General features: G+C 39.1%; 18 protein-coding genes, 1 long non-coding RNA gene and 1 pseudogene across 32 annotated transcripts; 12 read left to right on the forward strand and 8 right to left on the reverse strand.

Moving 5' to 3' along the window:
• Nucleotides 1–2,574: 2,574 nt before the first annotated feature.
• LOC133735985 (uncharacterized) lies at nucleotides 2,575–12,433 on the forward strand. Its single transcript, XM_062163421.1, has 27 exons — nucleotides 2,575–2,770; nucleotides 2,947–3,175; nucleotides 3,318–3,427; nucleotides 4,769–4,873; nucleotides 4,997–5,146; nucleotides 5,312–5,955; nucleotides 6,108–6,229; nucleotides 6,358–6,449; nucleotides 6,651–6,870; nucleotides 6,979–7,039; nucleotides 7,222–7,370; nucleotides 7,490–7,563; nucleotides 7,637–7,810; nucleotides 7,944–8,015; nucleotides 8,527–8,628; nucleotides 8,715–8,804; nucleotides 9,148–9,223; nucleotides 9,324–9,420; nucleotides 9,500–9,569; nucleotides 9,674–9,853; nucleotides 10,017–10,139; nucleotides 10,225–10,308; nucleotides 10,759–10,943; nucleotides 11,055–11,193; nucleotides 11,297–11,356; nucleotides 11,609–11,713; nucleotides 12,006–12,433. Exons 1-27 carry the CDS (start codon nucleotides 2,693–2,695, stop codon nucleotides 12,117–12,119), a joined length of 3,705 nt encoding a protein of 1,234 aa, XP_062019405.1. The 5' UTR covers nucleotides 2,575–2,692; the 3' UTR covers nucleotides 12,120–12,433.
• An 833-nt stretch (nucleotides 12,434–13,266) lies between these two features.
• Nucleotides 13,267–15,363, forward strand: LOC133736273 (thiamine pyrophosphokinase 1). Of its 2 annotated transcripts, none has more exons than XM_062163716.1 (6): nucleotides 13,267–13,560; nucleotides 13,652–13,748; nucleotides 14,093–14,165; nucleotides 14,392–14,493; nucleotides 14,640–14,889; nucleotides 14,973–15,363. In XM_062163716.1, the coding sequence occupies exons 1-6, from the start codon at nucleotides 13,428–13,430 to the stop codon at nucleotides 15,089–15,091; spliced, it is 774 nt and encodes a 257-aa protein (XP_062019700.1). In that variant the 5' UTR covers nucleotides 13,267–13,427; the 3' UTR covers nucleotides 15,092–15,363. The 2 variants fall into 2 exon arrangements, with proteins under 2 accessions (XP_062019700.1, XP_062019699.1); XM_062163715.1 differs by having other exon boundaries at nucleotides 13,360–13,560; nucleotides 13,657–13,748.
• Nucleotides 15,364–15,620: 257 nt separating this feature from the next.
• Nucleotides 15,621–21,482, forward strand: LOC133736272 (DNA mismatch repair protein PMS1). Of its 2 annotated transcripts, XM_062163712.1 has the most exons (10): nucleotides 15,621–16,377; nucleotides 16,469–17,752; nucleotides 18,325–18,578; nucleotides 18,661–18,787; nucleotides 18,974–19,042; nucleotides 19,191–19,264; nucleotides 20,086–20,151; nucleotides 20,252–20,355; nucleotides 20,587–20,768; nucleotides 21,052–21,482. In XM_062163712.1, the coding sequence occupies exons 1-10, from the start codon at nucleotides 15,817–15,819 to the stop codon at nucleotides 21,175–21,177; spliced, it is 2,847 nt and encodes a 948-aa protein (XP_062019696.1). In that variant the 5' UTR covers nucleotides 15,621–15,816; the 3' UTR covers nucleotides 21,178–21,482. The 2 variants fall into 2 exon arrangements, with proteins under 2 accessions (XP_062019696.1, XP_062019698.1); XM_062163714.1 differs by lacking the exon at nucleotides 21,052–21,482 and having other exon boundaries at nucleotides 20,521–20,658.
• Nucleotides 21,483–22,212: 730 nt separating this feature from the next.
• On the forward strand, nucleotides 22,213–24,387 carry LOC133740104 (probable U6 snRNA-associated Sm-like protein LSm4). Its single transcript, XM_062167967.1, has 8 exons — nucleotides 22,213–22,368; nucleotides 22,483–22,525; nucleotides 22,711–22,752; nucleotides 22,874–22,972; nucleotides 23,054–23,131; nucleotides 23,505–23,541; nucleotides 23,749–23,913; nucleotides 24,035–24,387. Exons 2-8 carry the CDS (start codon nucleotides 22,523–22,525, stop codon nucleotides 24,055–24,057), a joined length of 447 nt encoding a protein of 148 aa, XP_062023951.1. The 5' UTR covers nucleotides 22,213–22,368; nucleotides 22,483–22,522; the 3' UTR covers nucleotides 24,058–24,387.
• A 167-nt stretch (nucleotides 24,388–24,554) lies between these two features.
• LOC133740100 (WD repeat-containing protein GTS1) lies at nucleotides 24,555–27,025 on the reverse strand. Its single transcript, XM_062167956.1, has 8 exons — nucleotides 26,841–27,025; nucleotides 26,507–26,714; nucleotides 26,331–26,426; nucleotides 26,085–26,159; nucleotides 25,804–25,914; nucleotides 25,593–25,684; nucleotides 25,288–25,369; nucleotides 24,555–25,017 (listed from the first exon to the last, which is right to left on the reverse strand). Exons 1-8 carry the CDS (start codon nucleotides 26,966–26,968, stop codon nucleotides 24,655–24,657), a joined length of 1,155 nt encoding a protein of 384 aa, XP_062023940.1. The 5' UTR covers nucleotides 26,969–27,025; the 3' UTR covers nucleotides 24,555–24,654.
• A 927-nt stretch (nucleotides 27,026–27,952) lies between these two features.
• On the reverse strand, nucleotides 27,953–30,268 carry LOC133740102 (uncharacterized protein OsI_027940-like). Of its 8 annotated transcripts, none has more exons than XM_062167959.1 (9): nucleotides 30,108–30,268; nucleotides 29,669–29,855; nucleotides 29,421–29,574; nucleotides 29,267–29,310; nucleotides 29,065–29,178; nucleotides 28,927–28,977; nucleotides 28,772–28,822; nucleotides 28,621–28,678; nucleotides 27,953–28,250 (listed from the first exon to the last, which is right to left on the reverse strand). In XM_062167959.1, exons 1-9 carry the CDS (start codon nucleotides 30,110–30,112, stop codon nucleotides 28,159–28,161), a joined length of 756 nt encoding a protein of 251 aa, XP_062023943.1. In that variant the 5' UTR covers nucleotides 30,113–30,268; the 3' UTR covers nucleotides 27,953–28,158. The 8 variants fall into 8 exon arrangements, with proteins under 8 accessions (XP_062023943.1, XP_062023942.1, XP_062023941.1 ...); XM_062167958.1 differs by having other exon boundaries at nucleotides 29,267–29,313; XM_062167957.1 differs by having other exon boundaries at nucleotides 29,267–29,316.
• A 515-nt stretch (nucleotides 30,269–30,783) lies between these two features.
• Nucleotides 30,784–33,603, reverse strand: LOC133740103 (uncharacterized protein OsI_027940-like). The gene is made up of 8 exons (XM_062167966.1): nucleotides 33,441–33,603; nucleotides 32,932–33,118; nucleotides 32,690–32,843; nucleotides 32,535–32,581; nucleotides 32,323–32,445; nucleotides 32,184–32,234; nucleotides 32,038–32,095; nucleotides 30,784–31,082 (listed from the first exon to the last, which is right to left on the reverse strand). Exons 1-8 carry the CDS (start codon nucleotides 33,443–33,445, stop codon nucleotides 30,991–30,993), a joined length of 717 nt encoding a protein of 238 aa, XP_062023950.1. The 5' UTR covers nucleotides 33,446–33,603; the 3' UTR covers nucleotides 30,784–30,990.
• A 9,488-nt stretch (nucleotides 33,604–43,091) lies between these two features.
• Nucleotides 43,092–46,770, forward strand: LOC133741405 (uncharacterized). Its single transcript, XR_009861887.1, has 4 exons — nucleotides 43,092–43,182; nucleotides 43,279–43,468; nucleotides 45,995–46,383; nucleotides 46,471–46,770. It is a non-coding gene; the product is annotated as an uncharacterized LOC133741405 (long non-coding RNA).
• A 5,501-nt stretch (nucleotides 46,771–52,271) lies between these two features.
• On the forward strand, nucleotides 52,272–59,119 carry LOC133738674 (ABC transporter C family member 14-like). Of its 2 annotated transcripts, none has more exons than XM_062166255.1 (12): nucleotides 52,272–52,432; nucleotides 53,015–55,197; nucleotides 55,304–55,624; nucleotides 55,741–55,827; nucleotides 55,912–56,541; nucleotides 56,672–56,836; nucleotides 57,019–57,313; nucleotides 57,415–57,629; nucleotides 57,742–58,047; nucleotides 58,147–58,210; nucleotides 58,292–58,531; nucleotides 58,632–59,119. In XM_062166255.1, exons 2-12 carry the CDS (start codon nucleotides 53,092–53,094, stop codon nucleotides 58,730–58,732), a joined length of 4,530 nt encoding a protein of 1,509 aa, XP_062022239.1. In that variant the 5' UTR covers nucleotides 52,272–52,432; nucleotides 53,015–53,091; the 3' UTR covers nucleotides 58,733–59,119. The 2 variants fall into 2 exon arrangements, with proteins under 2 accessions (XP_062022239.1, XP_062022240.1); XM_062166256.1 differs by having other exon boundaries at nucleotides 52,284–52,449.
• Nucleotides 59,120–59,646: 527 nt separating this feature from the next.
• On the forward strand, nucleotides 59,647–61,290 carry LOC133738946 (uncharacterized). The gene is made up of 3 exons (XM_062166636.1): nucleotides 59,647–60,053; nucleotides 60,830–60,951; nucleotides 61,042–61,290. The coding sequence occupies exons 1-3, from the start codon at nucleotides 59,711–59,713 to the stop codon at nucleotides 61,156–61,158; spliced, it is 582 nt and encodes a 193-aa protein (XP_062022620.1). The 5' UTR covers nucleotides 59,647–59,710; the 3' UTR covers nucleotides 61,159–61,290.
• Nucleotides 61,291–64,457: 3,167 nt separating this feature from the next.
• On the reverse strand, nucleotides 64,458–66,801 carry LOC133735463 (septin and tuftelin-interacting protein 1 homolog 1-like). The gene has a single exon (XM_062162866.1). It carries the CDS (start codon nucleotides 66,648–66,650, stop codon nucleotides 64,659–64,661), a length of 1,992 nt encoding a protein of 663 aa, XP_062018850.1. The 5' UTR covers nucleotides 66,651–66,801; the 3' UTR covers nucleotides 64,458–64,658.
• A 727-nt stretch (nucleotides 66,802–67,528) lies between these two features.
• Nucleotides 67,529–68,239, forward strand: LOC133735465 (DNA-directed RNA polymerase II subunit 4-like). The gene has a single exon (XM_062162870.1). The coding sequence runs from the start codon at nucleotides 67,695–67,697 to the stop codon at nucleotides 68,109–68,111; it is 417 nt and encodes a 138-aa protein (XP_062018854.1). The 5' UTR covers nucleotides 67,529–67,694; the 3' UTR covers nucleotides 68,112–68,239.
• A 19-nt stretch (nucleotides 68,240–68,258) lies between these two features.
• LOC133735464 (probable E3 ubiquitin-protein ligase BAH1-like 1) lies at nucleotides 68,259–70,944 on the reverse strand. 3 transcript variants are annotated; one of them, XM_062162868.1, is made up of 7 exons: nucleotides 70,747–70,944; nucleotides 70,197–70,636; nucleotides 69,806–70,050; nucleotides 69,458–69,712; nucleotides 69,086–69,223; nucleotides 68,920–68,978; nucleotides 68,259–68,797 (listed from the first exon to the last, which is right to left on the reverse strand). In XM_062162868.1, the coding sequence occupies exons 2-7, from the start codon at nucleotides 70,372–70,374 to the stop codon at nucleotides 68,692–68,694; spliced, it is 981 nt and encodes a 326-aa protein (XP_062018852.1). In that variant the 5' UTR covers nucleotides 70,375–70,636; nucleotides 70,747–70,944; the 3' UTR covers nucleotides 68,259–68,691. The 3 variants fall into 3 exon arrangements, with proteins under 3 accessions (XP_062018852.1, XP_062018853.1, XP_062018851.1); XM_062162869.1 differs by having other exon boundaries at nucleotides 70,738–70,944; XM_062162867.1 differs by having other exon boundaries at nucleotides 70,197–70,944.
• A 9,030-nt stretch (nucleotides 70,945–79,974) lies between these two features.
• LOC133736905 (universal stress protein PHOS34-like) lies at nucleotides 79,975–81,714 on the forward strand. The gene is made up of 4 exons (XM_062164513.1): nucleotides 79,975–80,264; nucleotides 80,355–80,449; nucleotides 81,031–81,152; nucleotides 81,375–81,714. The coding sequence occupies exons 1-4, from the start codon at nucleotides 80,090–80,092 to the stop codon at nucleotides 81,460–81,462; spliced, it is 480 nt and encodes a 159-aa protein (XP_062020497.1). The 5' UTR covers nucleotides 79,975–80,089; the 3' UTR covers nucleotides 81,463–81,714.
• A 180-nt stretch (nucleotides 81,715–81,894) lies between these two features.
• Nucleotides 81,895–83,025, forward strand: LOC133737836 (uncharacterized; annotated as a pseudogene).
• A 96-nt stretch (nucleotides 83,026–83,121) lies between these two features.
• On the reverse strand, nucleotides 83,122–86,929 carry LOC133736186 (uncharacterized). The gene has a single exon (XM_062163629.1). The coding sequence runs from the start codon at nucleotides 86,293–86,295 to the stop codon at nucleotides 83,596–83,598; it is 2,700 nt and encodes an 899-aa protein (XP_062019613.1). The 5' UTR covers nucleotides 86,296–86,929; the 3' UTR covers nucleotides 83,122–83,595.
• Nucleotides 86,930–87,073: 144 nt separating this feature from the next.
• LOC133736187 (phytochrome A-associated F-box protein) lies at nucleotides 87,074–88,377 on the reverse strand. Its single transcript, XM_062163630.1, has one exon. It carries the CDS (start codon nucleotides 88,246–88,248, stop codon nucleotides 87,286–87,288), a length of 963 nt encoding a protein of 320 aa, XP_062019614.1. The 5' UTR covers nucleotides 88,249–88,377; the 3' UTR covers nucleotides 87,074–87,285.
• A 5,604-nt stretch (nucleotides 88,378–93,981) lies between these two features.
• Nucleotides 93,982–96,302, forward strand: LOC133737837 (uncharacterized). Its single transcript, XM_062165321.1, has 2 exons — nucleotides 93,982–96,086; nucleotides 96,170–96,302. Exons 1-2 carry the CDS (start codon nucleotides 93,982–93,984, stop codon nucleotides 96,300–96,302), a joined length of 2,238 nt encoding a protein of 745 aa, XP_062021305.1.
• Nucleotides 96,303–97,040: 738 nt separating this feature from the next.
• LOC133739323 (UDP-galactose/UDP-glucose transporter 2-like) lies at nucleotides 97,041–100,184 on the reverse strand. 2 transcript variants are annotated; one of them, XM_062167073.1, is made up of 6 exons: nucleotides 99,723–100,183; nucleotides 99,432–99,629; nucleotides 98,981–99,009; nucleotides 98,666–98,867; nucleotides 98,081–98,276; nucleotides 97,043–97,928 (listed from the first exon to the last, which is right to left on the reverse strand). In XM_062167073.1, the coding sequence occupies exons 2-6, from the start codon at nucleotides 99,555–99,557 to the stop codon at nucleotides 97,897–97,899; spliced, it is 585 nt and encodes a 194-aa protein (XP_062023057.1). In that variant the 5' UTR covers nucleotides 99,558–99,629; nucleotides 99,723–100,183; the 3' UTR covers nucleotides 97,043–97,896. The 2 variants fall into 2 exon arrangements, with proteins under 2 accessions (XP_062023056.1, XP_062023057.1); XM_062167072.1 differs by having other exon boundaries at nucleotides 97,041–98,276; nucleotides 99,723–100,184.
• Nucleotides 100,185–102,112: 1,928 nt separating this feature from the next.
• Nucleotides 102,113–108,471, forward strand: LOC133741333 (uncharacterized). The gene is made up of 8 exons (XM_062169258.1): nucleotides 102,113–102,198; nucleotides 102,312–102,385; nucleotides 102,564–102,633; nucleotides 103,150–103,768; nucleotides 106,507–106,734; nucleotides 106,840–106,932; nucleotides 107,043–107,156; nucleotides 107,593–108,471. The coding sequence occupies exons 4-8, from the start codon at nucleotides 103,373–103,375 to the stop codon at nucleotides 108,196–108,198; spliced, it is 1,437 nt and encodes a 478-aa protein (XP_062025242.1). The 5' UTR covers nucleotides 102,113–102,198; nucleotides 102,312–102,385; nucleotides 102,564–102,633; nucleotides 103,150–103,372; the 3' UTR covers nucleotides 108,199–108,471.
• The last annotated feature ends 9,172 nt before the right edge of the window (nucleotides 108,472–117,643 follow it).

Raw genomic sequence — 117,643 nt, forward strand, 5'->3', positions numbered from 1 at the left:
ATAATTTCTCATTCACAGATTTTGTATTAACACATGTATGAGTTACGTAGTAAAATCACGGTATGGAACAACAATTACTGTAAGCATCTCCTAGTCAAGCTTCTACATTGTGGATCTCGCTTTCCCTTTGTTTTTGTATTTATCCCATGATTTTCAAGTGCAAAGTTTCATATATTAAAGTTCAACATTTTGTTTTACGACCCATAGAATTCACAATGTAGAATGATAGCTGTTGTATCTTGATATAGTTTTTACATTGATTGAAGATCTCGCTTTTCTGTGTTTGTTAATTGAGTCTATGGTCCTTTAAATACAAAGCTTTTACAATGAAGTTCGACATTTTGTTTCATGACCCACAAAATTTTGGATGTAGGACAACAATTGTTATGCATCCATGGTCAATTAATTGGAGATCTTGCTTTTTTCCCTTGTTAATTTAGTCCAACGTTTTCCAAATGCAAAGCTTTTGCAATAAGATTAGACAATTTGTTTTACGATTCACTTAATTCAAAACATATAATAGCGATTGCTTCAGGGCAGCGACACCAACTCCATTTCAAAAAAAAAAGAAAAGAAAAAAAAACAGCAATTGTTGTGTCCTCGTGCTTTATCTTTCAAATTGAAGACTCTACTTTTCCTTTATTTTAAATTGAGCCCATCGTTCTTTTCAAAAAAAAAAAAAAAACGCAATTTGAGCCCATCGTCTTTAAAATGCAAAACTTCCACATTCAATGTTTGAGATATTGTTTTACGACTCTAGATATTCAAAACAACTTTCGAATATTTCACCAATAAAAGCTCTAAATTTACTATCGTCAAATTGTTATTTCTAATATCTCTTTGTTATATTTTCCTCATCAAAACTAACTCACCGTTATTGTAATCAATTTATATACTCATTTAGGGAAAGAAAATCATCTCACTCTGTCAACTAGGGGTGGGCATAAAATAGGGAAAATTCGGTTACCGCCCGACCCGACCCGAATAAAACGGGTCGGAAACCGATCCGAATACAAAACGACGTCGTTTTGCTTTAAAACCGCACCGACCCGATAGGCTCCGGTGCGGGCTCGGTTCCGGATCACGAACCGCCGGAATTAAGCCGCCCGACCCGATTTATTATATATATATATATATATATATATATATATATATATATAGCAAATAAAAGGATATTTCTCTCCACCCTAGCCGATCTATCTCTCTCTCTCTTGAACTATCTCTCTCTCTCGAACTCATGTCGCCGCCTCATAGCCGCCACGCCAATCTCTTGCTTTTAGTTCCTCTCTCAGTCCCCCACTTTCTCTCGACATTAGCTTATTGGGTGAGTTTCTATCTTGAAATTTTGGGGTTAGGGATCTGGGCTGAGATTTTGGGGTGAGGTTTTCATTTGTTTAGGGATTTCAGTTTGAGGGTTTTAATTAGGGTTTCGATTTGGAATTTTGGGGTTCTAGTTTGAGGTTTTTGATTGTTGTTTAGTTTCTGCTTAATTTTGATTTTGCTTTCTCTCTTTTTTCTTGACCGACTTTGTCTCATAAGGACATAAGGCATGCAAGAGATCAGCAGAAGCTTTATTGCAAACAGGAGTTTAATACCAGTCGTTGTTCCATGAGCTTTTGCATTGGCAGGATCCCAAAATCTCAGTTCTCTCTTCTTCTTCTTCTTCTTCCTCTTCTTCTTTTTTGTTTTTTTTCTTTCCAGTTCCTGTGTTCAAATCAAGTTGAAGACAAACATGTGATGACTGATGAGAGTGTATATTATAGCCGTAGTTCCTAGTTTGCTGCGTGTTCTTGTTTTGACATCAAGAAATATGTATGTGCAGGTTATCAAATTTCATTTTCTAGTTGCTGTTTAAGGATGCGGTTTGCACCGAAACCGCACCGGCCCGCACCGATAAAACGGTGAAACCGGAAATCCGGTCTAAACAATGAAATCTCGGTTGCGGTTTGGAATTTGGACGTACCGCATTATCCGGTTCGGGTGCGGTTTCAGGCCCAAACCGGCCCGAACCGCACCGAGCCCAGGCCTACTGTCAACTGTTCTTCTTTGACACAAATCCTATGCATTTTTTCTTTTGGTCAAGCTGAATAACAGATTTGGTTGCTTGAATCTTGTCTTATTAACAAAAAAGGAAATAGCATTAGGATGTTTTAATTTCTTTTTACCATGTTTCAACAATCCCATGCAAGAATATTACACATGGAAACTTGAGCAGATAAGACATATCCATTTGGAAAAACATCATCAATACAGAATCTATCAAATTTCAAATGCAATCTCCAAAACGTCCGGAAATGAAAAACCTCCTATTTTTGATAATATCTGTTCTGCATTTATGAAAATAAATAAAAAATCACCAACATTTGGAAAAGAAAAATCACTGTAATTTCCAACTAAAAGTCTCAAACCAAACCAGGATTTTTTTTCCTACTTTCCTCCCACACCGCCTCATTTCCAATTTTTATCCCTTTTTCCTCTAAAAAAGACCCAAAACCATATAAAAGAGAGAGGGAATGAAAGAGAAAAAAAAAAAAAAAAGAGAAAAAATATTTTGTAAAAAGCCAAAACCATTTTGATTGATATAGCTTGATATCTCCTTCAATCATTTTACTTCTCTCTCTCTCTCTGTCTCTCTCTCTCTCTGCACCCAATACCTTGTTTGGATCAGAGACGAAGAAGAAGACACCACACCATGGTTGAAACCAGACGCAGCTCTTCTTCCAAACGCGCCCTATCCGCCTCTCCTCCCCCCAATCCCAAACGCTCAAAGGTACAGACTTTGATTCCCAATTAGCCCTAATTCCTGTCTATCTCTCTGTTCCCTTATCTGGGTTTTCAATTTTCTTTATTGCATGCGCGGTTTTGTCTTCAAAGATTTGATCTTTATGGGTTTTTGATTCTTGGTTTTTTTTTGCTTGATTGGTTTGAATTTTACCAAACCCTTAGGCCTCTGATGCTTCGTCATCCAACAACGGCGTTCGGAGCGGCACGCCGACGGAGCCTTTGGGTCCGATAAAGGAATCTGAGTCGCAATCTCCGGACCTCGAGCTGCGATCCCCTGATCCGCAGACAGCTGATTCCTTGAAGGCCGTTAACGGCTCTGATGCGGCGGAGAGAGCCCCTGATGACGTGGCGGAAGCGGAGGCCGCCGCCTTGGGGTCGCCGCAGCCTTTGGGTAAGAATCTTGCTTTTTTTTTTTTTTTTTATGAATCTGGGGTTTTGATTTTGGGATATGAATTGGGATTTGAGTTCTCTGGGTGTGTTGAGGTTTTAAAGTTTGAATTTTGAATTTCGGGTGTGGGGGTTTCTTTTCTCAGGTGAGACTGCAGTTCGTTCTGGGCTGAAGAGGACGAAGAAGGTTCCGAAGAGGAGTGCGAAATCGAATCAGAAACTGGCGTGGGGACAGCTTCTTTCCCAGTGCTCTAAGGTGTGTTTTCTTGCTTGTTACTCCACTCCTCAATGTTCACTAATCAATGGGGCCTTTAGTTAAACAACCTGATCGAAATGTATGCATGCATTGTGTTCTCCATGGTACCGACTTATCACATTACAATGTGTAAAGATATGTTTATATGCTAATTGCGGGGTTCTGTCTTCCCAGCATTTTGAACATAGCTGTTGGTTTTGAATTTGCAAGTTTGTTCTGGCATAGGTCGTTTTTATGTTCAACATGTTAGGTTCTATCTTTGCGCTCTACACCTCCCCTCTCGAAAAATAAATGTAGAATAATCACATGCCGTCATATTATTTTTTGCATAGAGTAGCTGGGTGAGTTGAGAAGTTTTATATGCCTAGACAAGAGTAATTATATGGTCAAGGGGAGGGCTGTCAGGGTTTAAGTGTTTTACAGACTATCTTCGTAGAGAGAGGCTCACAGGAGTGTTTGAAGTTGCTTGTGATGTACCATTATTTCTCTATCTATCCCTGCACATACACACACCCATATATGTTTGAATGTTCTGTGGGTTGGATATGCACGACTAGGATTAATGTTCGTCACTATATATATGGTTCAGTTGCTTACAAGATTTAAACTTGAAATGCTTAATTAAGAGTCTTCCATCTATAACCTTTTATGTTTGGAAGTATCTGGCTAGGGCTTATGGTATCCATATTTTTCTCATCAAGGGCTTATGAGAGATTAACCTGTGTCTCTTTAATGGAATGGTGTGATGCCATCTGATGAGAGCAAAGTTTAATGAATGAGTGGAAAGGTTGTCTTAACAAGGGTGGGCATAACAACCCTGTTTGTAATTGGAGTAACATAGGGTACCGGATGAGATTCCCTCTTGTTCGGGATGTTGGAACATCTGAGGAGTTCTATGTACCAGTACTGATTAGTTCAGATGTATTGGGTTCATAATTACAACTCTTCCTTCTATGCCACAATGTCATATCTGCTCCTTACTACACAAGTGATTGATATAGTCTATTTATCAAGGCTGTTGAAATGAATTCAGTAAAAAGTGCTTATGATCTTAATAAGCTCTGAAGTGATGATATTGGGTCTTCGTATTCTAGTTCCTTCTGCTGAGCATTCAAGGTCATATTAAAAAAGAAAATAATTTTATATATTTAATATCTAATCACCAAATAAGTGTACTGTTTGTGTTATATTTGTTTTGTTTCTTTGCCACTAATATGATTAAGACTACTGAGTTATTGATATTTATGCTAAGGTATGATTCTTGCTCTCTCATTTGATATTACTGAGGCATGATTCCTGCTCTCTTATCATTTTAGACTAATTCTCTTAATCATTTGCCAGAACCCGCATCAGTTTCTTTGTGATACTTTCACTGTTGGCCAAAGTCGTGAATGCAATTTATGTCTTAAAGATCCATCCGTTAGTACTACACTCTGTAAACTTAAGGTACTGCCTTTTATACCACTTGTACATAAAACCTGAATGGTTTCTTTTTTACACTCCAGTTCTGCTTAAAAAGCTGCTGGTCTGATATTATCAACTCTTTTTTAATAATTTGTATTTGCATAGCCGGGTGAAGGTTCGTCAACTGCAGAAATGGAAATTACAGGGGGTAAAGGTTATGTTCAAGTTAATGGCAAGGTTTGCCAACAAGATTCTAAGGTTATTCTAATTGGAGGCGACGAGGTTGTTTTTGGTTCATCTGGAAAACATGCATATGTATCCTTTTTGTTGAAGTATATAGCATTTATGATATACTATATTTACATCTGTGGTTGACCAGAGCCTCATTTTTCCTGTGTACTTTCTTCTTGTATATTGTTGTTTTCAACCACCCTATATTTACTTTTTTAATGTTCAATAGATTCCTTGACAGTGGATCAGATTTTCATGCAGCTCACTAATGGTAATATAGCTGCTCAAGGCATTCCTTCAATTAGCATATTAGAAACCCAGAGCGCTCCGGTTAATGGGTTACATATTGAGGCAAGATCCAGGGACCCCACAGTTGATGGGGCATCTATATTAGCATCTATGTCAAATGTGCCAAATAACTTGTCACTACTTCCAGCATCTGCTAAAGCTGGTGGTGATCTGCAACAGGATGCTGATATGCCTTCTACTCCTTCTGGTTGCGGAGGGTCAGACGATCGTACTCCGGACACTGAGATGAAGGATAGTACTAATGTTAATGATGGTGACAAAGATATTGTTTCATTCCCTGACACTGCCAACGAAAACCCCAATCTTGATAACCTTGCATTGGACATGGATACTGAAACGGGAAAGGCCTCTGGGACTAGGTGGCCACCTCTTCTCCGAATGTTGGGTTCTGGTGCCAAATTTGATTTCAGTGGCAGCCTTTCGAAGATTCTTAATGAGCCAAGAGAACTTAGAGAACTCCAGGATTTTGATCCTGCCATTTCGCTGTCAACTAGGCGACAAGCATTTAGAGATAAACTGCAACAAGGAATTCTAAATCCTAATGATATTGAAGTCACATTTGAAAGTTTCCCATACTACCTAAGGTATAACCATTTTCTATAATTGACATTTACTACTTGACTTCATTGAATATGTTTTGTTTCAACTTTTATATTTCTCTGTCTATCACATGTAGAAAAGTGGAACAGTTGCATTATCTATTTATCACTCATATAGTATATCTTTTGCAATACAGTGACACAACCAAAAATGTTCTGATTGCTTCCATCCACATTCATTTGAAGTGTAATAAGTTTGCAAAGTATGCCTCAGATCTCCCAACTGGGAGCCCACGTATACTGCTATCTGGTCCTGCAGGTATTTCTTCCATTTTCTTTTTGCACCACTGGCTTCTAATTCTTTGGTTTATTGATATTGGTAGTTTGACTACTTTCCTTCTCGTTTTGTTATTAAGCCATAATGATGCGTTAGTTTTGTTTTTGCAGGATCAGAGATATATCAGGAAACTTTGGCAAAGGCACTTGCGAAACATTTTGGTGCTAGATTGCTAATTGTCGACTCTCTCGTCATGCCTGGTGTATGTTCTTTGACTTCTCCATTAGATTGTTTGTTTCTTTTAAATGGATTCATGTTTTTTTTTTCAGTGTATATTACATTATATATATATATTTATTTTCTTAACTATATTATTCTGGCAGTCTTTGCTTCATAATATCAGTAATCAGATTTCTAATTGTGGAATGTTTTTCTTTTGGATATTATATAAACATAAATCCAGGGGCCAGCATCCCAGAATGCTGATTCTGTTAAAGAAGCAGCTAGGGCCGAAAGAGTTTCCATGTTCACTAAACGAGCTGCACAGGCTGCTGGATTAAGGCATAAGAAACCAACCTCCAGTGTTGAGGCTGAAATTACAGGTGGATCCACTCTAAGCTCGCAAGCTCTGCCAAAGCAGGAAACATCCACTGCATCCTCCAAAGGCATTACATTTAAACAAGGCATGCTATTTTTCTTTAAAATATCTATTCCTCCCATGGTTTTTTTTATGTGTTGTATGCTTGTATTGATCTATAAAATAGTACTTTAGCTGTCTATGTAATGTGCAGGTGATAGGGTGAAATTTGTCGGTGGCGCTGCGCTTTCTTCGCTGCATAATCCTCCTCTAAGGTACTTTTCATGCATGATGATAAACTTTTATGTTTCTTTGTTGATACAAAATTATATTTATTTTTGCATCATCTAAAGTTTGGATATATATGTCATTTTCTGAAGTAGGAAGATTGTGCATGTGGAACTTTTCAGATGCCATCATTTTTTTTTTCAGTGCACTAAATATTTATTTTCTGCAGGGGACCACAATATGGTTACAAAGGCAAAGTTGTTCTTCCTTTTGAAGAGAACGGGTCGTCTAAAATTGGTGTTAGATTTGAGAAAACGATACCAGATGGCAATGATCTTGGTGGTCTTTGCGAAGAAGATCGTGGTTTTTTCTGTCCTGGTGATCTTCTGATACTATATGATCTTATATGACGTGCCTTTACTTTTTTTTTGTTGCTGTATTCATGTTTATGGTAAAAAAGTATGTGCATTTGTTTTAATTTTGGGCTTGTTATGCAGCTAATCATCTAATTCGCATTGATGTTTCGGGAGGTGATGATATTGACAAGCTTGCTATTAATGAACTTCTTGAGGTACTTATCGCACTGTACTGGACCACGATAGTTGTTGTTTTCTTGGTATTAAAATGTAAGCACTCTTGTGCAGGTTGCATCAAATGAGAGTAAAAGTATGCCTCTAATATTGTTTATGAAAGATGTGGAGAAGGCAATGGTAGGTAATTCAGATGCATTTATTCACTTCAAGAGTAAACTTGAAAGTTTGCCAGAGAATGTCGTTATAATTGGCTCCCATACCCAGTTGGACAATCGTAAGGAAAAGGTAGGAAGTTGAGGATTTTGTTTTTTTTTTTTCCTATCTTCTGACTATTTACTGGACAATCTGTACTCTATATAAGTATACTCTATATAAGCATATATATGCAGTTTCACCTAACTATATTATATTTTTCCAGTCCCATCCTGGTGGTCTTCTGTTTACGAAGTTCGGTTTCAGCCAAACAGCTTTGCTCGATCTTGCTTTTCCGGTATGCTGGTCTACTATCTTTTCCCTTTTCTTTGTTGTTGTTGGCTTATATGGCATGAAGGCTTGATTTTGGTAATGTGATATCAATCTGTGATCACGTTAGATTTAGATTTAGATTTGTGCCTAGTGTATCAATTCAATGCTGTAATGTGCCTAATAGATTTTCATGAGTTTTATTTGATATCTAAAATCTTATCTGCTCTCTCTCTCTCTCTCTCTCTATATATATATATATATATATATATATATATATATATATATATATATATATATATATATATATATATATTATATCTCAAATTATTTTAATCAACTTGAAACAACCCGAATGAGAGATTCATCCCTGATTACCTTGAAATGTGTGATAGATCCAGCAGAGCAGTATGGAATTTACATCCTACTGGGAATTTTGAGATTTTCTGGGCAAGATTAAAAACTCTTTGCTTGTATAGTTGTGAATGGTGTGCTGTTGCTTTAGGAGTCAAAATGAAACATTTACTTTTGGTGATCAGGATAACCTTGGTAGGCTGCAAGATAGGAGCAAAGAAACCCCTAAATCATTGAAGAATCTTACTCGGATTTTTCCCAACAAGGTGACAATACAGCTACCTCAGGTAAATAGCCGCCTTCTTATATTAGTTATTCTGCTGTTTACCTCTTTGTTATTCGTGAAGTAGCATATTTTTGTCTTTCCTGGTAGGATGAAGGTCTACTTTCGGACTGGAAGCAGCAGTTGGATCGTGATGTTGAAACTCTGAAAGCACAGTCAAATATTGTTAGCATTCGCACAGTGAGTATATCTGGTCTCATTTTCTATTTATTCTATATGCTGCTGCTGGTGGTTCTGCTGTGAAAAAAAAGTCTGTTCTGAGTTTACTTGATCGAACTTTAAATTGTTAATGTTCTCATTGAAGCAATCTACAAGTAGTGTGTGCACACCCTGTTGTGCATTCAAACACATAATCTCTTAAGATCTGCCTATGTAATTTCTGATATATATCTGCATGATGATGATATGTAATTTCTGATTCTATATGTTCTAATCCTTTCGCTTATTTGTTTTAGTTACTCCATGATTGTGTTCTAGTTTTTCTAGGCTGGCCTCGTTATTTACAATGATGTAATGCTTTCAGGTTCTTAACCGTATTAATCTGGATTGCCCCGACCTTGAAAGTCTGTCCGTTAAGGATCCTGCCCTTACAACTGAAAGTGCGTAATCTTGACTTGAATTTTTGTAGTGCTGACATTTTGCAGATGATCATGACTGAAATCTTCTCTTAAAATTTCTAATTTTTTTTTTTTCATGTAGGTGTTGAAAAAATAATAGGCTGGGCTTTGAGTTATCACTCTATGCATTGTTCTGAGGCTGAAGTTAAAGATGGAAAACTTGTCGTTTCTACTGAAAGGTTGTACTTTTTTCCAGTTGTCTATAGACTCGGTGCATTATCTATTCTCTTTTGCTAATGATATCTTTTTATATTTCAGTCTTAAATATGGACTGAACATTCTACAGGGCATTCAAAGTGAGAACAAAAGCACAAAGAAGTCACTGAAGGTTTGTATATTAGTTTTTTGGTGCTTAAAATGTGCTTCCTGCTTGTTAAGGGAATGCAAATGTTTTTCACTGTAATTTGTAGACCTAACTTCATGAGTTTTCAGGATGTGGTCACTGGAAACGAGTTTGAGAAAAAGCTTCTTGCTGATGTTATTCCACCGAGCGACATTGGGGTTACTTTTGATGACATCGGGGCCTTGGAAAATGTGAAGGACACACTGAAGGAGTTGGTGATGCTTCCTCTTCAGAGGCCTGAACTGTTTAGCAAAGGACAGCTGACTAAGGTCAAAGCATCTCTTTTTATTTTTTTATTTTATATATATATATATATATATATATATATATATATATATATATATATATATATATATCTGCTCATCTTTTCTCCACAGCCTGGTACATTCTCTCTTTCATGCTTGTTTTTTAATCATTGTTCTTACTCTACAGCCTTGCAAAGGAATCTTGCTGTTTGGTCCTCCTGGTACTGGGAAAACTATGCTTGCAAAGGCTGTTGCAACTGAAGCTGGTGCAAACTTCATTAACATATCAATGTCAAGTATTACTTCAAAGGTAATTATGCATGTTACTGAGGTTGTTGGACATTTATTTCATAAGATCTCTAGAATCATTATGACACCTCTAATTTGTGTTGCAGTGGTTTGGGGAAGGAGAGAAGTACGTTAAAGCAGTGTTCTCGTTAGCTAGTAAAATTGCTCCTAGTGTTGTATTTGTTGACGAGGTTAGTTTTTGCCATGTCTTAATAACTTGTTATTCTTTCCTCATTTTTTTTTTGATTTTCTAATGCCTTTATTAAGAAAAAAAAATGAAGTACATAGTTCTCCAAAAGTATTTACAAGCTGATAGGGTGGGTAAGATGGCTTACTTTCACCCATGTGTTTGGAAGGCACTTATTAATTTCGAAGTCCCTACTGTCATGCAAGATAGCCATCTCATTTTATAAGACTCGGTTTCTTTTTATATTTTTTGTTTCTTTATCCCTTGGCATGGTTGGACCCACTACTCAAGTATCTACCTGTAAAAGTCATTATTATTATCATCATTATTATTATTATTATTATTATTATAATTATCTTTATCATTATCATTATCATTATCATTACCATTATTATTATTATTATTATTGCTGGTCAGGATGGCTAGTAATTATTTCTTATGGTTACTGTTGTAGGTTGACAGCATGTTAGGAAGACGTGAAAATCCTGGGGAACATGAGGCTATGCGTAAAATGAAAAACGAGTTCATGGTGAACTGGGATGGTCTACGTACAAAGGATAAAGAACGTGTATTAGTACTCGCTGCTACTAACAGGCCTTTTGACCTTGATGAGGCTGTTATTAGGAGGCTTCCGAGGAGGTAAAAAAATGATTTCATTTTTTTCCTTCTTTTTTATGTTCACTTCTTGTTTCATAAAGTTTTACTCACCGTGTTTCTACAATATTGATATCAATTTAAAATCATGCGCAGGTTGATGGTTAACTTGCCAGATGCTCCAAACAGAGAAAAGATACTGAGAGTTATATTAGCCAAAGAAGATTTGGATCCTGACGTTGATTTGGAAGGAGTTGCCAGTATGACAGATGGGTATTCTGGAAGTGACCTAAAGGTTGCCTATTAAGTTTCCAAGAGTCTTCCATCTCTCTTTCAATATCTATATTTCTTTTGGAATCTAATGAGTTGGTGTGTCTCCCTTTTTTGTTCTTTGGCAGAACCTTTGTGTTACTGCAGCTCACCGTCCTATCAGGGAAATCTTAGAAAAAGAAAAGAAGGTTGGTTTTGGTAACCTTTGTGTATATTTTTTTATTTTTGGGTCAAATAGTGTCTGTTCTTTATTACTTGTGAACTTCCTTCACTCTTTTTTAAATTGGGATTGAACTGTTTGAGTGGAGTGGTAGTGTTGTATAACAAAATATGTTACCCCTGCTTGCATACGCGTTCATTTGCCATTGTTTTTCGGACTTTGTTAATTGAAAATTTGGTGGTGGGGTTGGTTGTAAATGTTCCATGCGTGTTTATCTCAGGAGAGAAGTTTAGCTTTGGAGGAGAACAGACCAGTACCGTCGTTGTATTGCAGTGCTGACATCCGCCCTTTAAAGATGGAGGATTTTAAACATGCGCATGAACAGGTATGTTGTGACTAATGCTGATTCAAAATTTCTTTTATAAGTAGTTTTGTTAAAATTTTGAATTCTTGATTGTTGCAGTGGGCATTATGTGATATCCAATTATCATATATCTTTTCATCACTATCTTTTTCGGCTTGTAAATTACATGTCATGAAGGAAGCATTGGGATGTATATGTGTGCATTATGTGTTTTCTGAGTGTTGAATTGCAGGATTGTTGTAGTACTCTGAATTTTTTTAGTATGAATTTGAACCTTTGTTCAATTTGGTTTAAACATTGAAACTGAATGCAGGTCTGTGCAAGTGTGTCATCTGAGTCGACAAATATGAGTGAGCTCCTCCAATGGAATGACTTGTATGGAGAAGGTGGATCAAGAAAGAAGAAATCGCTCAGCTATTTTATGTAGAGTAGGTATTTTTTTTTCTTTTTCTTTTTTCTGGTGTATAGAAGTCCTTGTTTTGTTCATTCTTCTTTATCCAGCTAAAAGACGCGGCAACACATGTATCCTTGGCAATCCCTTAGAAGGTTCTGTCCCCATTTGTATGATATATATATAGGTTTTTTCTCCTCCCCCCTAGCCCCCCCCTCTCTTTCTAAATTGAATTACATTAACATACTTGATAGGAGTTTCATAATCAGGTTATCTGACTAGCCTTTGTCATTTCTCTTGGGCCTCTTGCCCTGTACATACTAATTAATTAATGAACAATCTTTTTGCCATTTTGTTCATCGCATTCATGTTGAATTAATTATCATTGCATGTGGATGGATGTAATATTATGGACATTTAAATGTGGCAATGGCTGTCAAAGCTTATTAGTGTCTGAACATCTAATTTCAAGTGTTTGTTTGTTTGTTTTTTGGTAATATGGGGTTTGTGAATCTCTGTTATCGTGTTGGGTGATTGGGTGACTAATATGGAAAGCAAAGGGTTCCACTTCATTTCTTATGAAAATCGATGATAGTCGAAGATAGGTGCAACATTAAACATGGTGTGTGGTAATTTGGGAAGCTAGTGTGGTTCATTTGTTGAATCAATCTTTGCAATTGTAATGGCTTACTTTTAACACATTTCAAGTTACTAATTACATTAAAGAACGCTTAATCAAACTCTTTTGCAAGAATATTAAAGTAAATGCCGACTTGCGACAGATCGATGACGTCGTCGTGGATGCAACTCACAGCATCAACAAACACATTGGTAAATCGTAGAAAGTAACTGAAAATGACCAGATACAATTACCACAGATAATTCTGTTTTACCCCTTTGTTTTTTACTGGAGGTGGTTGTGGGTTGAGTCAACTACACTGGTCTTGGTCAAACTTGCGACTGCTACCTCTATATCTATACTGTTATTAAGAGAAGATGTTTTGTTAGCTAAAACTTAACTTGAAAAAAACTACCCACACTCCTGTAACCCAAAAAAAAAGAAAAAAATCCAGTTCCTATTAAAAAAAAAAATCAATATTCACGTGTGAGGCCCATCTAGTTTTAATATAGACGAAAAAATCGGCACCCGATATTATATGGAAAATTTTTCCCATAAAGCCCCTCCTTCCTTTTCTTCTCCTTCAAATTTTCCTTGCTCTCCTTCAAAAGTTCAAATCCGTCGGACTCAAAAACTCTCGGACTCCGATACTGTGCAGTGGCCCCAAACGGCACGTCGTTTTAGAGTTCCAGTTCCGCGGGAGAGGAGTCGTCGTCGTCGTCGTCATGGAGCTCATGTCTCATTCCTCAACCTTTCTCCTTCCGGCGCCGTCCAATCAATCGCCACCGTCGCTGACGTATGCGCTGGTGGTGCTCAACCAGAGCCTCCCGAGGTTCTCTCCATTGCTGTGGAGCCACGGTAGTTATCCTGGACCTTCGTTTTGCTCAGTCGGTTCGGTTATTCCTTTTTTTTTTTTTTTTTCGATTTTGATTGATTTCTCTGAGAGCAGCGCAGCTGCGATTGTGTGCGGACGGCGGTGCCAATCGGGTTTATGATGACATGCCTCTGCTACTGCCTCATCTAGACGCATCAGATGTTCGCAAAAGGTTCTCTACTTTCTGTTTGATTGGTTTTGACTTGTTTACTCGGATTTTGATATTTTAGAATTGAGCTTTTGAAATCGTTCTTGGAATTTTGTTTACGGATCATTGTGTAGTGGAGATTAAGCTGCGAATTCGGATTTCTTTATTATTATTATTATTATTTTTTTTTTTTTTTATCAAATAAACAACAACTAGTATGAGTTGAACTCACGACCGCCTACTTTTAGAAAGGAGTAAATCTCAACAATCAAACTCGGATTTGCTCTTGTTATATTTGTTTATTTAATTTTATATTGCAATAAATTTTCTGGCTTTAAAAAAGATGAGATGCTTTGATTTGATATTAGGTACAAGCCTGACGTTATTAAAGGTGACCTGGACTCGATCACAAAGGAAGTCTTGGAGTTTTATGCTAATATGGTTAGTGGAGCACTTTTGAGCTTGAATCTTAAGCGTATTTCTAAATGTGTTTAGCTACCGTTCCTTTTTATGTCTGCCAAAACTTGTATTGCTTGATGACGTTAGTTGATTCAACCTGGATAGTCAGTTTATGAGATTTCTCAAGGAGTTCTACTTTTCTCATGCTTGCATACACGTGGTGGTATGAAGTTTTATCGAGATGTGTCTATTTGGTATTTGAATGCAGGGAACCAAGGTAGTTGATGAGTCTCATGATCAGGACACTACTGATCTTCACAAGTGTATAGCGTATATATGTGACTGGGCACAAAAGCTAGACAAGTCTAATGTAAGTTATACGCTTTCGGTTTCATCTGCTTTGAACTTTACGTTGTCCTTGCATTGAAGTTGGAAATATTGTTGGCAGATATTGATGTTTGCTAAATTGGCTGCTAGTATGTTTCTCATATTGATTAACTTCTTTGTGTACACCAGCTGTGCATTTTGGTTGCTGGAGCACTCGGTGGAAGGTTTGACCACGAGATAGGAAACATCAATGTGTTGTATCGATTCTCGACCATTCGAATAATCCTTCTTTCCGATGATTGCCTCATCCACCTTCTTCCACGGACACACCGTCATGAGATTCATATTCAATCTTCAGTTGAAGGTCCTCATTGTGGACTTGTACCGATTGGGACTCCATCTGGAAGCACTACAACTACCGGGCTTCAATGGGATCTAAGTGAGTAGTTCTCAATGGCATAAGCCTAAGTTAGTTGTCATCTTTGTTATGAGAGTCTGACCCGCTCTTACTTTCTTTTTCAGATGAAACAGAGATGAAGTTTGGTGGTTTGATAAGTACTTCAAATCTTGTCAAAGAAGACAAAATAACAGTGCAATCTGATTCAGATCTTCTTTGGACTATAACCATAAAAAGGCCGTAGTGCAGTGCATTTAGAGATGAGAAGCAAAAGCCACAGATGTCGCAATCCTTTCTTGCACTGTCATAGTTCCTTGAGTTAGCAGTGTTTATAGTTTGAAATCTATCACCGTCTATTCTTCCACGTTACCCCCCTCTTGAAGTCCTTCACGGTCTCTGTTCGGTTAGATTGCAATTTGTATTCTATTAGCATCTCTATCACGTCCAAATGTCGCATTATCTTTTCAGATTCTTGTCTATGGTTAAGAGTCATTATTTGCATTTGTTTGATTTACACATCAATTTGTTGTCAATTCACTCAATTCGTAAAAGTTAAACGTTCCAAGATATGTATGAAGCTTTATAAATCACCCCTGCAATAGTGCAATTTAATACCTTTTTTTTATTTATACTTTTTACCGTCTATTTCTTTCTCTGCACCGGTTGAATCGCCAAAATTCTTCTATCTACCGACAGTGCAAGTGATCAAATACTTAATACTTAGCGTTTTTAAGTCCGGAGAAAAAATAAATTCTATAAATCTTACCGTCAGTTTTCCCAATATAAATAAGGTCACCGCCAAAACTGTTCCCCTTCATTTTGGCGGCAAAATTACAATCTAGGGATTTGGGATTAGGGCTCTCTCTTAGTTACTCTACAGTCTCATAAACCTCTCTTTCTCCAATTCTAGGGTTAATTTCTTCTTCATACTCATGGCTTAATAGCTGAGGTTGATGATTTAGGGTTTCAATGGAGGCGACTACTCCTCCGTCCGATTCTCCATCTATAAAACCCATAAACAAGTCAGTGGTCCACAGAATCTGCGCCGGCCAAGTGATCCTCGACCTCTCGGCCGCCGTCAAAGAATTGGTCGAGAACAGCCTCGACGCCGGCGCCACCACCATCGAGATCGCGCTCAAAGACTACGGCAAAGAGTGGTTCCAGGTCATCGATAACGGCTGCGGCATTTCGCCCAACAACTTCAAGGTCCTTGCCCTCAAGCACCACACTTCCAAACTCGCCGGGTTCCCTGACCTCCAGTCTCTGACGACGTTCGGCTTCCGCGGCGAGGCCTTGAGCTCTCTGTGTGCTTTGGGGAATTTAACGGTGGAAACCAGGACAAAATACGAGCAGGTCGCCACGCACTTGACTTTTGACCATTCCGGTGTGTTGGTAACGGAAAAGAAGACGGCGCGGCAGGTCGGCACCACCGTAACGGTCAAGAATCTGTTTGTGAATTTACCGGTGAGGTGCAAGGAGTTCAGTCGCAACATTCGGAAGGAGTATGGGAAGCTGGTTTCTCTATTGAATGTATGTATGTTCTAGCAAATTTTTCGTTTTGTTTTCGTCGTAATTTGAATGCCATGGTTTACATTGTGTAGTGTGATGTATGAATTTTTAGGCCTATGCTCTTATTGCGAAAGGGGTTCGGTTAGTCTGCACGAATGCCATAGGTAGAAATGCAAAGTCTGTGGTGCTTAAAACGCAAGGAAGTGGTTCACTTAAGGATAATATTGTGACATTGTTTGGGATGAGCACTTTCAGTTGTTTAGAGCCTGTGAGTATATCTGTATCTGATAGTTGCAAGGTTGATGGTTTCCTTTCCAAGTCGGGACAAGGTAGTGGTCGGAACATGGGAGATAGGCAGTTCTTTTTCGTGAATGGTCGACCTGTGGATATGCCTAAAATTACAAAGCTTGTGAATGAGTTGTATAGAGGGGCAAACTCCCAGCAGCATCCTATTGCCATATTGAATTTCACTGTTCCGACAAGAGCGTGTGATGTCAATGTTACTCCTGATAAAAGGAAAGTGTTCTTTTCTGATGAGAGCTCCATACTTGTTGCCTTAAGGGAGGGTCTGCAGCAGATATATTCCACTAGTAATGCTCGTTACTCTGTTAATAAAGTGGAGGAGCCTGCCAAAGAAGCAGGCAGGTCTCAGTTGTGTTCACCTCATCAAAGGTCTCATAAACAATTAGCTAGGGATGATGATGATGATGATGTTCCTGAAGAAGTTCGTCCGGCTGATAAAGCTGAGGAGGCTACAAAAGAAGGAGGCAGGTCTGAATTGTGTTTTCCTGGTCAGAGGTCTCATATGTTTCTGAGACAATCCTCTATAGATTCTGTACCTAAAGAAGTTAGTCCTGAGGATCACACTCCAGAAGGCGATGCTCCTCTGAAAGCTGCGGAAACTGATTCTGAAACTAATCATGATGAGGAAGGGTTTAGCCATGAAAATTCAATGGGGAAGGATTTTGCTTTAAGAGTACACAGCATTAAGAAGGTCCATGGAACTAGTCAATTGACAAAGAATCTCAGTAGTATGAAAGCTGATCGAATTGCAGCAAATGGAGATTCATGTAGTCATTCAAGCTCTGTTCAAGCATCAATTAACCAGTTTGTAACTGTAACTAAAAGAAAACATGATAGTATTAGCACAGTCCTGTCTGAAATGCCTGTCCTAAGGAACCAAAGTCTTCATTGTCAATCCAAGAATGATTCACTTAATGGTGTTTCAAAACCCCCACTTAGTCATCAGCAGATCAATGATTCTACTGAAGTTGATAATTCTGCTGAAGCTGGTGAGAATGAGCCATCCAAATATTTTAGAGTAGATAGGATCCTCAACAAAATTAGAGTTCCAGTTTCTCCTGGAGGCAAGATTGAGGGTGAAGGACATGGAGAAGTAAGTGGGTTTCTACCATTTTTCTTCTTCTATGTTTGGTTTCCTTTTGCTTAACCGTTGACATAGTTCTTACATAATTGAAGGTTAAGGAAATCATGGCTGATGTTTTATGGCTCTAAGTTCTTGCATTATATGGCCTTTTTTGTGATATTGGCTTTAGGGTTATTATACACCATTACAGGAAATGTTTATTTTGAAGATATGACAGAATAGGAAGCACAGTAATTTGTAGAATTGGCGTATATCTATATTGTAAACAAATGAGATATTGGTAGAACATGACTAAAAGTCTACTGAAACAAAGGAAGAAAGAAGACTAGTGAGCTGCTCAAGGAGCATCTCTTATTTATACACTCTTGAGTTCTTAAATGTCCTGCTGCTCAAGGCGCAATGTGTCAAGCATTTAGTTTGGAATTACTAAAAGAATGAACTCTGTAGATTAGTTGCTTTTGGTTCCACTTTTAAGGAGGGACCTGTTGTTTAGTATCATCTTCAGGACACTGCTGTGCATGACATCTCATGAAACCTGGATGATGAAATTTTTGTGCCCAACTTGACTATTTTGGACACAGGGTTTACAAGCTCAACAGAAAGCAGTGCCTGTTGCTGATATGGCACCAACTGCTTCACCCAGCAGGGATATAAGTCTGTCTGAAGATCTGCCAGCTGCATCACCTTCTTCTTGTATATTGTCGAATACTCCAAAGCCTTCTTCTGGTCTTATGATGTGTTCGACCTTGAGATTTAGTTTCCAGGACCTAAAGACAAGGAGGCAGCAAATATATTCTAGATTGCAATCAAGCATACCTGGAGTAAAAGCACAAAGGTTTTAGAGTCGTAACTTCTTTAATCTGTAATCTAGCACTGCAACCTGTTTTTATGGAAGTGATTTTTCTGGTCACTAGCAGGTGCTATACTGCTGCAACATTGGAGCTTTCTCAACCAGAAAATGAGGAGCGGAAAGCAAGGGCCTTAGCTGCAGCTACCACGGAGTTGGAAAGACTTTTCAGAAAAGAAGATTTTGGTAGAATGAAGGTTGTTGCTTGCATTAGCTGATTTTTGTGCACTACTTTCGGTTTCTTGATAAGAGTTTTTATGTAATGTTCTTTGTTTCCAAAATATCCTAAACTCTATCCATTGCCTCCTAAACTTACTGCATATGAAGTGGCTCTCTGATTATGTTAGATGGCACTTGACCTCCAGTTGTTTCCCAACTCTTAGGTGATTGGGCAATTCAATCTTGGCTTCATTATTGGGAAATTAGATCAAGATTTATTTATCGTAGATCAGGTATTTTTCTAGCAGTGCTTCTGAAGTTCTCATTAAATTTTCTATTGGTTGATGTTAATTCTTTCTTCTTAATTTATCCTCTGCATTCACAAATATGAACCTAATTGACAAGTGGTACCTTCTTGATACAAGTCTTTTCTGTTTCCAGCATGCAGCTGATGAGAAGTACAATTTTGAGCGCCTGTCACAATCTACCATCTTAAACCAACAGCCTTTGCTTAGGTGAGTTATGGTTTTCAATTAGCTGTATTAGACATATCCTTATTCATCAAAATGTAGGATTATCACTGCAGTGTGCTAATTTTTTAACAGTTTACTAGAGGACTATATATACTTCATCTCTGCCAAACCATGCTAGAAACTTCATGTCTGTCACCTATTATATAGCATATGACATTAAATTCTGGTGGTTTAGCAGCATCACATTAGTAACGGTTCCAAATTGTATAGTCTTTTGGATTCCTTGTATAGTTCTATTTTTTTTTTTTTTTTGGGCTTCACCCTGTTGTTATTGTTAATGCCACTTTTAGGGAGAAGGAAAATCAATCTGTATTTATGTCTACATTTTAAACTGGAAAATTGGACCTGAATGTCCTTCAAAGTAGTTTCTGATCCAATCACTTCTGAACTGGATTTTCTATGCCCTTGAAGTTTTTGAGGCAATATTTACATTGTTTGTCGAACCATTTGGTTCATTTTTCTTGTGTGGCTAGCAGAGAATCTTGTCCAGCTGTCCTCTTCCCTAAATTTTTACACATGCATTGTATAATATGGGAACCGATAGTGCTTTAACAATTCAAAAGTGGTTAAGTTGAAGCTTGCAGTTTAACTAGGTTGTCAGTAATAGACTCGTGGGAGAAGAAGGGACAGATTAGGTGTTTGAAAATTAGCTTGAACCTTGATGGTCTTGTCCATGCAATGACCTTTTAACCTTTCTTTTTCATTTGGTCCATTATTTTGTTCTGCCTGCTTATGCAGACTGTTTTCCCCCTCTCTCTAAATTTAACATCAAGTTCTGAAAGTTTACTTCTTTGAGTATGCAGGCCATTGAGGTTGGAGTTATCTCCTGAAGAAGAAGTTGTTGCTTCAATGCACATGGACGTAATCAGGTGCAAACCGAGTCCGACCATTTTCATTCCTAGCATATTTATTCATTAACATCTAATTTTGTTTGTTTCTGATGATTATGTGGATTGGTTCCAATCTCAGGAAAAATGGATTTTCTTTGGAAGAGGATCTACATGCTCCGCCTGGTCACCATTTTAAATTGAAAGCTGTTCCCTTCAGTAAAAACATAACTTTTGGAGTTGAAGGTATGAGTTATCCCTTGTTTTCAAATATTGCATGTTGCTAGTTGGAGAGTAATAAGCACTCAGTGAGTTTAGACCACAAATGTGAGCACTAATATGTACATTTGAATGTCCCATGTTCATATCGGACATTTCTTATCCTTGCCTAATCATTCTATATGATTACAGGTTATACTAATGTAAAAAGTCCACATGCTCTTTCCGCAGACAGTAAATTATTGTTTGTTTGAACAGATGTGAAGGATTTGATATCCACTCTTGCTGATAGTCATGGGGAATGCTCAATCATCGGTAGTTACAAGATGGACACTGTTGACTCCGTTTGCCCTTCTAGAGTTCGCGCGATGCTGGCATCACGTGCATGCAGATCATCTGTTATGATTGGAGATGCCCTCGGAAGAAATGAGATGCGGAAGGTAACCACATTTCACAACTTTGTATATGTTATGATCCTCCACCTGATATGCAACCACTCCTACCCGCCCTTGTTGGTAATGAGAATCATTGATTATCAAAATTTAACTTCGACTTTTCACATTAGTTTTTGTTGCATAGTGAACCTTATTTCTAAAATGCTAAAGTTCTCATGAATGGTCTTTCTAGTTTTGAACTTCTAATGTATCTGGTCCTCACTTTTTTGGGGGAAGTTGTCGTTGTGAATACAATTGAAAATGCTGACTTAATAATCGACTGTTTCAGATTCTTGAGCATCTGGCAGGTCTGAAGTCTCCTTGGAATTGCCCTCATGGCAGGCCAACCATGCGACATTTGATTGATTTGAAAACCATACACAGGTCTGAAGAAAACGATGATGCAGAGTCTTGATGGATCTTCCCAAACCTTTCGAGACGTGATGGTTACGCCTAACTTATTACGCATCGACCTCGCAAGTTTTATATAACAGTCCCCCTTCCAAGTCTGGCACTCGTGTACATATAATATCTGGGGGTTGGGCAGGTCCTCTGTAAATGTTTTAACCCTGTACCTTGGTACGATGTGAGGGTTGGAATTTGTATGGTCTGCGCATTCAATTTTGATGCTGGAGACTATCAACTCTTCTGGCATTTTTGCATTGGGCAGTCCCCCATTTCGTTATGCTTTGAATATGCATATACTCGGCTTTTATCCCACATTCCCGCCATCTCTTTTTTTTTTTTTTTTTTTTTTGGCAATTTGTTTGTTGGGGCGTGCATTAAGATAACTTCGGAATTTCTTTTGTTCTTCTTTAGCCTGTAAGTTCGTAAAATGTTGTTATCTCTAGACTCTAAATTACTCCCCTCTCACATAATCATTTTCAAGCTCTTCTCAAACTGAAAGAACTCAGAAGTCATGTTGTAAATTTTTCTTCGATTTTTTCAGAGTTAGAAAACTATAAAATTCATAAAATAAAATAAAATTGTTAGAGATTTCAGTGTTTGTTTTATCAATATCAAGTGGAACACGTTTTGCTTTACGAATCATTTTCAAGATAAAAAATGGTGATTGCAGGATTTAGCATGTCTTGGCATTATACAGGTATTTGTATAGCACCTCTTAACATATCAAGTCCCATTCCCATTTAAATTGTCACATTTCTTAATCTCACAATTAATAAAACAAGATTTTTATTGAATGTGTTACAATTCATGGATTGCTGAACCTCTTATGATGAAGTTCTTGTTTTTACGATTTTTTAAATAAAAAATTAAAAAATGTATTAATACAAAAAAATTTAATATTTCACGAGCTCATAAATAATAGATTTCTAAAGATGGACTACGATAAATATAAAAAAAACTGAAGATATTTCTGAGCTGGGAGCATCAACAATCTAATTTGAACCGCCACTAAAGAAAAAGAAAAAGAAAAAAAATCGTATTTAATAAGTGTCTGAAGAGTAAGTGAAGCTTGTTAAAAGACTAGAACAGAACCCCGCTCCACATTCATAGAAGCAAAGAAGACGAAGAGGGCTAAGCAGAGCGGCGAAAAGCTTCGGTCTCTCTCTCTCTCTTCTTCGCGATCCGAGGCTATTTTCCGGTAAAATCCTCTTCAGCTACGGTTTCCTCTCCTAGAATACTTTTTTTTCAATTACCAAATTTTCTAGGGTTTTATACTGTTCCTTCTCTAAATCCTCCTCTGGCTTTGTCTCAGGTGACTTTTGATTTTCGCGGCCAGCTCCGTGCCCTAAACGATGGTACGCTCCTCTTCTCATATAATCTCTGTTACCGTCTCTTTGTGGTTTATGAGAATTGTGGAAACTGAGCTGAGATGACTCTGCGATTTCTCGTTTGAAGCTGAAAGCAATCACAATTTAGGGCTTTTTTTTGTTAGGGTTTTGTTCTGACTCTGTCAAATTTTGGCCATTGATATTGATTGCAGCTTCCGCTTTCACTGCTCAAGACTGCCCAAGGGCACCCCATGGTAAGATCGTGGTCCTCTGTTGTGAATTTTAGCGTCGAAATTACTGGCTCAATGCACCATCATGTTTTGGTTTGCTGTTCTATCAGATTTATGATTTGCATGTTCTGACATGCTATAACAGTTGGTGGAGCTTAAGAATGGGGAGACTTACAATGGCCATTTGGTGAACTGCGATACTTGGATGAACATCCATCTTCGAGAAGTCATCTGCACTTCCAAAGTGAGTCTTTTGTCGTATGTTTTTAAGCTGGATTTAGGAAAAAGAAAGAAAACTGTATACTCATCGAGTGTTACTGTGTAGGATGGAGACAGGTTTTGGAGGATGCCCGAGTGCTACATCCGTGGGAATACTATTAAGTATCTGCGAGTTCCTGATGAGGTATGCTTTGGGATTATTGTTTTACTCTGTGTTCCTTCTGAGGGAAGTTATATCATGTTGTAATTTCCATAAGCAGACTTTTGATTTGGTTCATGGTTGCCATGTTGTCTCCTCATGATAGTAAAGCCTTGATAGATTTCCATCATGCTTTGTGGGGGAGAACTGTGTGTACCTTTATAATGTGAGGAGGGATGCATTTTGTCAAAAGTTACTACTCCATGCAACGTCATTAGTTTGGCTTCTTTAATACAGGAGTTCCATAGTCTTAAAATGCAATAGGAGTTGTCATTTAAGCATTCTTTTATTTGTTCTGATTTCAGTACCAATACTTTGCAATAGGGTCTAATCTAGTGCCGTTGCCTTTGTATATCAGGTGATCGACAAGGTTCAGGAAGAAACCAAGAGAACAGGTATAGTGAACTCTTTTAAACTGGGGTTTGGTTAGTTATCTTGATAATCATTTGTGAGCTGGGAAGTAGATCTTTTGTTCTGCTCCCTCTCTAACCAAAAGGGAAGAAAGTGTCTTTGTTGTTCTTTATACCTCTAAAGTCAGGCTTTTGTACATTGAGATGAGTAGAAATTGCTCTAATGTTATGTGCTTTGATAAACTTCTCCAGATAGGAAACCACCGGGAGTAGGGCGTGGAAGAGGAAGAGGAGGTAGGGAGGACGCTCCTGGTGGACGACAACCAAAAGGCATTGGACGTGGCATGGAGGATGGGGCTAAGGGTGCTAGTGGAGGTCGAGGCAGAGGTGGACCAGGTGGAAAGGCTGGTGGAAGAGGTAAACTTGTTAACCCATCTACTTATTTTCATCAAGTAGTGAGAGGTTCTTATTTTTGCCAGCTGTTGAGATAAAATGAAGTGTTTGTAGAAGTTTGATCAATATCTGGTTTTGCTTTCAGGTGGAGGACGAGGCCGAGCTTGATTCAGCTTATACTGTGGAACAACTTAGATGGGCAAGTTGCTACTTTTAAGGGCATTTGTGGCCCGATGCTTTTGTGGAATCTCGGGGTTTTCTAGTTATGACAGTTTTTTATGTATGGTAATGTGATGTTGTTGGAATGGTTCTTTTCACCATTGTTAGCCTGGTGTTTCTCTTAAGGAATGGTTTTCCTATTCATATTTGTGTAGTCGGTACCTCTCAGTCTCTCTCGGTGAGCACATGTTGCTTGAGATACCTATGTTCTAGTTTTGCCGGATGAACATTGTTTTTTGTCTGAAGCAAAAATTATAGCTATTTCTTTTTCTGGTGATACTTATTGGACCTTGATCACTTTGAGCAACTCGTGTGCCTTGTGTGTCAATTCTATTCAGAGGGATAATAATACCAAAATGGTGCAAGAAATTCACAGGCTTGGACTGCTTTTTCTTTGGTGGAATGATATCCTTGATCCTCCCAAAACAAAAATTACGGTGGATACATCATTCAAAAATTCCCAATCACATTCCCATACAAAAAGTTTAATATTACAAGGTGATGCCAAGAAACATATAGTTGAGATATGTTCTCTAGCATGCTCCGCTAGTAGGGACTATGCCTTTTTGACTTTCGGATCTTTGGTGATCTCAAAACCAGTTCGCTTGAACTCCATGATCGGTTTATGGTGTCCAGAGAACCATCTGATAACCAGCAACATAAATGGCCATCTTCACCACCAGTCCATCCAAAAATGCTTTGGCCTTGGGGACCTGGCATGTTTGACATAGGCAACACACTTCGGACAACACCCGTATGGCCACCTTCCATAATTGCTTCAGGGGAACCTATGGCTCGCGTTCCTGTGTAAGTTACAGGGAAGTAACCTAAAGTGCCAGTGTTGGCGCCACCAATAAGCCATAATCGTTCTGCTTCTCTTGAGTAGTGGCAATCAACAAAATAATCAACCTGCCCAACAAATTTTACTTGGTCAATGGCCTAGCTAACAGTAGAAGCACGCTTGATTGAACATTGATATGCCTCTACCAAGTCTTTGAATTATTTCCAGTGTTACCAAGATCTTTAGTGAGCTATTTTGGTTTCAGAGTACTAAATGCGACAACAGGAATATACCCACCACCATAATTATTGCATACTCACTTTCAAAAGAAGAATACAAAAAATTTGATGAAGTCTAGTAATGTGACTAAATTGAGCAGAATCTGTCAGAGAACTCACTTCACCTAGAGTCCAACTGTTAGAAGCCAACGAACGAGCGTCCTGGAAATTTGTTTCAGTTGCATCCTTCCAGTCCCAGATACTACATCAGGAGCAACAGTTAACAGTTACGCCAAAAACTAGAGATATAAGCATCACTTTCGGTAATCTCTAATCAAAGATTCAAATGCAAGGATCAGTTGCTCAAAGCCCTCAATTTCAAGCCTATGCAAATCACTCAATTGTCCATTATAAGGCAAACAAACAGCAGCTGTGCAAAAACCAACACAATGGTAAAATCATGATCACTTGATGTAAAGATGTACCTTACGGTTTCAATATGGGTCAAACACCAAAGCTTTTGATACGTCTCACCAAAAAACCCCACCTTCCCAATGGAAGTGCCCACATTTAGCACCTAGAAATATTGAAACTGAAAAGGTAAATACTCAGAAGCTTTCGAGAAAGTTCAATAGAATAGTTCTAGGATAGTAATATAAGATTCTAAACTTTACAGCTCTTAAAACTTGAACTTACTGACTCAAGATGATCATCTTCGTTGATATCTCCATCTGTATCAAATATACATATCAATCCATCTACAGAAGCAGAAAGGAGCTTGCTTTGATGGTCAGGAATGAAGTGAACCTATCAAAATATACAATGTAGCTCAACTTTAATAATCAGCCCTGCTATATCCACATGCATTGATCACACACACCCACACACAATCTTTTCGAAGTTTATGAAAGAATGAAGTGCTACAACAGCTACAGCTAAACTAACAATTCCATGATCGCAAATGCATAAGAGCCTGCCTGAGTAACATCTTCCACATGAGAGTCCTCTAAGCATGCTACTTGTTTGTCGTTCCTCCAATCCCACATTAGTATCTGAGTATAATAAGTAAAACAAAAAGAACCAGTTTTAGCAATCCAAAGGGTGAATCTGAAACAATGAGGGCAATCACATTGATGCAAATTTTCTTCATAGACACCAGACTGATCACAAGCAACAACTAACAACCAATTTGATTAAAACCCCTTAACAAAAAAACTCAGTACCTGAGAATTACATCCTGCGGCCAGAAGATTATTAGATGATCCACCAAAAGAAAAGCTGAAAATCTCCTCACTCGAACCAGAGTGAAAAGATGACACCTGCAGCACAGAAAAATCAAAACAAGAAACACATGCCTAGAAGTAAGCTGCTCTATGCAAATGCGAATGGAGAACCGAACCTGTTGGAATGTGCGGGAGTCCCAAAGTCTAATGGTTCCGTCGGAAGAGCAGGAGTGCAAAACATGTGGGGATGATGGGTCTGCAAATGAAATTTGATTGATAGTTGCAGAGTGGCCTTTGCACTCTCCATAGTACTGACCAGTCACCGGTGAGTAGAGCTTCACTGCGTTCGTTGACAGTGACACCGCCATTGCTGTCCAATCATCCCTTAAAACCCACAAAGATTAAACCCCCGAGAGCAAATTACAAAAACCAATTGCAGCATAAAATGTTTGGTCTCCAGAAAATCATAAAGAAATTGATGGGTTCAGTGAGAAAAGCAAAAACTCTTACTTGGGCACAATTTGGAAAACGTAATCGTCTCCGAAGTTGGTTGGGATAGAGGTTTTGAGGCCGAAACGCTTGAATGAGTTTGGATTGGACTGTTTTGCCTCCAACTGATCCAAGTCCATGGCTTCCATCTCTCTCTCTCTCTCTCTTTCGCGCTACGGCCAAACAGATATTTGGGTTTTAGGGTTTTAGGTCAATCAATATCAATCAATTGGGTTTTGCCATGTCATCACTGTCCTAACTCAAAGGACAAGGAAAAGAAATTACTGTATGGTCGGACCACTCTTGTTATTGTGTTCTTTGCTTACTCATTTTCTTAGTGAGACGGGTATTGGGAAAGTAAAAAATCATGCATGGATTCATATAAGCAAATTTTACGGCGTATGTATTGGCGGATCTTGGGTATTCAAAACCCAATAGAGAATTTATGTTCCTCCTCCAGTTATAAGACCAATTAGGATCTTGGGTGTAGTATTGAGGTTTCTGTATTTTCTTATAAAAAAAAACAATTAACAGAGGGTCGATCACCGACTACCAGTCTCGCATGGTGACCTTAACCAGGAGACGAAAAGGTCTCTTCAAAGGAGAGCCCAAAGGCCTGCGGGCTTGTCCAGCTCATCCATCGCCATTGTTGTCCTCTCCGACACTGATCAACCTTATATCCATGGCTCTCCTTCATTGCTTGATCGGTAATGCTGCCTCTTCGGCCTCCACTACCATTGGTAGCGCTGGCTCTTCGACGGCCCCCCTTTACATCTACGAGCGCTTTCAGAGACTTATTCAGGGCCAGGGTGAAATATGAAGCTCAAGCTTGTAACGATGTAGAAGAATCAAATACTTAAGAGGAGGATGAAGCAAATCAAACAACGGATGATAACTCCATTTTGGCCAATCTCTTCTTTCTTCATAGTTTCCTGCTTAGCCTTTATCAAAAAATCAACTTATTTCACAATTGATCTTCGTTCAAATTCCTCACAAAATAAGAACAACCAATTATAATTATCCGAATCATATTGAAAGTAGAACAGTCTCTTTTGCAACGTTTTACTTTCAGCAACAGATGATCCAAATTCAGATGTGTAAACAAATATGACATATCCATCAATCTCAACAGCTGAAAAAGGGGAAAAAGGAATGGACTTGATAAAAACAATAGATATCCATAGCTCAACTCCATGGAAATTGAAACAAATAACTAAAATACATCTGTCAGAGGTCTAGAGCATGATCTAGCTTCTAAGGCAGGAAAAACCACTCCTTAACCAAAAAGCCGAAATGCCATTGTTTGTTGACCGCACCACTAATGTTAACCAATACGAAATCATGTGCTTGATGCAGCTTCCTTTTTCTCCCCTGAGGGATCAGCTTCACTCTTGGCAGCATCCGGTTCTCCTGGCTTGGAAACTTCTTGATCTACAATGAAAAAGAATGAGCCAATTTTCAGCATCTAGTTTATTCTCACATTTGTAACATCATACAAGACAAACTTAAGAAATTTTATAAGACCCTACGATAGGTAATTATGTATAGCACTTGTGTGAAAACACATGGGAACTCCTTTGAAAGTATGAAATATTATGAAAGTCAAATACCAATTTTCTAGACATAACCTAAGGAATGCCCAAGTAGTAGGAGTCATTTCACTGCCATGCTTCACATTTTAAGTTTTCGATGATGTAAAAACTTTTGGTAAACAAAAATTAGAATCTGATCTAGTAGTAAATAGTAAATATATACACCCTATCATGTACTCAACTCATCATTAAGCTAATAGTCTTCTTACCATCATCACTATCATCAAAGTCACCCATTGCACCATCACCTCCCATGCCAGCAAGTTTCTACAGGATAAGTGAGTTAGACCAATTGAACTGGTAAAGTAATTGAACACCAATTCTGATAGTGGAAAATAAAACAAGTCAATATATACTAACCGAGAAATCCATCCCACCCATTCCACCTTCACCTCCCATGCCAGCAAGTTTCTGCAGATTACAGTTAAGAGTCAAAACAATGATCTGATAAATGAAACTATTTCAAAATAAATAAATAAACATTAAAAAAAAAACTCATGAGCTATTATACTCACCGAAAAATCCATCCCACCCATTCCACCTTCACCTCCCATGCCAGCAAGTTTCTGCAGATTACAGTTACAGTTAGAACTGATCTGATAAATGAAACTAATTCAAAATATAAAAAATCCCATAAGCTAATATATACTCACAGAAAAATCCATGCCGCCCATTCCACCCATGCCGCCCATTCCGCCCATTCCGCCCATCCCACCAAGTCCGCCCATCCCTCCCATTGCATCATCACCTCCCATGCCACCAAATTTCTGCAGGTCACAGTTAGAATTAGAACAACGAACCATTACAAAAAACTAATTCAGAAGTTGAAATGCCTGTAAGCTAGTGTGTACTAACCGAGAAATCCATGCCTCCCATACCCATGTCATCAGCACCTGCTGCTGCTGAGAAACAACAAGTGGTAAAAATTAATTACAGAAAACAACCAAAATGAGTCAAAATTAAAAATAGTGACAATAAAATAAAGAACAGCTATATGATGTTTACATACGAGGATCCTCGTCTTCGTCAACCCATTTGTCCCAATCTACTTTGACATAATGCGGTGTCTTCCCATCTCCTTTCAATAGCTTACTCCACCAAACTTTCTCTGCCTTCTCCACAATACAGACTATACTCCTCACTCCAATACTTATTTTGCTTTCCTACAACACGAAATGACAAACAAGCATATCATACAGCAGAACAACAACCCGACATTTCAAAACAATATCCCATCACACAAACTAGAACTCATACCTCTACATCAACCTTATCGAAAAGGTCGAGTTTCAGCTCATAGTGGTTATTCCCGGCGCCGGCACTAGCGGAGAAGATGAAAACTCCTTCAGGCTCAAGCTTAACCTTGGCGTCCTTGGCATCGGGCAGAAGCACAGTAAGGAAGACCTTGTCCTCCCTCTGGGCCCACTTCACCTCAGGATGACGACTGAGAAATTCACAATCAAAACTTCAAAATCGAACCGGAATCACATTTCTATGTTATTTGGGTACACAGCCCAACACGAATTAACAACATTCAACACAAAGAAGCAACTTTACGATTCACACAGAGAGCAGTTGATGGTAAGACGGGAAAAGTAAAATTGAATACGAAAAGAAGAGAATCAATCGCACAAACGCAATAATCAGATTGTGAAATTGTGAAATCAGAACAAGAGAGAAGAGAGAAGAGATGTACCTCATGATTGATTTAGGGGAAAAGAGAAAGAAAGTGAAAAACCCTAGAAGCTGGAAATAAAACCCTCTTGGTGCGTTGTGACCTAACTGAGGGAGCCACTCAAATGGTTATATAGGCCGAACCGTCTATGACTCGCTGTTAAATAGACTGAGAGCAAAGCGTACGAGTCATCATTCTTCCACGACTTTATTTTGTCTTTATTACCCGCAATTGGAGTGACTCCTACTCATTCCCCATTCTTTTTTCTTTTTTTTTTTAAATTACTGAATCAAGTATCAGATATTTTCTTCAAGTTCTTGGACGGTATATTCCTCAATCTCAGCTTTGGTTGTTAAGTTATTGCAGTGGTATGTCCTACTCTAATTGTTTACGAAATTACAGAATCATCCAGGAGCTTGATATCATGTCGCAGCTATTTCTTCTTAAGAATCTATTTACTAGCAGCTAATGCAGAAGCACTTATGAGCTTGATAGTTTGATTGAACTTGTCAGCTTCCCAGTAACCAACCAAAGATCATCATCCACGCCTTGTCAATGTGATTGCTGAGAGATAGGGCTGACTGCAGACTTCGGTCATGAGCCTTGAACTAGTGTTGATCATTTTACTTTCTATCGGTTTCATTATGCTTTTTAAACAAGGCTTTAACAGATCATTTAAGAGGTTGACAGATATCGATCAATCTAAAGAGATAAAGAAATGACTTGTAAAATCCATAGTTCACATACATAAGCATCTGTCAGTCTATAACCATGATCTAGTAGAATAGCTTCACATAGTTAGATCAAACACGCACAGTAACTAATGCTGGAAAAACCACTGGCTTCAACCATCAAGCGGGCATCAGTAATGTAAACCAACCCAAAAAAAAAACAAACGCAGAAATCATATGCTCGTTGTAGCTTCCTTTTTCTCTCCTGCGGAATCAGCTTCACTCTTGCCAGCATCCGAATCTCCTGGCTTGGACACTTCTTGGTCTACAATAGAAGGACACAACCAAAATTTCAGCAACTATTTCATTCACATCTTTGTAAACAAGTGAGATAACTTCAAGCAATTTATAAACCCCTATAGAAAAGTATGTATAGCATTAACTTGACCACCGGCGAGGAAAAGAATAAGACTTTCCAAGAATACCAATATGTTGCAAGTAATTCTTAACCAAACTCCAAATTTCTAGACACTCAAACGTCTAAACCTAAGCCACATAGAAGTCATCTCCTTGCCCTGCTTTACACTTAAAAGCTCTTGACAACGTATTAACAACTTGTGACTAACAAAGCTGTAATGCTGATCAACACTCCTCAGTCCTCACTGAACCTTCATCAAGTACAAAAGATAGCCAACACATAATAGTGTAATACACATACTTGCAACCAAACAAGAAAATAATCACCTACATATCCTGGTAGTGAGTATCAGATCCTGTCAACTAAATCCAATTTTCATATTTAAGCTTCTTTTAACAGATCTAATGTCAAAACCTAATCTCATTGGTAGTTATGCTTATGCATTCCGTTCTAATAGAAAAACTGACAATCAACTTGTTGCAGAATTTGATGTCAGATTATAGATATGCTAACACAAACCATATACACTTGGAGTATACCTTTTTTGCAGCTCTATGTATGCAATGGATATGCTCCAAAATCCCAGTAAACTGACCTTTGAAGGATAACTACTTTACATATGTTTGCTAGAAATCTATGTTTTATAAAACATGACTTGGTTATGGAAGATAGTGAATTTGGAAGATGTCAGGCTAGTTCCCCAAGTGACGCACCAGAAAATTACAGGGCACATCAGACCTTGGGAGTTGCCTTAAAGAAGCCATGGTAGAACTGGTGTTTTAAATTCCAGACATATACTTCCTATGATATTCTCAATTTGCCACAAAGAAATTTATGATTAAGCTAATAGACCTCCTCTTACCATCATCACTATCATCAAAGTCGCCCATTGCACCATCACCTCCCATGCCAGCAAATTTCTACAGCGTAAGTGAGTTAGAACAATTGAACTGGTAATTGAACACTAATTCAGATAGTGGAACATACAACAAGTCAAAATATACTAACCGAGAAATCCATCCCACCCATTCCACCTTCACCTCCCATGCCAGCAAGTTTCTGCAGCATACAGTTTAAGAATTAGAACAATGATCTGATGATTGAAACTACTTCAGAAAATGAAGAATCTCTAAGCTCATATACTGACCGAGAAATCCATCCCGCCCATACCACCCATTCCGCCCATACCACCCATACCACCCATTCCACCCATACCACCCAGTCCACCCATCCCTCCCATTGCATCATCACCTCCCATGCCACCAAATTTCTGCAGAATGTGTGACGAGTTAGAACCATGAACCAATACAAGACACCAATTCAGAAGTTGAAATGTCCCCCAATTTAACATATACTAACCGAGAAATCCATGCCTCCCATACCCATGTCATCAGCACCTGCTGCTGCTGAGAAACAAGAAGTGGTAGAAATTAATTACATGATACAACCCAGCTTAGTCAAATTTTTAAAAAAAAAAAATCTAATAAACGGAACAGGTTTAGTGTGTTGCATACGAGGATCCTCGTCTTCGTCCACCCATTTGTCCCAATCTACTTTGACATAATGCGGCGTCTTCCCACTTCCTTTCAGTAGCTTACTCCACCAAACTTTCTCTGCCTTCTCCACAATACAGACAATACTCCTCACTCCAATACTTATTTTGCTTTCCTATAACACGACGATGATGGAAAAAATGTCATGCAACTGAATAAGAAAGCATCAAAATCCATCGTATAAAGTAATCCTCACTTCTCACCTCTACATTAACCTTGTCGAAAAGGTCGAGTTTGAGCTCATATTGGTGATTCTCTGCACCGGCACTAGCAGAGAAGATGAAAACACCTTCAGGCTCAAGCTTAACCTTAGCGTCCTTGGCATCGGGCAGAAGCACAGTAAGGAAAACCTTGTCCTCCCTCTGGGCCCACTTCACCTCAGGATAACGACTGCAACAAATTAAAGCACGGATCACAACATAGTAGCAAGAAATCCACAAGGGCAAAATATCCATGCTCAATTTGGTGAAGAACACAAAATACCAAAGCTTCACAATCGAATCAAAATCACACTCCTATGCTTCTTTTAGGGACCAGCCCAACACGAATCAAGAACATTCAATAAAAACAAGCAACTTTACGATTCATATACAGCACTGGAGATCATACAGAGTAGCGAAATTTGAAAATGAAAATACTAGAATCAAATACAGATACGCAATCAGATGGTGAAATCGTAACAAGTTGCAGAGAAGAGAGAAGAGATGATTACCTCATGATTTAGCTGGAAACGGAAAGAGAGCGTAAAACCCTAGAAGCTGGAAATAAAAACCCCCCTCTTCTTGTTCGAGACCTGTTTTGGATCAGTACTGATCCCAAATGGGCCTGTGACACTGTTATATACTCGGCCCTTTTCTGACAGTGGAAACCAGACCTTAATATGGCATCTTTATTACCTGGGATTGCAGTAAATTTCAGTAATTACCATTTTGGGTAATTAGGTGGGATACCACAGTTGGGGCCTGTGGGAATGGGAATCCTTCACTCCCTCCATTCCAATTACCACTTTACAATAAAAATATCCATGAAGCTAAACATGTTTGTCTCTTCTTAATTAGTGAAAAGTAAATCATTGATAACTTGAAAAATGTGACAATTCAGGGTATCGGGTTGTGATGTTCAACAAAAAATTCTATACTGTTTAAGGAAAACTGAATTGAGAGAGAATTGAGTCGTCATTTCATTGATAATAGGGGCCTCTTTATATAGAAGATTACAAGACATAGAATCAGAGTTGTACAAGGAAAAATAATCGTACAATTAATCGGATATCTATAAATATCTCTAATTCAAAACCCTATTACAACTAGGTCGAGTAACCTAGAGTTTGGGTCAGACACATATTCTTGATTTACTTGAATATATATCAAATATTCAGTATTAACAATAACATATAAAAATAAGAGTCGATAAATATTAACAATTAGGCAATTATGGGCCCCGTACACTTCCTAGCCTCATTCATTCCTGCTCTTTTGTATTAATATTGTATCCAGAAATTTCTCTCTATTCATTGTTCCAATCAGTAAGCAGTTTCTAATGGTGGATATCAATTTCTAAAAAACTGTAATTCACTCCTCTCCGAAACTAAATATCTTTTCGATTCTAACTTATTTTAATTATAGAACTAATCATCCTTGAATAAGACAATATTTGACTTATCAATGTATCAACCTGTCACACGGTGGATTCTAATTTCTTTTAGAGATATTATTGAATATTGGCTTTAATTGAATAGGTGGACAAAAAGTTGAGAAGCCCATTGTGAAGATGACTTTGGCAAGAAACCTATGTTAATTAGGATATATATGCATGCCTAGGTTAACTAGGATATATATATATATATATATATATATATATATAGATATGTTGTTGCCGCCAGTATTGCAGAGAGAGAGAGTTAACTAGGTTATTGGTGTATTGGGATTTTGGGTAGAGAGTTTATTCTCAAACTCTAATTGTATTCTCTTCAATTGATTAAAGTAGAATTTCTCGCCGGCTCCGAAAGTGTTCGTAGCTCAATCACATTGATTGAGTAAACCACTATAAATTCTCGTGTTCTTGTGCTTGCTTTATTTTTCGTTGTTCAGTTGCTCATCTAGTTCCATATCAATATTGTATTTGTTACGCTTCCGCACAACAAACTGGTATCAAAGCTCTGGTTCTGAATTGGGAGTTGATTCATTGATTGGAAACTATGGTTGACGAGAAAAAGAAAGGGGCTAAGTCTTCAGGTTCTTCGCGTTGGTCGATTACCAGGCCATCAATTGGTAATGCCAAATTTGAAGTTGAAAAGTTTAATGGGACCAACAATTTTGGCATGTGGCAATGTGAGATGATGGATGTCTTGTGTCAACAAGAATTGGATATAGCTCTAGAAGATAAACCTGCAGAGAATTAACAAGTGGGCTTGTGGTTCTATCAGAATGTGACTTGCTAAAGATTAGAAATTCTTTGTCATGAAAGAAACTTCTGCAAAAGAGTTGTGGAAGAAATTAGAAGACCAATATATGATCAAAAGTGCTGAAATCGGTTTCACCTGAAGATGCGGCTTTTTCGATTTAATTATCGACATGGTGTTTTTGTGTCTGAACACATCAGTGATTTCAATAAGATACTTGCAGATTTGGCTAATTTGGATGTACAAATTAGTGATGAGGATAAATCTTTGTGTTTGCTAAATTCTCTTCCTGACGAGTATGAGCATTTGATTACAACTTTGTTGCATGGAAAGAATGATGTGAAATTTGATGATGTGTCTAATTCATTGATAAATAATGAGTGTCGAAAGAAAGAGAAGCAACTTCAGAATGTGTCATGTGAAGCACTTGTAGTAAATGGCAAATCTGATGAGAAAAAACCTATTGGAAAAAGAGGTAAATCTCGTTCCAAGTCAATAAGTACATTTCCTGCAAAAGATGAGTGTGCTTTTTGTCGCAACAAATGTCATTAGAAGAAAGATTGTCCTAAGTTGAAGAACAGAGACAAGAAGGATTCTGAAGTGAATGTTGTAAGAAATGATGAAGATGACGACTTTGATTTTGTTTTGAGTTGTTCATCAGCTTTTGAAGATTTTGAAGAAGATGAGATTGAGTTTGCTTTGGCTAGTTCATCTGTAGTTGGTTATTATGACAAGTGGATTATGGATTCAGGTTGTTCACATCATATGTGTCCCAATGTTCTAAAAAACGGTAGGCGCTAGTTGGGCGGTGACTCAGGGCCTAGCGCCTAAGGGACTAGACTGGAGCTTAGGCGGGGACTAGGCGGTTTTTTATTTTTAAAATTTTTAATTATTTTTATGACATATAGTTATATATAATTAAAAATATTTAGGGAAAAATTCACCAACGGTGTCTAGACACTTAGGGGACTTTCAAAATGATACCTGAACTTACAAAGTTGTCAATGTGATACCTGGACTCATATTTTCGTATCAACGTAGTACCTACGATCAAATTCCGTCACGGAACAGTTATCTAGAGGCACGAGTCCGGCACGTGAGGCACAAAATAAGAGTAAAAGACTAATTTACCCTCAAAAATATTTTTTTATTATATTTTTATTCTTTATTTTTTTTTTCTTTCTTTCTTTCTTTCTTTTTCTTTCTTTCTTGTTTTTCTTTTTCAACTTTTTCTTCCCTCTGGTTATGCAGAAGAGACAGCGATTTTTCTGGGTTCTAAAGACGATCGAAAAATCGCTGGCGATTTGATGGAATCGATCGGAATCGCCGCTGCGTTCCGGCCCGGGAGAGGAGGTTGGCCCGGGCGTGCTGCTTGGTTCTCTGGCGAGGATCGGCTCTGGGTTGGCGGTCGGTGACGGGGCAGATCGATCTCGATTTCCTCCTCGCCGGTCATGGTTTCGCTCCTTCTTCTCTCCCTCGTTTCCGGTTCGGTGGTCCTGCTTCTGGGTCTGTGGCGGATGGTGTGCTTCCTGCGTTGGATCTGTGTCGGTTGGGGTGGCGTTTTTGCGCCGGTTGGAGGTGGTTCGTCGGCGGTCCTCTGTTGATTGTCTTCGTCTCCTGTTCGTGGATCCATGGTCGTTCGGTTCGTGGGTCGACGGTGGCGCTCGTGGACTGGCTGGTGGGGTTGTGCTGGTGAGGGGGATCTGACGCTGGTGGTGTTGCGGAGGGGTTGGTGGTTCACGGTGGATGCAGTGGTTGTCGTCCCATACTCCTCTCTGATCCCATACTCCTCTCAGCCCTTCGACCCACTTACCTTCATCTCCCACAACGAAACAACCTCTCCAGGCCGCCATTGGAGCCCTCAACACCATGAATTGAACACTGAACCTAGCACATACAACCCAAGCACAACACCAGTCCAACAATAAGGCGTACTCGCGCCGTCGGGGAAGAACTCCGAAGAAGAAGAAGAAGAAGAAAGAAAGAAATAAAAAAGTAGAAAGAAAGAAATAAAAAAAAAAAAATTGAGGGTAAATCGGTCTTTTTGCCCTCTTTTTCGGCCTCACGTGCACAATTTAACGGAGTCGTGACGGAATTTGATCGTAGGTACTACGTTGATACGAAAATATGAGTCCAGGTATCACATTGACAACTTTGTAAGTTCAGGTATCATTTTGAAAGTCCCCTAAGTGTCTAGACACCGTTGGTGAATTTTTCCCAAATATTTAACGTCCAACAATTATTTAAAATTAATCAAAATTATTAAAATAGAGAAAAGGGTATTTAAGAATTTAACAATTAGATAAGTACCAATCATCCCACATTCAGAACCTCCCATCTCCAGTTAGACCTAAGCCAAAAACGCAAACACCAACATATCAGCTGTCGTAAGTCTCAACTAAATTAACTATTTCATTATCTCTGTGGAAAGCTCAGTTCTTTGTAGTGCGCTCTTTCAATTTTCAATCTCAACGCCTTCGCTCTAAAACCAAAACCCAAAACCCCATATCACAATTAAAGAAAAACCCAATCCATATTCTGTTTCTCTCATCATTAAGTTTCAATCCATGCAGTGCTCATTGAAATTTCAAACACCAAAAAACAAACTTAAAGCACAATTTGTTATTTCTCTGGTTCTGTGTTACCCAATTCACCAGATTTCAATTGTTCTATATGGGTGTTTCTGGAAATCAAGCTTGAAATCCAAATATGGCGGACGTGGAGCAAATCATTCAGATTCATGACACATCATCGCTGACCTCAATGTTCTCGTTCTCCTCCTTCATATCAGCTGTCGTAAGTCTCAACTAAATTAACTATATCATTATCTCTGTGGAAAGCTCAGTTCTTTGTAGTGCGCTCTTTCAATTTTCAATCTCAACGCCTTCGCTCTAAAACCAAAACCCAAAACCCCATATCACAATTAAAGAAAAACCCAATCCATATTCTGTTTCTCTCATCATTAAGTTTCAATCTATGCAGTGCTCATTGAAATTTCAAACACCAAAAAACAAACTTAAAGCACAATTTGTTATTTCTCTGGTTCTGTGTTACCCAATTCACCAGATTTCAATTGTTCTATATGGGTGTTTCTGGAAATCAAGCTTGAAATCCAAATATGGCGGACGTGGAGCAAATCATTCAGATTCATGACACATCATCGCTGACCTCAATGTTCTCGTTCTCCTCCTTCGAAGACATCCCAAACCTCTGCACTGACAAGCCGCCGCATCCCACCACGGCCACCAAGAAAGCCTCCATAATCTTCAGCCGCGTCTGAGTCGGTAACTCACTCCTCCGTGCCTGGACCCTCCTTTACTATGCAACTCGAGCCGTCGTATAACGAGAAAAGCCTAGCGCCCAACGCCTAGCCGCCTAGGCGACCGCCGAGGAGCCAAAAACCTACCACTCTTGCCTAGCCTATACGGTGACTCGACGCCCAGCGCCTAAGCGCCGCCTAGGCCGTTTTTTAGAACATTGATGTGTCCTAATAGGGAATTGTTCTCTACTTTCAAGGAGTTGAATGGTGGAGTAGTTTTGATGGGAGACAACAGTCATTGCAGAACAAGAGGGATTGGTACAATTCATCTCAAGATGCATGATGGAGTAGTCAGAAAATTAACTAATGTCCGGTATGTTCCAAATTTCAAGAAAAATCTTATCTCTTTGGGAACTTTAGAATCAAAATGGCACACAATTACATTGAAAAGTGGGGTTGCTAAAGTTGTCTCTGGTTCACTTGTGATGATGAGAGGTGAAAAGTTCAAAAATTTGTATTTTCTACAAGGAAGCACAGTGACAGGTGAAACAACAATATCTAAGACTACAGATGATGATGATGCAACAATACAAAATTATGGCATATGCGTCTTGGACATGCTGGTGAGAAAGCAATGCAGGGATTAGTGAAGCAAGGTCTATTGAAAGGTGCAAAGACCGGAAAATTAGAATTTTGTGGACACTGTGTCTTGGGAAAACAGACTAGAGTTAAATTTGGCACCGCAGTTCATCAGACTAAAGGTACTCTAGATTATGTTCACACTGATGTATGGGGACCTACCAAAACTGCATCTTTGGGAGGTAAGCATTATTATGTCTCTTTTGTTGATGACTTCTCTAGAAGAGTATGGGTGTACACCATGAAGCATAAAGATGAAGTCTTAGATATATTTGTGAAGTGGAAGAAGATGATTGAGACTCAGACCAGTCGAATAATGGTGGTGAGTACAAATCTGATCCGTTCTTGAAACTATGTCAAGATGAAGGCATTGTGAGACACTTCACAGTTAGAGAGACACCACAACATAATGGGGTGGCAGAGCGCATGAATCGGACTTTATTGGAGAAAATTCGGTGTATGTTGTCTAATGCTGGATTAGGCAAAAAAATTTGGGCCGAGGCCTTTTGTATTAAAACCCCATACCCGTTCTTCACCGGGTGGCTAAAGTGGAGGCAGTTGTGTATGCAAGCCATCTCATTAATAGGTTACCTACTGCTGCACTTGAGGGAAAAACTCCCATGGAGGTATGGTCTGGTAAACCTGCTACTGATTATCACTATTTACATATTTTTTGTTGTCCTGCTTATTTTCATGTCAGGGAAAGCAAGCTTGATCCAAGGGCCAAGAAAACTATATTCTTGGGATTTAATGAGGGTGTTAAATGATTCAGGCTCTGGTGTCCGGATGTGAAGAAAGTTGTTGTAAGCAGAGATATGACTTTTGATGAGGCTATTATGGTTGATCAGAACAAGCAGAAAGATTCTGAAGAGTAGAGAATGACCATAGAGAGTTTGCAGCAGGTGGAGTTAAAGAAAAAATTGTTGAAACTCCAATTGATCCAATGAGTCCTACTGTTGATTCAGATGATTCAAATATTGAGGACATGAGTGTTGAAGTAGAGGCTCCAACCCAAGAGCCTACACAGCAAGATGGACCAATTGCAACTACAAAGGGAAAAATGAATGCTCAAAAACCAGCTTGGCTTAATGATATGGTGACTTATGCACTTCCAGTTACTGAAGAAGAAATTCCTACTACTTATGAAAAAGCTGTCATACATGCAGATTGTGTAGAGTGGGAAAAAGCTATGGGTGAGGAGATGAAGTCTCTTCACAAGAATAAAACATGGGAGTTGGTTCAGTTACCGCATGGGAAGAGAGCAATTGGTTGGAAGTGGGTGTTTGCTAAAAAAGAAGGATCACGGTATAAGGCTAGATTGGTAACTAAAGGCTACGCACAAAAAGAAGGAATTGACTACAATGAGGTATTTTCTCATGTTGTTAAGCGTTATTCTATTCATATTTTATTGGCATTGGTTGCACAGTTTGATCTGGAGTTAGCACAGCTTGATGTAAAAACTGCTTTCTTACATGGTGAATTAAAAGAAGAGATATATATGACTCAACCAGAAGGATTTAAAATTGCTGGTAAAGAAAATTGGGTCTGCAAACTGCATAAATCATTGTATGGTTTGAAACAATCTCCAAGGCAGTGGTACAAGCGGTTTGATAAATTTATGTTCGGTCAGAAGTACACTCGGAGTCTTTATGATCTATGTGTTTATTTTCGCAAGCTACAAGATGGGACCTTCATTTATTTGCTCTTATATGTTGATGATATGTTAATTGCATCTAAAAGCAAGGTGGAGATAAATAAATTGAAATCACAATTGAGTGGTGAATTTGAGATGAAGGACTTGGGAGAAACTAAAAAGATTTTGGGCATGGAAATTGAAAGAGATATCAAGAGGCAAAGTTTGTTTGTCACAGAAGCAATATTTGAAGAAGGTACTACATCGGTTTGGCATGAATGATAAATCTAAACCTGTAAGTACACCTCTTGCTTCTCACTTTAAGCTTAAATCTATTATGTCTCCTAGCACAGATGATGATATGAAATATATGGCCAAAGTTCCTTATGCTAGTGCTGTTGGTAGCTTGATATGTTGTATAGTGTGTACTAGACTGGATATTTCAAAGGCCTTAAGTGTGGTGAGCAGATATATGCATAACCCAGGTAAAGGTCATTGGCAAGCAGTGAAGTGGATTCTACGGTATATTCTTGGTACTGTGGATGTTGGATTGGTTTTTCAGCAGGATAAGACGAGTCAGTGTGTTGTTGGATATGTGGACTCTGATTTCACAGGTGATTTGGATAAGTGTTGATCTACTACAGCTTATGTGTTTACTCTTGCTAATGGATCGGTGAGTTGGAAGTCAAATTTACAATCTACAATTGCTTTGTCGACTACATAAGCTGAATATATGGCAGTAACAGAGGGTGCAAAAGAAGCAGTTTGGCTTCGTGGTTTGCTTGAGGACTTAGGAATTATTCAAGAATATGTGAATATTTTTTGTGACAGTCAAAGTGCTATTCATTTAGCAGAGAACCAAGTTACTCGTGCTCGTACTAAACATATCAATGTCAAATTTCACAAGATTCGTCAGTTGGTGGAGGATGGTGATGTTCAACTCCTCAAAATTGGAATTGCAGATAATCCTGCTGATATGTTGACAAAGTCGGTTCCATTGAGCAAGTTGCTTGAACTTGATTGGTGTTTGTAGAATTTGAAATTCCCTACGGGGATGTCGGAGCGGCGATTGTATTTTGAAGTTCTACTTTGGAGAATTTACATCAAGTAAAGTCAAGGTGGAGATTATTGAATATTGGCTTTAATTGAATAGGTGGACAAAAAGTTGAGAAACCCATTGTGAAGATGACGTTGGCAATAAACCTATGTTAATTAGGATATATATGCATGCCTAGGTTAACTAGGATATATATATATATGCTGCTGCCGCCAGTATTGCAGAGAGAGAGAGAGAGAGTTAACTATTATATTGGTGTATTGAGATTTATTCTCAAACTCTAATTGTATTTTCTCCAATTGATTATATTAGTAGAATTTCTCGCCGGCTCCGAAAGTGGACGTAACTCAATCACATTGATTGAGTGAACCACTATAAATTCTCGTGTTCCTGTGTTTGTTTTCTTTTTCGTTGTTCAGTTGCTCATCTAGTTCCATATCAATATTGTGTTTGTTACGATTCCGCACAACAGATATGACATTTCTTCTTTTTCTTTTCTTTTTTCCTTTTTTCTTATCGTACTGTTCAAAGGCCCAAAGCTTTATGAAAACCAATAAGATCCAAAATGCTCATCTCATATGGGCTCTTGTCTCCTTACTCTTTCCAGTGTTCATCTTCTCACTTGCCAGCTTCTACAAAAAGAACTTTTTTCTAATTCCATGAAACAGACAACCACCAATATAATGAGGACGAATTTTGAGCCATCTAATACTAATCAATCAGATAATGGATAGCTCAGTGTGTGAAATCTTCAATATAATGACCAAAACAATGTGGTCCTTTTGGCTTATGCTATATTGTTATTACTTTTATTTTCCTCCGCTTGTAATTAATTCTTCTGCGCTCTCAAAATTGCACTCCCATTTAATCATTTGCTAATTAATTGACCTAGTTTGTCCCAAGTCTCTGCATCGGGTGACGTCAGCTCCGACGTATTCACTCATGCGAGGTGTCTGGGATGATTTGGAGTATTTAGGATGGAATTAGTGGACGCCAGCAAACGAGTTGGAGCAACGTAGGTTTCAACAACAAAAGAAGAAAAACTACAGTATATGCATGTGGCCGGTCTGACTCGATCAAATAATTTTTTTTTTTTTTTTGGTCTGACTCGATCAAATAATTTGTTTTTATTGTGGAATATGGAGTCCTAGAACCGGTCCTGACAATTTATGGATCTATTAGATGATATCTTTCATGCGTACCATGTACTTGTACGTGTAGTTTAATCACATTCTAAATATACTAAAACGCAAACGAGAAGAGGACAAACGAAATGAACAGTGAAGTGACTTTTTTGCCCTTGGTTCTCTTCTATTTTACATGCTTACCTCAGACATGTGTCGATCTAGCTCTTGCTATGAGCTGTCGCATTGACAGTAACTCCACCGCCTTGGTCCCTTCTTCTTTCTTCTTCTCGCCGTTATTCCAGAGAAGTGAAATGTGTTTTCTAAGCAGATCTAATATGGTATAGTTTGGAAATTTAGTATGTAATAGTTTGGGATAAGCTGAGCAATGAGATTAATGTTTTCATGCTCCTTTTTAACTCTTGACATGATTTCAGGTGATAGAGGTTGATAATATTATGGGCTCAAGTAGGGTTGATGAAGATGCTGAACCCGTTTTACTGTATGGACACAGTGGAAGCCTGTTGTTTGTGTAAGTTGGGTTCGACCTGATCTATGTGTTGAAGCAGATGAGTCACTGCCAAAGGGTTAATATGTTCTTCCATTCTCATGCACTATTTGTTTCAGGTGAGCAACAGTTTCAGTTTGTCTTTCAGTATCTGCTTATTGAGTATAATTAAACCTCACTGCTTCCATTATAGTAGGTTTATATGTCATCACAGTGGCAAAAGTATATCTGTACTTATGACAGATTAGTGCGAACCTTGCAAAAACAGTTGTGAAGTGTCTACACTCTCCTCTCATTGGACATGCATTGCAATTTTGTTTGCTTTTTTTTTTTTTTTTTTGGCAGAAAACCTGCATACAAATCAATTACAACATAGTGAGACAATATACACTAAATAATTACAGGTCATGTTTGTAACAAATAAAACAGCATTCATACCTTTCCAAATGTAATCATCTGTTATCTCAAACATGTAGTACAAAAGTAAATCAATTAGTGAAAGCAGATGTAAATGAAAAAAAAAAAAAAAAAAAAGCAAATCAATTAAAATTATGCAAGTAGAAGTAGTGTTTTCAAATTGAATGAATAGCTTCAGGGAACCATGAGATTGCAGGGTTAGTTAATCAAGTTTGCATAATCTTGGCCAGAGATACTGTTAAATTGACTCCTGCATTGGGTACCTACAGAAGAATATAGCTAGCATTTGCATATACTGGAAAACTTAAGCATTCAATTTATGTGATACTATTTCTTACAGTTCTAGGAAAGTTGTACACAACCAAGTCTGCACAAAACTACTAGCATAGTTAATAGATAATAGGACAAAATTCCAGAATAGAGTACTGAATATTAGATAACAAGTACTATAATTCTGTAAGCTCAATCAAGGCTAGACAATAATTCATTGTCAAGGAAGTTAAATGTTTGGCCATCTCTGGGTACACATTTAAATGCAGATTCTACAGTCCAAAATTTCCAATCTCTCCGTTCTTTCTCTTTGATATTGAGATTAATGTTTGGTTCGTTTGGTTCTTTCTGATTATATGCTCAAGCAAAGAACTTTAGATATTTTCAATCTTGAATGCCTAGATATAGGGATTTCATTGTTGTTTTTTAGGTTTTGATGTCGTTTTTAACCTGTTTTCATTATGGCTGCATGAGATTGCCAAATTAATATGAGAATGCAGATCAAAGATGAAATCTGCACCCTTCTTAACCAAGTTATTAGAATTGAAATTCCAGGTTAAGAAGGGTGCAGATTTCATCTTTGTGGAATACTTATGACTGCTAACCACAAGTAAACCATAAGGGGGTAAAAAGAGGGTTTATACTGCAGGTTTCTAAACACTTATAGTTCATAGGTGTAGGCTGAAGTTCGACATTTTCAATTTTTTTTTTTTTTTTTTTGGTTGTAGAAATGAAGAAGTTCAAGAACTATTGAGCCAATTCGTGTCTGTATTAAGATTGAAACTTTATTAGGATTAGGCGTATCCGTTATTTTGATACTACATTTCATCTAGATTCTCCTATCCTAAACAGAATGCAAGTTTGACAGTTCTTGAGGTCCGGCGTATCAAAGTGTTTTCATTGCCTTTGGCCATTTCTCTTTTTAACCTGCTTCTAGAAACCTGAGTTTTCATGGTCAGTTTGGTGTCCTATGCCTTATCGGTTTCCATGATATCTGAAACTCTCTTTTACATTTGATTTGGGAGAAGTTTAGGGACTCTAAGCCTATTATTGGTCCTTGAACTTACAGACTACGTCTCTAAGTTGGCTTGGTTTTCTGAAAACAGTAGAACACCTTAGAATTAGCAGAGATGTTTGATTCCCTATAGAATCCTTCGGGAACAAAAATTTGAGAGAGAAAATTTAGAACAATAAAATGAAAGCGAGCAGTTCACCACATAAAGTCACCACAATTTTCTCTGATATTAATATGCTGTTTAGGATTGGGAACCAGAAATCCAGGTCTGATGGATGGTGGATCACCATCCCAATTCATTCAACAATTGTTCGCTCACCAGGGCACCCCCGTTGGGATCAACAACTCATCATTCATTTCTACAATTAGATCCATCTAAAATTCATTCACCCCTTCAAGACTAATTCTACAAAAACTCCTTGAAATTGTTGATAAAACAGTTTTATTTGTTTGTAGGATGAAGTACACTGACATTGAGATTAATTATAAAGTACTGTGCTTTGTCTTTATCTTATATAGACGTTGAGATTAATTATCAGCTTTATCTGATTACATACTTGAGCAAAAAACTTTAGGTTCTGTCAAAGTATATAGTTGTCATGAATTATAAGGAGTTGATTGGTGAGTAAGTAAGGAGGTGATTGGTGAGCTTAGTGAGAGAGATGGTGGTGTGAATTACTTGGCTGTTGTTATTGCAGAGCTGCCATGAATTGTTAGATAGGCATATAACTAATCAAGGATAATCTGCCATTTTTACTGTTAGTATCTGGTACAGAAATAATAGGCATATAAGCATGTGGTTCGACTTGCATGTGTTTAGACTGTTCAGTATCAATTCTTTGTTCTCTGTTACTTCTTTCTTAACAAACATCCTCTCTGTTGGAAGTTCTTCTTTTTCTCTTTTCTTTTTGTGCCTGATATCATGTACTTTTGTTTTATGCAGATTTATGGTAATTGCATTGATAAATGATGAAACTGATGAGGCATCAGCCATCATAAAGGGGAATTTGGTGCCACATGTGAGGGTCACATCCTCAACAAAAATCATGACAATTCAAATATACTACCACCAGAAATTCTCCAAACAGAGAGACAAATCAAACTGCTGGAACTCGAAATAGGCACTGCACAAAATGTGATTGTCAAGGGAATCCATGAAGATATACACGCACTCACTCCAACACAGAGAATTCAGCCCTCAAGCTCAACACCCGACAACATCCAGCCCTCAAGCTCAACACCCGACGAAGTTGGAACAACAACAAAAAAAGGAACATTCAATCATCTGGCAAGCAACTTTCGAAAACTATATCCAAGCAAAAATCTGAAAACGTGAGCACAGTTACTTCCTCTTATAATGTTTACACTAATCATAGAATTTAAGATATACAACTCTTACATTACTTTCTTCTGTTGTAGGGGCGACATCTCTACAGATTCACTTGAAGACTCATCCGAAGACTTAATGTAAATAGTTACCAGCCTAGACATGTTTTGGCCAAGCCTAACCATTTTTTGCAAAATGTACATAAACAACTACTTGGTTGGCATATGTATTTTTGGAAATCTGGCTAAGATACCAGATTTGGAATCTGGCAAAGGCACCAGATTTTTGGGACAACTAAACATTATACACTCATTTTGGTATGTAATATATTTATAACGTAGTTTCATGTAAATTTAACCATATAAATAGTATACCCGAAGCACCGCGCGGGCCTTTTGTCTAGTATTTACGAAACACTAATACAATTAAGGATTGAAAATATTGATTTATTTTTATTCTATAGCCGGACCGTAGCTCGTACAGTTTAGCGGTAAGAGTGTGATTTGTTCTATAAATTCTTTGATTAATATTCATTTTGATTAAACTTTTATTTTGTACAAAAATTCAAAGGATTTCACGCCCCATTGAGACCCCGAAAATGGACAAATTTATTTTATTTGTTTAATAATAATAGTATCGCTTTCATGCTTACCATTTCTCAAGGTTACTACTAGTATCGCTTTACTTTGTTTGGAGTCGGGGCTTAGTTGGCTTCATCAGTGTCAGTATAGATTTCCAGTGTGAAGTCTAGTGTGATCATTTCTTTGCAGCAACTACTAGTTGTTTGTTGCAAAGTATTGTTCCATCATTCTATGTATGCAGTTCATTATTATTAATGAAGTTCTATTTGATAAAAAAAAAAAAAGTAACAATAAGAAAGTTTATGGCCAATGATATCTTAAAATGATTTAACAGTCATATATTTAGAAGAATAAGAACAAAAATATTATTCATATTCTTTCCTTCATCTTCTCCTATTGCGCTTCATCTAGAGGGTTGGGGTTGTTAGTGGGTTTGGAGTTTGAAGTTGTAAGCTTTCTTTTGTTTTTCTCTATTTTTAAAAGAAGAATGATTATTTAAAAAAAAAAAAAGATATCACTAGGTTTATGAGAAATTAAGAGTGGATATAAATGGCTAACATAGAGATTTCATTTCCATGAGCATATATATAGTCTTTGAAAAATCATTTTACGAGTTCCTCTTCATATATGTTTCATCAATCCTGTCCTTATTCATGCATGTACATACTTAAATATTTTTGTCGTCCAATTGTGCTATGATTAGTGTAATAGAAATAGAGGACGAAACTGCTTCATTTCCCTTTCTTTGAACAAAAAAAACTAAACACTAGTCAAGATGAAAGTGATTTAAAACCAACTTATTTTTATTGATGGTTTGAATAATATGATGGGTGTTTTCTTCCACCACAGGCATATGTTGTAGTTTTTCTCCTTTGGCGCAAGGTATATATTTTATAGGGTTACCTATCATGCCACCAAGATAATTTGGAAACAAGAGATCATATCCACGAACCATAGAACAATATTCACGCATATGTTTGTTCCACAACTAGAACAATAGAACATATTCTTGAAGCAACAAGGTATATGTACTAGTCTCTTTACACGCATTTTGTGGGTGCCATTTGGTTTTTTGTTTTTTTTAATTTGTGAAAAATAAATAAAAATTGGAAAATAAAAAGAAAAGAAATGGATAGTGGGTAGTTATTTTTAGTTATATGGTTAATATTAATTTTACCCTCTCTTGATAAAAATGCTATTCTTCTACATATTACAAACTATGGGTATAACAGGATGTTTGAAAATTTAACCATTCAAAGAATAATTGACTTAATTATATAAGATATTACTTCGGATACCTATCATGTCACTAATATAATAGGAAAATATTACAATAAATTTTGAGCCATATTTGTTAAAACAAAAAGTTTAGAGACTATTGACATTAATGTTTGACAATGCAAAAGAAATTAGATTCGTCATCATTAAGCTCCTTTATTCCCAAATTAAGCATGTGAATTAAGATGAAGTACCCCAGCTAGCTTCATGATGAAGCATCCAAGAACATGAGTATTTCCAACCACAACTTGCTGGCTGGACCCTTTTAGCTTTCTCAGATTAGGAACGAAGGAATATGAGTGTACGACGGGGATTCCTACAGTAGGTGAGGGATCCCTACAGTAGGTGAGGTGCAACGTACTATGAGAAAATAGTCAAAATATTCATGTAAAAATTAATAATACTTAATAAATATAAGAATAATATAAGTTGTGGCCTGTGGGACCATTATTTTGGTTAGCTGACATAACTGAAAACACGCTCTTTAAATAATCGTTGCATACTTACTCAAAAAATTCTAAAATTATTTGCAATTATAATGATTTCTCTTACACTGAGATAAGATATATGTAATACTTGAGGCCTTATACAAACATTCTTACGGGAGAACCATCCACTTTTGGCTCACAAGGTTTTTGCTTGTATATAAAAGCAACAATTTATGTCATAGTTTAAAGTGGTTTGTCATCACTTTACTTATTTTGACTGTTATATAAAATAATCTTTCAATTAAGTCATGTAAAATTAATGTAAATTAATATGCCAGAAAGACTTAATAGGAAACATAAGTTGGCCTAAACTACCGCATATATCTTAAATTGGAAACTCATTTATTATCGTATATCTTAATTTTAATTCTTCATGATCATGGCATGATTATTTGGTATTACTATTGTAAATTAGAGATTTTGATTTCGACACAAGAACGATTTAGTGCTTAATTATTTTTTGGTCAATAGTCATTTGGTTTAATGGCAATTATGTCCTAGTTCTGTTCAGAAAGAAAAGAAGACAAAAAGGCTTATGTGTCCTTTAAAGTAGAAGATAACCTTTCCTTGTCCATTGGATTTGGGCCAGATTTCCTGGGGAATGGCATGGCGGTACGAAACTATTCATGTACCACAAGCCTAATCTGTCAATTGTTCATGATTTACTGATTTATCGACGCAGGTAGCAAACTCCATTTCGCATTTAAGAAAAGAGAAAATTCCACAAATGGTCACTCAACTATTATAGTGTCAATCACTTTAGTCACTCAATGAGTATTTTATCTCACTTTGATCATTTCTCCAATCATTCTAATATATATTTCTCAATTTTTCACAATTGGTTGGACGAAAATATCATTAATATTGTAACAAATAATTTTTTGTTAATGAAAAAAATTAACGAAGTGACTAAAGTGAATAACAGAGTTAAAGTTGAGTGACCAAAGTGATATATTTAAAAGGTGAGTGACCAAAGTTTCGAATAGGTAAAAGTTGAGTAACCAATAAAAACTAACCACCTCCACGCGCTCCTTGCCTTTCCTGTCACACCACTCTCGTCTTAAATGCCGCTTCATGCCTCTATCTAAAAAGATCTACCACCAACTTATTCCGATTTAAGAGGGATATTATATTATGTTACGTCAAAATTTTATTACATTTCTGTTGAAATTTATTTTAAGTTGAGTATTCACTTTCTTCTAATTTCTACTAGAATTGAAATTCTTGTATTTTACACATTCATATGATTGAGTCTTTGGTTTAAAATTAATTTTTGTGTACAAATATGTGTTATAAATGGAGAATAGAGAGACAAAAAGTATAAGAGGGATAGAAGTGAGTGTTTCATTATTGTTAGATCTCAAATTAGGGTTTACAACATAAGAACATAACTAATGAGTATTTGTGTACACAATTACATAAAAGTTTGCTCACTTAAGAGATAATTTTGAAGGGACTTGCGAGAGTGTATTCCATGCACCGTCAGTGCATGGGTACTTGCAATATGAATGAATGTAATTTTTTTGATATTAAAATATATAAAGGAGTGGATTAGATGAGTGACTGTTATTTTTTTAGAGATTAAAATAACCGATAGTGCACTTGCACTGTCGGTGCATACAATCCTCTCCAGGAACTTGTGAATGATAAGTGAATATAATGACTGTAAATAAGATTTTAACCAAAACTTAAATTTAACTTGGGATTTGATAATTTGTGTCGTAAACATATGTCATGAGAGCTCTCACTCTCTCCTATGGTCGGCGGCTAACCCTAGGGTTTTGCCGTCCGATATTCTTGGATTGCGACGTCGGCGTCCGTGGTCCTTGGCAGTCGAGTCTCTTGGACTCGAGAATCTCTCCTCTTCAACCTTCGGGTTGTTGCAACCTACTCTCGTCGTTTTGGCGATGGGATTCAACCCCTTCGGGTTTTGCTCGTGTTATTAGGGCTGCAATCGGTTTCAATGATGGTGGTGGAGGGCAGCTCCGTGATCTGGCGGATCCTAACCAAACCTGGGATCCGGGTTCTATCAGCACTGCGTTCGGATCCTCTCCGTTCGGGGCGATCCATGATCTAGGTGCTGCTGTAGTGCTTCGGTGGTGGACGGAGACAGCGCCCTCGGATCTTCGGCGGCGATTGCCTGATGCTCGGAGGATCGGCTTTTGGCATCCTAGATCCAGGGTAGGCGTAGCCTTGTTAGCAGCGCGGGGGTGCGGCTCAGGGGGACTGCCGACGGTGGGATCGATCAGAGTGGGCTTTCTCCGGCCAGATCACCTGACGATGCTACTACCAGATTGTGGGTTCGCGGCCTGTAACGTCGATTTCTTCTTGCCAGTCGATGGCCGTCGTCGATGGAGTGGTCTGGATGTTGGATCGGTGGCGCAACGGCTGAGGTGGAGGACAAGGCCGATCTGGGTGCCCAGAGAGATTTTGGGTGCCCACATGTGGATATGGACCTGGGCTTCTTTTTGTTTGGGCTATTCAAGATGGGCCTTTGTTTGGGGTCTGTCTTCTGTTTGGATCCGTATTTGGGATCCAGGAGACTTTTTACGGATTCCTTTTTCTACTATACTCTGGATTTGGAATTTTGGCTACCTAGGTAGAAGATTGCTCTCTACTCGACGTATTAATTTGTGTGGAGTGGGTAAGGTCGGTCACACTACCGCCGGTTACCTTGATAGAAGGTTACCCTCTATTCGACGTATATCTTTGCGTGGAAGTATGGTCGGCCATACTATTGGTACCGTTTTACAAAGCCCGGATTATGTTCGGTGCTTCATCAAATGCTTAATTGCATCCCTTAATGCCCTTGTTAGGTTTTATCTCCGATGCATTGTTGCATCTAGTATTGTTCTTGTTATTTTATATTTTGATGTAGTTTCTACATCTATAAGTTGTAATTTCTCTTATGATTATTATTAATAAAGTGGTTGACAGTTTCCCTAAAAAAAAAAAAAAAAAACTGTAAATAAATACATAGTTTAAAGTTATTGTAATTTCAGCTTCAGTCCCTCAACCCGATTTGAGGGAGTGCGTAAGTTCCACACGCATTAATGGTGGAGGAGCCTGATTTGGACAGGTGAAAAAAGGGGGAAGAGCCAAGTTTTTACGAGAAAAGGAAACAATAATCAATAGTAATGGTGTAATGGTCAAAGTGATTCAATACAGAAGAAACAAAAAAAATGTCGTGTTCTTACTCTGTACCTCTCAATCTTGAAATGCAGACTGCATTTACAATTTCTAGAAATTCTTAGGTGGGGTTTCCCGACCACGTGTCCCTACGGCCACCCAATCAGGAGTTAAGAAATTTATCATATTTTTCGAAATTACCCCTACTTCCTAAAGTGCAATACTCAAAACACCCCCTCTTATGAGCAGTGATTGACCCTCTCCACCACGTGTTCCTACGGGTGCCCCCACGCAAGATCTTCTCTACAATTTCTCCACGTCTTGTCATCGAAAAACAAAATAATAATAATCTCTCCACGTCTCTTCGCTCAAGCCATATCATTCTGGTCCAAGAACTAGGACTACTTATATAGATAATTCTAGACACAGAGCTTGGCCACAAGACTTCGTTCTTCAATCACATAAGCACCTCTCTCTCTCTCTCTCTCTCTATGTTCTCTCTATCTGGGTTTCATTGCAGCACCAACCAGTACTCACCAAGTGGGAGGCCAAGTGCCACATAATCACCTTCAACCCCAGTAAGCTTCAACCAGAGGTTTTCTTTCAGTTTCTGCTATTAATTAATTCTTTCTGGTGCAATTTTCATCTTCCTTATTGGGTTTTATGACTTTTATCTATTGCTTCTGTCACTCTGCTGTTGTATGAATTTTTCTTTTCTTTAATCGCTCTGCAATTTCCTGCCCGTTTAGTCTCTCCCGTAATGATATATCTTATTGGGAAACAGTATTTTTGTCGGGTACTGTTCGTCTTTAGCAGCAAAGTGAATTATAAATTATTGCAGTGAATCTTTGCAAAAATTGTTTTATTAAATATGTACGGTCCTTTTCTTTGTTCTCTCTGTTTTTAATGACCTTCTTGTTTGACAAGAACGGCGGAAACTTCAAATCCACCCAATCACCGAAACTTGTTGATGGATCAATTTCCTCCTATTACAACAAAGTTCAAAAGATAAAAAAATGATTGTAACTTTTCATTTGGTCAAACGTGACTCCTCGCCAGTTTCCTTCAATGATTTTCCTGACGCTTTCCTAGTGACGTCGAAGTTTTGAATTTGGTTGTTTTCTCAACACGTGTCTCTGAATTTCCGCTTCATTTTTCAGGGATAGAAGAAGAAGAAGAAGAAGATGTTAAACTAAGCAACCACAAAAGAGTGCAGCTTCGGCCTCCTCGCAAGACGATGGCTTCTGGGTCTTGGATCACGTCCACCTCGTGTTCCTCGTCCGTGATTCAATCCCAAGACGACACCTCAGCTCCGGCCATCTTCCAATGGCTGAGATTCGTCTTCCTCTCCCCCTGTCCCCAGAGAGCTCTGTTATCCTCCATTGATCTCTTGTTCCTGCTCACCCTCATCGCCTTCTCAATCCAAAAGCTCTACTCGAGGTTCGCCTCCCCCCGCGGCGGCAGCTCGGAACTCGATAAGCCGTTGATAACAAACAGCAGAGCTCGCCGTCCCGGAACGACGCTCTGTTTCAAGCTCTCTCTGACTCTCAGCGTTTTCTTGACACTCTGTTACACCGTAGTGTGCATTTTAGCGTTTACAAGAGGAAGTCCTGACTTCCCGTGGAAGATCATAGATGGGTTGTTTTGGCTGGTTCAAGCTATAACTCATGGACTCATTACAGTACTAGTGGCACATGAAAAGAGATTTGAAGCTGTCAAGCACCCGCTTTCGCTTCGGATTTACTGGGTGGCCAATTTCGTTGCTGTTTCTCTGTTTGCAACTTCTGGAGTGATTCGTTTGGTTTACAATGAAGGAGGTTTGAGATTGGATGATGTAGTTTCCATTGTGTCTTTTCCTTTATCTGTTGTTCTTGCTGTTGTTGCGGTTAGAGGCTCCACCGGCATTAGAGTGATGAACAGAGAACAATCTAATGGAGGAGAAAACGGTGTGGAGACTAAATTGCATGAACCCCTCTTGATCAAATCCAATGTGACTGGTTTTGCTTCAGCTTCATTCATTAATAAAACCTTTTGGGTTTGGATGAATCCTCTGCTCAGTAAAGGGTACAAATCCCCTTTGAAGGTTGATGACGTTCCAACACTTGCTCCACAACACAGAGCCGAAAGAATGTCGGTGATTTTCGAATCCAACTGGCCTAAACCGGAGGAGAAGTCAGAGCATCCGGTTCGAACCACATTGCTCCGGTGCTTCTGGAAAGATATTGCTTTCACAGCTTCTCTTGCGGTGATCAGGCTGTGTGTCATGTATGTAGGGCCTGTGCTTATCCAGAGCTTTGTGGATTTCACTAATGGGAAACGAAGCTCGCCGTTTGAGGGATACTACCTTGTGTTGATTCTTCTGTGTGCCAAGTTCGTTGAGGTTTTGAGCACTCACCAATTCAACTTCAACTCACAGAAACTCGGCATGCTCATAAGATCAACTCTCATAACTTCTCTGTACAAGAAGGGCTTGAGGCTGACCTGCTCGGCGCGACAAGCTCATGGCGTTGGACAGATTGTGAATTACATGGCTGTGGATGCTCAGCAGCTCTCTGACATGATGCTGCAGCTTCATGCTATATGGATGATGCCGGTCCAGCTCATCATTGCTTTAAGCCTGCTGTACAACAACCTCGGTGCAGCTACAATCACAGCAGTGATTGGAATCATGGGTGTGATTGTGTTTGTGGTGTTTGGGACGAGAAGGAACAACAGGTTTCAGTTCAATCTGATGAAGCAAAGGGATTCGAGGATGAAGGCGACAAATGAGATGCTTAACTACATGAGGGTGATCAAGTTCCAGGCTTGGGAGGAACACTTCAACAAGAGGATTCAAACTTTTCGTGAGTCGGAGTTTAGCTGGCTGACCAAGTTCATGTACTCCATCTCGGCTAATGTTGTGCTCATGTGGTGCACTCCCATACTTATATCAACCCTCACATTTGCCACTGCCTTGTATTTGGGTGTCAAACTTGATGCTGGGACCGTGTTCACTACCACAACCATTTTCAAAATTCTGCAGGAGCCTATTAGGACATTCCCACAATCTATGATTTCAATTTCTCAAGCAATGATCTCGCTCGGAAGGTTGGACCGGTATATGAGTAGTAGGGAACTGGTGGAGGGTTCGGTTGAGAGAGAAGAAGGTTGTGATAGTAGTGTTGCTGTGGAGGTTAAGAATGGTGCATTTAGCTGGGATGATGAAAGTAATGAAGAGGTTTTGAAGAATATAAACTTGACTGTCAACAAAGGTGAGCTAACCGCAATTGTTGGGACAGTAGGATCTGGAAAGTCTTCCCTGCTGGCCTCAATCCTTGGTGAGATGCACAAATTATCCGGAAAGGTATGCATCTTTCAATAGCTCTAGAAATGTCTAAGAAGCATTCTTAGAAAAAAAATCTCAATTTAATCAAGTACTTGTTGAACTAAGAAGCATTCTTCAATGACAGGTAAAAGTTTGCGGGACAACTGCCTATGTGGCTCAAACATCATGGATTCAAAATGGGACAATTGAAGAAAACATCCTATTTGGTTTGCCAATGGACAGAGCGAGATACCAGGAAGTTATGAGGGTCTGTTGCTTGGAAAAGGACATGGAAATGATGGAGTATGGAGATCAAACTGAAATAGGAGAGCGCGGCATCAACCTAAGTGGTGGACAGAAACAAAGGATACAGCTTGCCAGGGCAGTATATCAGGACTGTGACATATATCTTCTTGATGATGTCTTCAGTGCTGTTGATGCTCATACCGGATCAGAAATATTCAAGGTAAAATTACTGGAGATATTCTTATACATTTGTTCTGAACCTGATGGTTACTAATTCTATTTGCATTGAACTGGTTCTTTGATCTCATCATTATCATGTATATGCTTCTTTTGCAGGAATGTGTACGGGGAGTACTTAAGAACAAGACCATTTTACTTGTAACCCATCAAGTTGACTTCTTGCATAATGTTGATCTTATTGTGGTAAGTAGTCAGAGCATTCTTTTGTCATATCTTTGCCTGTTAACTGCTTGAAGAACTTTAATGTGAATTTACATGTATGTATAGGTCATGAGAGAAGGAATGATAGTACAAGCAGGAAAGTACAACGATTTGTTAAGCCTCGATTTCAAAGCACTTGTAGTTGCGCACGAAAGCTCCATGGAGCTTGTAGAAATGAGCACAGCTATGCCTGGTGAAAGTACTTCTCCCAAACCACAGATATCTCGGCATTCCTCTTCAGAACATGGAGAAGCCAATGGCGAAAACAACTCTCAGCTGGTCGAACCCAAGTCCAAAGACGGAACATCTAAGCTCATCAAAGAAGAAGAGAAAGAATCAGGCAAAGTCAGCTTGCAGAATTACAAAATCTATTGCACAGAGGCTTTTGGATGGTGGGGTGTGGTGCTAGTGTTGTCTCTCTCTCTTTTGTGGCAAGGATCACTAATGGCTGGTGATTATTGGCTGGCCTATGAAACTTCAGCAAAGCGAGCATTGTCATTCGATCCTTCTGTGTTCATTACTGTCTATGCTATTATCGCAGCTGTTTCATTCTTCGTGGTATTGGTAAGAGCATTTTCTGTGACAATTGTGGGGCTTACAACAGCTCAAGTTTTCTTCAAGCAGATTCTTCACAGCATCCTTCATGCCCCCATGTCATTTTTCGATACTACACCTTCTGGAAGAATTTTGAGTAGGGTAAGAACTCACGACTATTCTCTTTTTAATCTAAATTCATGGTTTTTTTTTTTTTTTTTTTTTTTTTATCCATAGAAATCTAAATTCATGGTTTATAGTCTTGCTAATTTATGGATTTATTCCCCACCAGGCATCAACTGATCAGACGAATATCGACTTATTTCTTCCCTTCATTTTGGGCATTACCATTGCCATGTATATCACTGTGCTCGGTATCTTTATCGTCGTATGTCAAAACTCATGGCCAACAATCTTCTTACTCATACCACTTCTTTGGCTGAATATCTGGTACCGGGTATGTTCATTCATCTTATCCTCTTGTTAACATTATCAGTGTAAGAACAACGTAATGCAGATACAAGTGGATGCAAAAATGTCAAACTGGATGTCAAACCTTTTTATACTAATAAAAATATCTGTCAGTTGTGGTATGGCCTCAAATATATACTGATTACTTTTGTGCTGTTTTGATTTTAGGGTTACTATCTTGCATCATCTCGTGAATTAACTCGACTTGATTCAATCACAAAAGCGCCTGTTATCCATCATTTCTCAGAAAGCATATCTGGGGTTATGACAATCCGATCTTTCAGAAACCAGAACAAGTTTACCAAGGAAAATGTTAGGAGAGTGAATGCCAATTTGCGTATGGATTTCCACAATAACGGCTCCAATGAGTGGTTGGGATTCCGTCTAGAACTGCTTGGGAGCTTAATCCTCTGCATTTCCACTTTGTTCATGATCTTGCTGCCAAGCAGTATAGTAAAGCCAGGTACCAAAATCTTCCTGTTGTTTTTCTTGTGCCAACACTTGATAAGATTTGCCATATGAAGTACTTATTTTGACATAGCATCTTATTTCTATATGATGCAGAGAATATTGGCTTATCACTCTCCTATGGATTGTCCCTCAACGGTGTACTATTTTGGGCCATATATATGAGCTGCTTCGTCGAAAATAGGATGGTATCAGTTGAGAGGATAAAGCAGTTTTGTAACATTCCATCAGAAGCAGCATGGAAGATAGTAGATCGTGCCCCTCCTACGAATTGGCCAACTCATGGCAATGTTGAGCTGAAAGACTTGCAGGTAAAAACACATTTACTTCTTTATATCTTCTACAATAGGCAAATGAGTGGTTTGGACGAATGCATACTGGCTTTGTTCCTTTTTAATGATGTTTTAATTTTGTGGTGAGCAGGTCAGATATCGTCCGAATACTCCCTTGGTTCTCAAAGGCATTAGTCTGAGCATTCATGGGGGTGAGAAGGTCGGTGTTGTTGGTCGAACGGGGAGTGGGAAATCCACTTTAATTCAGGTGTTCTTTAGGCTGGTGGAACCTTCAGCGGGAAAAATTATCATCGATGGCATCGACATATGCACGATAGGGCTTCATGATCTCCGGTCTAGCTTTGGGATCATTCCTCAAGAACCTGTCCTTTTTGAAGGAACTGTGAGAAGCAACATTGATCCAATCGGGGTGTATTCAGATGAAGAGATTTGGAAGGTAACTTGAAAAATGCTGTATGCTTATTATTTCATCATTCACTCTTTTAGCTAATAAAATTATATGCTTATTTTGCATCAATGTTATTTTTCCTTGTAGAGCTTGGAGCGCTGCCAACTTAAAGATGTTGTTGCTGCAAAACCCAAAAAACTCGATGCTTTAGGTATGTGACTCTCACTTAACAAATGATCCTAGCACTGTTAGTATTACGTACTGAACATTTCCATTGAATTGAACTCAATAGTGGCCGATGATGGAGATAATTGGAGCGTGGGGCAAAGACAGCTTCTTTGTTTGGGACGAGTTATGTTAAAGCGCAGCAGGCTGTTGTTCATGGATGAGGCCACGGCTTCAGTTGACTCACAGACGGATGCTGCGATACAAAAGATCATCAGAGAGGACTTTGCTGCATGTACAATCATCAGCATTGCTCACAGAATACCAACAGTGATGGACTGCAATAGAGTTTTAGTAGTAGATGCAGGTGAGTTTGATAAATCAGTGTCATGCTTGGCTTTGGTTTAGAAAGAAGGTTCTAAGTTCAAATTTTCTGACTGGTTCATGTGTTTCTGTTCTTCTAACAGGAAGGGCTAAAGAGTTTGACTCACCAACACACTTGCTCGAGAGGCCATCGCTGTTTGGGGCATTGGTTCAGGAGTATGCCAACCGCTCAGCAGGAATTTAAGCAACAAGAAACTGTGCATTTCTCGGTTTCTCTATTGCCGATTCGGGTGGTTGCATTGATGCTAATCTTGGCAAATTTTCAACATCACTGCCTGCATTGCTGCTGGAAGAATAACAATATTCGTTGACATGTGAAACATAAACAAGAAGAAAGTTCAAGTCAAGCCTACCTTAGACTTGTAGCTTACTAGCCAAGTAAAATTTAGTAGCACCTACGTTAGTGTATTTTGAGTAGAATGTATTTAGATTAGAAAAACATAATCATGTCCTGGACCTTCTGTTGCCCAGAATTATAAATCAAATGCTTCTAGGTAAATGACAAGGACATCTCAGTTGTATTAGTGTCCCGAACCTGAAATTTATGGATGCAGTCTTATGTTCTACCCAACTGGTTTTTCTGTTTGTTTCTATTGTTTACATGACTTCCAAGCAATTGAAGTAACAACTTTGGCTTTTCTTGATTGTGGTGATGCTTAATGTATGAATTTTGAAAAAAGAAAAAAAAGCCTTGGCTTTTTCTTTAGATTAAAATTAAGGAAAAGAGATATAAGGAAAAATAAGAAGAAATCCAACCAAACATGAAGCATAAGAATAGTAAATACTAAATAGTAGTATTAATGACCCCATGTAACCAAAAAAAAAAAATACTAAATAGTAGTAGACACATTGCTTCTCACTATGCAATTTACAAATAAGTTTTCATTCACACGAAACATTTGATATATGAGATGTGACAAAATTCACAGATTCATACGACAAATTTCTATTGATAAATGACCACTGTTTTGTTTGTTTTTGTTTTATCAACGTAAAAAAGTTCTTGAGACTTTCACCGTAACAAACAATAAAAAAGACAAAAAAAAAAAGGGCATTAAACGCAGCGTTTCGAGGCAATAAAATCTAGGTAAGAGACGCAGGGTTTTGCAGCTACTCTAAACCCTCATCGTCAATCTGCCGCCAAACCCAGAGACTCTGAGAGATGGGAGGGTCAAGAAGAAAGTACAAGCGGTCTCGGACCAAGGTCCGGGTGGCGCTGCCGAAGCGGAAGCCCAACGTGTTCAAGCCGGCCTTCTGTCTCCCTCCCAAGCTCCGCGCCTTGATCGACCAAGCAGAACCCGCTTCTCGCCCTAAGTGGGACCCCGAGGGCAGCGTCATCCAAAACTACAAGTCGTTCGGCGTCCTCTCCAACCCTAACTTGCTCAACGTCCGCTCTCGCACCTCTCACATCGTCGAAAGCGACTCTCTCCAGGCTCCTCCCGATGGGGAGGCTGAGGCCGCCGAGCTCGACCCCAACGACGACGGTAGCGATCTCGAAGAAGACGGTTAGTTTACCTCACTGTAATTTGTTTGGAAATTACAAATTGGGAATTTGATTTTCGTTATTAAGTAGTTGAATGGTATGATCGAATGATATGATCCATAGTTTGATGATAGCGAATGTTGAATAGTTGTAATTGAAGTTCGAATTGGTTTATTTTAGGAGAAAGATTTCTGCTTGACGGATTGTGGAGTTTGAATTTGGCTTATATTATAGACCCTTATTTCTTACTGTTCTTTCTCTTGGAAAAGAGATGGGAGAAGTGATCCTAACAGTTAATTATTGGCTATTCATCAATGTCGAAAAGTATTAACAAAAATTAAAATGCAGCGACTGTAATATGAATTTTTTGCATGAAAGCTAGATTCTTCTGTAAAATTGCCTTCTTTTTAGTTTCTGATCCATTTCTGTATGTAAGTTCATGTTGAAAACTCGGTTACTTAATTGGGTGGATAGGCGTTTTCTATAAGCTCAAAACTGTTGCTATGGTGAGTACGTCTTTAATTTAGGATATATATTGAGTGGTAAACTTCTATTAGGTCATCCATTGGTGCCGACATTGACTGATGTATGAAGAATCTTAGCATATAAGAATGTGTTGGCTGTTCTGGATTCTAAGAACCAAAATTTTCTGCATTCTGCCCTTATAGACTGCTGCATTTGTTTGAGAAGGGTTTACCAGTACTCTGAAGTCTCTGCTCATGTTGTGGAACTTGGCCTTTTCTATTCCTCTCTTCCCAAGTTGTGAAACTGATGATTGGTATTTGTGACTGGATGCAGATTTGAAAACTACTCTAGGAAAGAAACGGAGAGATGGGAGACCTGCTTCGTTACTACCGTTAACCACCATCCAACGTGTTCATGTCAGTCGGCTTATTGAGAAATATGGAGATGACTATCAGGTGGGATTGGGATACAAGATTTCAAATTGTTTGAAGTTCAAGTTGTGAAATAGCTTTTCTTATCCTTTACTTTGACTTGTGCATTTGCAGAGGATGTTCATGGATACAAAACTAAATGCAATGCAGCATTCTGTTGCGACTTTGGAGAAGTTATGCAGAAGGTATCACATGTATAAAGATAAAAATCCCTTGATATTGACCCGTTGAGAGAGGTTCTGTTTTGTACGATGATGTTGGTAGTCATTCAAAACCAAGAGAATTTATCCTTTTCAGTATTTTGTATGATACTTATAAGAAAGACTAATCATTTGATTATATGAAACTTTGGTTCATTATTGATGTCTTCCTTGCTTATTTGGAGTTGGAACAGAATATGATAGCTCACTGATGTTTTCCTCGACTTTCTTTGGAGTTATATATAATAGTCTTGTTGAAAATTCTAGGGAAATTTTATACGGGGAATGCAATTATGCAGGTTACCCTTATATGTGCTGTATCCGTAGGCAGGGCAGGATTATGGTCTTTTCTGCAATGTTATTGCAGAAATATGAGAATAGTTTTATTTGGACCTATTCTTATTCCGGATGGAAGTGGAATGATCCTAATGCAAGTTGGTGTATAATGATGCATAGATGTAGTTTAATAATAATGTATTTAGTTTGTTGATGACTGTAAACCAAGGCACTGGATCTGCATTTCCAACGGTGTGGAGCTTTGCTTAGCTTCACATATTTTTCAGAACAGAAGTTTTATAAATGGATTAAAGGCCTGTTAGATAGAAATTATCTACTGACCACAAAAATTTGTTCTCTAAGATTGTTTTAAACTCTAAAACAAACACCGCTATATATGAATTAACAAAGAGTCACTACCTTAAAAAATGGAAATGAACGTTTAAAAAAAAAAAAAATGGAAATGAAATACCAAAAAGTTCATCAAATTATTGTCATAAAAAGTTGGGAATTGATAATGAAGCAGAGTTTATTTGTGTGTGTGTGTGTGTCTATATATATATATATATATATATATATATATATATATATTTTGTTACATAGGGGCTAAGAGGCCAAAGAACAAACAAAACTAACAAGTAAGATCATTCTGCCATAACTGAACAGCAGGGGAAAATGCATATTGTAGAAGGTGTTCACCTTACAATGAGTCGCGATGTTTTGTTCATGATAACCATGAATTGTGATTTCTTTAGCTAGCCGCTTATCCATTGAGTCTCAATTGATCGATGTCAACACATCAGAAATTAGTTTTGACTAGTTTTATATCTCAAATTTATTTAGTTATGTATTAGGGTAGGCTCTACTAAGGACTTTAAAATGAAGACTCAATGAGGACTTTCGAATCAACACTTTGAGATGTGATATCAATTTTAGTTGAAATATTAATTCTACAACACATATGTCATCCAACCGATGATTTAAAAGTCCTTACGAAGTGCTCATTTAAGGTCCTCATGAGAGCCTCACCCTTATGTACTATTAGTTTTTAGTAGTTTTATGTATAAGAAAACATAAAAATGGTGAATATTGGAGTCTTAAATCATATTAGGATCTTCTTGGGACTATCTCATTATAGAGAATAATCATTTATATAGTAGTGTATGTACCCCTTCAATTGGTAAGATATCTTTTTAGTTGTACCATTTAACTTTGGTCGTACTACTTCACTTTAGCAAACCCAAAATATACAAACGCAAATCATACCTTTTGATTTGTTTATCAAAATTAATATTTTGAAAATTTATGAACATGTTCTTTGCAGTATTGCTAGTGAGATCTTTATCTATTGAACACCTAATGGTTTTAAGAGATTGGGAGACAATTTAACTAGTTTTCTCCAACATCTTAAATTCATGTAATTATAGTTCTCAAAAACTCATGGTCGCTGGCTTCACTCTCTAAAGAGACAATAACAGTATCGTAGTATATATCTGGCCCTCATGTGAGGAGACTGAAGTGAAATCATCTATTGTGTATGACTCTTATAATTGGACTGAAGTGAAATCATATATGTGGAATGCACTGGCATATGGGAAGATATGAATTCATGGCTTCATGGTAGTGAATAATGATCCAATATCTATTTTGTTGGTTGGTCACTTCGCAGGTACGTACGTGTGTATCAAAACCAATTGCAATACTCGTTTCTTTCTGTTGCAACAAATTTATAGAGAATAAGCAAAAGGTATTACTTTCTAAGAAAGACTGGAATAATGATTTTTCCTTGAGTTTCTTTAGACGTATGAATTGTTGTTGGCAATTTTGAAAGAAAATTTTAAATCAGATAGATCGAATACAAGTCGGATAGTTAATTAGTGGTGTGCATTGTACGAAAAGCATTAGTCATACATCAATTAAGTTGGGATATGTGCCTGAATTGTAGCACTGTGTGAAATTTTTTAAGATATTCACTAACCACCTGAAGGGGCATTGATGCCCCCTGCTCCTAGACTGTACTGCATAGCAGTCACAACCTACCTCAACTCTGTGAGCTTACTCGCACTTCATTCAAATAAAGATTGTGTTGCCTTCATTAATTCTGTCAAATGCTGCACCCAAGCTAGATATCTGTTTGATCATTTCAAACAGGAACAGCTTCACCCCTTCTAGTTCATTGAGGAACTCTTCATCTGAACTTGGCTTTGTCCGCTCGACTATCCTCTTTAAAAAAAAGCACTTCAAAATCTTCTCATTGGACGCACATGGTAGCTTGAAACAGATAACTTCTAAAAAGCCCAGGTATCTTGGCCATTGCAAAATAGTATTCCGTGAGAAGTGTAGCCAATTAGATGTCAAACTGCTATGCGCTCCTTTTGAAGTGGCCTTCGTCCATTAGATCTTATACATTCATAATGGGGGGAAAGCCTTCATTAGTTATCCTCAAATATCTTAAATTCATGTCAATTTTTTATATATATTTATAATTTATATATATTTATAATAATGGTAATATCAGAACTCCATTTAACAAAATGCTCAGAAAGCTACGTCGTTTGCTTAGCTTCGTTCTAAGAAAACCTATTAACAGCCATATGCTTTCCGGTTCTACTTATATGTACGGTTCTCATGCAAATAAGTTGAAGCAAAGTCATATCTATTTTATGTGTATTGGCTTATGACTTGTGCCCCTCTAAGTGCTCTGCTTATAGGAGGGTAAATAATATGAATGTTCATGTACTATGTAGGGTTATTATTGTTAAAAGCAAACCTACATGAGTGCATGCAATTTTATAAATAATCCGTTTGAGGCGAAAATTTGAGCCAGATAGTCAATTTTCCATCCACTAGCAGCAAGTTAGTTTGAACAGAGGATTGAAGCTGCTCATCAGGGACTGCAAAAGGAAGAAGCTTCAATAGAGGGCCAAACTCAAGCTTCCTGATACTTTGAAGTAGGCCAGTATGATTTTGACACATGATTCGAGTAGTATGTGTAGGCAGGTCAATCAATAGTGGGTTCAAGAATCTGATTTCACATGTTATGAACAGATCAAGAAACCAAATAATGTAAACAGTTAATCAATTCTCATGTATTTGCCAGAGGCAGGGCACAATCACTCCAAAATCATTTGAAATTACGAAAGCATTATCATATTATGTAGGTTTTACACCACCATGTTAAACGAGCAGCTCTTAATCTATGCTGGTGTCGACAAAAACTGAGTTCCTCCTATTCCAAGTGTTTAGAGGCCTCGTTCAGAAACTCATCGTCTCCTTGTTCTTGTGTAACTCAAGTAACCTCTCAAGGGACACAAGAGACCACGTCGCTTCTGTTTGGGCATATATCTTCTCCTTTAGAAAGTCCACCATTATGCTTATGTTACCAAAGCCGTATACCTGGTGACCATCAAACATTCGCCCAGGTTTAGGCCTAAATAGCAAGCCATGTTCCTGCGCCTCAGCTTCAATAACATCTTTCAGGGTCATTCGATGACTAATGTCATCCACGTCAGTTGTGCTGCCCAATTTCGCATTGGCTAGAAAAGCTGCTGCTCTCTTCTTTGCCTCAAATTGCACTTGATCAATCTTACCATTCTCTTTCAAATTCATCTCATGATCAATGCCATCCATGTTGGTTTGGCCGCCGAAGTTTGCTTGGGCTGCTGGTACTGCTTTCCCCTGCCTTTTTTCAACTACCCTAAAATTCTCTTTCAAATCAGCTTGAGCAGCCTCCATATCCTCAACAGCCCGGTTCATCATACTAAGACCACGCTCAAGCTGACAACGAATACTTTCATTCGCATGAAACTCTTTGGGGATAAGTTCCTTCCAACCCCTATACCAATCCGCAACATCTTCAAAGTTGGGATTGGCTTTCAACCAGAAATGCAAACCCTTTATCCAATTCGGGAAGAAGCCCTTGACCATCACATTGACCATCAGATGCATAGGAATAGCAGAAGCCCACCTCATGAACCAATTAAACTGATCAAGCTTCTGATTTAAAGGGTTCACTTCAAAATCTTCTAGTAGCACAAGCTCCAACTTGGGAACTACATATCTACGCATAAGCAGTTCCCAAGTGGTAGAATCAAACACCGCTTTCCACGGTGACACTATGGTATAACCAGACCCATCTCTCGGGTGCCATGAGCTAAGAAAATCACACAACATCAACCTCATTGTTCCAAACAACTCCTCCAGCTCCAATTGATACTTGTCTCCCAATTCAAACAGTAACGGTAGCCATGGATGCACCCACAAATGAATAGGAACAGTTCCCAAGTTTGGTTCCCACAACTGTATAGCAACCTTCAATTCAGGCAAGACCACCATATCCAATATGTCATGAACAACAGAAGTGGGCAGTAGCTCCTTCCAAGACTCCAAAAACATGAGCATTGGTTCGGGGTCCTCAGCCTGCCAACTATTGAGGCCAGACATCCTCACCTCAGATAACACAGCCTCTTTAACCAATTGGGTATAATAACATTCCTCTCTCTCCCCCTCTCCATGAAGCAAACCCTTCCAGGTGGACACAATGTCGAAACCATGCCATGGATTCTGCAGAGGATCCCAACCCTGAAACATCTTGTTAAACAGAGGCTTTGCAAATGAAAACACAATTCGAGACAAGTTAATTAACTTACAATGGTCAGTGCAACCCCTCCGAATGTCACCAAACTCCTTGGCCAGCGCTTCCAGTGTCAATTCTCCCATGGAATTTGCTTCTTTCAGTCGGTTCAAAACAGCACTGATCTCATTGTTCAAATTGGGCATCGGAACATCATCACCATCTTCCTCCTGCGCATTCAAATTCTCCGAATTTTCGACGGCCTCAACATTCTGTTCCTCTTCCATCTTCTGGGCCAAGAACTCTGCCAAACAGAAATCCTTCTGCTGCTTGTTAATTACGTTCTTCTTCCAAGTTGGCATGGTGGTGGTGGTGGTGGGCGGAGGAACATCAGCCTCCGATTCTTCTTGCAAATTGGGCAGCTTGGTTTTGGTGTCGTTGAAGCCCATGCCCAAATTCTTTGGCCTCAATTTGGGTTGAATGGGGTTGAGCATTCCCTGTTCGTCCTTGCCAAGACCGCCTCCTTTGTAGCCCATGTTCTTCAGCATCTTCATCCCGATTCCAGCAGTGAGACCAAGGCCATCGCCATTGTTGAAATTGAATGCCTTGGTGAGGTCATCGACGTTGCCGTCTTGTCTCCTGCGTTTTCTGGAGCCGCGGTAGTCTTGTTCCATTATGATCAGCCAAAGGTATATTTTTCAGGATTTAGGGATTGCTATGGATTTGGGGATTAGGGTTCTGTCCCAACTGGGAAGGTTCTGGTCTTTTTTTTTTGGTCTGAGGGAAGGTTCTGGTCGAGAACGGGAAGAAACAACGAAAATCTTATTTAGAGTCGGTTATCAAAGGTCGGTTTACTTTTATTTCTAAGTTTGAATTTTCTTTTGTCAATGCTCGTAATTGGTATTATGCCAAAAATTCATTTATTTGGTGTAACAAATAAGATGTATAAATGCGACTGACACACAACCAATTTTAATATGAAAAGAAAATTATTTCAAAAGCATTAATAAGCAGAGACAGATTTACGGTATGTTTAAGTAATAGTTTTTTTTAACCACTACGGATGGTTGAGTTGATAAGAGTCTCCTCAAATCTCGCCAACGCTGATTAGAGTTAAATTGCAATCTATTTTTGGTAACCAGAGAGGGGCTGATGTGTTCCCTCCGGTACTCCATAGACTAATGTACTTATAAATATTTAAAGAATCGTGTGATCTCAATCAAAAGGGGAAGAAAAAAAAGTAATAAGTTTTTCTTTCCCCCTTTAAAGGCTTTAAATAGAGGTGCATTTATTTTTATTTTAACTTTTTATGGGCCATTATTGCCGAAGAACATATTATAGGTAAATGTCTCTTTTTATTTTCAATGTTGGAGACTTTTGCCAACAAACAAGTCTTCGGTAATGGTTTTAGTTTTATTTATGGTTCATTACTAAACCTTTTATTTTTTATTTATTCTAAATGATGCAGGACTTAAATGGAAAATACAAGCAAAGAAGCCACGTGGCCCATCTATGATCAACAGAAATCACTTGTGTCTATTCTTTTTCAGTTTTCTTCTCTTCGATCTTAGTTCTTCCGTGTCTCACAAGGAGTAGGTTTCCTAGTTGTTTTATAATACTTGGGGCATATTCAGGTTTCCTTTCTTGTACTCTTATATATAAACATACAATAGAACATGGATCGATGTCTAACCACAAATTGAAATTTATCAGCAAACATGGAGGAAGAAAACGCTGCCGAGCTCAAAATCGGGGATGAGTTCTTAAAGGCGAAGTGTCTAATGAACTGCGAAGTTTCTTTGATTCTTGAACACAGGTTGGCGCAGCTTCAACAGATGTCTGATGATCCCAAAAACAACCAAGTTTCTCAAGTATTTGACAAGTCGCTGCAGTATGTGAAGCGCTTTAGCCGTTACAAGAATCCTGATGCTGTTAAACAAGTGCGAGAAACCCTTGGTAATTATCAATTGACTGAGTTTGAGCTCTGTGTTCTTGGCAATCTCTGCACTGAAACAGTTGACGAAGCTATTGCTATGGTGCCAACTCTGAAGGCCAAAGGTCGACGGATGCATGATGATGATGATGCAATTCAAAACATGTTAAGAGACCTGGCTTTTATCAAGAAATTTTCTTGATTACTGAAGAAATTTGAGTAGTGGCCAATGCTTCTGGGTGGTTTTGTATTTTTGTATTTTTTTTTTTTCCGACCAAAAAAATTACAAAAAAGATCTGAGAGCGATCTTAAACTATCGTCAATTTGTAATCTTTTTTTCGAAATCCTATTAAAAATTAAAGAACTCAGAGGGGATTAAGAATTTATTGTAAGCATTTTGCTCAATGTTGTTACAGTACACATAGAACAAATTCATATGCTAAATATAATTAACTCTAGAATTACACAGTACAATTACACAATCAAAAGGGCGCTGAAATTAAAGGACTACTGAGGATGACTATGACAACTTCAGAACCTGCGATTCTTGCAAGTCGGGACAAGAAGCTAGCTTCTTTTGTTGCCATTACTCGACAGAAAAAAGTACAGATGTTGAGTAATGCAAATGGGAATAACCTTGAGCACCTCAAAAACAATTGAGATAAAAGAAAATCAATAAGACTACAGGGGAAGAAGTAAGCAGAACAACATCCAAAAACAAGAAGTTAGCGGATTTTCACAAGCTAAGCCTAGCTCTAAAATGAATTAACTAGTTAATCACATCAAACGCCCATGAATGCCCGGCACTGTGATTCCCAGTGCTGCTTTGCTAGCCGAACCCTCTCCACCTTTTCTGTCTGAATCCGCTGCTCCCAGTATTCGCGGCAGCTGTTTAATTTTCAACAGAACAAGGATGAGACTCTTGCATTAGGCAATTAGGCATAGGCTGGAACTGCAATGCCATTGATCATATTTATGCAGAGTGTTGCATATAATGGACACAAACATACCTTCTGCTGAGTAAAATGCTAAGCTCTTCTAGGTGTACAGAACCTTGGTAAACTTTTGCCTGAAATGGAAAACACAATCACATTACAGACCAATATGTGATTTCAATTTGAGGCAGTAAATTTTCCAAGAATTACATAATGGAAAATGAGTGTATCCATTACTGACCTCTCGGCATAAAGGGCATTTTTCTTTAGGCTCAGCAGCCTTTAACCCATCGACAATGTTCACTGATGCAGCCGAGCAAGCACATAGGTAGCAGAATATATGACCGCAAGTGAGAGCAACTGGATCAAAAACTGTGTCCTGCAAATTGACCGCATTAATTACTAAGACTTTTCAACAGAGCACAAATCTAACAATGCGTTCCGAGATACTCGACCAAATGTCTCAAAGAGATTGCAAAAGGGGCAAACAAACGACAAAAGCCACCTTCATACTCACCAAGCATATAGAACAAGTCAAGTCCAGAAAAATATGCAGTCAAGAATGCATGATATGCGAGACATTCTTAAAACAAATGAAACCTTGGATACTCACCAGGCATATAGAACATGTCAAGTCAATATCAACTTTGACAGAATCAAAGAGCTCACAGGTGAGAGACGGCTTCTCATCATTCATTGTAAGAGAGCATCCCTCAAACAACGCCGGTCTCTTCCCCGACTTGATCTTCGATTGCCTTAAATTGATGTGGAAAGCCATAAGCTCACAAAGCCAAGGACTTTGAAGAATTCCAATGTGCATACTTTGCGCTTGTGACTTAAAGGCCTGCCCTTGCTTTGAGTAATGAATCTGTTACCAAAAAGTCAATCAAAAACATCAAGCATAACACAACAAAACAAACCATGACACATTCATCAAAACTTGGATTTAAAATCTCTATACCTTGTCATATTTCTTGAGTATTTTTCGAATCGCAATGGCGTTAATGAGAGCATAAGTGACAAGGTCCTTGCCTTCTTGGATTAAGGCAACATGGTTTCCTCGAGGCTTGCCTTTGAACACAAGCATGTACTTGCGAAACCCAGAAGCCAAATGGTACTCGAGCAATTTCTGTGCCTTCTGGTTAAAAAAGCCTACCACTGCAGACATTTCATTGAGCAGAGAAGGGAAAAACGACCCATCACACACTGCACAACACAAAATTTTCAAATCAAATCACCATAAAATTTCATAACCATGAAATCAAACAGACCCAACAAGACCTTTAATATCAGAAATGGATCAAAGTTTAGAACTTCAATATCAGAAAACAGAGTTTATATTAGATTTGGACCTGGGCAATGGTCAGGGCATGTTCTGGGATCATGTACGGCATGATTATTAATGTCATTTCCGGACTGAAAATCTCTGCGGCATTTCTTCAAGATCTTCTTAAGCTTCTTGAAGCCAACCCCAGGTAGCTTCTTCCCTTGGCCTTGCATGTACTCCTGGTATTTCTTGCAGAACTTCATTTTCTGATCATCAATATCTCCTTCAATTCCCTCTCTTTTTTGTTGAAAATCTCACACGGAATTCAAACTTTGCTGAAAAAGCTGAGATGGGTTTGTAATTCAGGGAGATTCAGAAGAAAAAAAAAAAACCGTAAACGTAGAACTCAACGATTCTAACAAGAAATGATATATCACTGATTTTGAGATGAGCTTTCTGAAACTCTCTGGTTTTGTCTGTGTTCCCTCTAAAGCTTAATGGGATGTAACGGTTTCTGCCACGCATCTGAATGAAGATGTATATAAAGGACAAATCAGATTCTGAATACTTAATTCCCAAAAAATAAAAGTCGAGTTATTAAGATTTTCTCGGAAAGTTAAACCAACTTGAGATACCAATTTGACTCGGGCCAGATTTTGCGATCTCATTCTTTGCTTTTTGGGAAAAAATATCCGAGTTGGATTCACATTTCCTAATGAAGATGATTGTTCCAAATCAAGATTGTACGTGGGTGGATGCGAGTATGCGACCCTTCTTCACCATTCGTTTGTTTCACTATATCTGAAGGTTTTTATGAAACCTATTTTGTTGCAAGAGTTCTATATTTTTGAAGTTGATTTTGTAATCTACTATACTTATGTAAACTTTATTAAGAAATTTTGAAAGGAAAAAGAGGATAAGCATCACATGTTGTTTGTGTGTAATATTCAGTCTGCAAGTCAACTGTGAGAAACCAGGATCATGTGAATTTGCTACCAATGGGAAATTGATTGGAGTCACATCCAACCAGCTCAACTACATGTTCGGTTGGCATATAATATTTACCCTAATCATAAAAACTCAAACCTGTTTGAAGTTTGTTCCAATTTCAATCCTAATGCGACCAAAGTCGACATATTAGTCCAACCGTGTTAACATTTACGCATTAAGCAAATAGTATGAATCTATTATCTATGATGGTTTTAGAATTTAGCATGATCATTGCTGAAGGCCAAAGTCAAATAGAAAGGCAAAATAGAATTTGAATGGAAGTTGGTATCGATATTCTTGCAATGCTTATCCATATCGAATAATATATCCAATTTCATCTCTCTGAACCAGTTCACCCAGCTTGATCCGATTAACCAATTTTTATTTTATCTCGAAACTGTTCTATGTAAAGATTAAAAAGAGATTCATGTATTTTTTATGAAATGCTCATTTCGGAATATATTGAATTGTGCTCTCCGTATGAATACGCTCTCCAAAAAAAGTATAAGATCAGGAGTTTGATTACATACACAATACTCTCAACACGTGTACTCCAACGTTATCAGGATCGTTGAGTTTGCCAATGACCCACAATCCGGAACGCATGACCCATAACGCGGTGCATACGCGAACCGGACTGTATAATTCAATGACCCGAAAGCCTCAAAATAAGAATAATGTTAAACCTGATGCTTTATCTTCTGCGATCATAAAAATCAATTTGCTTGAGATTTTATGATACTAATCTAAATCAATTAATTACTTTTTTTTGTTCAAATCCCTATAATCTCAACCCAACTGATAGAAATTGGTCATATACTCATAGAGACATAGCGTCATAAAGAATCTGATTACTAACTCCATATACGGAGAAAATAAGGAAGTACTTTATTTTCATTAATTTGAAAATTTTTACTTCATTTACATAATTGACTAATATCTAAATTTTAATTTTTAAAATTAAAAAATATATATCTTATATAATTATTAAGGGACTGGTTAAATTTTTGAACTAGCGTATATGTCCTCACATAATATAAATATTAATAAACAAATTATTTCTATATGAGGATAAGATAGTCAATAGACTATATCATATTTGAAAATTTTGTAATACCTCCCATGAAAAAAGGAGAAGCTTCCCCAAAATCATGAGATAAATTGCTGTAACTTTTTTAATTTAAAAAAAAAATCAATTGATAATTTAATATGTGCGGAACACATGTTAAAGGACGTAATTAGAATATATCCTACCTAAATAACTAACGTACTATGTATCCGTACCGCATTTGAATGACCCGCGATCTAAATAACACTGATTGGATCCGAATACGTACACATGCATACAATGATTACAATCCATATTAATAAATGGGGAAAATTTCACAAACAGTACACCAAGTAAATGCTACTAATAATTCTTATACATAAAGTTCCAAACCAAACATTTCGGTACACGAAATATGAAACTCGACCCACTATCAGTACACGACGTCAATTTTTGACACCAAAATGTCCATTTTGCCCTCAGTTCTTTTTTTTTTTAATAATTTTTTTTTTGTTATTTTTTTTTCCTTCGTTTTTTCTGTTATTTTTTTTTCCTTCGTTTTTATCTCTTTCTTCTTCCTTCTTCCGGGCTCACTCCCTCGCTTCCAACGCCGCCCTTGCCCTCCAATTGGTGAGATTTATGGTCCTACAACTTATATTTGTAACTCAACCAATATTTAGTCATGTGAAAAGAAAGAAAGAGATAAAAACGAAGGAAAAAAAAAATGAAGGAAGGAAAAAAAATAACAGAAAAAAAAATTTATTAAAAAAAAAAAAGAACTGAGGGCATAATGGACATTTTGATGTCAAAAATTGACGTCATGTACTAATAGTGGGTCGAGTTTCAGATTTCGTGTACCGAAATGTTTGGTTTGGAACTTTATGTATAAAAATTATTAGTGGCATTTACTTGGTGTACTGTTTGCGAAATTTTCCCTAATAAATGTGACCAGCCTACCATCGCACCTTTCGTTATGTTTCACCGTCGAAGCATTATATAATAGTAGCAGATTTCTTCACCGGACAGATAAGACTCATAAGAGCGTCCAAGAACGAAAGCCAGCTAGCTAGTTCGCCCCGCGACGTCATCTGTGGATTAAAGCTGGTGGCTGACGCCTTCTTTTGCTTTTGTGGTGGGTCAGATGACGGCGGATCATCATCATCATCTTGAGATAGAGGAGAGAGGCCAAAAATAGAAAAGGTTCTCTGGCGGTCTGGAAGCGATCCCACACCAACATTGCTTGTCGTCTACGACAGCACCGCAACAATGGCTGCCTTCCATCTCCGCCGTTAATTGTATGATGATGATGTTAAAAGCGAAAGTCGATCAAGATTTAATTAACAATATACGCGTGGTTTTGCGTATAGATCACCCCAAGTACAGATTTGTCTGACCAACCCTTTTAAAATCCCTAGACCACAACTTTCTTTATCATTTATCAAAGCACTTGGGCTATCGCAATCTGACCTGAATTATATTTATGTCTTTCCTACACGTCCATCATACTCTTAAACCGTTAATGCACAATAAAATTACGGGTGCGTCTGGGCTACGCCGGGCGTATGCTACGCCAAAGTGGGGTCAGATGCGTGGGTCATTTCTGTCCACAAGTTTTGAAGGAGAAGGGCAATGATGTAATTTTATAGATAACGACTGTTATCAGTAAAAAATACGTTGGAAAGCATCAGCTTTCTTTACCGGGGCATGTTGCTGCCAAGTTTCGAATTCCAAGGCTGTTTTTCCATGGAACCAATTTCTTCCCATCTGATTACCAATTGTAGCCCAGATATTTTCCTGCAAATCGAATCTGAAACCAAGTAGAAATGGAGACGGAAGAGAGCGGCTTAAAAGCATTGATGCTCCGAAGCTTGTTTGATTGATCTGCTCGGGCGCCTCTTTCATTTGGAGCAAACCTATTATTGATTTTTGTCATTTTGTTTAATTGCTGAGTTGAAATTCCTCTCATGAGCAGTGAACATGCAAGAACAGAATGATTCATTAATATGGTTGCAGACTTGCAGGTGATCTTTGAGAGTATACAAGTCCTCATATTTGACAGTCCTCTTGAAATACAAGTCCTGGCTGAAGACAGAAGACCTCAGCATAAATTTATCAGCTTCCTTCAGTTCTATCACCATAAAAGATGCTTTTAACTCCTCACCATAAATTTAACAGATTCCTCCAGTTTATCAGCCTGAACCATAACAGATCAAGATAATTGGAAACACTTCCCTATCACCATTCTCAGGCTCAACAACCGATCGACACATAGTTCCAACCATTTTTAAATATAAACTAGGGTCGGAATTCAACCAAGGGCAGCCAAGATAGCCGCCGTGAAAAGGAATTTCGGCGGTGGCCGAAACCGCTCCAAATACCCATTCTGCCAAACTTAACCAAATTTGAAAATCAATTATTGAAAGACGTAGAGCACGACGAGATGATCGTTTTTCATACCTAATACAGCATCGATTTCCGCCGGAATTTGCCAAACATTCGCCGGAAAAATTCGAAGATTTTGAACTCCGAATCTTCTCCTCCAGTCGACGGTTGGTTGAACCGGTGTCAAGGTTTTCTTTGCACCGTCAATCTTGAACCATTTGACACCAGCAAGACCCTTGGAAGTTGCCGGAAGTGGGAAAAACTTCCGGGTCGGATTGTGTTCTTCGTGGTTCTGAGAAGCGCGTCTGAGTTCTTCGAAGAGGTACCAAGGATCACGTGCGAGGGAGGTCGCCACAGTTAAATCTTTTTTACCTGTTACACGTCGTCTGTTGTCTGGCCGATTGGAATTGACAATTCTACCCTTCTGTTAACGTCCGTTTCAGGCGTACGCTACGCCCAGCGTAGCCCAGAATTGAGCTAAAATTACAGGTGAAAACGTTAAACCGACTAGCATAAGTTAATTGCGTAAAACTAGGTCAAATATATTAATATTATTTATGGGGCAGCTTAATCTATTGACCAAACCAGCCCCATTCTTAAGAGTACAAATTAAGCCAAACAGATTAGCTTCAGAATTAACTTTGTGACTTAATGTACAAAATGCTTCTTTACACCAAACCAAAAGGCCAAAACTGGGAATGATAACATGCCCTTCGAGATCTAATAATATATAGAAATCTATATAATATTTAGTTTGTCACTATATTTTCAAGCTGAATCTGTTCATATAGGAACATGATGCATGCATTGCATAATGGTATATATTAGTGCTTCCCTTCCATGATCGATTTCTCTGTTTAGACACTTCACAATTATAGCTCCACAACTCATATTTATCTTATTCAAGTATATGCACCTCAAATTTGCATAATGGGTGGTTATGAATCGAATTTCAAACGCATATAGTTTATATTGGGAATTTCTTCTCACTTTACAAAAGCATTTACGAGTGGAATGGTCACTAGGTGTTGTCGAGCACTCACTTGCGTAGAGTTTGGTTCTTGTGAGTTACCAAAGCACGGTGCATTTTGCAAAAGGAGATTCTTCTTTTTATAGGTAGATATTTATTTCTTCAAAGAACAATGTGCACGTAGTTGACTAGAAAGATGCATATATAACTAGAAAGATACAATATCATAAGGGACAAGGAAGCAGGCCTATTAGTTAATGTATTGACCATGTTTTTGGTTTGCGTAATTAAGCTTAACCAGCTAGCTCGATCCATAAGTTTGATTAATTAGACCATTTCGATCCATCAGTGGTGTGACCTGCTTGTTTATTTCATATATGCTAGAGGATTTTCTTTCTTTCTTTCTTTATGTACATGGATTGATGTATCGACTCTGATTTAGTCAATTAACCAAATGCACATTTGACCATGAATATGTATATAGTACAGTGTACACATCTCACAATCACATCAAGTAACCAAATTGAGGAGCCATTGCCAATGAGCCCAAGAAGGAAAGAAGCAGATGGCCCATACAAGAAATGTTGGCCTTTGTAGAAATTAAACCAAGTAGGTATTGGTGTATTTGAATCTGCCTATTACCATCTTGGCTTGGGCCAGAATTCTCGAATGATCCCGAGCTAACACAACCTCATGTTGTTAACTTTCACACAAACCCAAACAGAAAAGGAAAAGAATAATTATATTGCAATGTACTTTCATATTAGTGACATGATTTTTTTTTCATTTTTTTTTCAATAAAGTCTAAAACGACCATTTACTTAATTCAGAATGGCTATTACATATCCTTTTTCTGCCATCAATAAACATGCAAGAAATTGTGATGGTACCACGATGATAAATAGGGATAGATAACTCATTAAATATCTAGTGCTCACTTAATAAAAACGAGTATATAAACAATGATAGCAAATAAACAAAGTAACTAAAGTCATTGGTGCTCATTGAAACTAGCTCCCTTAAAGAGTAGGGAGTTGTTAGGGAAAAAAAAAACTATAATTAGTTAAAAGAACAAGACCCAAAGGATAGCCAAGCCGTAGGTCGAATAGCAAGGCCCAGCTTCATCCCATTCTCCACAGCCTGTGAAAGACACGTACACTGACTGCCGCCACGACCCTCCACAGACCCTCACCACACCGACTCGCCCCAAACTGCCATCCCGCTTCAGGAAAGACCACAGTCGCACGTCACTCCCAAGAGGACAAACAAGAACGTCTTCTCAATGGTGCTCACACAACCGTCCTCGTTTGGAATCGAACCTAGGCTGCCGCCTCACCCTCCTTAAAACGATACACACAAATGCAGTCATAGGCCTGCCTCGACCCAAACAAAACTTAACCATCTCTATCAAAACCTCAAACCAAGCCATTCCAGAGGTCAAAAGGACCATAGTCCAATCATAACCGTCCGACAACATCACAACATCAATGAGGCAACATCGGAGCGCCACCGGACGAGAAGGAAATTGTAGAAGACAGCTCGGTCTTCGAGTGCGTGAGGCGTGTCGTCAGAAGGTTTTGAGATTAATACACCTCTATTAAGATAGAACCTTCTTATAATAATTATTAGTGACATGACTTGATATATATTTTTTTTTGACTTTGTCAAGAGAAACCCAAAAAAAAAAAAACTATCAAGTCATGTTAAAATACCTCATAATTGTTGACAATCAGTTTACTAGTTTAAAAATGGCACCATCTCCGTTGATTTCCCATTTTGAATATTAGTTCCGTGCAAGAATGGTGTATGGCCAGGGGCGGAACTAGTAAATTAAGGGTCTGCAGGGGTTCAGACCCCCCCCCCCCCCCCCCCCAATCAATCCCTGTTTGCACAGTATTTAATGTAGTGATACTATTTATCTCTCATTATTATTATTTTGGTCAAAAAGAGAGATGAGAGCATTTACCTCTCATTAATTATTTACTAAAATTCATAAGAATTCATTTATTAGGATTCAATCAAATATAAGGAATTCTTTTTTTTTTTTTTAATTTTCTATTGTTCAACACTTAAACTTATTGCGGTTTACGGTTAATCTTTTAGTTTTGAAGTTTCATTAGATCATAGTAAGGATCAAACAATAACGTTTGTAAAGAGATTGCTTGCTATAGTTGAAGTCTAAAGAAAAATGTTGTGAAGTTTTTTGTTTCATTTTTAGTTATATGTTTAACTATGTCCCGACCCCCCCCCAATTACAAATCCTGGTTCCGCCCCTGTGTATGGCTCCGCAAAAGCGACACCAACTCATCAGCTCCGTCATTTGTCTAAGTAACCGCCAATTGCCTACAACAAAAGCAAAGACGAAACTAGAAAATTAGATTGATGGGAGCTAAATTTACCTTGTCCCCAATTCTACCTCAATCCTTTTTTTATTTTTGGCTCTTCTAATACATACATATATTTTATTTTCAAGAGAATTTTAGTGAGCTGCTGCACAACTAGATGAGTCTAGTTCCGTGCTTGAACAAAAGCTCGAGATGGCCGCAAAGAGGGAGGAGGCAGGGGAGTTTTTTTTTTTTTTTTGGTCTGCGGAGGCAGGGGAGCTTGAGACCTGGACAAGTTAACGTGGGGAATAGTTACTTTGCTTACAGAAAAAAAAATATCTTCTTGCCCAACATTTGTCAATATTGTGAGATCTTTTGTAAATGAAACCGACCGATAATTTGGTTAAAAATCGTAGAGTATTTTAGGTAAAAGGTCTAATGCATTACAGTTGAAATTCCAAGAGCATTTTAGATCATGATTTGGGATATTTATGTCGGAGAACTTTTCCACATTAACTAGATCATCTAATGCAACTCCACATCAGTGAAGTGTGTCATCCACTACTCTATAGAAGAATAAAAAAGAAACTACTGCTAAACATTTCTGGTAAAAAGCATAATACTTAGAGCATCTTTAGCAATATTAGCTATTTTTGAGTCAAATTTTAGCCAAAGTAGCTAAAAAGTCATTTTAGCTAGTCACTTTAGAAATACGTTTGCATCAGTGCTATCCATTATAACTAATTTTGAATTTATATTATTTTTTAAAGGAAGGTTAAATAGTTTAAATGTATTTAAAAATTACATAAAATAACTCAAAAGGAATGTTATAAATTATAGAGAGCATCATATCGCTCTCTATATTTAGGAGCGAGATAGCTAAAAGTTATAATGGAGAGCCACTTAGGAATCTGGTGCAGCTGTTAAAATATATAAAAAGCTCTCCAAAATAGCTAAAGAACAAAAATAGAGAGTCTGCTAAAGATGCTCTTAGTAAACCAGATTTGGCATAACAATTTGTTCAATACAATTTTTGGTACTTTATTATTTAAGAAACTAATAAAATTTTAAGATATATTAATACACTGATTCATAGACTGAATACATATATTAATTAACTAGAATCGAACTAATTTTCAAGGAGCTTTCTAATGAGGACTAATTGAAGACTTTCAAATCAACAATTTGGGAGACCCATTTTTCGATTACATTACGGCAAGTCAACTATTAAATGTTTATATATGTATGAGTAGATCACTTATGAAAGTTTTCTTCCAAATTGCTAATTGTTAAGGTACAAAATTAGATCAAATCAATGAACGAACCAAATCTGTCAAACATGAACTGTTCATGTTCATAACTGATAAATCACGATTATGAATGTTTTAACGATTTTCAATTTGGTTGAAAAATTATACAAATGATCTACACATAAATATCTAACGATTGATTTGCATAAACATGATCGAAAAGTGAGTCACACAAAAAAATTCTCAACTAATCTCATTAGAAGAGCTCCTTTAATTTTCATATATATCAAAGGGAAAACATCACAAATGGTGTATGAACTTTAGGCATTTCGACATTTTGGTGTACCAACTTTCATAACTATCAGAATGGTGTATCAAGTTTGCTATAATATTTCATTTTGGTGTACGCCGTTAAATTTTCCGTTATCTTTGCCTAAAAAAGAAAAAAAGAAAAAAAACTGACAAAGCTAAATGAATTTTTTTTTTTTTGACAAAGATAACGGAAAATTTAAAGGCGTACACCAAAATGAAAGATTAGAGCAAATTTGATACACTATTCTGATAGTTATGAAAGTTGGTACACCAAAGTGTCGAAATGCCTAAAGTTCATACACCATTTGTGAAGATATCCCTATATGAAATTAGTATATTGATATGTTAATGTACCATAGGCAGATTTCATGGTAAATTGCGCGTTGTGGTTTACGAAATACAGTAGTATTCTCTCCTACATTCCCGTTGTCCGTAGAAATCAGTGGGCGGGCTTGTGATACTCTCCCGCCCTTTCTAGAGGCGAAGCGAATCATTAGGATTAACGCTAACTTCGTAACCGCCACGTGCCAAACGACGCCGTCGCTGTCACCGTCTCTACTACTAATAAGAGAAACCTCATTCCAACACTTCTCCTTATATTAGACAGTGATCGAAATCAAACACAAGTCAAGAAGAAGCAGCAAAGATCGAAGGGTTTAATTTGTTTTTGTGAAGAGTGAGAGAAAAACAGATAAGTTATCCATGGCAGAGAAGCAAGTGATGGTTGTGGCGGCCGACGAGAGCGAGCACAGCGCCTACGCTCTGGAGTGGACTCTGGAACACTTCGTCACCCCGTTCGGCCCCAACACCCCGTTCAAGCTCGTCATCGTCCACGCCAAGCCCATGCCTTCCTCTGTCGTCGGCCTCTCCGGTCCCGGTAACTTATTAAGGCTAATAATTCATGGATTAATTGATTATGGTTGTGGTGTTTGGTTATCTGATCATTAGTTGGTGGAATTAACTGCAGGCGCGGCGGAGGTTCTGCCGATTGTGGATGCTGATTTGAGGAGGCAGGCTGCCCGCGTTAGTGAGAAGGCCAAGGAATTTTGTGCTTCTAAATCGGTATGTATTTCACAGAGTCTTGTGTTTTTGTGATTATCCCTTCTTATGTTCCTGAAATTGAGCTGGCACTTTTTCAGTATATGATTGTTATTGTATAGATGTGATCGCGTAATTCAATTGATTCCTGGATAACATAATGATGCAGTTTCGGAAAGTCTCTGCTTTTTTTTTTTCTTTGTTTTTGTGGGGGGATTTAATTTGCTATTATAGAATTCATTATACGACTTCTTTCACTTTGATAGTCAAAGAATCAATCATGCTCTTCAGACCAAAAAAAAATGAGAAGAGAAGAAGAAGAGAGGAATTAATCATGTTTTTCTTTTTCCATTTTTGTCTTCGCACGACTTGGTTTTGTATTTGGTAGCTGGACCATGGTTTTGCCGTTCACATGTTTAAGCAGAAATGGACTAGTGTTGAATCCAAGTTTTAAAGTCTTCTGAATAAGAAAGGGTTCATGTTAACATTCTCAGTTACTCTTTGTTTTTTTTATTCATATAATAAAACAGTAATGAGGTTGTGTTCTAGTCTGACAAGAACTTGGGTGATATGGAGATTTTCTGAACTTTTCATACTCTATGCAGATAAAAGATGTGGTCGTAGAGGTGATAGAAGGCGATGCCAGGAATGTACTCTGTGATGCTGTGGAAAGACACCATGCATCCGTCTTGGTTGTGGGTAGTCATGGCTATGGAGCCATCAAAAGGTATTCGTCACACCCTGTTCCAATGTCGCCAATTTTGAGAGTTCAGTTGTATGGTATCATCTGTGATTGATTAGTTTACTTTATTGAGGATGTAAACAAGAAGTTCAACTGCTTATGAACAGATGACCCAGCTCAAGTGTGTGTTTATTCAATCTATTAGCTGCGAAAAAATGTGTACATCATTGTGCAGAAATGTTAATGCTGTGTTTGATTTTGGTGCAGGGCGGTTTTGGGAAGTGTAAGTGACTATTGTGCTCATCACGCTCACTGCAGTGTTATGATCGTGAAGAGGCCTAAAACCAAACACTAAAGCCTCCTAGCTGATTGCCTGCTCAAAATGTTCGCGATATTACGATACCTACAATAAATTGGGTCACTCCGGTTTAAATAGTTTGATTGTTTAGACTTCAAAATATAGCATTGGCGTGTATTATGTAGTTGAGGATTGAAGCTCAAACTTCTGTTTAACCAGTACTTTTGTATAAACAGTTGTGATTGATGGCTTGCTGCACATAATGAGCACGTCCCAAAAGTAATAAAGTACCTTTTTCATTACAGAGAAGCACTATTTTCCATTGCTACGGTGGAGTATTGATATACAATGTGATGGCATAATCTTAATTTTTGCAAATAAGTGAAACTGGTTTACCATTAATGTGATAACTTTTTTTCCTTTCAAACCATTATCCGAAAGTTGGAGATTTTCATACAAAAGTTCTATCGTACTCGAGATTTTTCTGGTATGATCCGTTCGAAAAGTAAATTCAATGGTGAAAACTTCCAAAGTATGTCGCACCAAACTACAATAGAAATTCTCATTTTCATAATCAAGTGACTGTCAGTGGTCGGTAAACACCAAGACTATGCTGCCAAAACATGTAAACATTTAAAAAGAAAAAGGATTTTTGGAGAGGGCAGAGGAGGAGCTCCATCTGTCACATTGTAGTAAAATTATAATCTAGTTACGAAATCTTATAATATTTTATCTTCTGCCTGTCGAGGATGAAGTTGCTTTCTTTATGCAGAAGATCCAGTAGTACTCTGCTGTAAACTGAATTCCCTCCCCTGTTGCATATATATATATATATATATTTTTTTTTTTTTCTGATGAAATGAGAGCTTTCACTCGAAATTTTGATAGTTACATCTTCTTCTTTTCAAGAACACGGTGCACCCTCGAGATCCCTCATTTGCGACCAATTGATTAATTGAAGAAACAAACAGATAAAAATGAGAAATTAACTTTTCACAAACTCTTCACATAAAGTTTAAACATTGTGTATACAAGTGAGTACGCTAAAGTGTCCCACTTTATTTCGTAATATGAAGCTAACTACTTTTTAAACCATAAAACATTCTCGGAAAGAGTGTATATGTGTCTTGGTGAACTGTTGTTTGGGGACCTGAAGTTTTGCCAACTCTGGAGGCAGACCTGAAGAAGATAGCTCTTCGAGTTGTAGACAAGGCCAAGAAAATTTGCGTCAGCAAGTTGGTATAGTGATGCAAATTGAAGCTTGATTAGAACAAACAAAATTAGTTTTTACTTGACTGCATGACATTGTAGGTGACTGATGTGGTAGTGGAAGTCGTTGCTGGGGGTGCTAGGGATGTTTTCTGTGAGGCTGTTGAGAAACACAAGGCATCCATATTGGTTTCTGGTAGCCATGGCTATGGAGTTATCAAAAGGTACTTATATGTTTACGTCTTTACAATATAATAGTAAAGCTCGATTATTTCTAAATTATAAGCAGTAATGTCCTAATTCTGTATTTCACTCTCTTATTGCAGAGCTGTTTTGGGTAGCGTAAGTGATTACTGTGCTCATCGTGCTCATTGAACCATCAGGATTGTGAAGAAGCCAAAGATCAAATAAAGAACACCGGCTACCTGCTTCAAATACCTGAGAAGAAGAGAACATGTCATATTGAGAAAGAAATTGACAAGAGAAAGACTTTGAAAACGGAGAAGATAAAGGTAATAACTAATAACTCTTGTATATTTGCTTGATATGTTCATGTACAGTAGGATGCTATTTTTACAACATTTGATGAAGACCTAGCTACTACTAGACAATAGATCACATGTGCTATCTGAAGGAGTTGTCTGATGTACAATTGAAGTGTGTGGTAGCTGACATATAGCAACAAAGAACTGGTTTCTTGTACTACTGATAGTCTGATACAAGTGCACGAGTAGCCTCCTCTTGTGGGGAAGAATTCCAGATAGTTCCTTTGGGTAAGGATTTGCCTATGTGCATCCTCATTGCTGAGGCTACTGTGGTGATCATCTTGCTGTGAGATTATAGTGTTACTATATTGCAGCAGCTGCTGTGTCTGCCAAAATAATAAAGGATTGTGCCTGAATGGTAAGTGTCTTTGACTTACCACTTCCCTGATTAACAAACAGAGAAGGGATACAAAACAGTAACAAGTCGGTTGCAAACTCAAAAGGTGCAGTGATCTCTCAAGACCTGTCGAGCAAGATCAAATGATCCACACTGTTTGTAGATAAGATGTAGATTAAAAGCTGCTTCTCTGCGAAGATCACAGTAACCTGGTAATCGATTTTGATTGTAGTCTGGATTTTCATGGGGAAGTTTTGGTATGGGGTAGTCCTTCACATGAATGTCAAGAACTTTTTCGTAGTAGGAAGCTGCCAGAGTCACAAGGCCAACTTGATGGAATGCCCTGGCTATGTTGTACAAAGCCTCCTGGCTGCTTTTGCAAACCCGCAAATTGTTGTAGAGGAATGCAAAGCCCTGAGCAATACAGTGGTGCTTATTCTGAAGTCTATGTCCATGGGCCAAGTTGATTAAGGCAGTACCAGCACACAGATTAACCAGGGGATTCTCTGGCAATAACTTATAAGCTTCAAGGTATTCTCTTGCGGCATCCTGATGGCGACTTTTTCTTGTATAATGATGGCCACTTATGATACTGGGTGGTGCGCAGTCTTTTAATTTGTTGCGCCTATGGCGCCTGTGGCGCACAAATTTATAATGCTTGTCACGATACCAATCCTCCTTAAATCTGGAGATTACTTTGTAATAGCAATTCCAGACAGCATTGCTGTATGGATGCTGGTCTGCAATGTATTTTACATAGTTCAACCCCTGCTCAGGATCCGGATCGGTGTATGCTATTTGAGCTCCAAGAGTCCGAAGTTTCCCACGGAAAGCTGCCATGCCTTTACTTGATTTCAAAGCAAGCTTAAGAATCTTCAACGCTTCAGAATGTCTATTCAAGGAAGCGAGTGACTTACACAAATCTAATATGAGGTCATGATTCTCTTTTTCCTTGACTAGATCCGGCAGGGGAGGCTCTTTCTGTATTTCTTGTGGATCAATTTCAGGATCATCATCTGAATCTGAATAATCATCACTTTGACCGTCATGTCCAGCAGCCATTGCCTCAGTTCTCTTTTCCTCCTTTAGTTTTGCCTTTTCCTCAAGACGCTTCTTTTCTCTGTTAACTTTCCGATGATCTGGTAAAGGAAGTGCTCGTGATCTATTTCCCGAAAAAACGTTACATGTTTGCTGATCATCCAAGGCTTTGACTCTTTCTAACAATTCCTTTTTCAAGAGCTTCCTTTTCACTGTTCTCCCAAGTGATATAATCTGTAATGATTCGTGCACCAAATCATAGATTGCGTCCACAAGTTCCTTGTGCATCCCTTTAGCTCTGAAAATGTTGCAAAGCTTCAGCTTCACTTTTCCATCACACCACCATGGTGTTGCTTTATCAGTTGGGAGGTGAACACAGTCTCGATTTCTTGGAGGAGACAGCAGAGATATAGCTTCATCATCTCTAGATTCTTCAAGGAGAACAGAAGCCAATGTCAATCGAGCCTCAATATGCTCTTCAAGTGTCTTTAAAGCTTGGTAGAAGTAGAAAATTGCTTGTACTCTATACTTCAAGGACAAATAACATCTAGCAATTTTCAAATGTAAAAAGCCTTTATTAAATTCAGTGTTACTCTCTGCAAATTCAGTGAACAGACTTGCTGCCTTGCGCATGTTTCCGAGGTTAGCTTGGCAAATTCCTGCTTTAACTTTCATATCAAGAGGCAGCTCTTTTCCTGAATGGAGTGTCAGTTGTGCATGCTCAATATGCTGAAGAGCTTCATTATGTAAATTGTTTTCCATAAGTAGAGAAACTAACAAATCAATGACACTCAAATCAGCTTCAGTTGGATGTGCTCTGAGATACTCCTCCAGCACATGGATAGAGCGCTCACGCTGACCGCATTTTTCATACATCTCTGCTCCTGTCTTCAGTGCTTTAACATTACCAGGACAGGTTTGGATTATTTCTTCATACAATGCAGCAGCTTTTTCATAATCCTTAAGCTGAACATGGAGTGAAGCACGATCCAACTTCAGAGCGACAACATTTTCGGCTTCAGGATCAGCTGATATTGCTCTCGAAAGGCTAGTCGAAGCTTCAGAAATGTTCCCTACTTCCATGAACTTTGTAAAAATTAATGTCCACAAAGAAGGATTTTTCGGTGCTAAATGTCCAGCAACATGGTAGCAATTTAAGGCTCTATTTTTATCGCCAAGAGCACTATGGACATCTCCAAGTGTCTGATAGGAATCGGGCAAATGCGGTGCTTGCTTAATCACTTCTTTCAAGACGGGTATGGCCTCTTTGTAATCCCCAAGTGCATAGCAATTTCGAGCCTTACTAAGAAGGCTGCTAATTTCAGGGCTGCATTGGTTCTTTGATCCTTTTCTTCTACCTCTTTTCTTAAGCTTCCTTGATCTCCTTCGCGGCCTGCCCATCATGAACTCCATTAATTCCTCCTCTAAGCTTTCTTTAGAACCCTCATCTTTTCTGGCCTTCTTAACTGAACCTTTAGGGCGACTATCCCCAAGTGGTTTTCTTTTTTTCTTAGCTAAAGTCTCATACTCCTTCCCCACAAAATCTGGGTAAATTTGGTCAGCAAAAGTACCATCGTCTACAGAATCCAGAGGATTAAAGGTGTCATCTTCTTCTTCCTCATCCTCTTCTTCGGATTCTTCATCACTATCATCATCATCTTCTTCTTCCTCATCTTCTATAATGTCATCGTCAGCACCCAAATCAAACACATACTTTAAAGCCTCCCCACGATCACAACTAGCGTTGCCGTTTTTATCCATTATACAACCAAATTCACCCTCTAAACAAATACAGAAAAAGAAGAGCGAAATTGAAAAGAGAAAGCGGGATACCCAGAACAGAACCTGATTGAAAGAATTGAATCCGACCTGAAAGCTCGAATCTTTGTGATGCTGGGCCTTTGAATTTCGTGACCCAAGGCTTTGATTTGCTTTGCGTGCGAAATTGAGCTTCTTCTGTAATTTTTTTTTTTTGAAATAGGGCCAGTACGGCTGCCCTAAGCCTTGATCATTAATGAAACCTCAGAATACATGGGGGGACATGATACCTAAACCCCAAATCACAATAGAGAACAGCTTCTTCTGTAATTTTAGGATTCAAAGATCGTGTCTTTTCAGTCTTTTATGACTCTTTCTCATCCTCTCTGGCACTCTTCTTGCTTCCCACGCAATTTTCTTCTTGGGCCCACTCCAACCTTGTTCAGCAGGCAGGCCGATTTTAATAAAGACTCGAGTCTTTCAACTTCAGAACCAACTCTTTGACGGCAATCGATATCAAAAACTAGAGAGATAAGAGTCTCTTATCCAACACCATTTTTGCAGCTATTGTGGCCAATCTTGGTTTTTTCTCAGAGAAAAAAGAGAAGGCCAATCTTAAAAGAAGAGGGCTGTTGCTGTTCTAATTTCTGCCCCAGATATCGATTCACAATCTCCGTAAGATTTGAACCTGTGATTAGTTATTTGAGATAACACTAACCATTGGCAATTAGCATGTCCCATAATTAATTGCAAGAACAGAGCATATATATAGAGTTCAGAATAATTGAATTCAAATCTATTAAGAATAAACACTGCCAAATTTCTCTGCATCCTATCCTACACAAATGTAAGATGAACAAACGCAAATCACCACACTCTTATTGGAACGAAACGGAAACGGAAACGAAAACGAAAATAACAAACAAGAAAGACACAATGCTCTAAAATGGAAAACTGAGATTGAAACAAAAGGGGCAGTCAGGTTTCCTTCCACTAGGCATACAATGGCAAGTCGGTCCAGGCCCCGGAGACATGTCCATTGTCGCACACATAAGCCCTGACAACGGGTTCGCCATCGTCATGGTAGCCGAAACCGCGTCTCAAGCAGAAGGCGGAATGCAAATCCCAAGTCTGCTTGCAGGCGCAGTAGGCGCAATTGAGGTCGACTTTGGTCCTCTTGGCATCCTTGATGTTCCTCCACACTTGAGAGCCTTTGAAGTCCTTGAAAACCCCTCTGAAAAGCATGTAATTCCGCTTCTCTTCGATGTGAACACACCCAGGCCAGTCACAGATGTAGAGGCAATCGCCGCGAAACCGGCTGTGGAGAAGCTTGTTGCCTTGCTCTCGGCTCAGATTCCACACCCCGGAAGCCAGATGCGACCTCATCGACCTGCAGATCTTTCGCCTTTTTTGAATTCGAAACTCACCGCCCACTGAAACGCCGCCGTTCTCGTTCTCGTTCTCGGGGGCAGCAACAGCAGCATCCGATTCGGACTCGTCGTAAACCGTATCGAAATAGAGATCGTCGTAGAGAGACCAAGCGCAATCGGAAGCCGGCGGCGGCGGTTGGTGAATTTGGCTGGAGGAGGAGGAGGAGGGCTCCGATTGCGATTGCGATTGGGGGCGGTAACTTTCGTCGGGGCCGAGCTCGCGTTCGAGGCCGAAATCGGAATTCTCGAAGAGGACGCCGGAGTGGAGGAGGCCGGGGCAGCAGACGGCCAGCTTGTGGAGGGAGGACCAGCCGCCGGGGGGCTCGGAGGAGGAGGCGGCGGAGACGAGATCGGAGGGGAGGACGTTGCGGCACTTGGTCTTCCAGCAGACGTTGCGAATGAGGGAGGCGAATTTTGTGCAGGCGCAGGCGAGGCGGGCCCAGTTTCGAGGGTCGTCCTCCAGCTTGGAGAACAAGTTCAGGACGACGTCGTCCGGAAGCGTCGAGAACACGGAGTCGGAATTCATTTTGGGGTGGGTGGTTGGTGGCGGTGGTGGATTCGCTTTTTCAGTTCTGGCTCTTCTTCTACTGCCTCTTCTGCTTCATTTTTTTTTTTTTGGTTACACTCTTCTGCTTCATTTTTAAACCAAGCAAATTCTCTTTTCTTTTTCTTTGTCATTTTCGTCGCAGTTTGTTTTGGAAAAACATGTGGCTCTCCTCCACACTCGTTATTTTCGTATCTACTGTTAACTAAATAGTGTAACAAATAGGAAAAATGAATTAATTTTTTTTTTTTTGGAAAAATAAGAAAAACAAAATCTTTGAGTTAAAGTCTATTGCGCTTATTTTATAAAGAGAAAAAAAAAATCACAAATAGTGTATGAACTTTAAATGATTTTACACTTTAGTGTATTAACTTTCAAAACTATAAGACTGATGTATCAACTTTGTATTTCATGTATCACTTTAGTGTATGCCGTTAATTCCTTTGTTAAGTATGATCACGTGGTCTGTTATGTGCCATTTTTCAGGGTTATTTTTGTCTAAAGATCAAAATAGGCATAATGCAGACACAAAGTTTTTGTTTTTTTTTTTTTCATGCTTCTTCTTTTTAAACCTCCATTGTTGATTTCTGTTACTGAATAAAGCCTTGAATGCAATCACAAAATTGAATAGCTAGCTAAAACCACAACACATCGATACAAACACATCCAAAAGACTAAAGGAAAACATAAACACGAAAGCACAAAATCAAGAGAGGCTATCTCTGGACCAAGAGAGCCGGTGTGTGAAGCAACCTGGAACAAGAGATTGCGTAAACCCTAATCATAATCATCATAGATAGAGAGAAGCTGTTGCCACTTTTCAAGGAAAAAAATATTCCTGGGCTTAATTATTCCTTAAAAATAAGAGATGCAAAATCACTTACTATCCGTACACAGTGCTTCTCCATCAAGCCTGAAATACTTGTAATAATTCACCATTATCGATCACTCGACCTATCTGTAAGATTCGTGAATCTCAATGCGGTAAACCCTAGTTTTCTCAAAATCTCATAGAACAAATTGCAAGAGAGAATTGGGTTTTGACATGATTGTTTTGTTTCCCTATTGACACACTACTAGCAAAATAACAATACACACGGATTTACTGTAGTTAAAAGCCATAGATGTCTGTGCAAAATATAAATACAAACAGAAATCCGTGTGAAAAGAGCATAATTGGGCCCACAATAATTTATATAATAACAATAGCAACGGAAATCCGTGTGAATAAACAACAGTAACAGATATCTGTGTAAAAACTAAAACATTTTCACACGGATATCTGTGTGAAAATCAATTCACACTGATTTCTGTATGTATTATAAATTAGTTTATTTCGAAATCATTAATTTTTTTTTGTTATGTGAATTACGGAGGGACATATTTCCGTTACAATAAGTATTTGATACAGATTTCTGTGTGAAATGAGTAACACACAAATATCTGTTTGAAATGTTGACACAGATATCCGTGTGAAAAGAACATAATTGGGCCCACAATAATTTATATAATAACAATATCAACGGAAATCCGTGTGCATAAACAACAGTAACAGATATCTGTGTAAAAACTAAAACATTTTCACACGGATATTTGTGTGAAAATAAATTCACACTGATTTCGTTATGTGAATTACGGAGGGACAGATTTCCGTTACAATAAGTATTTGATACAGATTTCCGTTACAATAAGTATTTGATACAGATTTCTGTGTGAAATGAGTAACACACAAATATCTGTGTGAAAATATTGACACAGATATCCGTGTGAAAAGAACAATTAGCTATAGAATTCCGTGTGAAAAAAGAGACTACACACAGAATTCCGTGTAAATAATCGACTGACAATTGACATGATACTGATGATAGTTAGTGGTTACCGAGGTAAATACACACGGAAATCAGTTGCAAATGTGTAAGTATTGCACACGGATTTCTGTGGCAATTTTGCTTATAATTAGCAGATTGATCAAATTTTGCCATTGTTCTTATGTTCTTCTCATCAAACCAGCTGCTGATGTTGTGCTCCTTATTGCTGTTGATTCTCTTTTCAGGTTTGTATTTCAACTTCTCTCCATCTCATCATGTATATTGCAAGTAGGTTTGATGGTTTATTCATTTTTGTGATATTGATAATAATAGCCATATTCTTAAAAATTTATTGTTTGGATCCTTATTTTAGATTTGTGTATGTAAACTAAAATGATCATAAATAGGTGGTTGTGAAATAGGTTGATTGATTTGCTAGTATGTGATATAAATGATTAGAATTTACTACCTCAATGCTTAGAGTGGTATGGTTTAAATTTTTGAAAGAAAATATATAGGTATAATTTTATACCAATTGATTTTCTTTGAAAAATTTATACCATTCATCTTCCTATAATGTTTATACTTTTGCATTGCACAAAAACTTAGTACCCGTTTAAGGATTTGGTATTGGAATTTGAGGCCTCCATGCCAAATCCTTAAATTGTCCCATTTTTGGACAATTTGGTTGTAACGCCCCAAGCTGCACCTCACCAGCTTAAGCACGTCACAGTGCCGCGAGTCTCTAAAACATAAACCGAACGCTCGATTAACATCCTAGAGAACCGCTAGGCATTTTGTTTGAAAAACTTTTTGTACAAACACAGCGGAAGCTACAAACATTCTTGAGGTGAAAAACTTGAGTTGCTGAAATCTATTTCATTAGTCCAGAACTTGGATAAAGGCTCACACAAGGTTGAATTTCACTTGAAAAGAATTCAACTAAATGATGACGCGAGACTAGATAACAACAAGTTCCAGAACACAAAGTTCGAGAAATAGAATTTAGAATAAGGTCCACACGGTAATTTACCGAACTTGTTCTGCACACCCAGCTCCGTCCGCTATTGTCCAGTCACCAGTGCACAGTACCTGCATTCATACTGTTGTAGGGGTGAGCTTTCGTCCTCGCTGCTCAACAGGAACTCTAACTCGACTAGGTTTGAAAATCAACAGATAAATGTTTGGAGCTCCAGTATGAACACATGCTTAAACCAAATATTTAAAGGAACGACAAACTTTAATGTTTTTCAACTTGAAAACCGATGCATGATGCTTAAATAAATACGGCGCCAAATCCAAGTTTTACCTGATGGCCGGTCCCATAGACCCACTACACGACCTTACCTCAATTTAATTTATCACCAGGTAAGCGTAGCGAGAGCGTCCGCTACCTAGCTACACACACGGATCGGGTCGTCATTACGATCGCTCACCGTCCGACCGGCGTAACTAACCCTCCGGAGGTTTTGGGGATCGAACCCAAGGAAGTCAGAGTCACCCTTCGCTCTCAAGCCATCACATTTCTCACATGGTTTGGTTAGTATGCATTGCATTTGAACATGACCAAACCATACCAACTAACATGCATCATTTAATAACAATATAAGAAAATCACTAACCGAGGAGTGTCCTGAATCCCTACCTGGATTCCGATGCTTTCTCTCACGTACTCCGAGAGTCGCGAACCTTCTGTTCCTCGGTTAGCTAGAGTCCTAGATTCCGACATTTCGACAGTTAATAATCCATCGAACAATTATATGAGATCCCCGATTAATAAATCGTCTAACCAACTTTTCCTGGTTTGACCAGGAGTTGACCAAGGTTTGACCAACCTTTCCTGGGTTGACCAGGATTGACCAACTTTGACCATTGTTTGACCAATCGAGATAGGTTCGATAATTAACTTAGATTATCGAACATTCACTTGAAATTACGATATCAACCATATATATATATTAGGTGCACCCAAATTTTATCAAGGCCACCCAATATATACACATTTCTTTTCTTTACTCACTATCATTTTTACAAAATGCTTATGCAAACCAATGTTATAACAAATTCCCAACTTCATCAACAAATGAATTCGAGTATCCTTAACAATTTCGTCACATAGTAATCGGAATTACTATGGACACCCAGCCAAGCTTATTCCATTCTCAATTAAGGTGTGCCCAAAATACTAAGGACACCCAAGATCATAACTTGACCAATTCCACCCTTCAAATCCATTTCCTTGACAATTCATTTTATAAACCATAATAAAAATACCATAATAGTAACTCACAACAACTCAACAAACTAAACACACAACCAAGGTAATCTGAGCTCTACCACAACTCCACAGTTCATTGCATATACAAACAATCGATTCCAATCCAAAGTTTCAGTACCAGCAACAGATATACCAACTCAAGCTACTAACTTCGGATTTGCATCACAATAACCAAACTTCAATTCAAGATTTTGAATTATACCTTCAAAATCCAACTGCAAGCAAACCAAACTCCTTGCGGAAACTAGGTAGATGATGAACTGAGGATGTCAACGTGATCTACCCAGCCAACTGCCCAATTCCTTGTCTACAGTTGCAGTCGAGGCCGAGACCAAGCCAAGGAGAGCCGGAAAAGTCGCCGGTAACGAAGAACACGGCAGAACCGAGATGAACCCAGAAATGAAATCGTCAAAACGTGACCAAATTTGAAAAATAATTACACAGGCATGTAGACCATGAGGAGGAGATGAGGTTTGATACCAATTACAGGCCAGATGGTGGCCGGAATCTCAAAAACTTGCCGGAGCAGTCGCTGCTTCTCACCGTCGAGTCTCCCTCCTCGTCCGGTGCATGGGCGATCAAAGGCCACAGGTGTGACGACGATGACGAGTAGAAGCTATTGGCGGCCGCGCGCCGTCGTAGGGTGGCCGGACGGCATCCCTCTGGTCGGGTTTCCCTTCCGGGTCGTCTCTCTCTCTCTTTCGGTTCAGAGAACTCTGGTTCTCTCCCTTTCTCGATACTTCTGGTGTTCCCACGGGTCAAGATTCATATATACAAACTGACCCAATTAACAGTGGACGTACCTGATGAAGCGGTGGAAGAGGTGGATGGCTAGGATCGCTCCACATGTATTTTATTTCTTGAATTAATTTTCACAATCCCAAAACTTCGGATAGCCACGATAAATAGCCCGAGTATCCGAAGACTTCTCCGAAAATTTCCACGAACTCGTCATGACGTGTACTTTATTATCTAATTCTTAAATCGAGGATTTCACTATATGAAAATGTCTGAAAATTTCCTCGAGCATCTTAACATTTTTCGAGATCGTTGAATAACTTCGTGTACGATCTCCATTAAGCTCGATACATTTTTCCGGGGCTCACATTGGTAATGACGGATTATGTATATTCTATGATACCCATTCGTTGTTACATGTTATTGGAAAATTCGACCGGCCAACCCTATGATCCTGGTGTGCATATTAAGTTCGTGCACATGTAGGATCATAGGCGGAGTGCTGCCGAATTTTTCAATAATATGTAGCGATGATTTAGGGATCATAGGGATATACATAATATGTCATTTCTGAATGGGTTAGGTTCTACACCTTAGGAAAGAAGATATAAGGCGATAGTTGATTCATTCATCATGTGCATTTTTTTAATAGATTTTTTCATTATGCAGTGGTTCTCTATCGAAGCGGTTGAATAGTTGAGCAATATGGACAAAAATTGGGTGTTTCTGGATCGAGGAAGTGATGAATATATTTTTGGACTCCGGGCATTTATCAATCATGCACAAAATATCTCCCCTATTCCGAATAGAATTTACTGTCCTTGTAAAGAGTGTAAAAATCGATGGAGACAAACTGTAAAAGATATGGAGGACCATATATGTTGTGTAGGCATGTGGAATGACTATGTACACATTCCTTGGACCTCACACAGTGAGGAATTACCCATAACAAATGAAGTAGATGTAACACGTCCCTCCTCCTCCCAACAAGTTATGCCAGACCATGATATGGTTGATATGTTACAGGATGCATTTAGGTTTCATGATGATACAACCAGGCCTCAATCTTCTTCAGAGCCAATTGGACGTCCAGACTCTGGTCCTACGCCAGATGCCAAAAAATTCTACAAACTACTTGACGATGCAGATACTGATATTTTTCCAGGGGCACGGATAAAGAAGCTTGAATTTTTAGTGAGGTTATATAAGATAAAGTGTTTGCACTCAAATAGTGATGTATCTTTTTATGAAACTTTGGATCTATTGAGAGACACATTTCCTGCAAGTACGACTCTCCCAAAGAGTTTTTACAAGACAAAAAAAATGATCAAAGATATTGGGTTGTCATATGAAAAGATTCATGCATGTCCGAATGATTGTATGTTGTATTGGAAAGAGCATGAAAATGATACTAGTTGTCACGTTTGTGGTACTAGCCGATGGAAAAAGAAGAAGAATGACACTGAAGCTGGTGGAAAACCAAAAGCAGCTAAGATTTTACGTTATTTTTCATTAGGTCCTAGATTGCAACGTTTATATATGTCTCGCCATACTACAGATTCGATGTCTTGGCATTCAAAATTAAGGACTAAAGATGGGGTACTCAGACATCCTGCTGATTCTCCTGCTTGGGCAAAGTTGGATGAAAAGTATCCAGATTTTGGTAATGAGTGTCGTAATGTTCGCCTGGGGTTGGCTAGTGATGGATTTAACCCTTTTGGAATGATGAGCTCTTCACATAGTACTTGGCCTGTTGTGATGTCTGTTTATAATCTACCTCCTTGGTTATGCATGAAGCAGCCATACTTGTTCTTGTCATTGCTTATACCAGGCCCAAAGGGACCCGGTAACAATATTGATGTGTATTTACAACCATTAATGGAAGAGCTGAAGATGTTGTGGAATGAAGGGATTGAGACATATGATGCATTCAAGAAAGAGACTTTTACCATGCGAGTTGCTGTGTTGTGGACTATTAATGATTTTCCTGCATATGCCATGTTATCCGGTTATAGCACAAAAGGTTACAAAGCTTGTCCAGTGTGTGCTGAAGATACAGAGTCTGTTAGGCTGGTGAATTGTAAAAAAGAATGTTTTATGGGTCATCGTCGGTGGTTGAATGATGATCATCGGTACCGTAGATGGAAAAACAATTTTAATGGTGCTGCTGAACAAAGGCCTCGCCCAAAGCCTATGACGGGTACAGAATGTCTAAGAGCAACGCATGGTTTGATAATTCAATTTGGGAATGGGAAAAAGATGAAAATTCCTCGAAAACGTAAGCGAACATCTGATGGACCACCCGAGCAGGACTTTGGCAATTGGAGGAAGAGAAGTATATTTTTTGAACTACCTTACTGGGAGCATCTTTTATTGCGCCATAATCTAGATGTTATGCATATCGAGAAGAATGTCACTGATAATGTTGTTGGCACTTTACTTGGAGTTAAAGGGAAAAACAAGGACAATAAAAATGCTCGAAACGACTTGGTTCTTCTCAATGTCAAGCATGGTCTTCATCCTGTGCCCGTAGGTGACAGTCTAAGATATCCTTCAGCTAGCTTTAATTTGTTAAAGGAGGAGAAAACGATGATGTGTGAAGTAATGGCTGACTATCGACCACCAGACGGCTGGTCTTCCAATATTAGCAACTGTGTCCGAGTTGAAGAAAGAAAATTAATTGGGTTGAAGAGTCTGTCATATTTTGATGCAGTATCTACTCCCATGCCAATTGCTATTCGTAGGCCCATTAAGTGTAAACCACTTATTAAAGTGATACTAGAATTGAGTGGATTTTTCAGGCAATTGTGCACTAAGGTTGGTTCAAAAGCTTACTTTGAAGATCTATCGCGGAAGATTGCCTTAACATTATGTGATTTGGAGTGTATAATGCCACCCTCATTTTTTGACATAATGGAGCATTTACCCATTCATTTGGTTGATGAAGCTGCAATAGCAGGCCCAGTTCAGTATAGATGGATGTATCCTATTGAAAGGTAATTTGATTCCTATACGTTTATTAGTCATTAATATGTTAATTTATCGCTTCGCATGACTTAAATATATTGCTATTGTTTAGGTACTTACACACTTTGAAAGAGTACGTGCGCAATAAGGCTCACCCCGAAGGAAGCATTGCTGAAGGATACATCATAGATGAGTGTCTCTCATTTTGTACTATGTATTTATCAGGTGATACTGCATCAGAATGAACCAGACTATCTCGTAATGCTGATGACCCTAATAACATCGTCAGACCTGGATTGTCACTGTTGTTACAAAGGGACGAGCTTTAGAAACTCCCCAAAAGTTTATCTTGACTGATGAGGAGAAGCAACGAGCTCATACGCATACTACACCAATTTTTCAATCAGACGACAGTTTTTCACTGTCGTCTGAGTATAAGGTTTGCTGTTGTCTATCTCAATGCCGTCTGATACATGAATCAGACAATACCAGAAAACTGTCGTCTGATAAAATTTAGTACAACAGCAGTTACTACCTAGTCTGTTGTCTGAATACCACAAAGAACAATAGAGTTGGTACCTTCACTCTTGTGCAAAGCAATTTCAGTTGGCAGATCCTGGAAGGATGGGACGTGTAAAGAACAATTGGAGAACATTTTTTTGTAAAAAACTGTTGTTTGAAGGACGCTTGGAGATCAGCAAAGTAATTGAATACTATTGACTAACTTTGAACCAGACAACAGAAAAGTTGTTAAAGCCATTGTGTGTTATTGTATCCTAAAACAAAATATGTTTAATAACCATTGTAGATAGATGATCCAGACAACAGTTTTTTCTTTCTTTTTTCTTCATGTTCATTTGTTAGACAATGGTTTATTGTTGGTGTTGAATTGTCTGAGATAGAAGAGAAGACATACATTCTGTACAATTGAACACATCCTTGATTCCAAAAACCATTTCATTCCATAAGCAATATTCATCCCAACATTTACAAGGAATTAACACTACCTAGGGCCTATAAATACATAAACCCAAAAAATATAAACTTGTCCATAAAATGTGTCCATTGCACATTAACCATGCCTATAACTAAAGCAAATGTGATAGTGATCCCTTTCCGGCATCCTAAAGTGTCCTAGAACAGAAATTTTCCTTGCTGAGATGCTGCATATAATTAACAGAGAACAAAAGCCTGCTTTGTTTACTTTAGCTTATTCACTGAGCATGTCTACCATTCTAGGAGTAAGTGGAATCCACAGGTGCTCTCCATAACCTACATCCATAAGTAGAAGTAAATATATGCAATTGATGACCTGGAAACTGGAAATTAGTAAACTGTAGGCTGCTGTTTAAAGAAGATCCAAGAGACAAAGAGTTTGATCACAGTTCTGTTACAAATAAGAAATCTCTTCCTTTGTGCAAATAGAACTTGCTTCATAGCTCATATATTGCTGGAACATATTGAGAAGAGATATAACTGAAAGACTTTGACCACAAAATTGGTTGGACCCCAAAATTGAAATATGACTACTTAGCCATCATTCTGCCACAGAAATAAAGAATACTAACAATCACAGTCTATTAGAAATTCAAGAAAGATAAATGAAGGAAAGGACAGAAACTTGGCCAATAAACGTGGCCATGGCTTCCAAGACTAACACACCATATACGTATGGATGCTGCATAATACCAAAAGGTTAGGTGTAACTGAGAGGCTTGCGAGGAATGTAACAAGTCTGGAATCAAAAGATTTTGTAACTGGCAAGTTACCTGAGAACATGAACTCCACGCTTTGAATAATTCTCCTGTCAAAATCATTGGTGGCACCAAGAAAGGTAGACTAACTACTGTAGAGCAAAACAGCATCTCCATCTGTGGATAAGATAAGATAGAGAACAACATTATAACCGAAGTCACAGCTTTTCCATGAACATGCATCTAATTCACTTTTAAGCACCCAAGGAGAATGTGAATCATCTGTGTGGTTTCAGGATTCATGGTAAATATTGCTTCTTGCAAATTACCCAAAAACGAATCCATGACTAGAGCACCCGATACCATCACCACACCAATCACGCTGAAGTTGGGAGACGTTTGTGCATCCGCTAAGGTGAATAGGATCAGACCCACCACCAGAAGGATTGTAGAAACGTACTCATGAGGTGGATACTTCCGCCTCAAACCTGGTATGAAGGCTCCCATTATCATCACAGGCAAAACCTGAAACCCCAAAAGGACCAAAATCATGAAGTTAACATGAGAGGCTGCAGAGTAACTGTAGTTTGACATATACAGCCAAATAGATATTTATAAACTATTCTTGTCCTATACCAAAGATCAAAAATTCCAACAGAATCCAAATGACACTAAAAACTTAGCTAGAGACCAACTTAAACTCTTTCCCCTAAATTAAGAACAATAATCTCAAACTGGCCATACTAAACAAAATAAAAATATGAAAGGGGAAAAAGAAACGTGTCTTAAGAGGCAGTCAAATTCCAAATCCTCTTTGTTTTACACTGAAATTGTTTCCACTTGATATGATTATCAAGTCAAAATTGGCTGCCTCAGAGAACCAAACAATGTTTTTTAACATCGCATTTGCTTACCTTTGCTGATTTGAACATTAGCTGTGCAGGGTAGTTGAGAAAAGCCAAGGAGCCTTTGGTGAGTCCATGAGAGCCTATAAGCACAGCAGATAGCTTCACATAAGTCTTCCATGGGTTCACCATTTTCTTGGTGGTAAAGCCTTGAAGATAAATCAGAAATAGATACACAAATCCTTGTACAAATGTGAAGTACCACCCATAACTGCAGCAAGGAACATATCAGAAACAGAATCCGAAACAAGCAGGGTCCTAATTGAATTCGAAAACCAAACACTCCACAAATCCAAAACCAAATACCCAGATGTTAACCATTACCTGAATTGTAGCCTGTTATACACATATTCCTGAAAATGGAGCAAAAAGTTAAGATTCAATCAGCAATTAAAAAAAAATACAGAGTGTACGAAAAATCAAGTCATCTCTGAACGTGCAACGAGCTGCATTCATTCTTCAAAATTATTACTTTGATTCCTCCAAAAGCAAACTCATAAAATAATCAAACCCATTGGTCCCATAAGCCAAAACAGAGGATCAAAACCTCATTTTAAAATTATCTGAGAACTTTAATCAAAACAGTAAAAAAAAAAACTAATAAACAAAATCCATAAATCTCTTGGAACAAAAAGATTTCTTCCTCATAAGCTAAAGCATAACCCTTAGCTTGATTCAAAAGAAACTAAACACAAAAGAAAATTCATCCCAAAACAAAAAAAAATCACAAAACCAAAACGAAAAAAAAACTTGAAACCAAAGAGAGTGAATTTACCTCACAGACACCATTAACCAGATAACCAAAGAAGAACCCAGAAGAGCAAAGCAGGAATTGCTGCCATTTGGGTCTATCAGAGAGCGAAATCCCAAACAGAAACCGAGCTTGTTCTTCGTTCTTCATCGTCTTCAACCCCTTTTCACACACAGACCCAACTCAGTTCTGGGTTTTGGGTACCCAGAAAACGCTCCAAATCTTCGTATCCCCAAATCCATTTTAACCAGAAAATCAATCAAACCCAAAACCAATCGATTTCAAAAACACGAAATTTCGAGGTAAGAGAAGTACCAGTTAACAAAACCAGAGCGCTTGAGCTTGTTTATCTTTTGAACTGGATAGCCTCAATTAACTTGTGTCGGATTAATGGGTTCCCAAAAGCTCTAGTCATTCTTTTTGTTGTAAAAGAAATTGAACCGTCGAGGAGAGAAGCTGAGAGGGAGAGGGCCTGTGCCCGAGAGAGAGATGGCGACTTTAGTTTAGGTTTTGTCATTTTGACGAGGGCTCCTTCTTCGTTTTGGTTTTGAAATCTGATAAAGAAGAGAGAGAAAGATTATCTGATAGCCAAATCAAAACTAGAACTAGGCTATCTTTTGGTGGTGGTGGTGGTGGTGCCAAAAGTCGATGGCCGGAAGTCGAGCTTTCCAGAGTGAAAGAGAGAAGGAGAGAGAGAGAGAGAGCGCCCCGTGCGACCCGACAGAGGAAGAAGGAGAAAAAAAGGAAAGGCTAGGGTTCTTTCCTTTATATACTACTCGATGTGAAATATAAAATTTGGTTGAGGGAGGGAAGTGAAAATTGAAAATTTTGGCCAAATGTTAAAGTCAATTAACTAGGGCGGTCTATTGAACCCTAAAACTCAGACAACATCAATTCAAGTACATTGTCTGAAAGAGAGTGGCACAATAGACAACTAAAAAACTGTTGTGTGAATCAAAACAATCAGACGACATAGTTTTCAACCATTGTATTAATAGTAATTGCACAACAGAGAAGTAATAACTGTTGTGTGATTAAAAACAATCAGACAACATCTTTTATCCACCATTGTGTTAATTAACCTTGGACAACATCATATAATAACTGTTGTCTGAATTAATTCATTCAGACAACATCAAAAAAATCAACCATTGTCTGAAATGCTATTGCACAAGAGCTAAGAAAAAACTGTTGTTGGAGTCCAAAACTTAGACGACAGAATATTTCTTGCTGTCGTCTGATTAATTCAGACGACAGTTAAAATGTTTGCTGTCGTCTGATATGTGTTGTCTGATTCCGAAATTGGTGTAGTGGCATGTGCTTCTGAATTGTCTAGAAATTGATAACGACCTGAAGTAATATTTGTTAAAGTGTGATTTTAAAGCATGTTACTTTTAATTAAATTGACTTAATTTACCTAATTAATGCCCCCATTTTTTTTTTTCAATAATAGGGAGCATGTGGAAATAGAAGAAAGTAAAAGAGGTCGACGTTCCGTGCAGGACTCTGAGAGACTGGCAAATCTATCATTTTCCAAGTATTTTAAGAGCATGGTAAGTCATCATATATAAATGACATTCCCGTCAATGTATTTAACTTGTTAAGCACTAACTCAAATAATGATCATTCTCCTATTTAGTAATCGTTATTGTGGGAGTGCAGATAAGAGAAAAGATTAATCAAGGTGATATGAATATTGATCCTGATATTTGCGCATTGGCAGAAGGACCAGACAATGAAGCCAAACGTTACAAAAAGTATGTTATGAATGGTTGTCGCTTTCATGTGAAGTCAATTGACACTGGTTCTACTTATCAAAATAGTGGTATTTTTGTTAACGCCAGCTGTAATTGCTAGGCTACTGCCAATGATAGCCAACCAAGAGATGACATGCTTGACTATTACGGGGTATTGATAGATATCATAGAATTAGACTATTATGATGGTAGGAAAGTACTGCTATTTGAGGGGGATTGGATTGATAGTCTGACTGATGATCGAGGATTGAAAAAGGATGAGTTTGGGTTCATATTGGTCAACTTTAATCATTTGCTTCCACCATCCGATACTTTTATATTTGCTAGTCAAACACAACAAGTTTTTTATATAAAAGATCCTATTGAATCTGATTGGGAGGTTGTTGTGAAGACCAAACCAAGAGACTTTTTTGATATGAGTGTGGACTTTGATCCAGAACCGTACGCACCTCAACAGGTTGTCCATGGACTGAATGACGAGGAAGATGTGACCATAGCACGCACAGACATCTCAGGAGTTAATTTGGAGTAGCAGATCATCATCCACGTGCACAATATTCATTTTTTGCTTCTAATTACTTTATAAGAAATATTGTGTGTTTTGCAAGTATTTGTAATTAATATAAATTATTTCGTTGTTAAAGGACAATTTTATTTTTGATGCACACATTACAAGCCGATGATATTTCATAAAATAAAGAAAAAATATATTTAATTTTGGTTGGTGGTGAAATAGCTTAATAATTTACTTTCATCAATAAAAATAATAGCTAATTACTAAAAGAATTAGAGAATCACCGAAATATTTAGAAACAAAAAATAAGGGCGGGCCGACAATTTATTCCCGCTCAATATTGAGAAACTCACACGGATTACTGTGGGTACCTTGAAGAAGAAGAAAAAAAAAAAAAAAAAAAGCTGAATAACACGCGGCCGCTCTTAGCACTCTATTGATTTGTTTAGGGTATACTCTCTTTTCCACCGCCACAACCCAAGGTGAGAGCAAACGTGGAGTTCATCCCCAAAGCCGTCCGGTACCGGTATCTATTGAAAGGTAATTTTTCTGTTTCATCCATTACTTTTCTTGGTGAAATCACAGCTCATGGTCCATTTTACCCAATGTTTGAATCTTCTCTTGAATTTCCAGGTTTCAAGACTCAAGCTACTGCAATCGGGAAACCCCCAAATCTCTTCCTTCTCTGTCTCGATTTCAATGTAGAGGTACCTTTCTGATTTCTATCACTTGGTGTTTCTTTGGCTTGTTTCAATTGAATAACAAACTTGATTCTTCTCCATACACAATCACTTTCAGAAAAAGTAGTTCCACATTTGCAATTTTTTCTTTTTCCAGTGAGGTTCGAAGATTATATTGACAATCCACTTGTATGCATTACTGCAGTTCACGCCACAGTGTCAAAAACCCAAGTTGGTTCCGGGTAGTGAATAATGTGATTGTCTTCAGAAGAAAGGTATAAATGCTTTTTCTTATTCATAATATCAGTAGCTTTGTTGATACTTGATTGATGTGTTGTTGAGGTCTTTATATATGTTGCAGTATTGATGTGAAATAGCCTTGTTGAGGTCTTTATATATGTTGCTGGATTGATTGGAATAGCCTTGTTGAGGTCTTTATATATGTTGCAGGACTGATTGAAATACCCTTGTTGAGGTGTGATTGATATGTTTATTGACCTTGGATTTTATGCACTTTTTATATGCTTGATACATATGTTTAGGCTGCTGCATGCGTGATTGTTTAGAAAACCTTGAAATCCCTCAGCATTTGAGAAGCTTGATTTTGTCTAATATCCGATCTATGTCAATTTTAGCTCCTGGTTCTAACTCCTAATATACATATACATCTTCATTTTGTCTTTATATTCAACATATGAACACCACCATATGGGCTTTGACCTCCAAGACGTGTTTGGTATACTTTTTCCTTGTACTCCTTTTCTCTTCTAACGTACATTGCCATACTGCAGATTTACACTAACAATCTCTTTCTACAAAAAGGCGTAGTCTGCAAGTGTAAGAGAAATGTAGGTGTGCATTCAGAATTTACTCAATTTGATAAGCTTATATTTTCATATGGTCATATAATCTTAACTAGAGAAAAGTTTTAAGTGTGATTATAGTACTTATGGTCCATATTGCTGATATTAATATGTTAATGTTATCTGAGATGTGTGCTAAATAATTGCAGATATGTCCAATTACGACGTGGATTTCCAGTTGGATGATGATGCCCTACCATCGATGCATGACAGCGTCCAATTTGATGACAGTGAAACCCAAGATGTTGGCCGTCTGTTTGTGCATGAGCCAACAGTTCATATTGAAAACAGAAATAATGCAGCCAATGAGGGTAACAAAAAAAAAGGGAGAGGGAAAACTGTAATTAAATGGGGTCAGCGTGGAGTGCGAGAAAGAGTTAAGTGGGGAAAACAAGGAGTACCGGTGTCTCCAAGGGAAAAATGTGCATATTTTTCCCTTTTCATTGGTAGTCTAGCGGCTGACCCTGGATTGTATCCTATTGATGTCAAGGATTGGCGGCATTTTGACAAGGACGACAACCATCAAAGGGCATGGACACGTATTGAGGTATGAAAGCATATTTATACCCTATTGACGTCAATAATATAGTACTGAAATTGCTATCAGTTTATAAGACCAATGTTTGAAACTTTATATATCATATGAGATAGCTTCGAATCAGAAAAAAGGTAAAATCTATTTCTTTTTGGCAATTTTGGTACTTCTGGGATCTGTTAAACTTGTTATATGGTTTCTGGTATGACAGACACATTGTTTCTTTCATAATTTATAACTATACTTCAGAACACCCCACAATTTAGGAACTTGAAATAACGGCAATTACCTCTTTAGGTATCGTGCCATTTAAACTGTTACCGGAAAGGTCAAGTATTAGTAGATTTTTGCAGCTTCCAAGACTTGGCGGTATACTTCCCTCAAACCTATTGCCCTCCATGAATAGCTTTGTTAGTGAAGTCAAGTTACCCAAGGAGGATGGGATTGGCCCAGAAAATTTGTTAAGTTTCAAAAGCAGTCCCTCTAACTTCTGAACTTCTGCCCAGCTGCAGAAATGGATGGAATTGTTCCATGAGCTCATGATATGGCGAGGATCTTTAGTGATGCTTCTCTTGAAATATAGTAATTCCAGGAGATCGGATTCATTTCCGAAAGTGGGCGGTGTTGCAGATTCCAGAACTGTGCTCATGCATATAAGAATGAGCACTTGAAGTTTAAACAACGTCCGCCTACATTGAGTAGGTGATTGCTTCATCCTCTTTCGAGTACAGGTTTTAGCTAGGTACTCAGCAATTAAAAGCCAAGTTGCATTTCCACTAAGAAGAATAAATTTTGATCTCCTTATTATACTATTATTAGTTGAACAAGAAGCATGCTGATAGTTCAAGGTTTTAATTGCATTTGGAGATGAGAGATTTACAGTTGGGGAGCAATTAATACTTGAACTTAAATGATATCTGGAGGGCCCAGATTTTTATTTCCTTCCATTAGAGATTTGATCTTTGATTGGGAAATGGTAGGCTCTCGAAATGGTAGGCTCTTGAAGATGCTTTTGAAGCATGTAATTTGCAATGTTGAACTATTATTGCTTCTGATTCTAAAGCGATACAGTTGAGTAGTTGACATATTGACATTAGCTAAAATTATTGATATGATTGTCCCAAGATTTTTCCAGCTCATATGAGACATTGCTGTCTGTTTTAACATTTCTGTTCATAGACATAGAAGAGACCTAAGAAGCACCGAAACGGGTACGAGTTTCCGGATACAATACAATCGGAAACGTGGAAACGGAAAATCTTAAATGTAATAGGAAACGGGTACGTGAAGGAAACGCCAATTAAATATATATATATATATATATATATATATATATATATATATATATATTTATTGACAATCCACATGTCAATAATGTCAAGTTGTCAACCAACAATTATACTGATCATATCATATATATATATATATATGAGATACCCATAGTGTATAGCAGCAACACATCGCATAACAATATCAGAACAAATATTCCGAGCAGAAGAGGAACGACCGCACTGGAGAAGAGGAACGACCGACCGAACTGGAGAAGAGGAACGACCGGACTGGAGAAGAGGAACGATTCCGAGCATAAGAGGAACGACCGAACTAGAGAAGAGGAACGACCGGACTGGAGAAGAGGAACGACTGGAACTGGGTTGCGTCCGAGCAAAAGAGAAACGATCGAGGGTCTCGAGCAGAAGAGAAACGATCGAGGGTCTCGTTTCCGGACTGGAGAACGACCGGAACTGGGTCTCGTCCGGAACTGGGTCGCGTCGTTGTCGCGTCTCTGGTCTCTCTCTCGATCTGGTCGCGTCTCTGGTCTCTCTCTCGATCTGGTCGATCTGGTCTTTTGTTTGTTTATTTTTTTCTTTTTCAATTTTTGCCTAGTAAAAAGTCATTATTACCCCCACGTTTCCTATTTATTTACATTCTGCGTTTCCGAATTGGATACGTACGTTTCCAAACCGTTTCCAAATCCGGATACACGTTTCCGGGCTTTTCCGACCCGTTTCCCGTTTTGATACGGGAAACGAGAGCATTTTGGCGTTTCCGTGCATCATAGGAAGAGACGTATTCAAATCTATAATAGCAGGTAACTGGGAGAAGATCGATCTTATATGTAGGACCCTAACTAATCCGTGTTTGACCTCTAAATTAAAATAATGAAGTGATCCTTATCTGGTTATGTTTTTTTTAGTTATCCTTTTCCTAATCATTTTTTGATACTTGCGCCATTGTATATGAAAGTCATAATAACAAAATATGTCTTGGAGATGGATGTTGTATTTATTGGAAATTCAACGAAGCAAATTTTGACAGTAGGATAGAAGAAAGATTTCATTTTCATTTGTCTACTTTAATATTCAATCTTAGTTGTCTTCTTGGTGCCACTTGTCTGGTACCATTTTTGTTTATAGTAATTTTGAGTATTACTATGTTGTTTGTCATCAGCATTTTCAATGTTCTGCTCTTTTCATTATGTTTACTTCAGAAGCAACACTTTGAAAGAGGGTCTGTGCATGTGTTAAATAAAGGTTATTGACATGCTTGATGATGTCCCAGATTTTATGTCAATAGGATACAAAAAGTAATGACTTTTGATCAAGTATAGAGTCAAGACTTCTCATCTTCAGTCTTGCATTTACTAATATGACACATTGGAACAAAAGAATTACAGGAATTACATACTTTGTCATAGTATACATTCACAAAGCATATATCTAATATGTTATAACATATTTTTGTTGGAATAGGGGACAATTGATTGGTCGGATGAAGCAGCCACCGCTAAAAAATCTGAAATCAAGAAGTATGCCTTCGAAAAACTTGCAGATCGCTGGAAGCATCACAAGTCAGAGTTGAAGAAATTGTATTGGTTGCCCAATCAAGGGACTGAAGAACGTTTTTGCAGCCCTGATAATGCCATTGACAGAGATCAATGGAAAAGATTTGTTACTCATTTAGATGATGAGGATACTAAGGTAATGAATCAAATGTGTACATTACATTAAACAATATAGATGTGAATAGAATCCATATGAACTTGCAAAATAATTTAATATATATATTTGTATATTCCTTAACAGACCAAGGCTGCCATAAATGTAAGTAATCGATCGCAGCGGGTAATGCATCACAGTATAGGCACAAGGACTTTTCCAGCGGTTGTTTATGAATGGGTGAGTATTGTTTTGATTCTTGTTTTCTGATTTGTAATGTTCATTTACTTGTTATGCCACTTCCTATAAATGGATATTGATTTGAATAATGTGTACATTATGAAGAGCAGCAAGTTGAGAATGGGGTTGAGGAAGAACTTGATAGGTTGGAAATCTTCAAGTTGACACACCGTAAGAAAGGAAAACAAAATGAGTATGTTGATGCTGCATCTACCAAAGCAGTGGTGAGTATCGAAATTGAGATATTCCTATTGTGGATGCCTATGGTTGAATCAAGTTATATAATCCTTATTAAGTTTATCTGCTGTTCATGTTTACACTAGTAGAATGATTGCACTGTTTTAATTCAATCTGCTATCCAGAATATAACTAATAGTTTAGACATATGATTGCATAGTTTTATGATTTTTCCTTTCAAACGGTTTCATTGCTATTTCACTATGTTTACACTTTGTTTGCAAGTAATACTGGGCCTGAAAAGAAGGGGAAAATGCAGTATTATTAGCATTTCAGAAACTGCAGCATTTCAGAAAATGCAGTATCCTTATAATTACAATCTTTACAAATCAGATAGGCTTTGGTCTATGTAGTTTATATACCAATTTAAAGCTGCAACATTCTAGATTACGTACTTTTAATTAACTTCATGCTTGAATGCAGCAAGATTTGGAGAAGGTTGAGGAGGAGAGAAAGAAGTTAAATGTTGATATTACTCCACAAGTTAGAGAAGACATCTATGCACAGGTTCTTAGGCCAGAGAAGCGTAACCGAGTGAGAGGACTTGGAGCGGGAGTACGCTGGCGTGATGTTCCGTACATTCATACCGAAAAAAGAAGTATTTCAGCCACTATGGAAGCAATGAAAGCAACAATTGAGGAACAACGCTTGGAGACTGCAAGATTGAGGAGTGAGGCTGAAAAAGAAAGACAAGAAGCTGCCCAAAGGGAGGCAAGGAATAGGATTCAATCAGTTGAGATGAACAAACGTTTCGCCGCACAAATGGAGGAGTTTAAGAAGCAGCAAGAGGCAGCTATGGAAGAGAATGCAAGGAAGGTGAATGAACTCGCAAGACTTCAAATTGGTAGATGGATGAAAGAAGCTGGTTTTTCAGGGATTGAAACGACACCACAATTAGATAGCGACCCAATGACACAGCTTGCAGCAGTCCAACCACAATGCAATAGACCTGCGATTCCAACCCCACCTATTGAGGATGTGTATAGACCCGAAATGCCTCAAACTGTGCAAGAATCGCAGCTGAACTGAAAGGGTTAGTTTCACCAATCATTATCTAGTTTGATGGTTATGTTTTTGCCTACTTTGAGTTAGTTCTCAAAGTATTTTGATGAAAATTATTCTTGGACAAGGATTATGTTGTTAAAGGGGGAAAATCTTAGTGATATTCCACCTTAAACAACAATGTATTCTAGAAAACTCCCTTGTTTTTGTAATCCAAGAATTTACCTTCATATGAAATGTATTTTGCTAGAAATGTAAAGAACATCTTCCTATGAATGTAAAGTTTTAATATTTTTGATTTAGTTGTGGATTTGTTCATTTTATTGTAAATATTTGAAGTATATTTATTGTAGAAAACTAAAAATATTATTATGTTCAGGTTGCAGATTAATTAGTAATTATTTTTTTTAAATGCTGTCACTTTTACACACTGAAATCAGTGTGAGTTAGATTATATAGATTTCACGCGAAAATCTCAATAATGTTATAGGTATTTGACACAGAAATCAGTGTGAAATAGAGTATTTATATTTGCCACAGAAATCCGGGTGAAATATAGTCTCACACAGATTTCTGTGTGAAATACAGTTTACACAGTTGGCACAGTAATCCGTGTGAAATATAGTCTCACACAGAAATCCGTGTGAAATAGAGTGGTTCACACGGATTGCGTTCCATTCCGGTAATTTATATTTATGGAATTATAGTGGGGCCCACGTAACCTTTTCACACGGACAACATAATCCGTGTGAAATGAGCATTACCCCCCCTCCAAACCGCACGGTAACACCAATTTGTGCGTGTACTGTGTGTAAAAGCTATCACACACTGAAATCCGTGGGTAATTGTTGTTTTGCTAGTAGTGACATATGTTTTGAGAAGAGAAAAGCAGAACCAGTTTTCTCCCTCTTCTATCGAAAGGGTTTTAATGTTAATATAATAAGACGAAAATAACCCTGAAAAATGACACAAGACCACGTCATCGTACTTAACGGAGGAATAAACATCATATACTAAAGTGATAGACGAAATACAAAATTGATATATCAATTTGATAGTTTTAAATTAAAAGTTAATACATCAAAGTGTAGAATTATCGGCCCCGTTCACATAGTCACCTACTGACCAAATATCATTTGGTCAGTCACCGTTCGATTGAGATTAGACGGTTGATAGCTCTCATCTCAGATTTCATCATTTAGCTGTCAACCGTCCGATGTCAATCGAACAGTGACTGACCAAATAATATTTGGTCAGTAGGTGACCAGGTGATCATGACTGGTAGAATTATTATGATTTTTCCCTTTAAATTTTTGGTTATATATTTAGCGGATCAGATTCAGATCAGAGCTCTCTTGGTGTCGTACCGGTGGCCATAGCTTCGTCTCAGCGTCGTCATCATACCTGTGCTCTTGGTTTCCACAAACGAACTCCAACGGAGGACAATCGAAGCCCAGAAGCTTCGGCTTTTAATGGTGATTTCCGATTCCGGCCATTTGACCGCTTCGTGGTGGAGCTTCCTCTCGACGTCAGCAACGTTTCTATGGTGTTGGTTTGCTGAGATGATGAGCCAAGAAAGAGAATCGAAGGGGAGAAGATGTTTGGGTTTTCCGGCAACTTTTCTTGCTTTTCCGGCGACTCCGACGGCTTTTAAACTACATCCTCTTGTCGAGCTCTATCTCTCTGTGTACTTGAATTTCATTTTGGTTGAGTTATGAAGAAATTGGAATTTTGAAGTTACTGAACCACCATGGTTCACTGTTTGTAGTCGTGGTGGTGGGTTGTTTCTCGTCTATTTCTAGCCTTAGTTTGAATTTGGAGCATTTGATAACCCTTCATTATATTTGAAGTCGACTTTTGATTCAGTTTGGAAATGGACTTTTGAGTACAGAGCAGCTACTATGTTCATGGTAGATTGTGGTTGTACATACATGTACATTTACAAGCATAATTAGCTATAATGAGCTACGCTCATGGTACCGCCAGAGGTACTGATTCCTGCCAAAGGAGTAGCCTACGGATACACAGCCAGGCGAGCTACCGCCTGAGCCTCGGACTGCCCCTAGATCACCGCCGACGCTCCGGCACGCGCCGTGCCAAGATAGCATCAGAAGCTCCTGACGCTGGGAACTGAAGCACATTAGTCCCACATCGAAAACAAGGAGAAGATCAGCCTTCTCCTCACCTATAAAAGGTTATCTCCTCTCTCCTCATTAATTACGCATTTACTACTCATTTATTGTTATGCTGTCTATATGCATCGACTGACTTAGGCATCGGAGTCTCCCTCTGACTCCCTGTCTTTCATTTGACAGCTAGCGAAGATCACCAAGTCCATAGAGTAGCGGTCCGCCCACTGGACCCGCGTTAAACGAAGGTTCGGCTATCGCCGGACTTTGAGCATTAACATTGGCGCCGTCTGTGGGAACCCTTGGGGATGGGACCACCGCCCATCCCCCAACTAATGTTAGAGCAGGAGGCGGAATCAATTCCGCACACCAACCGCTCGGAAGCTAGGGCAAGGACTGAGGGCAATCCGCCTGGCCCAAGGCGCAGGCAGGTTCAGCGGAATATCCAGGCAGGTCCCGCCGGCAACACAACAGCCCAAATACTGGAAAGGATGCAGCAATTGGAGCAGAGATTAATCCGGGCGGAGTCAGGCGCCCCAGCGCCAACTCCAAATCTGCTTTTCGCGTCCAGACTAGGACCATTCACGGCTGCGATTCTACAGGCTATCAGACCAGCGTACGCAAAAACCCCAAAGATGTCACATTACAGCGGCATGTCTGACCCTTTCGTCCATATGGACACCTTCAAGAAGGTCACCAACAACAAGGGATTTGACGACGCCACCCTGTGCCACTTGTTCAGCGAAACGTTGGACGGTGAGGCAATGAACTGGTTCTTCGAGTGTCCGCCGGGATCCATTGACTCATTCCATGCACTATCACATGCCTTCCTCTCTCGGTTCATCTTATTGTCCGCTGGACATCACAACACAAGTCAGCTGTTCAGCGTCAAGCAGGGGGCAGACAAATCACTGAAGGCATTCGTCACAAGATGGCGGGCGACAGCATCTCAGTGCCGCGATCTAGACAAAACAATGGCATCAGCGGCTTTCAAGCAGAGACTCCTCAAGGGGCCATTCCTCTATCACCTCAACTATAATCATCCAAATGCGGTGTATGACCACGTCATGAGTGAAGCGGTCATTCATGCCCAGGCAGAATTCATCACATATGGAGAAACCCCACCGCCACCAGCAACACCAACAAAGTCAACACAACCCTCCTCCAGTCATCACGAAACCGCTAGCAAGACCCCTGCTGCGTCGCCAACCGACAAGAAGAGGGAGTGGCAACAGGGCCACTACCAGAACAAGCGGGAGAATGACCAACACTACAACAAGGGCAACCGCCCATCCCATGGGGATAACCGCAACAAACAAACGGAATCCTCATAGCGGTATGCAGTGTTTACAGTCCTCACAGCCTCGTATGAGGAAACATACAATCAGTGCAAGGATCAGATCCCACCGCCACCCCCAGCAAGATACCCAAAAATGGGAAAACCAAGAAACACCGGCAGGTGGTGTAAATACCACGAGGACAGCAGTCACAATACCAACAACTGCAATGCTCTCAAAACGGCCATTGAGACCTTGTACCGTGACGACAAGATGGAGCAATTCAAGGTGCGCCAACCGCCACCTATGATCGCCAACATTGAGCCCTTGGGCAGCATCAACACCATCGACGGCGGTGCTCCAATCACCAGCATGTCTCACAGGGAAAGGAAGCGCTATGCACGCGCTAATCACCCAAAAGAATTCTGCAACATCCGCTACGAGAGATCCGCCAAACTCCTAAAGTCTGGTTGGGAGCCCATTACCTTCTCAGAGGAGGAGGAACGCAGAGTGCATCTACCCCATGACGACCCATTCTTGGTCGACGCCATTCTTGGCAGATGGTCAGTGGGGAGAATCCTGGTGGATAGCGGGTCCGTTGTCAACGTCATATTCAGCGGTTGCTACAACCATCTCAAGCGGAACAGGAAATTACTCCAGGATCATAAGCCACTGCTCAGCTTTTCCGGTGACGTCACGCAACCGTTGGGTTCTGACTACATGCGGTTGACTATTGGCACTAGTCCATGTATGGCGGAGATACATACAGAGTTCATAGTCGTCGATTGTTTCAGCTCATATAACGCAATCATTGGCCGACCGGCACTCAACAAGCTCAAATGCATCATCGCCGGGTACATGCTTCTCATGAAATTCCCCACACCCAACGACACGGGCTGTGTGAGGGGAAGCCAGCAGTTGGCGCGAGAATGTTATTCAACGACTATAGCACGGTCAACGCGCCGCCATGAAATCTTGACGGTGGGAAACCAGGCACCGCCACCAAATATCTTCGAGGACCCTAGAGATGACGAGAAGAAGTATGTAAAGAAGCAGGCCCGGCCCTGGCCCAGGGCAGGAAGGGCGATAGCCCAGGGCCCAAATCAGTCTCTCTTAAATCTCTTTCGGCTGGGAATTAAATTAAGAAAAGGAGGAATTCAAAAAAGCTGCTGCAAACAAAAGGGAATGTGTTGGGCAATTCACGTGTGGCAACATATAGGGCCCTGCAACTAGACAAAAGAGCATGGTTACTTACTTTTCTTTCTTTTCTCTCTCTCCCCCTCGTCTTCTTCACCCCTCTGGGCTGCGGCTCTCTATCCTTCACCCTTTAATCCTCCCATTTTCTTTTCTTTCTCATCTCTCTCTCTCAGGTCTCACCCTCTGTCTTCAACTCTTCATCCCTCTCTGGCCCAATTTAAAATAATTTTTTGATAAAAGGCGCAATTTAAAATTATTTTTTTTATATAAAGGGCCCAATTTTATTCTTTGCCCTGGGCCTTGAATTTCTCAGGGCCGGGCCTGTAAAGAAGGAGCTAGTCAACCTAGAAACGTCGTTGAAAGTTGTCTGCATCTCGGACGAGCACCCTGAGCGGACAGTTCGCATAGGCGCCCAATTAGACCCAGAAGTAGCGGCGGAACTCACTCAATTCCTACGTGATAATGCTGCCGTCTTTGCATGGTCATACGCGGACATGCCAGGTATCTCCCCTGAAATCATCACGCACAAGTTGAGCATCAAACCATCCTTCTATCCTATCAAACAGAAGCGGAGGGCCTTTGATGAAGAAAAATACCGTGCAATAGGAGAGGAGGTTGCCAAGCTCCAGGGCATTGGGTTCATCCGCCAAGTCATCTATCCCCAGTGGATTTCCAACCTGGTTATGGTCAAAAAGCCCAGCGGAAAGTAGAGGATGTGTGTCGACTTCAAAAATCTTAACAAGGCATGCCCAATTGATAGTTTTCCGCTACCCCGCATTGATCAACTGATTGATGCAACCGCCGGACATGAGCTCCTTAGCATGATGGACGCTTTCTCCGGCTATAATCAGATCAAGATGCATCCCGGCGACCAGGAGTGCACCACTTTCACCACCGACAAGGGCCTATACTGCTACAATGTTATGCCTTTCGGTCTGAAGAACGTCGGCGCAACTTATCAACGACTGATGAATGCCATGTTCGCGGAGCATCTCGGAAAAATAATCGAGGTCTACGTGGACGGCATGTTGGTCAAGAGCATAAAAGCCAGCGGGCATGCGGCAAACCACAAGATCATAGTAACCATTCTCCTGGCCTATGGTATGCGCCTCAACCCAGAAAAATGTTTCTTTGGCGTCACCGCCAGCAAGTTTCTGGGTTATATCGTCAGCGAACGAGGCATTGAGGCCAACCCGGAGAAGGTACAAGCCATCCTCGACATGAAAGACCCTGAGTGGAAGATACACGTCTAGAGCCTCCAGGGCAAGTTAACCGCCCTTTCTCGATTCATCTCCAGACTCACTGACAAGTGTGCCCCATTTTTCAAAGTCCTAAAAACGACTCACAAGAAGGTCATCAATTGGAACCCAGAATGTCAGGCGGCGTTCCAGGGCTTGAAAGAATACCTGGCGGCAGTCCCACTCCTTTCCATTCATGTGCAAGGAGAAATACTGTACATATACCTAGCGGTATCAGTATCAGCGGTAAGCTGCGCCATTGTCCGGCGTGAAGGCCAGGAGGAACTCCCAGTGTTCTACGCCGGCAGAGGCATGAACGGAGCAGAAACAAGATACCCTCCCTTAGAGTAACTCGCTCTCGCACTCATCGTTGCCGCCAGATGCCTCCGCCAGTACTTTCAGGCCCACACAATCCATGTATTAACCATTCAACCGCTGAGACAGGTAATGCAGAACCCTGAACACTCAGGGCGCCTCAGCAAGTGGGCCATTGAGCTCAGCGAGTTCGACATTGATTACAAACCAAGAACCGCCATGAAGGGCCAGGCAGTGGCAGACTTCATTGCTGAACTCACCGAGTGTCAACTCGAACCCAGCAGGGAAACAGAACCCGGAACGGAAATGGTAATCGCTGAAGAGCCGGCTCCCCAGCAGTCAGACTGGAACCTGCATGTGGACGGCTCCGCTAGCGCCAAGGCCAGCGGCGCCGGAGTCATCTTAACAGGACCAGGGGGGCTGAACGCGGAATACGCGTTAAAATTCAACTTCAAAGCTTCAAACAACATGGCGGAATATGAAGCACTCATCGCCGACCTACTCCTCGCCATCAACTCTGGGGCTGACAGCGTCAACATCTTCAGCGACTCTCAATTAGTCGTTAACCAGGTCAACGACAGCTTCCAAGCCAAGGACCAACAGTTAGCGGCATACTTGGGGTACGTCAAGACACTGCTAAAAAAATTCAAATTTCACACCATCACACAAATCCCCAGGGAAAAGAACGCTAAGGCTGATTCACTGGCGAGACTGGCAACCGCTCAGCCACATCAAAGTCCAGCGGACACAAAAGTAGAGTGTCTTGACGGGCCAAGCATTACAAAAACCCTGGCGGAGATCTTCAACATTGAGGTCAATCCCAGCTGGATGGATGAGATTATCGAGTACAAGCGCAACGGGACATTGCCAGAGGACAAAGTCAAAGCGCGACAGCTCCAGCGGAAAGCAACTCGCTACAACATCCAGAATGGCAAGCTTTACCGCCAGGGATTCACCCACCCCAACCTCCGCTGTTTAACCTCAGAAGAGGGAAAGGTCGTGCTGGCAAGGATACACGACGGAGAATGCGGAAACCACTCGGGCGCCAGATCCTTGGCCAATCGCACAATGCGACAAGGCTACTTTTGGCCTACACTCGGTGATGACGCCCGGCGGATATCGAGATCTTGCCACAAATGCCAACAATATGCTGATCTCCCGCATGCACCGGCGGAACCACTGTCAATCATCATCGGTCCATGGGTTCACTCAACGTGGGGCCTGGACTTGATGGGAAAATTCCAAACAGCCAAAGGACAGTTCAAGTACATCATTGTTGCTATCGACTACAATAGCAAGTGGATAGAGGCAGAGCCACTAACAACAATAACTACCGCCAAGGTAATTCACTTCCTCTGGAAGAACATCTACTGCCGCTATGGTGTCCCACACACAATCATTACAGACAACAGCACACAGTTCAACAACAAGGAGCTCACATCTTTCACCGCCAACCTTGGCACCAAAATGAGTTTTGCATCTGTCGCTCACCCCCAAACCAACGGCCAGGTCGAAGCAACAAACAAGATAATCAAGAAGCTGCTAAAAAAGAAACTCGACAACGCCAGGGGTTTATGGGCGGAGAAGCTTCCTGAAGTTCTATGGGCCATCAGGACGACCCCAACTTCCGCCACTAGCGAAACTCCCTTTTGTATGATGTTCGGAACTGAGGCTGTCCTACCTGTCGAGGTAACTCAACCTACCGCTAGGGTCGAAGGCTATTGCCCCGAGACCAACAGCGACGACGTCAACCTCGACAAAGACCTCCTAGAGGAAAGACGACACAAGGCCCATTTGCACAATCTGCAAAACAAGCAGCGGATATCTCGTTTCTATAACACCAGGGTCAAAACCCGGAACCTTCAATTGGGGGACTGGGTAATGAAGGAAGTAATTCCACCACCAACAAAACTCCGCCCAACTTGGGAAGGTCCATAAAAAATTGTGGAAGTCGTTAGCCCAGGCACCTTCTACTTAATGGACAAGTATGGCGTCACAACGACCCACCATTGGAATACCGAACACCTTCGGTATTACTACAAATAGTCATACCGCTACCCAAGAGCATATTGACTTAGCTAAATTTTTGTTCAATATTTAGCTAAGGGAAGCTACCCAACGGGTACTACCCCGCTTTTGTAAACGCTGATCAGTCAGCTATCAATGAAACGAGGAATTATTCAAACCATTGTTACCAAGTCTAGCACTGAGGGCAACTGGCAACGCTAGCAACAGTCAGCGGACCACGTCCGCTACATTGTGCACTTGGACCAATCTTAATTCCTTTAATGTTTCATTGATTGACAAAAGAAAACTCAGGTCAAAACTCTAGCGGTACATGCATATCATGACAAACACAACAAAATTTTGAAATGTCACTTCATATACGTAGGGCTGGGACTCCCCACCCAAAAATATTCATTAACGTAAAAAATTATGCCTCAGCGGCTACAAAAAAAAGAAAAAGGAGGAGCTCAACATCAAGGATGGGCACGACTGCCATCAGCGTCTTCACCTTCGGCGTGCGGCGGCGGATGTAGGCGGCTTGTTTGGTAAGACCCTCGAGCGGTGGGACTGGGAGTCTCTATGGTACCATCCGCCCGAGTATGGATAGCCAGAAATCCAGCACGCGACACCTCCGACTAAGTGGGAGGTGGAGTCCACTGAGAACCATCCGCCGGACGCGCGCTGCTTTCTCCACTACCCGAGCGGGCACCATCAACCTGAGCGGGAGCCATACCCTTCGCCGGCGGAGTATTCTTAGATGGCGGCACGGCGGGCAGGGACGCCTTTGCAAAATCAATGGAGCCCTTCTGCCTCAACATCTCCACGTTGGCGACGGCACCAGCCTTCGCCGCCTCCGTCAGCGCCTTCTTGTATTCCGCTGACTGCTTGAATGCCTCCACAGCGGCGGCCACAGCACGGCTCCCTTCAGCTCCCAAGCGGGCAACCTCACCCTCCAGCCTCTTCACCTCGGTAAGTCTGGCGGCAGACTCCCACTGCAGAATCTCAACCTTCTTATCCTTGGCAGCCAGCCGATCCTGCAGCAGGGATATGTCTTGCTCCAGCTTGCAGACTTGGTTATTCCGCTCCAGGTCCCGCTCAACGGCGACGACCAGCTTGCCACGGGCATCAGCTGCGTCACAGTCAGCCTTGCTCAGGCGCCGCTCCACGTCCACCAGCCTGTCCTTGGCCTCCCCCAGCTCCCTCTGAAGACCCTTCACCTCTTCTCTGAGCTCCCGCTCGACCCGAGGCTGTTTCGACGCCGCCAGGAAAATCTCGTGCAGTCCAACCGAGAGATGCCCAAAGGCCTTGT

Source organism: Rosa rugosa, chromosome 3, assembly GCF_958449725.1.
Source record: "Rosa rugosa chromosome 3, drRosRugo1.1, whole genome shotgun sequence".
In the NCBI taxonomy this organism is placed as follows: Eukaryota; Viridiplantae; Streptophyta; class Magnoliopsida; order Rosales; family Rosaceae; genus Rosa; species Rosa rugosa.

What these genes read in the sequence shown, in the direction of transcription:
- LOC133735985 (XM_062163421.1), top strand. Translation starts at nt 2,693, where the DNA reads ATGGTTGAAACCAGACGCAGCTCTTCTTCCAAACGCGCCCTATCCGCC. An exon ending in ACTGCTATCTGGTCCTGCAG is followed by an intron (nt 6,230 to 6,357) that starts GTATTTCTTCCA and finishes TTGTTTTTGCAG; the next exon opens with GATCAGAGATATATCAGGAA. An exon ending in TCCTGCCCTTACAACTGAAA is followed by an intron (nt 9,224 to 9,323) that starts GTGCGTAATCTT and finishes TTTTTCATGTAG; the next exon opens with GTGTTGAAAAAATAATAGGC.
- LOC133736273 (XM_062163716.1), top strand. Translation starts at nt 13,428, where the DNA reads ATGGAGCTCATGTCTCATTCCTCAACCTTTCTCCTTCCGGCGCCGTCC. An exon ending in TCCATTGCTGTGGAGCCACG is followed by an intron (nt 13,561 to 13,651) that starts GTAGTTATCCTG and finishes CTCTGAGAGCAG; the next exon opens with CGCAGCTGCGATTGTGTGCG. An exon ending in TGGAGTTTTATGCTAATATG is followed by an intron (nt 14,166 to 14,391) that starts GTTAGTGGAGCA and finishes ATTTGAATGCAG; the next exon opens with GGAACCAAGGTAGTTGATGA.
- LOC133736272 (XM_062163712.1), top strand. Translation starts at nt 15,817, where the DNA reads ATGGAGGCGACTACTCCTCCGTCCGATTCTCCATCTATAAAACCCATA. An exon ending in ATTTATTTATCGTAGATCAG is followed by an intron (nt 19,043 to 19,190) that starts GTATTTTTCTAG and finishes TTCTGTTTCCAG; the next exon opens with CATGCAGCTGATGAGAAGTA. An exon ending in GAAGAAATGAGATGCGGAAG is followed by an intron (nt 20,769 to 21,051) that starts GTAACCACATTT and finishes CGACTGTTTCAG; the next exon opens with ATTCTTGAGCATCTGGCAGG.
- LOC133740104 (XM_062167967.1), top strand. An exon ending in ATCTGCGAGTTCCTGATGAG is followed by an intron (nt 23,132 to 23,504) that starts GTATGCTTTGGG and finishes TTTGTATATCAG; the next exon opens with GTGATCGACAAGGTTCAGGA. An exon ending in TGGAAAGGCTGGTGGAAGAG is followed by an intron (nt 23,914 to 24,034) that starts GTAAACTTGTTA and finishes TTTTGCTTTCAG; the next exon opens with GTGGAGGACGAGGCCGAGCT.
- LOC133740100 (XM_062167956.1), bottom strand. Translation starts at nt 26,968, where the DNA reads ATGGAAGCCATGGACTTGGATCAGTTGGAGGCAAAACAGTCCAATCCA. An exon ending in GTTTTCCAAATTGTGCCCAA is followed by an intron (nt 26,715 to 26,840) that starts GTAAGAGTTTTT and finishes GTGGGTTTTAAG; the next exon opens with GGATGATTGGACAGCAATGG. An exon ending in ACAGTTGGACTCTAGGTGAA is followed by an intron (nt 25,018 to 25,287) that starts GTGAGTTCTCTG and finishes TTTGTTGGGCAG; the next exon opens with GTTGATTATTTTGTTGATTG.
- LOC133740102 (XM_062167957.1), bottom strand. An exon ending in TGGGCGGCATGGATTTTTCT is followed by an intron (nt 28,978 to 29,064) that starts GTGAGTATATAT and finishes TGTAATCTGCAG; the next exon opens with AAACTTGCTGGCATGGGAGG. An exon ending in TGGGTGGGATGGATTTCTCG is followed by an intron (nt 28,679 to 28,771) that starts GTTAGTATATAT and finishes CTTATCCTGTAG; the next exon opens with AAACTTGCTGGCATGGGAGG.
- LOC133740103 (XM_062167966.1), bottom strand. An exon ending in TCGACAAGGTTAATGTAGAG is followed by an intron (nt 32,844 to 32,931) that starts GTGAGAAGTGAG and finishes GTCGTGTTATAG; the next exon opens with GAAAGCAAAATAAGTATTGG. An exon ending in TGGGTGGGATGGATTTCTCG is followed by an intron (nt 32,096 to 32,183) that starts GTTAGTATATTT and finishes CTTACGCTGTAG; the next exon opens with AAATTTGCTGGCATGGGAGG.
- LOC133738674 (XM_062166255.1), top strand. Translation starts at nt 53,092, where the DNA reads ATGGCTTCTGGGTCTTGGATCACGTCCACCTCGTGTTCCTCGTCCGTG. An exon ending in ATAATGTTGATCTTATTGTG is followed by an intron (nt 55,828 to 55,911) that starts GTAAGTAGTCAG and finishes ATGTATGTATAG; the next exon opens with GTCATGAGAGAAGGAATGAT. An exon ending in AAGCAGTATAGTAAAGCCAG is followed by an intron (nt 57,314 to 57,414) that starts GTACCAAAATCT and finishes TATATGATGCAG; the next exon opens with AGAATATTGGCTTATCACTC.
- LOC133738946 (XM_062166636.1), top strand. Translation starts at nt 59,711, where the DNA reads ATGGGAGGGTCAAGAAGAAAGTACAAGCGGTCTCGGACCAAGGTCCGG. An exon ending in TAGCGATCTCGAAGAAGACG is followed by an intron (nt 60,054 to 60,829) that starts GTTAGTTTACCT and finishes GACTGGATGCAG; the next exon opens with ATTTGAAAACTACTCTAGGA. An exon ending in AATATGGAGATGACTATCAG is followed by an intron (nt 60,952 to 61,041) that starts GTGGGATTGGGA and finishes GTGCATTTGCAG; the next exon opens with AGGATGTTCATGGATACAAA.
- LOC133735463 (XM_062162866.1), bottom strand. Translation starts at nt 66,650, where the DNA reads ATGGAACAAGACTACCGCGGCTCCAGAAAACGCAGGAGACAAGACGGC.
- LOC133735465 (XM_062162870.1), top strand. Translation starts at nt 67,695, where the DNA reads ATGGAGGAAGAAAACGCTGCCGAGCTCAAAATCGGGGATGAGTTCTTA.
- LOC133735464 (XM_062162868.1), bottom strand. Translation starts at nt 70,374, where the DNA reads ATGAAGTTCTGCAAGAAATACCAGGAGTACATGCAAGGCCAAGGGAAG. An exon ending in TACTCAAGAAATATGACAAG is followed by an intron (nt 69,713 to 69,805) that starts GTATAGAGATTT and finishes TTTTGGTAACAG; the next exon opens with ATTCATTACTCAAAGCAAGG. An exon ending in AGCATTTTACTCAGCAGAAG is followed by an intron (nt 68,798 to 68,919) that starts GTATGTTTGTGT and finishes AAAATTAAACAG; the next exon opens with CTGCCGCGAATACTGGGAGC.
- LOC133736905 (XM_062164513.1), top strand. Translation starts at nt 80,090, where the DNA reads ATGGCAGAGAAGCAAGTGATGGTTGTGGCGGCCGACGAGAGCGAGCAC. An exon ending in CGTCGGCCTCTCCGGTCCCG is followed by an intron (nt 80,265 to 80,354) that starts GTAACTTATTAA and finishes AATTAACTGCAG; the next exon opens with GCGCGGCGGAGGTTCTGCCG. An exon ending in AATTTTGTGCTTCTAAATCG is followed by an intron (nt 80,450 to 81,030) that starts GTATGTATTTCA and finishes TACTCTATGCAG; the next exon opens with ATAAAAGATGTGGTCGTAGA.
- LOC133736186 (XM_062163629.1), bottom strand. Translation starts at nt 86,295, where the DNA reads ATGGATAAAAACGGCAACGCTAGTTGTGATCGTGGGGAGGCTTTAAAG.
- LOC133736187 (XM_062163630.1), bottom strand. Translation starts at nt 88,248, where the DNA reads ATGAATTCCGACTCCGTGTTCTCGACGCTTCCGGACGACGTCGTCCTG.
- LOC133737837 (XM_062165321.1), top strand. Translation starts at nt 93,982, where the DNA reads ATGTGGAATGACTATGTACACATTCCTTGGACCTCACACAGTGAGGAA. An exon ending in TGGATGTATCCTATTGAAAG is followed by an intron (nt 96,087 to 96,169) that starts GTAATTTGATTC and finishes GCTATTGTTTAG; the next exon opens with GTACTTACACACTTTGAAAG.
- LOC133739323 (XM_062167072.1), bottom strand. Translation starts at nt 99,557, where the DNA reads ATGAAGAACGAAGAACAAGCTCGGTTTCTGTTTGGGATTTCGCTCTCT. An exon ending in TGGTTAATGGTGTCTGTGAG is followed by an intron (nt 99,010 to 99,431) that starts GTAAATTCACTC and finishes CTCCATTTTCAG; the next exon opens with GAATATGTGTATAACAGGCT. An exon ending in TAATGTTCAAATCAGCAAAG is followed by an intron (nt 98,277 to 98,665) that starts GTAAGCAAATGC and finishes TTGGGGTTTCAG; the next exon opens with GTTTTGCCTGTGATGATAAT.
- LOC133741333 (XM_062169258.1), top strand. Translation starts at nt 103,373, where the DNA reads ATGTCCAATTACGACGTGGATTTCCAGTTGGATGATGATGCCCTACCA. An exon ending in GGGCATGGACACGTATTGAG is followed by an intron (nt 103,769 to 106,506) that starts GTATGAAAGCAT and finishes TTGTTGGAATAG; the next exon opens with GGGACAATTGATTGGTCGGA. An exon ending in TAGATGATGAGGATACTAAG is followed by an intron (nt 106,735 to 106,839) that starts GTAATGAATCAA and finishes ATTCCTTAACAG; the next exon opens with ACCAAGGCTGCCATAAATGT.